Source organism: Stigmatopora nigra, chromosome 2 (assembly GCF_051989575.1).
Source record: "Stigmatopora nigra isolate UIUO_SnigA chromosome 2, RoL_Snig_1.1, whole genome shotgun sequence".
Taxonomy (NCBI): Eukaryota; Metazoa; Chordata; class Actinopteri; order Syngnathiformes; family Syngnathidae; genus Stigmatopora; species Stigmatopora nigra.
This window is the reverse complement of record NC_135509.1, coordinates 13345195-13488436: the sequence shown is the minus strand read 5'-3', so window position 1 is coordinate 13488436 and position 143242 is coordinate 13345195. Positions and strand designations below refer to the sequence as shown.

The following is a 143242-nucleotide window of genomic DNA, read 5'->3' as shown; positions in this document are numbered from 1 at the left end:
AGTATACAGTGTTCCCTCGATTATCGCTTATCACAAATTCTCATCTGCTGTTATAAAATATTTTTTAAAGTTCATAAAAATGTGAAAATCTAGCCGAGGGTTCGACCCCAGGTGGGTCGTCACTGAGTGGAGTTTGCATGTTTTCCCCGGGCTTGCGTGGGTTTTCTCTGGGTACTCTGGTTTCTTCCCACATCCAAAACAACATGCATGCAGAGTATTGTCGTCTTTCACCTTGTGCCCTACAATTGGCCAGCCACCAATTTAGGGTGTCCCCTGCCTCATCCCCAAAGTCAGCTGAGATAGGCTCCAGCACCCTGCATGGCTCTTGCGAGGATAAGCGGTACAGAAAATGAATGAATGAATATTCCATGGAGGTTCACAATTAGATCTATTTTTTTTCTCCTAAAGAATGGGGACGGTAGAAAATCAATGGCAGTATATTTTATTATTACGTACAAGCCATGAATGTAAATAAGTTTTTGGGAGTGGGTTGAAGTTAAAGCGAGAGGCGACCATTTCGCCTTTAAGAGTTAAGAAACTTGAAACCTTGTTTGCGCAACAATCAGTGCAGCTCCCAGCCGCCAAAGTGTCTAGACTAGCACATGATGGTAGTCAGCCAATGGCTCCAGCGCTCTCCTCGGGGGCCCCGCATGTGTGTGTGCGTGTGTGTGTGTGTGCGTGAGAGAGGGGGAGAGAGAGAAAGGGTGAGAGAGATGGAGTGAGAGAGGGAGAGATCGAGAGAGAAAGGGGGTGAGGGGGAGAGAGAGAGGTAGGGAGAGAGACAGAGAGAAGGAGGGAGGGGGACAGAGAGAGAAAGACAGAGAGACTGAGAGAGAGAGAGAGAGAGAGAGAGAGAGAGAGAGAGAGAGAGAGAGAGAGAGAGAGAGAGAGAGAGAGAGACTGAGAGAAAGAGAGGGAGAGACTGAGAGAAAGAGAGGGAGAGAGAGAGAGACTGAGAGAAAGAGAGGGAGAGAGATATGTGGTGGGGTGAAGGGGGAGAGAGAAAGAGAGAGAGGGAGGGAGAGAGATAGGTTGGTGGGGTGAAGGGGGAGTGAAAAAGAGAGAAACGGAAAGAAAGCGAGCTGGCTTGCCTGCACTTTGTTTCAGCTCTGAGGAGAGAAGAAGGAATGCGCTTCTTCGTCCCAGGGATCGTTCGCATGGATCCGTCGTTGGGATTGTAAAGCAAAAGAAAGAAGAAGAAGAAGAAGAAGAAGAAAGTGGCGTCTCAGGAGGGCGAGGATGTTCATATCGAGCGCATTGTTTGGGGATTTAATGATTCCCTCTGTGCTCAGAGCGTAAGAAAGCAAACAGGCGAGCAAGCAGGCAGAAAGTGCCCCAAACTATTGCAGTCTGCCACTCTCTGGAGCTACTACTACTTTTTCTTCCACGATGGACTTCAGCTTTTCTTCGTTCTTGTAAAGAAGCCTCGCCGTTTTATTCTTTCGATTTCGTTGCATTCTTCTTGGAATGTGGCGATCGGCGTTTTAATGTGTTTCGTGGTGCGCACTGTGTCTCATGTTGCCGTTTGGCCAGCCGTGCTCGTCGCTCGGTCGGCTGTGCGTTTCGCTCACTTCTCCATGTTGAGTGTATGTAAGTGAGCTTGGGGCAGCCGTAAACGAGTCACCCCGAAGCCAGCCGAAGCCAGCCGAAGCCAGCAGCCCCACCCCCCAACCCCGAATAGATAGTCAAGTTGTCGTATGTTCAGGACGAAACGCTCGGGTCTTGTGCGGCGACTCTGGAGAAGTCGTTTGATTCCAGATAAAGGGGGGCGCGATGGAAATGGCCAGAGTGGTGGCGAGGGATGCAGAGACGATTTGTTTGCCAACAACCTGCAGAAGATTCCCAAAACGGAGTTCCGAGCGGTGACCCCCAGCGGCTCTTTCCTCGTCGGAGGCTGTGCCGGTGGCCCTGTGGACGAAGGCGCCCTGGGGTTGGTGGACCAAGAGCAAGATGGGGGCGCGCCTGACCAAGGGGGTCCCCGCTCCGTGCAGGACAGCGATTCCAGGACCGTGACGTGTTGCTTATTTCAAGAGCGGGACCACTCCGAGATCAGGGCCCCAGAGGCGGGCCCGGAGAGCGTGGACCCCGGCTCGTGCCACTTGGCCCCCCGGGGCCCCGGCCAGCGGGATGCCGGATCTCCCGAGGCGCGGGCCCTGCTGGAGCAAGAACTCAAGTCAGCCACGCACTCGCTTCTAAAAAAGCTCAAGGAGAAGGCCCTGGATACTTTGCTGGAGGCGGTGGAGTCCCGGGGCGGCCTCCCCAGCGAATGCGTCCTGGTGTCCCGGACTGAGCTGAGGCTGGGAGGCCATGTGGCGCCCCCGCAGCTGCTTGTGTGTAAACTGTACCGCTGGTCTGACCTCCGGCACCCGGCCCAGCTCAAACCGCTCTGTGAGTGTAAGAGCTATTGGGGCCCGGACAGTCCCACTGTATGCTGCAACCCTTATCACTACAGTCGCCTATGTGGGCCAGGTAAGAAGAAGTCACAACTCCACGTACTATACAAATTATCCATGCACAATCACATAAGGCACTGGATTTCTACCAGAATGACCAGCATTAACTCATGGCCTTCCATTGAGAACAAGAGATGTTCAATTCATTTAAACTGAGAGAATTTGTGAATCGTAGTGTTCATGAGTAACAAGCCAGGGTTTTATTCCGTAAAGAAAAATGTTAAATTTTTGTAAGCAACTGTGCATTTGTCAATAGCTGAGGAGATGACAGGAAAACAGTTTTAAAATGTATTTAGCAAATGAAATGAAAATGATGTTAGAGACACGCGTGTTTTGCTCTTCAAAAGTAAGTCATGCTAAACTATAAGAATGTACATACGCCAATGGAAGCAAAAAGTTTAGTCTACTGTAATTCAGTCATTCTTTTGTGTACCACTAGAGGGAGCCCATTTGTGGTAGCCCATTTGTCAAGCTGTATTTCTGCCATTGAGCTATGGCACACATTTTGCATTGTGGAAGAAAAAAAATCTCATGGCACATCGCCAAATATGAAGTGCACACAGAGGTTAATTGCTATTTAGAACTAGAGCATAGGACTGCGCTATCCCCATTATACATAGCTAGCATGGCAAGATGAACTATGATATACAATATTGGTTTTAGATAGATAATAATAACAATATTTTCAGACCAGTATTGGGTAAATGGGATATTTAACAACCTTTGCAAACTTCTGGTCGGAATCGCCTAATTGGATTACTCTACTCTTATTTTTTACCATGTTTACTCACTTTTCTTGAAAAAAAAACTCTTTAATCACATTTTTGGTCAAATACTCTTATACGCCAGCTTGTGACATCTCGGAACGACAAAAGAGATTCATGCCTCGGCCTGAGTCATTCACTAATATACGCCACATGTCACAGAAATGTGACTACTTCAGTACTTACACTGTTATTTTTCTGTATTCTATCTTGCAATTCAAGGTAAATGCACATGAAAAGCCATAGTTGTCGTAATAATTGTAAAACACCCTTGGGCCATTGGTGCTAGTTTCATAGGATTGAATTATGGCCACGTTCAACTTGGCCAGCGGCAAGCATGTAGTTTGGCTAAAAACCAAACGCCAGGCCACTTGACCCTACTGACGCCATGACAACGTACACTATCATGTGCAGAGATGCAAGTGTCAGTATTTCTGTCTCCTCTCTGGCACAGGAGGTGGATTTTCCATAACATCCACATTTACAAGCCAGCTGGCTGCGTTCGGCTCTTCAAAGGCATGCGTGCAACAATATCAGATTAAACGTAGCTCCAATGTTGTGCACACAAAACCATGATTGGTTGTTATTTCTTTTTATGTTATGTATTTATTCTATTCAAGCATGAACTCTTTGGTTGTCATTGATTCCCAGTCAAATTGGATTGGACGTCCATTGCTGTTAATGGCAGTGAAACACGATCACTTACAAAATTCAGCTACTAAATAGTGATATTTTTGTTTCTTAATTTGATTTCAATATGTTGTAAAATGTAGTCAAACTGGATTTGATTTCACCATCATTGGCAAACATTAAACTGCAAAATACTACTTTTAATTTGATTTTAACATGTTATAAAGTTCTGAACTCTCAGTGGGCAGAGAAAAGCCTTTTAAATGTAAAGATTGTAGGCTGAATTCAAGCTTCTTCTGCAGGCCATGTTCAATAATATTTTCCTAACCAGGGCATTGCATTAGGCCCATGGGCTGTAATTTTTACACCATTGCTTTAGAGAAATGTGGGACTGAGTTTTGCCTCCTGTTGTTGTGATGTTGCTTCCCTCTGAAAATGGAAGGTGGATTTCACATTACACATTTCAGGACCCAGGCTTGTAGTAGACATAGCTTGCATGCTTTCATGCGTGTCCCGATAGAGAGGGTATTTCTTTCATGCTATTCAAGGCCTGAGTTTCTAATCAAGATTTTAATCTCTTGCTCGGACATCGAAATGGTCAAGTCACATTTGGAGGTAAAAATCTTATAAAACTGAAAAGTCAGAGTAAAATGAGTCGGTCAAAATGAAGTCATTTTAAATTATCCTTCCTTCCACATGCAATTTAACTGGTAAGCTATATATTTTTTGTGGCTTGAGAGACTACATTGGAATAAATCAAACGCGTCTCTTTTATTTGGCCTTCCTTTGTGCATTTCTAATGAGATCCATTTCAAGTTGCGCCTTTAAAAGCCCTTTTGTCCCAAAAGAGGTTCCCTCATGCTATTTAGGTGGAGGAGTGGTGATAATATAAAGTTTGCATAGTGCTGGCGCCAGACTGACTCGCAGTGTATCTGAGTGACTGAGCTCAGGTCCTGGCAATTACTGCCGTCACTCTTAAAAGACCTGCTGCTATTATGCTTTTCTCCTTCCCATTTTCCCTGCAGGCAAGGTCACAGTGCGCTTGCAGACTTTTCTTTCCTTTCTCCCTCCTTGTGGAAGGAGCTCTACCCCCACACCCCCTTTGCATAAGATAAAACCATTTTGTCTGAAATAAGCAAAGTTGAAAAGCACACATTTACTTTTGATTAATGCAACCGCTCTGTGAAAATTCATCCGAAAAATTGGCTTCATTAACATTTTAGCGCTCCAGTAGTTTTTGCAGTGTTTAATTTAAGCCTGATGTTTGTCCTAAAATATTCCTGACAATTTCATATGTATTATTTTTTATTCCCATTTTGTACTCTGAAACTACAACACTTTTTTGTATCATTGTGATTTAGTTTGTACTTTAGAACTTCTTTTTCTAATAATTTGCGCACATACTGCAGTTATTAGTTATTATTATTATTATGATTTGGTACAGTTCATTCACGACAAGCCATCCAGTGGACTTAATAGATTTTAGCCGTCTGTGTACCAGTGTCAAACTTTCTGGTACAAGTGCAAAAATACAAAAATGTACACAATTCTCCCCCTCACTCATTGCGTTTAATTTTGACATAATTATTTTATTATTCCAGAGTCGCCCCCACCTCCATATTCAAGGCTCTCCCCTAATGAAGAACACAAGCCACTGGGTAAGTAAGCTTTTACAACTTATGTCAACTGTGACATTGTTCAATTGTTTCACTAACATCTTGAATAGACCCTGAACTCAAAAGTATATGCCAGGGTTTGTCTCCTACTCTTTGGGAACTAGTGAAAAACCATCCCATCCATTCTTCAAAAAGGCCAGCAGCCATAATTGTTCTCAGTAGTGTACAAGGCAGAGTGAGTGCTGGGAGTTTTAAAGGCCGCCAGATTGGCTAGCACGAGGCCAGCTTCAGTTGGGCTATCTGGAAGCACTTGTAGGAGGATGTCATCAGTTAAAGCCTGTTAGTAATCCAGTGCTGTTATCTATTATGGGGTGAAACTAATAGTCTTTAGTGGATGGGGAACATGATATTGACACTAGCAGTGATGAATCGTGCCAGGAGAAGGCCTGGAGCAACATTGCAGGAAGGTTGATGCACCTAATGAGGAGCCTAATTCTTCTTTTCTTCCCTACAGACCTGTCAGACTCCACATTGTCTTACACTGAAACGGAGGCAACCGGCTCACCTAACGTTACACCAGGGGAATTCTCAGGTGGGTGTGCTTCTCCAACTGTCGTCAGATTCCTAATAAGAAGCTTATATGTTAAAAGTGCATTTCTGTTGTAAAACACTAAGGATTAGATTAGATTAAACTAAAAATTTGAAAGGGCAGACTTAAAAAAAACATGTGATGTCCACCTATGTGGACCACAACTGTTTTTTAGTGGCGAAATCTTGCTTTTTTTTACAAAAAGACTACAATTCAAAATTAGTATTTATCAAAGGAATAATGTTGAAAGGGAGCCATGCATTTTTTATCCTTGCTCTTAATGTTTTGTGTGGCTTTCCAAGTACTTTGTATAAGTATTCGTACAATTTATTGCAGTGCCTTTTATCCGTTTCTGCATTTTCATTCATTCTCTCAGGTCACTTCTGTATTTATTCCAGCTGTTGAGCGTGTCTGAATGAATGCACAAAACCTACCAAGTTTCGTTTTTGGCCTTGTGTTTTATACCTTCTCATTAAAAGCTATCAAGAGCGTGAGCTGTTCAGATAAAGGTTTCATTGTAAGTAGCCGTTCCACAGGGCGTGCGGGCCTCCCCACCCTCTGTTTTCCTTTCAGAAATATTTGAGTGGGATAAAACGGTAATAAGAGCCGAGGCTCATTCAGAAACATGCACGCACACATCTACTTGTGCACGTGCGTGTGTGCAGACGTGCAAGACTCAGTCTAGCGTGGATGTCGTGGAAGGGAGGGTCTGGGGAAACCACCAAGGCAAGTGAGGAGAAACAGACAGACTGTCCTCTGATTTGAAATGAAACACTCCTTTCTGGTACCCGCGGGAGCTCAAAACCCCTTGAGCCTCGGTACTAGCGCCACAGACGGCATCATGTAAACAGGGAGTACGAGCAAGGGTCTGCCAGGGCGAGCATTTCCTGTTGACGTCTCGGAAGGTCGAGTCGCCGGTTACCTGGCAGTGACGTATTCCGTCAGAGACTAGGGCCCCCCCACGGTAGACGAGTGTCACCGCCCAGTGTGTCCCACTGTGGCGACACTCCCTCAGTCAACAAATGAAGGGCTTGTCAGAGCGTGCGCCGCAATTCCTGTGAGAGTGCGGTAAGCAGGGACTTTCTAGCCAAGCGACGCTTTGGTTTCTTCTCACTACTGTGTTGCCGCTCGCACATGCCGCACTCGGGTGAGAGGCTGACCGCCGGACCAGGCGGGGATGTTTTTTTCCACGCTGTGCTCTAATTATCGGAGCCACCCCAGCTCCGGTCGTGTGATTCAGCTTTGCGAGCCAGGCTAACAGTGCGGTTTGAACTTACCTCAGCTCACTTCACGACAACCCGCGGTGAAATACGTCATGGGCAATTCTTCAAAAGAGCCTATTTTGAGCTAAACATATAGTAAAGAGACTAATTCCACATAGTGCATCTCAAACAACCGCATAACCTTTGCCTTGAGAGGGAGTTTGCAATTTTTCCTTCACTTCATCGTAATGCTTAGTGCTTAATGTGAAATAGACAGGCTAAACTTAACAGGGGTGGGTAAAACTATTCCACAAAAGGGCCGCAGGTTTTTGTTCCAATCTCCAAAGAGGAAACCTTTCCACGCATCTGGTGTCTTAGAAGTGCAATCAGTGGATTGCAAAGAGGTGCTTTTGTCTCTGCTGGATAATTTGGAACAAAAACCTGCACCTGAAGCACCCCTGGTTCTCAACCTGGAGACCAAAATGTGTGCCTTCCACACACATCACTTGAAATGTAATTCTGCTAACAGATTCAAACATAACTTCTCAAGTGAAGGTAATGATGTCAAATGTCATGAGAAATGTCTCATCAATCAACATTCTGATATAGAAATTAAACTGACTTTGTTAACTTTGGTGTTTAATGCCCTTCAGCTTGCAAAATCAGACATTGCGTATGACATCTGACTTTAAATTAAAATCATGTCATGCGTTTTTTTTTTTCAAGTCATTGCAGTTTTAGCATGTTTCTGACCTGGAAATCCCACTCCATGTGACCCACCTCACAGTTCACTTTGGGAGTGTGCGTTTTGTCTGTATGGGAGCCAGACTTCAAACCCTGACAAGAGAACAAGTAGACACAAGTGGGTTGGGTGTAAAATGTCAAAAAATCAAGTTCCATGTGCAGCCTGGGGCGACAGAATTTGAGTATTGTGTATTCCTTCTGCTCAATGCAATTGGCCAAAAACACATTGGAAAATGGTTGCTTGGGTAAGCTGTCTACCCTGAATGTTCCACATCACTTGCTCAACTTGATGGCGACAGTCGAGTTCAAATGGGTTGGCGTCAATGATTAAATACAGAACATTTGTGCGAGTACGTCATTAACAAAGCATCAAAGGCCGCCTTGCCATTATCAATAGCTCAGGCTTGCCATCCTATCTTTAGCCAAAATGTGCTCATAGCCATCTGGACCATTCCCAGTGGTTTTATTTGAACATGGCCATGTCACATTGTGAAAGAACGACAGCCACCAGCCGACACTCTGGGATATCTGTCTACGTCAGGTTTACTTGGGAACCACATAGTATTCTGTGTGTGCATGTGTTAGAGAATTCGCTTTTGCTTGCGCTGCCCTCCCAGCGTGCCCGCACACCTGTTTCCTCAGCGCTTGGGCCTCGTCGTGCGCACATCAGAATGAAGGCCTTTGAAGCAGGCCTCATTACTTCCTGTATGACTGTCTGAGGGCCGTTTGCTCCCTACGCATTCACTTTATTACGGCACTCTCATTCAGGGAAAACTTGATTTCACCAGCTGGATTTCTCTTGGTGAAAGACGATTCCCAGGCAATAAATGAAATGGCACTTGCTCCCACACATTGGTTGTGAAGGCATCATTCATTAGCCATACGTAGTAAGATTACAGTATAACTACAAAAGACAGTGGTCTTGCAGTTTATGTTGTAACATTGTTTTTGTATTTTTTAACAATAAAATGCAATGTTGCTTAGTTAAAAACAGTAAAGTAAGCAAGGTATAAATTAAGCAGTTGTCTTGATGGAGTCAAAGCACTGTGGTATATTCAGACATTTGGACTTGGCAGAGGATTGCAGTATACTAAGTTGTCATGTTGTCATGATCCTTTGCTTGTAGAGTGCAGACATGCCGACGTTCTAGTTTCCCTTCAATAGAAAACAATATTTACGATCAATGAGTGATGCAATCCTTCTTACTGTTTCTACTTTAGACCGCTGTAATATCATGACTCCGGTCTGCCGACATTCTTCCGTCATCGCAGGTTGTGTGCCCAATCAAGCCATGGAATTTGTCAGCATAACACTCTGCACAAGAAAACACACTCACGTTGGTGTGACTGCAGGGTCTCCCTTGCATTTACAGAGGTCATGTGACCAGGAGGACATACAAAGTGACTCTCCTCTTTTTCTTCCTGAGTGTCAAAAAACAGAAAATGCTCCATGTACTCGTTTAGTAGAGGGCATCAATAATCAAACATTCTCACACTTATAAAAACAATTCTCATTGTTCACAACACGTCTCTGTCTCTGAAGCCAAATTCATGTATTGACATACAAAAGACAATTTAATATCACCAATTTCATGTTTTTTTTAATGAAATTTAACTGTGGGTTCTCGAACTACAATAGCCAGAAGTCAGATTTCTATTTTTTTACTCATTTTCCTCTGAATTGGCAACAGTATACAATTCATTTCCAAAGTAATTTTCATTTGAAGTATCATTGGGCATGTTATATATTGGACGATAAATTGATAGGGAACTTATCATGACAGGCCTTGTTGACATATAGCATGAAGTACATAGACACCTTGTTGTTTGGGCTCATCTGCCCCAATAGCTTGACATATATCGTCAGGCTTTAAACCGCGGACCCGAATCTTTGCCAGCGCCATCCCAGCGCCTCGCCGCCCACACTCCCTCAGGAACCCCGATGCTCCAGGATACGGGATGTGGAAATAATGTGACTGGAGTGCTTCCACCCTGCCTCCTGAAATCGGGTTTTGCGGATTGTTTATTTGAGGGGAAGGAGTCCACAGACAAACATCCTGTTTAAAAAAAAAAAAGTGGCCTGGGTTTTGTAGCCTCGCAAGGACATGGACTACCCCTCTGACAGCGGGGGGTGCCTGAGGAATGTTGGAGAGAGGAGTGATACGTTGGGGGGTTGCTCTCGTCACCCCGTTTGTCACGTCCAGCTCGGTGGAGGCCAGTAGTTGTGCCGTACATGCTGAGGGGTCTTGTGCGCCATTCTCTATGTAGTGGTGTAAAGCTCTTCTTACCCACAATCCCTGTCTCAAGTATCTGTTCCTGTCCTGGGAGGCTGGCTTCCGTTTCCTCTTACGTAACAACACACACACACACACACACACACACCTACACACACACACACACACACACACACACACACACACACACACACACACACATACACGTACACACAAAAATGAGGCATTGATAAGAGCGATAAGCACATTTTTCATTTTCCCTTTCTCAGCATTGTTAGGCTGCCATCAGAAATCCACTTTCAACATTTCCTCTTGGGGGCTGTTATGCTCAATGTCCTCAACAGAGTCGAAAGCAGCGGTTCATTTACATGGCCTATTGTCTTGTATGCAAGTGTGTATTTGTGGTTATTTTGGTTGTTTGTGTGTTGATTGCAGTGCAGATTGTTTCCACAGACAAAAAAAGAAAAGAACGAAACGTCATCTGGCTTTTAGATCAAGGCGTTTCCATATGTTTGCCCACCAGTTCAAGATGTGTCGCCCTTCAAGAAAAATAAACATTGAGCTATGTTTTAAATATTTGATGATCTTTCATCGGTAGGACTCTGTAAAATGTTCCAATAAGAAGTCAATTTGAGTTCAGTTCACAATGGAATTATTGAGCCCAGTAATCTTTGATTTGACTTGTGGAGTGTGTCAGCAAGAGGGCAAGAGCCCTGTCTACTCTCAAATCAGTGCTGCATCATGGCGGCGTGACACCAAATTATGAATTCCACAAAGTAGATGGCAACTTGTCATCATGTGTCTGCTTATTACAAGACAAGCTTTGTTTGTGGATTTAGGCGCATTCCCATTCCACTTGTCAAAGGGAAGTTCTTTGTTAGGGAAATCAACTCTCAGCTCGAAAGCTTGTAAAGCTAAAGCGTGTAAAGTATATTGCTATTTGAACACAGAAATAGCTCATTTGCAGTAATGTCTTTTTTTAAAGTATACCAAGTATATACAATAATTGTAAGGATATATACATTGGTCAGACATTCCACTGAAGGCAGACACTTAAATGACTATGTCATTATTGTGTGTTTTATGAGTTTATGAGATTGAAAGACATGTTTGGAATTCTAATGTCCTTAGCAAAAATGGTTCTTACAATTGAGTGGGGTTATGACCATTGTTTTGATGTTTTTTGGAAAATTGGCGCCTCCAACCAGCCATTAGCAGCTGACATTAAAGCTTTTCAATTTGACATCTAATTTTAAAACATTCGCTGGTAAGGTTTACGGAATGGCTTATTGGATTGAATCACGCTGACGTTAATGAACCTAATTTCCATTGCAATTTACGCAAAGGTACCACCTGTCCGCTGACTAATTGTTATTTGCACAGAATACAACTACTGACTAAAAATTCACCCTTTAAAAGGTGAAGATCGTAGCACATTTGACTTTTAATGCCTACCGAGAGCCTTAATATGTTTGAATTCAGGCATGAGGCCGACATTTGAAGTTTTTCATTAAAGTGGCAGGCAATGAGTGACTGATTGATTGGGCAGATCTGAATGGCCAAGCTAAATTTTGAGTGGATGGCTTGCTGGATGTGAATAACCTTTAAATGTTTTTTCTAACATTGCTTTTTCTTCGAAGAGCACTTTATGATTGAAGATTTAAATAATTCAAACCATGCTATATTTACAAAAGCACCAAATTGTACTGCTTGCCCAGTAGTTAGTTCAAATATAGTAATCTAATGTTGCCTGTGCACGTAGTGCTAATCCAAAGCATTCCTCAGTTTGGCCTAAAAACCTTTACATGAGAAACAAGCCTGCGGGCTTGGCATTTATCTCGCTTTTGGCCAGCCAGTACGGTGCCGGCGCTGTCGGTGTTTGACTAACTTCTGAAGGGCTCGCAGATAAAGATTAATCAAAAACCTCCTGCGTGACTCTGACTCTAATCTGCCGGCACCACGCTTGTCATTCAAGGTAACACGGTGCGCAGTGTTCAACCACAGTAAATGGTTTGTCTTTGTGTGCAGTGTCTTAAGTAAAGCGACGACTTCTGCCCCATTTTTTTTTTTTAGCCTGGCCAGTGACCTAATCTTCCTGGAGGGATGCTGCTGCTGCCATCTTCACCCCGCAGCACAGCAGCAATAGCTCCATTCATTCAGTTGGGGGCATGGGGTTACAGCAACAAATAAGGAGCGTGCAATGCCATTAAAAATGTATGGAATGTCCAACTGTTAGTTTAGTGTTTTAGTGTGCCTCCTCTCAAGGCTGAGAGGGGTGAACAATGCTCCCCTTTGAGCAGCAACAGTAAATGTGCTTGCCTGGCAAAGAGGGGACGGAGGAGGTGCCAGCTGCAGAGGCTGTTTTTATTTTCTGACCATTTTTTACCCACAATTATAAATCCAGACACTGGCCTTGGTCGGCTATGATTTAGGCCTGTGGTCTGATTGCCGGTTAAAATAGACTTTCTTTTCCTCCCCGGAGGAGCATCGACAGTTGCCCCTGAATCTAGCTAGGGCCGTCCGTATTTTTAAAACTGAGAATAGCCGGTGCATTCTTTAAGCCACCAGAATGCTGTGTGCGGCTTAACTGTGGAGGCCCGTGTCAGTCGACATCTCCAAACAAGCCTTTTGCCGCTAGAGGTGAAGGACAGAAGCTCATTGTGGGCAGAGAGGAACAATAAAGTGCTTCATTTTCTCTGCCGGTTCACATGTAACTGGAGAAACATGATTTTCTCTCCTTCATTATCTCAAACATGATCTCCTCGGCATAAATCTCTCACAGTGCTTAGTCTGAACGTTGGACCTATAGACTGTATTTTCATTAAATAGATAGAGGGCACACAATATAATATATGAAAATATAGCATTCCTTTGTCGTTCATTCCAGTACCCATCTATCAAAAAACGCCAGTTTTTTCCAACCCGGTTCGCAGTGTCTGTAGCTGTTTATCTAAAAAAAAAAAAATGTTGGATAGTGTTGAAACCGGGTCTTGAGTCAATTGTTCACCACCGGACCTTTCCGAGCATGTATTTATTGGCCCGGAAATATCAACAGGCCTTCCCCAAATTGTTCCCGCAAAATTCCTCCTATTTTGTTCTAAATGTGGTGAGAAGTAATAGCTTTTCAATTCCAAGTCAGTTTTATAAGTTGAAATGCAATGTGCAAGATTCCTATTGGTTTTGTCCCTGCCTAGAGCTTATTAAAAAACATCTTAGCGTTTGAAATGTTTATTTTAAGTATCTTTTCTTTCGAAAGCCTTTCTTCAAGTTTTTCCTGTGTGGCTGTAGTACACGCAGCCAGGCTGTCGCATTTCAGGGTACGGTTTAGATTAGAGGTCTGGCTGTAACTTCCCCCTCTTGCCCTTCATGTGACTGCCAGCACATCATTTTCATAATGAAATCCTGCCATTGCCTTTAACTTCAAGACTTACTGCAGATGTTGACAGAGAATGGCCATGCTAGTCATTGGAAATCTTCTCTTCTACTTTTTTTCCATTTCTGTCTATCTTGTGTTGTGAATGGACTCCATTGAGAAATGTGGCAGTGTTGTTGTATGCGTTTGAGGCGCGGAGCAGTGTGCGTTACACCTCAGCAAGTGTTTTGATTGAAACAGAAACTCTGGTGCCACATTATCCTGACAGAAGACATTTCCCTCACAGAGTCTGATTCCTTGCGCCCGATCAATACGAAAGCCTTGTTAGAAGTACAACTTTGTCCATCCTAGCCAATAGAAACCGAATACCAGCCTTTGGTTTTAATTCTGTCGTGCTGAAATAACCCGTAAGCTTGGAGTTTATTATTGTTCACATGACACAGAGTGAACATGATTGCAAATGTACGATGTAGACGTTCGAATTACAGTTAGTCGATAACCCCAGCGATATTTGTGCGGAAACCCTCTTCAACATTGTCTGCGTCTTAAGATATATTGTCCAGGAGCTTCTCCATTTGGAGCGTTAGGACTTCTAATTCCAATGAGTACGTTGAAATTCAAGTGGAAAGTTGGCCACCCGTAATTGAATACTTGAACTGAGTGGAAAATCTTAACTCCTAATCAAAACCTCAGAATTCAGGTTAGTGTGCTAACCGCGACCCAACTCTTGCCTGTTGGAAAATGTTTTGTAGCCTAGTTTCCCTTGAAAAGTCTTAAAAGGCATTGCATTTATCAATGGCTGACAACCATAGGCATCTCTATCATTTCAACTAAGGGTGGTGCCTCTGAATGCTTTTCTCTTAGTGCCATTAACAGCATGGGACGTCCAATCCATGTTAACTAGACGAGAGCAAATGTGTTAAGTTTGATTTGTTGTCAGGCCGGATTTAAACTTAATTTCAAACAGCATAAAAAAAACTAGCCGTCGTAAACCCCGAATGGAACAATGTTGTGAAACTCAAAGTATAAACCTCCAATTTTTACTCTAGAGTTGAGTTAGATTTTGAACTTAATCTTTGAGGGCGGGGGGTTTGACTTCTTCCTGCACCACCAACACCACGTCCTAACCAGAGTAGGAAGTTATGAGGCGCAGGGAAGAGGAGGGGAAGCTAAGGAATGTGCAGGGTCCTCTTTACTTAAAGGCTCCAGCCTACTTGGCTGAAATCTGCCTCACACACTTGCAAACAAACACTAACGCACACTCGCATGCACACGTAGGTTGTACGAGGAGGTCAAAGAGCGCAGCCACCCAGCAGGATGTTCACTGAATGTTTTGCTTTCGGTGCTCGGCCGCCTACCCTCTTCCACGTCTCTGAGCCTTGAAGGCGGTCTGGACATGTGACCTTCACGACCCCCCCATAACCACCCATAGTACGGCCCGAGCTTTGAAAAGAACCCTACAATAGAGCTAGAGCGTCTGGCCTTTTGACGCTTCTCGCTACTTCAGAGGAAACTTGAAGGAAGCGAGTTGCACGTTGTATTCCTTGTTCCTTCCCACCATGCATTGCTTCCATGGTAGCCTCTCTGTACTTTATTGATTCGATTCACTACAATTGTGTCGCTTATCTGCTCTCAGGGAACTTTCCGCTGCGTCCCGGCTACAACGTTTATTTTTCCGCTGCTGTTGACGACAAAGGATGTCCATTTAATTTTTTGGGCAGCTCTGGTTTGGCTATGACCATATAGGACAATGAGTTTTGGTTGTTGGTATGTTTCCTTAGTTTGAGTATTGTAAAATGTAATTTACTAAAGTTTTGATGAAAAAAAGTTTACATTTTATAACAAATTTAGCCATGCTGTCCCCATCAATGGCAGTAAATGAGTTTAAAACACTTAAAAGTTCTTGAAGGTTAATAAGCAAGTGTTCACGACATTTAGGGGTTAAAAGAAAAAAATACGTTTTTCTGGGAATTGGAAAAAAGTACTATTGACATTGTATTTTAAACAGTTTGATGAGCCAGGCTGGATTTTCTAGATACAGTTTCTCATTTTTTCCCCGGCCTTGTTTTGCTGGAATTCGTATCTCTCTTTCTCTCCCCCCTAACCTCCCTCCCTCCCTCCTTCCTTATCTCCCTCCCCCTCGCGGCCAAGAGCACCAGACCTCGGGGAGTGGGAAAAAAAAAATCCATAGACATATAAAAGCAGCTTCGGTTGGCGTGTCTGACTGATAAAGCTGACTTTGATGGCAGAGATAGCCCAGACGCCAGCCTAAATGTTAACTGCTCATGGTTATAGTCTGCCTTTGGGAGCCACTGTGTACTCGATTAAAGGCCAAACATGGCGGGGTAATCAAGTTGTTGTTTAGGGTAAAAAGAAAAAGAGGAGAGGTACTTAGGAATGCCCCCAAAATGTTACAAGCACATTGCAAGGAACATCAAGTCCCCCTGCGGGTTTTTCCGTCACCCCAGCCCCCCTCAGCCTATCAATTCATTGGGATAGACTAATAGCCGGAGGGAATTTAATCCTTGGCACAGGATGAGAGGCTGCTGCCCTCCCCTTCTCTTCCCCTTTCTCCTTGCTGCCCCCTTCCCCTCCACTGGGCTGCTCAGAGCTGGACTGGAAACACTGTTGTTGTTTTTTTTTCTTCCCCCCTCTCTTTTCCTCTGTAAGCTTACGGAGGAATGAGTTCATGTGTGTGCTCCACTCCCGATGAGCAGAGATGGCCGAGAGGGAGACGTACCATTTGACTCATTTTCTGCCTTTGACGGGAATAGACGTTTCTATTTGGACCCTCCTTTGAATATGGTGATCTTAAATGACATTCTTTATCATGTGACTTGGTATAGCGTATCACGATTGATTAACTTTTTACCTGGCCTCGTGTACCCACATTCTGACAGCAACGAGAGCACTTGGAAGCACGTTATGTAACTTTTTGCTGCTGATTGACTCGTCAGAGGAAGTGCAGAGGCTGCGTGAACTCTGGGAGTGACACTAAGAGGAGAGGCTTTTGAGAATAAAACAACAATAATAGCACGTGCTACTATTCTAATGGGTAAACTGAGCTGTTAAAGGGCAAAAGGGTTAAATGGATGCAGAGAAGCAGTAATTGCTCCCATCCTGCCACGACTCCACCCTGAGCAGACCCTCTCAAAGGCCGACGTGGATTCAAAGAGTCGGCCGCATCTGCTGTGGTCAAACACACGCCCTCCCCTAATTTGCCGCATCCAGTCTCGTTTGAACGAGTCTTTTCCTCCGCCCCTAAATCCAACCACCTATTTTTTTCAACATCGAAAGTTCGATCACAAAGAATGAATTTCATCTTATCTATTGCGGTCAGTTTGTTTGTCTTATCGACCATTGAAAGAAATTCAATTAATTCTTATTTACATAATCTCATTTCATTTTCTGAACCGCTTTATACTCATTAGGGTCGCGGGGGTGCTGGAGCCTATCCCAGCCAACAATGGTCACATGGTAGTGGACCCCCTGAATAGGTTGCCAGCCAATCAGGGCACAAGGAGACAAGCAACCAGTCAAACTTATACCTAGGGGCAATTTAGTGTCCAATCAGGACCTGACCAGGATTTGAACCCAGGACCCCAGAGCTGTGAGGCAGACATGCTTCACTCTTGGTGGAGCTGTGTCAAAGAGATCCCAACAAGTCCCCCCCCTCAAAGTTCTCACCTTAGTGCCCCCCACCCCCCTCCTCCTGTAGCCAAAACACACAAGTTGAGAAGAAAAACACAAACACGTCTGCTTGGCCGACACGTGCGGAAAAGCACACGTAGACGCTTGACACGCCGGAGAAACAGGAAAAGCCCTGGCTTGCGTAGCCTTTATTGTCTTCCCTCTGAGTGAAACAACCTTTGTCCTGCTCGTTCCTCTTCCTGGTTGCTCCGGGCGGGCGGGCGTTTGCTCTGGCTTCGTTTGCACTCTTTAGTGGCTGCGTGTGAAAATGTTGTCTCCAGAAAAAGGCATGCCATTTTGTTTACATACTAGAGCTGCCACACTGGAGTTTATTAGAAATAAAAATGATTTTATATATTAATGAATTATATGAATCCATTAAAAATGATACATGATATATTAAATGATTGGTCACATCCCAATAGTAATCTGCGATGGGTTATTTATGAACTTATTCATTAGCATGTATTCTCTTAATTATTTATTCATTTTTAATATAGGTGAAAAAACTTTAGTGTTATTTTCTCATTTTATCTCTTATTTATTTTTTTAATGCAAATGTAATATTTTCAGTTTTTTTTCAAAAAAAGCAAGAAAAATACATCACATTTCTTGAGTCCAGTAATACAAAAAAATATTAACACGATTAATGTATGAACTGAGTTTGTTAGCATTTTTTCTAAAGAAAAAAGTTAAAGGATTACCATTAAATCTATTTTTATGTCCTAAACAATATTAAGCAATAAGAGTAATAAAACGACACATTCTCTTTGTTATCCATCCACTAATTTCCCAAAAGAAAAATTCATTGAATATTCTCAGTTTCCGGTAATATCAAAAGTAAAGAACCCTCATTTATAAATGAACGGATGAGATGACTAAAGCCCAAAATAATCAGTCGTTACTAGTCAAAGTTCACCTTGATGTGAGGGCTCCGTTTGATTTGAGACAACAGAGGGGGCTGTAAACAAGTTGGGTGTGTGCGACTTCTTTGTAAAGGCCGCTCGCAGTAAACGCTGAGCTGCAAGCCGAGGAGTCGCAGTGTGGAATTCACTAATGGCGCATGCATGTCGGGGGCCCCTGACGAGTGGGTGGGTGCGGGGGCTGGGGGGGTCATTTCAGCCACCAGTGTGTGCGCAAACACACAGCGAGCCTGTCTGCGGCCCCCCGACTCCCACTCATTCCTAAAAGAAAGAAAGAAAGAAAGAAAGAAAAAGCCTTGAGCCAGCGCGTACGGTCGCGTCTGTGCACGTCTGGCTTTTTGTTCATGTTTTCCCCAAACTTGATTAAGGCGACGGAGAGGCTTTCCGTCCGAGGGGAGACGTCTTCACCTTAAAGGCGCCCGTTAATGTGGCGGGTGGTCATTACGACGCCCCGAGCGCGCGCAGCCTGAAAGGAATGGGGCCGCGGGCTGCGGGCTTTAAATCCTCTGCGCCAATAGACTCCGTGAAACAAAATAATGGCATCACTCTGTGTGTGAGTTAATGGGAGCTGATAGCATGAAGGCCGGGGGGTCGGCGGGTCACGGGCTTGTGCTAAGTTGTCAGGGAGCTGAATGGCGTCCCTGGGCCCGCGGTGGGGGATGAGTTGGGCGGCGGGGAGGGGGACCCCCTGCCTCACGCCTACCCACTCCTCCTCCCCCTACTCCTGAGGAATCTGTGTGCAGGGGAGGAAGATGTAGGTGCACAAAAAAAATGGAATTTGGCCCAATTGTAAAGAATCTGTAAATATCTGACAACTCTTGACAATTTTGTTGGGGGGTTTTAAGCCACAAAATGAATTTGAAGGTTCTTTTAACCCCAGAATTTCTTGAGGAAGTACTGATAAACAAACCACTGTGGTTTTGTTTTAAACACCTTGGCTGCCATTATAGGAGCAGAAGATGAACCAAATCTGCCCCTAAAATCAACTTTTTTTACACGCAATAACTGGCATTTTACACATTAAGGAAACACATCTTGCTAGTATACTATTTTAAAAAATGTATCTAACTGACAGTCCTAGTTTTCTCTAAAATTGGGCTGTTTTACATTAACATAACAGTAATTTCATTATTGGTTGCCATTTAAAGTATCTTCATCACTGCAAGTCTTCCCAGTCAAAACAAATTTAACATCTTTCATCTTTCATTTTTTTTAAACAGATTTTTTTTCTGTCCACTCTTCCATAGCACAAACTACGTCAATAGCGAAATTGATTAAATATCTCTCTTTGTTGCTGGCGCTGTAACATGATCATTCATTTATGAATGGCTGCCAATTGTAGTCAATGCAAAATCTGGTTTGAAATACGGAAAATAAGTGTTCCAATTGGTGAATCGTGGTTTGAGCGCGATTTCATCCGTCTGCCACGAGGGCGGCCTCTCGAGGTGGAGCGAGCAGGGGCAGGTATTCCCCGTCGCCGACCACGATATTACCCTCAGGATATGTATAGTGTGCGTCGGATGGATGCGCCGGCGGCGGGCTTGGATTTCAACGCGGCGCCTCCTTGAATATTTATAGCGTAGCCATCTGCCGGCTACAATTAAAAGCAGATCCTTCCCGACGTGTCGGTGTTGACGTTCTGTGTCTCCTCTCGTGTCTCGCAGATGCCAGCATGTCGCCCGACGCCCCCAAGGAGAGCCACTGGTGCAACGTGGCGTACTGGGAGCACCGCACGCGCGTGGGCCGCCTGTACACGGTGTACGAGCGCTCCGTCAGCATCTTCTACGATCTACCTCAGGGCACGGGCTTCTGCCTGGGCCAGCTCAACCTGGAGCAGCGCAGCAGCACGGTGCAGCGGACACGGGGCAAAATCGGCTACGGCATCCTCCTCAGCAAAGAGCCGGACGGAGTGTGGGCGTACAACCGCAGCGAGCACCCCATCTTCGTCAACTCGCCCACTCTGGACGCACCGGATGGGAGGAGCTTGGCGGTGCGCAAGGTGATGCCGGGATTCTCCGTCAAGGTGTTCGACTACGAGCGCTCGTGCCTGCTGCGCTACGCGGCCGAGTCGGACTTCACGGACGGACCTTACGACCCTAACAGCGTCCGAATCAGTTTCGCCAAGGGTTGGGGGCCCTGCTACTCCAGACAGTTCATCACCTCCTGCCCCTGCTGGCTGGAGATCCTCCTCAACAACCACAGATAACACGGACAGAGCGCACGCACCATCCCAAATATCATCTACCTAGATTTAATATAAAGTTTTATATATTATATGAAATATATATATATAAATATATATATATATTATACTTGTAAATATGGAGTCCTTTTTACAATGTCGTTATTTATGTATGGTGCAATGTGTATATGGACAAGAGGAAAAAAAATGGAAAATGCACTTTGGCTTATCTATATTATATATATATATATATATATATATATATAGAAATATATATAAAGAGAAAGAAAATTTCAATACCAACTCGAGAAATTATACAGCAAAATTAGGACTGAGCCTGGATTTGGTGTATAGTTTTTATATACTATTAATATCCAGACGAAAAGCTAACCATTCACACATTGATAATAAAGTATTTGCATAATATGCCCCTTTGTGTCTGAGCTTTTACTGGTGGTGTCAATCACCAATTTCAGGACAATCCCCTATCGTTTGGACAAAGATGGGATATTTGCCCATATGACAAAGTCTGCCTTTATTCCATTAAATTTCAGTAATTTCCAACGAAGCCAAAAAAAAATCAATAAAAAATACCAAACAATTTTAAGGTTTCTGGCTATGTTGATGCTTGAGTATTTCAGACTTTAGTAAGTAAGTGAAGATGCCAAAAAACAAACAAAAAAAAGACCCGTCTTGACTGACTCAACACCATTGAAGAAACATCTATCCCAGCCCAAACAGCAAGTTTTTTTTCCCTGAAAAGTGACTCCAAGACGCACCGTGGCTTGAATCAAACAATGAGCGCACTGAAATATGAACTTTTCTTTACTTCTTTCTTGACGAATACACATCAGGCAAATGAAAAGCATTGTTTTTTACGAACTAAGATTCTTTCCGCTGGGATGGACAGAACAAAAGTATTGTCTTTTCATTGACAGCTCTAGTCTCCCTATCTTCATTCACACCCTCCCAGTCCAAATAGATTGGACATCTGCCAACGCCAATGGTAGAAAATTAGTTAAAAGAGCCAGGGGGGCGACAAAGCAACCCGAGACGGCTTGTGGAATGTACACTTTTTCTACTGGAATCTTCCAAACTCCTGCCAGGGTGGATGTGGTTTTTCTGGCTTCCTTCATAATTGCTGGTGTTGGGTTAGATTGCTGGTGTGGCGGTGGTGAACGCGCGCTCATCCACGTTTGCCAGCATTCAGCAAAGGAGCCATTCAGCCACTCTCCTTCCGCCTACAACAGAGGGGCTTTTAATAGACAAGCACAAACGAAGTTTTTTTTTTTTTTTTAAAGCTAGTTACCATGGGAAGCGGACTTTAAATTGATAAAAAACATTTTCCAATTCAATGTGCCGCCGAGAGAGGCGTCTCGGGCTCAGACAGGCCTCCTCCGGGCTGCTGCCTGTCTGGAGCCGACGCTGTGGCTCCACTTCCCTACAACTGGGGGCCATTATCCTGCTCCTTTGTGTCTCTGTTATGGGAAAAGGGTCCACGTCACCACTGGGGAAAAACTAGCGGACAATTATGTATACTTTTACGCAAGGGTGGGCGAGGAGCTAAAACTTTGAGTGTGGCTGTGGATGTCCTGTTGTCGACGTTAGATGTCCAATCTATTTTAAGTACTTTAGACATTTTTACTTTAGAAATCGTGCCCCAAAACAATAACCCAAACCAAAAAAAGCTCCATTCATCCTGCCACTCCATTTCAACATTTTGCTGCGACGTCTATCTGATATATTTTATTAAAGATAAGTCACTCGATTTTTATAACGCTTTTCAGGACACCAAATGTCATTTACATTGCATGATTCTTTCACCCCACACTAGATGGTGTTAAGCTACTATTGTAGCCTAAACTGCCTTGGGGCAGTTTGACAGAAGCGAGGCACACAATTTGCTGTTAGGAATTGGGTTTGTTATGTTTTTTTTTCCCTGAGTGACCTCTCCATGTGATTACCCATTCAGTTCACCTGGTTTATCACCTGCTTGCAGGCTCTTGTGTGACCCAGGTATTTTTCCATTGTCTCATTAACCCATGTCTGTCTATTGAAAGACTGTGTTTGTCAGTCCTTGTCGGTCGGATCCACGGTATTATGTCCATGTCCCGTGATCCTCATTTCCCCTCTTCCCCTGTGTCAGGTTTGATTTTCTTATTTGATTCCAAAGTCTCTGTTATTTTCTGATAATCCTCCATAGTCATCAAAGTTTTGTTAGTGCACTCCACTCCCTGTCCTTGTTTGGGTCCTACTACACACCAACAACAGATCTGTCTTCCAACCACGATCAACCACTCATTCTCACAGGCAAGTAGTGTGATTATTATTATTTTTTTAAATCAATTTGACTGAGTAGATATTTACCTTTTATGGACTGCATAAAATAATGTGTGTGGCCCACAAGCTTTGAATTTCACTCCTGTGCACTATGATAAAAGCTGTTGCTGATTTAAAAAAACAAATGTGTACATTGCACCCCTCAAAATGCAGCGGTTTTTTTTCTTTTCAACTTGAGTGCGCACGTGTTTGTGTAAGCGAACGGCCGCTTTTTAAAGCTCAGAGTTTCCAAAAGCCTGTTATTAGGGTTTGTGTGCTGCCAAATGTTCAATGCATTCCTGAGACTGCAGTCTTTCCCCATGCCAAGAACCCCGAAACAAAGATCTGAGCGCTGTTCACTCTTTGCTTTTATGTCACTCCATTTCTTTACAAAATAGCAGGAGTTTAGAACATTTACTCTGCTAAACTTTCTAAACTGGCTATTTTAATTTCTGCCAACTATGGGCAACACCCTGAATTGGTGGCTAGCCAATCGCAGGGCACAAGGAGACAAACAACTATTCACGCTCACCAATTTTGAGTGTTCAATCGACCTAGCCTGGATGTTTTTGGGAAAGCAGAGTACCCGGAGAAAACCCATGCAAGCCCAGGAACAAGCAAACTCCACACAGTGAGGACCCACCCGGCATCAAATCCTCGACTGCACAAGTGTGAGGTCCATGCACTAACCACTCGTCCACAGGCCGCCTATTCAAACCATCTTGGAAAAATTTGATTGGAAAATGTAATGTGTAGCCATCACATATCCCATATACATCAAGTAAATTCCAGAGAACCTCAATTCTCCATTAGTCCAGGCGAGAAGCATTTGTTCCATTTACGTCGTTTCCCAAGTCGTGATGGAAACATAAAGCAGATCCCAGTAGACGTTTCCAAACTGTGTTAAATTTTACTGAAGAGCCCAAGGGAAACATGGCCGTAAAGTCAATTGTTTAGTTAAGTCAGGCAGATGCCTAGACGCTTTCTATCACTCCATTTGATGACCTGGCCGAGCTGCACATCTGGCCCACCTTAAAAAAACAAAAAAAGTGTGTGTTAATAGCACCTTTGGAGACAAGGAGAGATTACACAGAGCGTCCGGAAACTACTTCCTGCTCTTCTCCTTGTCATGAACCCCACAAAGCATCTTTTTCTCACCTCTGCATAGGGTGTTAATTAGGTCTCCTCACAGCTGCCGAACTTACTACTTAGCGGGCGTGCAAATACACGCCAATGCCGGAGAGCCGCGATCTCACGGGGGGGAGGATTCGCGGGACGGCACGCTACCATTGTCAACTTCCGGCGCTGTTATTCGACACTAGTTTCGACTCTCACGGGCAAATATTGAAGGGTTTCCATAATACGTTTCGTCTGTTCTTGGACACAAGACGTGAACTTTTTACCGTATTTTTCAGAAGCCGAAAAAGCAAAGCTGGTGGCGATGCTCCTCTGCAAATCTCATCCCTCCCCTTCCCGCCCTCGGGTAATTATAGGGTACAACGGGGGCCTCTCTGACGTACGAAAAGGATTTATTTTAGTGAGTTTCCACAGAGGTTAAAAGAATGCCACAGTGAGAGCGCACGCACACACACGCTCTTGGCAAAACTCGGATGGCGTTTATGGGGAGCGTATCACCTTGTTTTAGGCAAATGGCACAACGAGTCGTTTTGTGGTGCAAGTTTCCGGAAATGTGGCCGATTTGGACCAGCGCAACGAGCAGAAAATGACATTTTGCTCTTCCTGTATCGTGTTGTTGACACTCACTGTGTCTGTCATGGTCGCAATTGGCTTTGCTTTTAATTAGAAACCGTTGAAGAGCTCATTCAATTGCATTGACTTGCACAAAGAAGTTTCACTGATGAGAGACGTGTGTGTGCGGGTGTGCGTGTGCGGGTGTGCATGTGTGTGTGTATGTGTGTGTGTGTCAGGAAGGCCTTGTAATTTATAGGAGCCTTTAATAGAGCTGCTTTGCAAACTATAATCAAGGGCCTGCCAGACCCTGCTATCAAAATTGTGAAGCAATAGCACATGAATGTACCCGTGCACACGCTCATCTTGCCTGTGGGCACTTTGGGAGGGATTTGGGATTTTTTTTTTAGGAGGGGGCTGTTTTTGGTAAAGGGGGATACGTTGTTGATTTTGCTCATTCATTCACTGTCCTTACTCATAATTATCCTACACTTATATTCATATGCATCTTGGTTTAGTCGATCAATATGTATGTATGACATTTTCTGAGTGTTGCTGATTTGGTCCACCTTCGGAGGTTTCAAGAATTTCAACATTGGCAAACTTGAGTCATTTGAGTAATTGTCTATCATGTGCAAGTCATTTATTGTCCTTTCTTTCAAATGCGTTATTAGCGAGCACCAATTAGACGTAGGTTTTCACAACATAACTATTTGTCTTATTCATGAAGGATTCATTTAGAACACATGCTATTTCCAGATGTACTTTAAACATTGCGGATACTTTTGCCACCTATGGCAATGTAAAATGTGCTCTGTAGACTGTTTATGAGAGGATATCAAGGCTCTTTCCGAGAAACCGTAAAAGAGAAGACGGAGGATCCCTGCTCCCCTCCTCTTTTTTTCTTTTTTTCTCTTCTCCTAATACGTTCCATATTGTGAGTTTAAATGGGGTGGACTCAGGAAATGCAGTCACACTGTGTTGCCTTCCAAGCTTCCAGTTTGAGGTTTGGCATGCAGCACTGGTGGTTAAATGCAGGCGGGCTGATTGGTGCTGCTCATGTGGCCTTCTTTCCCTCCTCTTTCTCCTCCTCCTCCTCCTCGACGTGTCCACGTCGCCGCTTCTCCTTGGCCGGCTTCTCCCCTTAAACTTATGTTTAGATCCTTAAGCTTTATGTCAACTTGCAGTGAACTGGTACGCAGAGGAGGTCCGAATTCACAGGAGCAGGGGGAAAAAAGATCCCTGACTCACAAGAAAAGCCACTGAAGCTTCGCTTTACTTGAAGCCGAAACCACGTTAGCTCTTAATTAACCCGTTTGTCTTATTTGACTCAGCCAATGGTTAGACCTAGTCATTTCCTGCCGTGTTGTCATCGTTGTTAAATTGGAACGGGTCACCAAAAATCCAATCCTCACTAAAAAAAATAGGATATCTCTTGTTGAACTTTTAATCAAGTCAACTTAAGTATTTTCATTCCTCTTCCCGTTTATAAAAAAAACAACGTTTTAATTGAATGACTAAGTGCATCAACATGGGTTCTTGTCTCAAAAAAAACATTGGGGTGTCCTACTTTCCGGCCAAGTTGTAATTCATGGCTTGACGCTTATCCCGTGTTGTTAGAGGAGTGGTCTCCGTTTGGGCTGTGACTGATGAATCTCGGAGAATGCAGAAGATAGGCCACCGGGTCGTGAGGGTCAGGTTACACATTCCATGTTGACATACCTGCCGACTGTGTGTGTGTGTGTGGGGGCCAGCATGGGGTCTGGAATGCGTACCCGCGCACGCACACCCACGCTCACACTTAGCCAACCTGGCTGCTGTCTGTCTCTCAGATTAATACTACAGGATTTGAACAGCACAGCGAGTTCAGGTACCTCATTCACTGATCCCTGCCAGCCGTCCCAGTCAACACTCAATAGGACAAGTGACTATTTTTTGGTCATTTTTTTGGTCATTTAAAAGAACTTAACCTACAGACACAGACATTTTGGGTCATGTAGGCCGATATTTACTATGCGTCTTGGGCTTACATGACCCAAAATGTGATGTCCACCTATGTGATGCCACCAATAACACATTTTTTTTAAACTATCTTTTTACTTTCTATTTAATTAATTCCCTGCCATTCATTATTATCAACTTTCAAGCTGAAAATAGTCAGTCAGTCAACCCATTTGTCTGCAAATGAGTTAAACCAGCATCTTATTGAGGGTTAAAATATGTAGATGCTGGTTTGTTTCCCTTCCCTTCAGAATGAATTGATTCTCCACCCCGAGAGAAACATTCTCACTTCACAGAGTGCCATAAATCAATGTCATGCTCTGTTGTAAACTTTACATTTTTCAAAGCTGCAATAGAAGACACCACCGTTGACAGTTCATTAAAAAAAAACTAAAGCCAGGCATTAAATGTTCTGTTTCTTCAAACTTATTAAACACTGACTGACAGGAAGTTAGCCTTTCAAGTATCCACAGGAGACATGTTTAGTCCCCCCAAGCGTGAGGGGGAGGATTGTACGCTATGTTGCGTGTCCCCTGGGGGCTCGGTGGTCTCGAAGAGTAACCACTCCTGTAACAACATTTCTTATACCCTGAGGGCCAGGCAACATGATTCCAGCGTTTGACAATCCTTCAGCTTGTGTGAACCTCGGTACCCGCCGCCGCGTTTCATGGCTCGTCCCGTGCCATCCCGTTTGAAACGTCTTCATCAGCTGCTGTCTTTCATCTGGCTTCTGTTAAAGCCTGAACAGAAAAGCTGCGAATGTTAACTTCTGTCAGCACCTCGGCTGGAAAGAGCAGTATATGCATGCTTTCTGGATGGAAGACAAGAAAGCAATTTTAGAGAGCAAAGAATGTTGAAAAGAGTCCAGGGTCCAGAGGTGCACTCATGTGTCTTATCTCCAAATTTTTAGGAATAAAATCTCACCTCAGAAACTTTTACTTCCAAATTTGTTTGAGCTAACTCTCAAGAAACATTGAGAAACAACTAAAACAACACCCCAAATTGCTCGTCTTTGACAAACATTTACCAAACAAAATGAAACCCACAAGTGGCAGGGTTAAAACGCATTTTAATGAAGGCCAATATTGTTTCTAACTGCCAATTTTCTTACATTTGATTCATCTAGAAGTACCTCAAATTGAAACAAGGGAGGCAAGAACGGATGACATGACCAATTCAAATTGGATTTCAAATATCTTTGCAGTTCATCAAAACCATAAAACGTCAGTGAAAAATAATTTGCTTATTTAATATAGTTTCTTGTTTTGATAAAATGACTCCCAGACATGAACACACACAATATAATACTACTACTTATATATGTTTACTGTATATTGTAGCTAAAACATGAAGCAAGTACCTCTGTCACCAAAACGCATTGAGGCAATCAATCATTGCGAGCACCCGTTTTCGATATCCATTCTCTCCTTCACGATCATCTGTTCTCGCTCTTTATAGCATTTTTTTCCCAATTGCAGCATATTTTCATGATTGAATAAAAAAAAAACAGTGGAGAAGAGAGGGCATTCCACTGTATGTCAATTGATTCTCTGCTCATGTTTCTCCCTGATGCAAAGCTCGATTCCTCCATCTCTACATGGATCTATGTGTTCCCCTCTAGCCATTTTATTTACCCTGGAGCTCAAATAGCTATCGTCAGTGTATCTGACGTTGCGCTTTGCAGAACCAGATCCTGTTCTTATCTCTGGCTGCTCTCCTGTCATCTTGCTGACGTGTTGCTCCAAGATTCCCAGGCAGATTTATGCCAATAACCTTCCCCCTGGCCTGTGACAGTTTTCCCACAGCCACTCGTGTTCTTACAGCCATTAACACGGTTGCGTATTGCAAAGAGTAGGAATGACCCTCCAGGTAGAGGCGGCGAGTTCAGTGGGAGTGCAGTAGTAGTGCGGAAGGTTTTTGCAAAGTAGATTTATCGAGATAAGTGTCAAAACTGAGACGTGATGCCCTCTGGGGGAAATGAGTGGATTTGATCAAAAGGCTGTGGTTTTTGAATAAACTCGTTCATCAGAAACTTTCACTTCAAGGTTTGCATTCTAGTGTTTGAGAGTCCTAACAAAATTCCCCACTAATAGCATGTTTTTAGATTAGATTAAATGATTTCATCCCGTATTCTGGAAATTTCTTGGTTACAGTAGCAAGACAGAAACAAGATACACAAGATATTGTAGACCTAGGTAAAAAAAACTGGAGCCACACACAGAGAAGTTGCTTGAGCAGAAATTCCAGTTTTCTTTGAATAATCAAAATAAGTAAAGTGAGTGATAATGAAAAAATGGGACCACTTTAATAATCTAATGTTTTCAATTCAAAGGTGTCTGAGTTCAGTAAAACCAATCCAATGCAATACCCCCATAGCGGTTGTGAATTGTGTAGATAGGATATGATAGCAAATTAATATTCTGAGTTGAACTAATTACGATGACATTGGATGACATGATCTTTCCATTCATTTTCTTTGTAAATCCCACGACAGGTTTGCTTTTTATCAAACTCACGACTTCTTTGTGCCATCTTCTAGCAGTGAACTAAATTCATTTAATCATATAATAACCTTTTCGTGATTTTCAAAATGCCCTGACCTTATAATTGCATTCATCTTTGTGTCCCTGAGCCTTCTTCGCTGAAGAGAATTGAAATTCCTACTGCTTCAAGAGTAACTTCTTTGGCCTGTGTGATCCTGAGGAATTAATCCAAAGGCGCTAATCGCTGCCCCCCGGGATACTGCTAATCAGGATAATAGCAGAGGCGCCTTTGGGAATACAGAGACGTGAATCGTCTTCACACTTGGCTTCTGCCTTCTCGCCGTTGGCTGACATGCGGCAGCTTGTCGCTCGTGCTCGCTCTCTCACCTCAACACGGCTGCCCTTCATTCCTTAACACCCGCCAACTGAATTATGTGCTCGTCGATCGTGTTATAAATCCTCTGGAGGTCCGCTGTCAATGTTTGCGACTCTTCCAGCAAAATATCTCGAGGATGTTAGCAACTACATTTGCAGGTTTATACCAACTCTGCAATTCCATGCTTTTGCACGTATAGTACCGTATTTTTCAGACTAAAATTTGCACCCGAGTATAAGTCGCACCTGAGTATAATTCGCACCACCCAAAGAATAGAAAATAACGACGGAAAACCGGAGTATAATTCATATTTTTGGGAGGGACATTTTTCATTTCGTCAGGAACCAAGAGTAAACATCTGTTCAAATAAATATAGTAAATGGAGAACAGAGATCTGCTAACATGAATGTTTTTCAGATAACTAAAGCAACATAACAGGATGTTGAACAGAGAGGCAATAAAAAAACACAAGTCCCATTTGAATATTAGTCGCAGGCCCAGTCAAACTATGAAAAAAAAGGAAGTTTTTCATTCATTCATTTCATTCACTGCCTTTTGAAATGAGACGTCCAATCCATTTGTACTCGGAGGGTTGGCAATTGAAGGATCACTTGAAAGGGCATTGGGTTCAACAAACCGGAGAGCTGCTTTTTTTTTTCTTCAGATGGTGCAAATATTAATATGTCTCTAATGTGGTGACACCTACAGACAACCTGGTTTAACAGAGCAGCTGAATTTGTTTTCATCCTTTTCATCTTGCCCTCCCTCACCCCCAGCCGAGTTTTTCATCTGAAAGCGTGCTTTCTAGCAGGACTAAATCTCAAACAAGAGCTCTTTTGTTAGTTTGCCCTCTAACAGCCAGGAACAACTTGTCAACCCCTCTTCAGTAGCAGAACAAGATGAAAAGAGGTGAAGGGGATCCTTCTGGCTCCTTCTCCACATAAAAAAGACATTGTTTCGAGGTATTACAGTGAATATGAAACCAAATACATTTGAGTGTTCACATTAAAAAGGAGGCATTACAAAGCACCGTGGGGATTTTTTTTATTGTAATTTCTCGGCATTATTTTGTATTACAGTCTTAATGCTATATATGGTATTGGATGATTTAATACCTCTTCAAAATAATCGAGGATATGGGGACTTACAAATGCCATCGATTTGCGAAAACTGTTCAGTAGATAAAACCATGCAACAGAAAAAAAGATCATGCTGATTTTCACCTTGATATTTGGCTCTGAACAAAACGATGAGGGACAAACGTCATAGCTGCGAGAAGATTCTTCACTTTGACGTCAGTGGGATATTTGTTTGGGGTAGACAGACGCCAGCCAGGCATCTGTGACTGTCACAGGGCACTTCCCATTGCTAAGCGTAAACTTTAAGTGACCTCTGTCCACCGAGAAGATCTCGATGACACGCGCCCCAGGCCGGATCATTTACACTGATATGCGTTGGATGCCGCTAGGAGGAGAAGAAGAAGAAAACTGAAAACTGTGGCTGGTGGCCAGCTGAGGCATCAAACACGAACACTTGTTTTGGAAGCCATCCCGTCGTTTTGTAAGCACGTCGAGGCAAGCCCACCGGACGCACTTGGCTATTAAACCGTCATGAATGGATTGGCTGATGAGAACCTTGATATTTCTTTTACAATTCAATGAAATGGGACGTTTTCTCTTGGTTAAGGTGATCTAATAATATGATGGCTTCAGGGCACTGAATGCAGAGGGTGAGTAACAAGACCAAGTGGGACATGATTATTCAATTCCTGTGAATTTATTTATTTTTTGGGATATACTGAGGAACTAATCTTAAGTGACAAGGTTGCATGCAAATGGGTTTTTAAACCGATTATGAAAATATGTTTTCCGCAATCAACATTGCAATGTATTGGATGGACGTTGGCTCGGTCCTGTTTCTGTGACCTCGCACATTTGCTTTTAATGCTGGCAGGACACGACTAAAAATTCTTGTTTGACCAATTTCCTTCTTTCTAGGTTCACATTTTCTCTTCTAGCAACCGGCTTGTTTTCTCCTGGCTGGCGTTTCCCTTTTTTTTCGCCCGTGTAGTAACCTGAAGAGAAGGCTAGCCTGTTCACACACAAAAAGTTATGCAATTGACATATCCACGTAAAAAAAGATGTTCTATATTTTTGGGTGATTGGCCGCCACTTTTGTGAGGACCGAGTGAGAAGCTTCTTGCCGGTTAGACTGGCCCGAGTGAGCGTGCGGCAGCTCCGTGAGGGAGTGGAAGTGTTCTGTCATGGTTAAACACCGGCGCCTGTTCCTGATTAAGGACCATTTGTTTCTGTCAGAGCACAAAGCAACAGCCTCCTCCCCGGATGATAAATAAGTTTGTGGATGGGAGGATGAAAGGGACATGTTCATCAATGAAATACTTTGACACTGGGATGTTCTTTGGAACGCTTTTCCCCCCAGAAAGTAATCACCATCCGTTTTAGGATGCAATCTGGTGAAAACACATGAGTTTTTACTTTGGGCTTTGGAAAAGTTCCCCCACAACATTGTCCAAGCAATCACAGTTCACAGTAAAAACAACTTCAAATCATGCAGTGGGCGCGCTAGGCCATGAGTTGGAAATGGAATACTATTTAGCGCCATCTGGATTTTTCAAGCTTAATTCATTCCATTTAGCAAAACCATTTTTTGCTATGAAATGAATGCAAATGTTTTTAATTCATAATATTTGATCACCAGTACAATCCCGGATTCTGGCTTCTGTGGGTTTTCTCTGGGTACTCCGGCTTCCTCCCAAATCCCAGAAACATGCATGGTAGGCTGGTGGAACACTCCAAATTGTCCATGGATGTGCCTCAATGGTTGTTTGTCTATGTGTGCCCTCGGCTAGCAACACGTTTTGGGGGTATATCCTGCCTCCTGGGATACCCACAAGCACCCCTTGTGAGGACGAGCTTTCCATTAGATGATAGAATGATTGATCCTGGGCCTGCCTAAAGGTTTTTGGAGTAAAGTAATATTGTAATGGAAGGTATAATGAAGCAGACCCAAACTTTTTTTTTTTTTTTATGCAGGCATAATTTGCACAGAAAGAAAAGAAGTATATACAAAATAGCATTACACAGAGTATATTCAATTTTATATATTTATCTGTCATATCCTGTCATAGTGCAATTGTTTACTATACTTATCTGCTTGCATTTGTTTTTCTACTGATTGCCACCCTTTCCATAGGTGACCAAAGTTTCTCTTTGTTTACTATTTGGAATCTAAATCTTATAGTATTAATCATCATCATCATCATCATCATCATGTATTTGATGAACAAATTTTAAATTAAGACCTACTGTCCAAATGTTAAGTATCTCGGATGATGTTTTTGCCAAACTAATGGTCATTTCATTCCAACGATGCTTTGCTCTCATTCCTGCACGCATGCATTTGCATGCACACATGGACATAATGGTAGACATACATCAAAAACCAAGTAGCGACTGGCCGGCCTAATGCTTGTTCTTTTTTCTTTTTTTCTCCTTTCCAAATAGCCAAGATAAAGACTGAAAGGCAAGTGGTAAGCAGCAGCAGCAGCCTGGCTTCTCCGCCCTCCCCGAGGGGATCGGATGTTCTCAGCCGTTATAAGCAAGCAAAGCTGGCGGCCGGCAGACCGTCTGGCTCCAGAGCGGTGCGGGCGCGGCAACGCGCACGTACACGTGCACAATGCCAGACCTTCTGTCATGAGGTTTGCTTTCACTGAGGTCAGCTAAACAAGCCCGGAGGCCTCCAAACGTGGCCACGAGGCTCCGCCGGCGTCACACGCTCATGACAACACACTTCACTTTATTTCCTTCCTCTGTCCTGTCAGTGTCTTGTTTGTGTTGTTTTTGTGTGTTTGTGTGTGTGTGTGTTCACTCTGTCCTGCTCTAAATTACATCACGTTCCACCCTGTCACCTTAAAGTCGTGACTGGACCAAAACTGTATTCATGCAATACACAGTACTGTACTCTCTGTTTGGTTCACTGCTGTATTCACCCATATTTGAAGTATTTTTCTCAATATTATTCCGATGACTGAAGATCTTTGCAATAACAATTTGAGTACAGATGACAGCGTTTTCATACTGTTGGTCCGGCTAATGAATTGAAAAAAACAGATGACCATTTTGGAGATCATTTCAATATATAGTATATGAATGACTCCATGTCGTTATAATATGAAATCCTATTTTTTACAATTACTTTTGGATGACTTTTATATTATTTCATTTCTAATCATCACATTTAGTGTTGGTCTTCGGTTAAACATTGACTAGCATGGTTTGATCAACTTTTACTAACCTCACTTTGCGGTTACCCCAGCCTGACTGCATTCATAAAAGAACATAGTAACTTTTTTTTATGACTTATTCCTGCTGTGGCTGTTTTTGATTTCACAGTTAATCCTCTTCCTCGTGGCCCACCTTTTAAGAATGCATCCACATCCCCCTCCTTTCCCCTCAACTCCTCTGATGTTCACCTAAAATAGATCTACTCTCCATTAAGTTTACTTCTCCTTGGGAGGTTGGAAAGCAAGAAGGTTTTGTATATGTGGAATAATATTGAGCATATATATATTTTTTAAAAGTGGTGGAAAAAGTGTTTCACTTTAAATTGCCCGTAGGTATGAGTGTGAGCGTGAATGGTTGGCTGTCACCTTGTGCCATACAATTGGTTGAAAACCAATTGAACGTGTCCCCCACTGCCTGTAGTTGGCTGGGATGGACTCCAACACCCTCGGCAACCATTGTGAAGATAATTGGTTGAGAAAATGAAGAAATAAATGAGTTTACCAGTGCTTATTATCACGGTAGCGCCCTAAATCATGTTTATTCTCCTACAGAATACCCTAAAAATGACTTATTCATTCCACTCTCTTTGATTAAAACCACAACGGGCCATGCCCTCGGCGTCAGTCGTCCATGTTAAAGTCTGCTCTCATGCCAACTAAGCCATTTATATGTTTCACAAAAGCAAATGACTAGATGACATCATCTCCCCAGCCTCATCGCCTTGAGCGATACCAACAAATACAACAATAAATTGATGAAACAATTAAGCGGTAGAAATGATCGTGCGCATATTTTGTAACTTGCACATTTTCTACTGAAATAGGTGATTCCATTTTGAGTGTGGGATAATGCAATGATGAGTAAATGATTGCAGGGCCTGAATGACATCGCAGCATATTGGAAACACTCTGGTTCAGATCTAAAAACAACAAAGTGCGCCCATATTTTGTGGTCATATTCAAGATGGACAACTTTTAGATTGGGCTGCGCAGTTCAAAACAAGCTCTTAGCTTTCCTCCCACTCATTTTACTATTTCAACTCGACCCTATTTTTCTCCATGTTTTCCTTCTCACTCGGCCACGATCGACCCCCCCCACCCCCCTCTTTCTCCCTGTAAGAACTGCCCTCAGATTACTGAGGTTTGTGGAGGTCTTTAAGAAACATGTGTGTCTGGTTGAGGGCGGTTGATGGGAAGTTCTGCATCAGGCGTCACAACCTCATTTCTCCTAAGAGGAAAGATGACAGTAAAAATGGCAAACTTCAAAGCAACCAAATGAATACTGCCATAGTGTATTTAATATATAAATATATAAATACAAATATGTATATATATATATATATATATATATATATATATATATATATATATATATATATATATATATATATATATATATATATATATATATATATATATATATATATATATATATTATGAGTTTTAGAACTTCATAAAGTGAACACAAATAAGTAGTCAAAAAAATATTTATATACTATAAAAAGGAAGTGAAAAAAAGAAAAACATACATAGTGATAAAGTCTTTCTTGTTGTTTTATTAGAGTTTCATGAATAGTTTGCCACTCTAGTATAGTAGTATATCTGTTGTCTAGTTTTTGAAAAACAAATGTTACACTGCCATCAAGTGGATTTGAAATTAACTGTCACGTGAGCATGAAAATCTACAATTTTACAATTTTTCAAGTACAGCTAGAGCAGCCACATGCAATATTTTATTTGGAGCACCTTTTTCCTGTCCACTCATCCTCTCCATGTATTCACGACATAAATTAATCAGTGCATTTTTTTAGCTTTGTATGTTTCTTTGTTTTAACAAATATATTCAGCCTACTATAATCCACTGATATAAATATATACGGTTACTATTACTACTGGTTGTAAAAAAAAAAGTATGTAAGTGCTTTGATTTGCAAACTACAATCTCGTTTTTAACAATCAAATCTTAATTTTAATATATATTTGATAACAATTTCTTGGCACTCCTGATGGAGAACTAATTCACTGCAAAGTTTCATTATCCAGTATATTTTGTGCATTATATTGCAATGCTAAATTCATTTTTATATGTATCTAGAAATGTAAACATACTTCCTTTGAGCTATGCTATCAGAAAAAAATGCTGCTTAAATACACTCCTGAGCAAGGAACAGAGAGCACAGTGGAAAATCTACAACATTCAGGTTAAAGCAGCATGTCATAAAGGCAACTCTAATGAGCTAGACATGTTAAGAGGGGGAGCAAATGGCTTACATATGGATTTGAAAAATCACAGGCATCACAGCTATGTTGTGCATTTAACTCATTGTTTGCCATTAAGAGAGACAGACGGGGGATTACATGGCCATCAATGTCAATGGCACTTGAACAAGATCATTCGCTGACAGCATCTCAGTTCAATTGCATTACACGTACAATTATTTCCCTTTGAAATACATCCAATTTATGTGGAGCAGCTACAATCAGTGATTTTATGAGACCTATATTGGCTCTTTTGGCCCTAAAATCTGCTGATCGTGCAGGCCTTGAAAACAGTGTGGTGCCGATGCATAATAGATACAAGATGCAACAAGCTTGATTGCTTTATTTTCCTTTCTTGTGACCACATTATATCGTCTGTGAAGCCGCATTAAAGTCCATTTCCTTTGCATCCTAAACATGATGAGGCGCAAGTCTTAACAAGGAACTGCAGGGCTATAAAACCAAATGTGTTATGAATTCAACTACATCATAAAACCTAGGAACGTCAATTGAATAATAAGATAAATACATTTCTGGATTCTTCCCACACGGACAGTCATGCACACGTTAAATCTAAATTATAGGGTAGAAGAAACCTAAATGTTTACCCAAAATACTGAAGGCCATGATCAAGGAGTAGCGTAAGAACAGAGAGAGGCCAATCAGCACTTCCAGTGCCCCCAAGCACTCCGAAATAAGCAAGTTTTAATGTTCAAGAGCAAGACTTAATTATCCATTCACAAGCATATTGCCAAAGGGCTGTGACTATTGCAACCTAATAGAAGCCAGCATTCTAGAACGTGCCATCAGAATTACTCACTGCATTACACACTATTCATAGCACGTATTAACACAAGCAATTTCATGCATATGGATACAGTGGCTCTTAGCGGGGGAGCTTCTGATTGCTCGGAAACTAATTTCACAATCATTAGTTTTGGAGGAGGAGTGCGTGATAGTCTGCAGCAGATTGTAGAAGATGACAACTTCCTCTCCATGTTAAACAGAGAGCTTCAATAAGCAAATATATCGGGGGGCATTTTTGAATCCTATTGTGATAAAGACGTTTAATAGATATTTGGAATCTGCTATTTGTAACCAGGTGCATCTTTTGAATGCAGGCCAAATGATGCCAAGTAGGTATAGCCTGAAGGAAAAGTTAATGAGTCATGGCCAAGTACTGCATCCCATCCATATGTAAGTCGGGTTGATATTTTGTAAATCCCCTGATTCAACTTAATTCTGTTATGGGCCACTGTACACAATAAACATGTAAATTGAGTTCATGGAAGAGACTATAAATCAAATCCTTTGATTTATTGATTAAATCAACACTGATGTTAACCCAAGGCAAAAAATAGAAAATACATGGCATGGAATTGCTAAATTATATTGAAAACTACAAAAGGAATTTGCGACTGCATTGGTGATTGTTTTAATGCCATTGCCACAATACAAGTAGAATGTATATGAATCCAAACAAAGTAAGGACACGCTCTAAACAACAATAGCAATATTAAATGGATGCAGCTAGATGGCAGTGTTAACTCAGGACTTACATGGTATAATCAGCATATGACTGCATGAATTTTATGTAGAATAACTGAATATCAAGCGTGAGGTAAAATAAATGACATGCATTTGAGACATTAAAAGGGGGATATGTAATAGATTATAAATATTGATTTATTTCAGCATCATTTGTCCGCATACAGCGAATGAATGAGTAATACTATGGTATTTAAGAATACAGTATCTAGTGATGGCAGTGTGCAATAGTAGGCAGGGGACATTTTAGAGTATAATCTGTTTCTTAATTGAAAAGTGGTTTTTGTAACATCATTTAAAATTGCAAGACCGCGGTGTAAATTTTAATCAATTTGAAGTAGTAATATCAAACCTTCGGGGCGGGTACATCACCTATGGAGAGGGATTTGAAAGGGGGTCATTGGGGGGGCTGTGTCCCACATTTGCAGGTGCCACCATCTGGGAAGTTTAAGTCATCGCTGCAAGCAATAGACATTTTGTAAAATGAGTGAAGATGTAAAATGCAATAATGGACTGCTCGCTTTTGGATGTGTAGTATTGAAAGAACCCTCTGGCAACGTTGTAGTTGGGCTTAGTCACCAGAAGGCTACATCTAATTCCAGTATTTGTAACATTTTGCTTTGAGCTGTTTCAAAAACCTTTTTTATAATGTAGTTTGTGACTCGATAATGCGATAATGATCCTATTTGAAGACAGCACAAAGGCCACATTTGTGTAATTGCTGCTGGATCCTTGTTTAAATGTTGTTGTGATACCCGAGCAGCTGATCACATGCTCCTTGTTTCCCATGTTGCTTTTGAATGCTCCATCACAATGCCATTGTTACACATATGAGTGTGTGCACTCATTACTTATTCTCAGAGTAGCGCAACCTTTTGTCCCAACTCATTCCTCACTGGCTCCGCAAGACCTTTCCTAGACCTGCTGTGGCCCATCTGGCCCCCAGTCTCACACAACCCCCCTAAAATCCCCTCACAAGGACACACGCAACATCTCTCCACACCAGCTGTCCGGCTCATGTCCCCCCCTCTACTAAAGGTGCTGGACATAGATTACAGCAGGGATGTTCAAATGGGTGCTCGAGGGCCTCTGTGGGTGCAGGTTTTGATTTAGCACACACAACTTCGTCACCCATGAGGTTTCTACTTTTTTCCTGGCAATTTCGAGTCTATCAATGGTTATAATAATGTGTGGAGGTATGCTTAGTTGGGGGGCAATGACTACATATTAGTAATTTATTTGGATGCATCTAATGATTATCTCATTTGATGTATAATTGACAGCAGGGATCTCCAATTTATTGGATTGGCAGAGGTTGGCTGTGAGTTTAATTGGATTGAGATTGTCAATAGCAGCCAATAAGGTAACAATCAATTACCTTATCGGGTGCTGTTGACAGCCCAATGCGCCCAATCCACTTGGACAGGGAGGGCTGACAGGACTGAAATGTAAACTGAACGTCTATTGCTGTCAATGAAAGGCAATGAGTTAATGGGCATTTTAACAATTGGATCAAATCCTTTTTTTTAATTATGAGTCCCCCTTAGAAATATTTAATTGACTACATAAAATGCATAAACAAACTGAATCTGATTAAATTGTTAGGTTTATCAATGACAAATGTTTACATTAATGTATCCCCCCCCCCCCCCCCGAGTTTTAAAGTTAATACCATACATACATACAACATACATCAACAATACAACTGCAAAAGGGTTTGGTTCTCACCAGTCATTCTAAAAATGTATTTCTAATCCAATGCAAGAAATAAAGCAGGTTAGTCTTGGCTATTTCTAGGGAGGGGAGGAGTATTCTTAAATCATAAATGATAAATTAATGCGGGTTGAAATGACAGTCATCCTTGTGTTTATGTGCTCGGTGCAGGTGGAGCGATGAGGAGCAAGAAGGCGGGGCCGGATGGATGGATGGATGGATGACAAGCGGATGCTGCGCTCCTCTCTGGCCGACTCTCAGTCGACTTGAGCGGACACAGGCACCAGCGTAAGCCCCTCTCGGTTACCAGCATTAGGGCCATTCTGGGAAGTCCAGTCGGAAATTTTCCGACTCGACTGGCTCATCGGACAAAAAAGCTTGTGGTATTTCTTTTAGCCTCACATCGGAGATATTTATTTACTCGAACGGGCGTCGATTTCTTTGGACATTTGAACATGTCCATATTGCCGTTCACGCCTCCCATAGTGAAGAGGCTCCTCGGCTGGAAGAAGGGGGAGCAGAATGGCCAAGAGGAGAAGTGGTGCGAAAAAGCTGTCAAGAGTCTGGTGAAAAAGTTGAAGAAGACCGGCCAGTTGGACGAGTTGGAAAAGGCCATCACGACACAGAATGTCAACAGCAAATGTTTGACGATCCCGAGGTGAGGAAATCGACAGCCTGCGCCTCTCTAGCAGTTAGCATCTTAGCATTAGCATCACCAATATTACAGCCTAAAATGGGTTAATACTGGACTGGGTATACTTGCAGTAATGCATTTAAAATGGCTGAAAAAGCATGGGATCTAATCTTTCTTGTGATGGCGTCTCAGTCTTTGATATGTCATATAATCATATGCTGGATAACCCACATTTAGGGAATAGAATAATTGATTATATACTAATGGGTCAGTGTCTTAGCCTCATCGCAAGGTTTGTAGGTGCAAAATGTCCTTGTTTCATGCTCCAAACCGGTTTGTGATCATAAGAAGGTGAGAATAAATATAAATGCTGTTTTTTCCCTGTTAGCCTTGTATAATGGAGAGAAAAAGTAGGGTTGCCAACTTGCTTGGTTATGATGTTTAATACCAAAATGACAAATTACACATTATATTCAGTACGACGTGGGGTCTAACATTAGATGTGTAAATATTTGTACTGCTTTCTATGTCCATCGGGGTCAAATAAAAACTGGGACCAGGTTTGAAGTCCTCCCTTTAGATTCTTGGTCACAGCAGTGCTGTATGGGAAATAGTTTCTTTTTTTTTTATAAGAAAGTCTCTTTTATTGGCAACACTCGTCAAAAGTATGAGTCAAAGAATGTTTAGACTGGACTCTATATATAGTAGTTTGGGAAAGATGAAATAACATTAACAATGACGTGGATGCGAGTACTAAAATTGTGTACCTGCCAAGTAATTAATTGGAATAGAAAATGATTGAATGGATATTAAACAAAAGCTAATTCAAGGTTTCACAATATTTGAAGGTTCTAGGAGTGAACTGTTTGTGTGTTATGTACACCTTTCCGAGAAAGCCAACATTAAAATAGCGATTTTGGGTGGGAATCCGCTCCAGGCTGTGGGAGGGTGTGGGCCAATGTTTGGATTGTGGGTCAGATGTCGCAGGTTTCGAAAATCACAGCTGTCTACTAGAGACAATCCAGGAAATCGTTTGTTTTATACTTTAACCTCCACTTTTCCTTTCTCTCTGATGTGGAAGAAACTGCATCAGTTCAAGATATATATCCTGAAGTAAGCTAAAAAATAAAAATGGGGGTGGAGTAGTGATGTATACATAGTATGTTTTTACCCATATCTCAAACCAGTCGTGTACAGTGACACGTTTTTTTGTTGTGATTGTTGTTATCAGATCACTAGATGGCCGACTCCAGGTGTCGCACAGAAAAGGTCTTCCTCACGTCATTTACTGCCGCTTGTGGCGCTGGCCCGACCTGCAGTCGCACCATGAGCTTCGGGCCGTTGACCAGTGTGAATACGCCTTCCACACAAAGAAAGATGAAGTGTGTGTGAACCCTTATCATTACCAGAGGGTGGAGACGCCAAGTGAGTCTGGCTTCCAATTTCCAATCAGAAAAAGTGGTCCCCGATAAACATAAAATTTGTGTCTCTAGTTTTGCCGCCTGTTCTGGTTCCAAGACATACAGACATCCCTGCTGAGTTCCCACCACTGGATGACTACAGCCCCTCTATCCCCGAGAACACTATCTTCCCTGCTGGTATAGAACCACAGAGCAATTACATACCTGGTGAGAACAAGCAAAATGTCCCTTGTGGATGTGAAATATTTGTATGATAATAATAGCACCATCCAAGGAACCTAAGGATACTTCTATTGATGATTAATGTGATTATTTGTTAGAAACTCCCCCACCAGGGTACCTGAGTGAGGATGGCGAAACAAGCGATCAACAACTTAACCACAGCATGGACACGGGTAAATTCACTGTTTATACAATTTCTAGATCTATTGTCTCCAAATATGGAACCAGTGTGTTTGTATTTCAGGCTCACCCAGCTTGTCGCCCAATCCTGTGTCACCCACAAACAATAATCTTGGTAAGTGTGCACAGATGTTTTATATTTCAACCAATATTTTTTTATACATGTATATAATTCTATATAATATAAAAGCAAAAGACATAAGCAAGCTACTTTCACAATGTGAATGTACAGTCATACCTTGAGATTCGAGCTTAATGCGTTCCGGGACTGAGCTCGTATATCGATTTACTTGTATCTCAAATCAACATTTCCCATAGAGAGAGACTTGCTAGAGACTATTTTGAAACAAATCATGAAAATGACGACTACACAGGACCTTTAAGTGATGTAATTGAAACCACTTGTGAGATTCAACAGTAAACCACTTATTGAGCTATGACTGGGGTCATTGTCTGCGTCGGGCGTGCTCAGGTCTGCAGGGAGATCATGTAAAGACAGCCCCAGGTAACCTAATAATGCTAACATCCGGTTGTCAGGCTATTCAATCTGCGCGCAAAGCCAAAAGGAGGTCAGCATTTCATGAAAATAGAAATAATGTACGTAACGTCTCGACATTCCAGGCTGAGGTCGTGGGAAAGAGCCCCAGGATTCCATCGTTATCGGCTATAGGCATATTCAGTTCAATGAATGTCAATCACAGTCGTTATCCTTTCAACTTTACGCTAACTGCTTAGTTTTCTCATTCACAGACCTGCAACCCGTGACTTACTGTGAGTCGGCGTTCTGGTGCTCCATCTCCTACTACGAGCTCAACCAGCGTGTAGGAGAGACTTTTCACGCTTCACAGCCCTCCCTGACGGTCGACGGCTTCACGGATCCCTCCAACTCGGAGCGCTTCTGCCTGGGCCTTTTGTCAAACGTTAACCGCAATTCCTCTGTGGAGCTCACGCGCAGACATATAGGTAATTTACGCTAATACGCACTAGGTAATTGGAATGGATGGGGATATATGATGTCTTATCATTTAAGTATTGTGCCTTAACTCATTTACTCTTTAATGTTAGCAAATGAAAGTATACCTATTTTTTTCATTTATTGCAATGTGACTTACTATTCTCCCTCTTAACTTTTAGGACGAGGTGTAAGGTTGTACTACATTGGTGGGGAAGTGTTTGCAGAGTGTCTCAGTGACAGCGCCATCTTCGTCCAGAGTCCGAATTGCAACCAGCGCTACGGATGGCATCCTGCTACTGTTTGCAAGATTCCTCCAGGTGCATCTAAAAATTTGGATACTTTACAGAACCTTTTGCCCCCTTTACTTAACCTAGGCAACCACTGTTTTAAGGTATACATACATTAAAATGGCAATAAGTATGAACTATGAACTATTGTGTTTAATTGACAAAAAACCCCCAAAACATTTAACTTAAAATCTGGGCCTGTTCCATGTATACCAAGTGGTTTTGTTTTATGTAAGACAACTAATCGGTGGATAAAGGGATTCTTGATACTTTCTTTCATTTTGTTAAAGCACATTTCCTTCAATTTTTTCATCAATATACGTCCTTAGGACCTGGAGATGAAAAATGAATGAATGACATTCAATGAATGTAAAAAATTCTAGTGACTGACTTGATAAAATTGTGGCACTGCTTGTAAACAACTGCTCCATGTTTCCATTCATCACAATCAGGTTGCAACTTGAAGATCTTCAACAACCAGGAGTTTGCCGCACTTCTTGCCCAGTCGGTCAACCAAGGCTTTGAGGCTGTTTACCAACTCACCAGGATGTGCACCATTCGCATGAGTTTTGTCAAAGGATGGGGAGCCGAATACAGGTAAACAGAGTTGAAAACTCCAATAGAAAACATTTGGGGGATGACTGTTTTCATATTTCCCTACCTCAAACCAAGCTTTTAACTCACAGTTGTATACATCTGTCTTTGTTTTGTTTTGCTTTGCGCTTTCAATTTGGAAACCCGCTTTCTTGGTTTAACTTTTTTTTTTAAATGCCATGATGTTGATGGTCGCGTTCTTGAGCACACCGCGGAAGGGATATGGGGGATGGTGTTATTTGGCCAGCAAGCTTATGCCACTTGAGTAATGGCGAAGGAATGTAGCAGGCGCGCAGTGGGAGGTGAACTCATATCAGAGACACTTGCGAGGGGAATTCCCAAAAGGCCGTGGCGTGGCACTTGTGTTTCTGGCACTAGGCACTTTTCGGAGAGCGCGTTGAAAAAGACGAAAAGGTTATTTTCTATTTTTTTTAATTTTTTTATTTTTACAACTTGCGTCAATCGGACATCGTTTATTCACTCTTCTTTTCTTTTTTCGCAGACGCCAGACAGTGACCAGCACCCCCTGCTGGATTGAATTGCATCTCAATGGTCCTTTGCAGTGGCTGGATAAAGTCCTCACACAGATGGGTTCCCCTAGCATTCACTGCTCCAGTGTGTCTTAAAGGCAGTCAGCACGTGAAGCCACGTGAGACTATACTTCACTTTCTCACTCTCTCAATGCAGAAAAGGAAAGAGACCAGGATCTGCCTCCTTTCATTTAATCTCACACACACAATGGAATGCAAATGTTTGAGGACCCCTGGTCTACTGAAGTGGAAGATGATGTCCGAAAGTCCAGGAATCTCACAGAACTGCTTCCAAAACAGAAAATTTGACCAGGGATGCCCATGCAAGGTATACATTCTGCACTTTGCCTCGAACCATGTCAGTGTACAAATATTGTATTATCTGTATTTTTCAGACACATAGGGCCTTTCTTTTTCTTTTTTTTTTGTCATTGAGATATCAACTAGACGTGCATAGCAACAGTCTTGTTCATAGTGACAACACTGACTTAAAAAAATCACCCATGTTGGCATGATGGGACATTTTCATGATGCTTCGAGGAGTGGGGTTAGAAGGAGGCAATTTATTTATACAGTTCTCTTCCCTTTTCATGGTTTTTTTCCCCCCTCAGGAAATGCAATAGAAACCTTACTAAATATTTTTTTTCTTTTCCTCTAAATCTTGACCTTGCCAGGTCAATGTGACAACACATCCTGAGTGTTTATCACAATTATAAATAATGATTCATTTGAATTCAAGCTTTCAACAGGTCATGCTCCAGTACAACTTGTTTTGAGTACAGAATAACCCTAATCAATGTGATAGAATTTGTGTAAAGTGTTTTAAGTACAATGTACTTTCATCCTAAAAAAATCATATTTATGAGAATTACATGACTTGGTGTCTTATATTTTCAATAGCACCATTTAAAATAATAATAATAATATGAAAACCTATTTTGCTCAGTGAAAAATACATTTTATAAGTTATTTTTGCATACTATCCTGCATCGAAATATATTTTTTATTATGCCTCAAGTCAGATTGTACATAACTATTTATAGCTTGTGATTTTCTGTAGTACGTAATGCGTTGATGGAAACGTGACTGCACAGGAATTGACTGTATTGCCCAAGCAGGAGTTCACACGGATGAAGCTGCCTGTTTTAATATTGACACGCCACAACATACGAGTACACAACACCGAAAGTCGTCTGAAAGGTATGCACAGTTGTTACAGCATGTTTAGATAAAAGAAAAATAACAAAAGTTCTTATCACATTGGTTCAATCAACCAATGGGAAACTGGCTCCTTGTAGCTGATGATGCACTTTTACTGTTGATTGGTGTTCAGCTTCTTTCTAGTGATGTATGGTGTCTCTGAGTTTATTTAATTTGACGGTGTAAGGCATGTGTAATCAGGCTGTTGTCCCTGATTATTGTCATTGAAGTTGCCATGTTACTGAATATTAATATTTTCACAGTACAAGAGCTAATCTACTGTATTAAATAAGTTAAACTGCATTTGGGTTGATAGTTTTCTTTTATTGTGGTCTTTAATGTCTCATTTACAAATATTTTTGTCTGAGTGAAAGAATTGTCCTTAAATGACTTTTGTCATGCAGGAAGTCTAATAAATAGATCACCTAAAATACATTTAAATTTTTCAAACTCTTATTTTTATTATATATATTTTTTTATGTCCAAATGTTATGCATTTTAGGTTATTGAAGGTGTAACCACTTTTGAGTGCCCTTAAACAAGCGTGTCTGTATCAGAATAGGAAAAATGATTGATGAGGGTTTAATATACTGTGTTATAATATATACTTTGTGTGTTTGTTTGCTTGAGTGCCATCAGTAAGATTTGGTAAACACTGCATTATTGTACTTTATTTGCATGTGACATCATGAACAGTTAGCCACAATGTAACAGTCATGTTTACAGTACAAGAAATGAAAAGAGCCATTCACAAACACTAAAAACAAAACGTCTTTATGGTGACATTACAGACCGTTATTTGTTTGACAGTTCATCTTTTGTGACTTGACAAAATGTCTATGACTTAGTTGGATAACAGTTGGTCATAAAAAGGAACAAAACCAAAATTGTCCAAACTTTGCTGGATTTTAAATGGGTCTATTTTCTGGATCTGTCACCTTTAACTTAAAAGTAGAACATCCCATCTAATTGCTTACATATTTCCTATCTATTTATGAAGAAAACCATAGTTATTAATTATTCAACAACCACAACCACCTTTTTGTCATCCCTCGGCAAAATCTTTTGACTCTTTTGGCAATCTTCAATTTGTGTCCCCACTTTTAAGGATTTTAAGCCTTTTACTGAATTTACATATATCACCAGCTACTTTTCAGATGACAAAAGTGACGAGCGTTTAGTTGACCAACGAGTTGGCGGACTTCCTTTCATTTGGGTTTATTTGCTCTTTACGATAATGCATTCTTGTGACTTCCAAATACATTTTGCAATTGCAAGCCAGGGATAAGTTCAGAAATTTAATTTTGCACCTTCACTTTTCATTTTTGAAGGATTGCAGGCAACCTGTCTACAGTACCTCCATGAGCGAGTCCACTTTCCCCACGCCAAAAGCCGTTTGAGGGAGCACTGGAGCTGGCACAAGAGCCAGGAAACGTTGATAGGGCCACGGTTCGCTTCTGCTAGCTTTCCTCACCTGATGATAAGCCATCTATCTCATCATTATCACCGCCAATTGCCATCCAAAATGCTTTTGCAACCTGAAAAACAGAATTGAGTAACAATTTAGAAAAAAAATGTCATTAGTCTGTGACTCTTAGTGCAATGTCAAGTAGTTTAACCACCTTCTCTGCATGGACTTTTCTCTGCTCGTGAGGTAAAGATGAAGCTTTGTCTGCGAGACAAAGGAATACTGTTATCTCATTTGCTACATTACCGAGATTATGTGGCTATGATTTGAGGATCATTGTTCACCTTTCATCTCTTTTAATTTGGTGAAAAGGCGTTCAAAGTTATCCACATCTGCGTCTCCAGCTGTGAGATTTGCAAGCTCCTGAATATCCAAATTTGTCATTGCATCTGAAACAAGCCAGACCGTTCATTTCCACACTTGTAAACTCAAAAGATATTATTATAATTTAAAAACTGGTTTCTTTTTCTCACCAACAGCAACGGTCTCCTGTGTGCTGGCTCTCTGTGTCTGACAATCCAGTTCGTTCACAAGGGTGCCCTCTGCTGGCAGACTAGAAGACTAACAACAACAAAGAGCAATGACTTCCAGTTTAGGAAAACATATTAAGGTAAGAATAATCTTTATCCAAGTAAAGGCACCACTGACCTGTTGATCTTGACAGCTGCGAGGGTTATTGTGTCTGGCGGCCACCAAACTACTCATGAGTCCAAAGCTCTGACTATTCCCTGTTAAAGTGTAAACATAGTATTATTTGTTTTACAGGGTATTCGATAAAGGAAGAAAACTTAAAGGGCTTTGTTTATCTGACCATCCTTCATCTCCACACTGGTCCATACATTTGCATTGAGAGCTTGGACAATTCTTTTTACCCCTGTGGATTCTGGAAAGTCATCTGCATGAAAAAAGTAATATTATTAATAAATGAAGTGATGTTAAAAGACGGGTGTGGGTTGTAGTTTTGATGAGATACTTTCCCCTTGGACATGAAAAGACTGGGAATCAACATATCACATGACACATCATGCAAGAAGTGGAAAAACAACAAATTGGCAAAGCATCGCTCACCATCTTCATCGGGCAACTCCTGAGGATTAAGCTCCACCAACTCAAAGCTGTGTGACAAACACCACTGTTGGGCTTCACGTCTGCTGACACCTTGCAAAAAAATCCAGTCCAACAGGACTTACAATGTCAAACAGAACTCTTTCAACAATGACACGTCCACACGACGGGGGAAAAAAAAACATACCGTCGTCGCAAACTCTGTCACACACCAGAATGAGCACCTCTGGAGAGATGTCCTCCATCACTGAGATCCACGGACGAAGCTTTTCCAGACCATCCTTCTGCAACACATACACTTTAGGTATCACGTTGAATAAAATAATGTGATTTCCAATCAACAAAAATTGAGGCATACCTGTGTGCTGTCAAAATAAGCAATGAAAGCCTGCATGGACTGTGCAATCTCTGATGACATTTGAAAAACGCTGGGAACCACACATAGGCTGACATCTGCTGTGTAGTACTTGTTGTTGATGGTCCATGGGTACCATACTACGGCTTGCTCTCGTTTGGTAGCATCTGGCAGCGTTTGGGAACCGATAATTTCTGTGAAACACATATTTCGCATGTACAGTTTACAACCACTCCATCTATTACTTAAAGAAAACCCCAGATTACTTAAAGGCGACTCTTCTCCGAGCATTGTATGGGAAATCAAGGGAGAAGCGTACGCTAGCTTTAGCACATTTGACATCGTTGTACAATTACCTAAACAAACACTTACGCTTGACGATTTCTTGCTCTTTAAATGTGCCGTCACTGCTCGTGACAACTACACAAGGAATTGTCATCGGAACGTCCTCTGAGTCGGACATTTTAATGAAGAAAAATACGATGATTCCAGCTTCAGGTTCGGGAGGAACTAGCGTCACGTGACGCAGGGTGAACTTTCAACTTTCCCGAACTCTACCGGTTCATTGAACGCCTCATGAAAAAGGGAGGAAAAAAAGGTTTTCCAAACATTTGCCCCATCTGTTCTGTGCTGCAGAGGTATGAAGAATATATTATTCCATTTTTTTAATATCTGTAAAATGATTTTTTCCCATTTCATCTGCCCTTTAGTTCAGCAGTATTTCAATCTGCAATGATCAATTTGTTCAAATTTAGTTCACAATCAGTCATCCAGTTTAAGTTATTTTTCTGGAGCACGAGGCAATCAACAAATCAGACAAAATCATACCTAGGTATAATTTCGGAATCTTTTGGAGGAAACCGATTACCCACAAAAACCCCACATAGACATCATAGAAAGCATGCAAACTCCACTCAGTGGCTGGGATTGAATCATTAATCTCAGAACTGTGGTGCAGACCTACTAACCAACCACGACACCTCATTATTTAATACATTATTAATTTACTTCTTGTAAATAACTAATTTAATACAACAAGTAAAGCAAATTACAATACATAAGTACACATTCATTCATTTTCTGAAATGCTTTATCCTCATTAGTGTCACGGGGTGCTGGAGCCTATCCCAGCTGATTCCGGGCCATAGGCAGGGGACACCCTGAATCAGTGGGCAACCATGCAGACTTACACCCATACCTACGGGGCAATTTAGAGTGTCCAGTCAGCCTACCATGCATGTTTTTAAGTCCACAAAAGAGCAAGTTAAAAACTATAAATTTTGGTTAAACTAATATCATTCTCGGTTAATGTTCCATTCACCTATAAATGCTCTTCTTGCAGTCAGTATCAGCGCTGCTCTTTGGATTGGAATGGAAATGGATGTACTACTAAATAGAAGCAACATGTTTCTCATTTATTCACTCTAAAATGTTCACATTGATTCAATTTATCTGTTGTTTTTTATATTATTGCCCATATAGCCCATTCGTCAGGACACTTTACCTTGTGAAACGGCTAAGATAGATTGGCTATCATTCTTCCTTTCACTTATATTTACGGCACCTCTCCATTCGGCAGGATATATACTCTTCATGCTGGACTGAAGAGTGATGGAATCCCTCTGCACTCAAAGGTCTCACTCACAGAGCAATGATGACATAAAGGTCACTTGGCCATCCCTGTCACAACAAACACATCTTTGTAAAGGTCAGTCTTCCTTTTAGATATATACGTAGTAGTTTTATCCACTTTTCTCAGTGATGTTTTGGGCGAACCCGCACCTGACGTGACAAGGAATAGGCCGAGTGTCGTCGTGATATTGTACAGATGGACCAGTTGGCTGAAGAAAGCAGCAGATTGCAGCACATCAGCATTCCTCTAAAGAAACAGGCGCTTGATTGCTGTGTTATGGGCTGGTGCTCTACAGCTGTCTAAGGGCAGACGCCCATACCTGTTCCCGCATGCCAATGAGACAAGCGTAGCTTCCCCAACTGCTAATCACTGGCTATCTGCCGACTCCCTCCTTCCCAGTTTTGCAACGGAACCGGGCCTTTCGGTTTTTGGGAAACTCCTCCCCCCAAAAAACAAAAAAAGCTGCCACATTTTCATAGTTGAGTAGGAGACAGATGTGTGCCTTGAAGCGGAGCATCGCTCAGCACCTGGCCTCCTCTTGTGGTCTGTCAAAGAGCTCAGTGGTCTGCAGAGAACAAGGATTGGGAGGTGGGGAATGGACATCAGGTGGCGTCAGGAAGATTTGCACAAACTTATGTCTTAAAAGTGATGACACTTCTGAATCATGACCAGAATTACAATTAGCGCAGGAGAGAGAGAGATATCAAGTATTTGGGTTAATTTGGGGCACTGTAGTGAGAATAAGTGTATCTTTCTTAAATATGTCCATATGGAACATCATCGAACATCAGAAAGAGATGAAATGGTTCAAGTTACAGGGAAAGGTAAATGTTTTGTATATACAGATGAGCTTGAAAGGCTTGAGTTTATCCAACTACAGAATTATTTGTTTATAACATGCTTGGCCAGGAAGGGTTAGTTCTCATGAAATGTTAATTCAATCCTTCAATGTTATTAAATTGTCCAGATTGAGAGGACTGAGTTGATTTGGTGTCTGGATTGAAATCGTAGCCAGCGTCATCATTGTCAGTTCATGTCTAAATTTCGGAGTGGGTTACTCTTGGAAAAAGCCATCGCTATTTTGTATAGAAGCTATCAATAAAAATGCCAACTGCATTTAGTATATAAAGTCAGTTGTCAAAAAACAAGCATTTCCGACTCGGGCGCTGTTTTGATATGGAAATGCAACGCGTTACGGTTGATACCCAATCATGAAAATGAACATTGTCCTTGGTCAGCATAGATCTTTGTTTTTGCATTCATCCAAGTTGGACATATTCAAGCGTACTGACAGTTCCTTAATTACCACCTCCAATCCATTTAGTTATAACAGTGCTCTGTCTACTACATGCACAAAACCTATGTTCTCTCTCTTTAAACATTCAACAGCCATTAATTAAGCCTGCTAATCTTCCTCTGGCAGTGGCATCATGTACCTCGCTGATTGGACTAATTGTGAAAAGATGTTTCTGAAGTAAACTATCAAATTAACAGTGTTTTTTTTTTTTCATGCTTGGTTTGCTTGGGTTAGCCCGAAGAGATTGACAATGCCATTGAGCAATGTAGTAATGGGATGATTTGCGTGTGATTAGTCCATGACTTCATCCTTGGCGTCTGGCGGCCAACTGGAAACAGCCAGTCTTCCAAGTGAACCATTATCCCTCCATTAGGTTATTTCCTCTTGCACTCACACACAAATTCTTGTCTTGGTTGGCGAGTGTGGAGGAACTCATTCAAGTGATTCCTTGCAGGGAGATGACAATGTCCAAATTAGGGAAATGAGAAGCCATTACATGAAATATCTGCACTTGACACTATGCTAAAATCAAATGAAGACACGGCAAAAATGGCATTTTCTTTCAACACAGTACAAACGGTGATCCGTTCTTGTTCTAAATGAACCACCCTATCGCACTGCTATTTCCACTGTAATCAGGCACGTGTATTGTAAATCATTTTGGGAGCGTGTAAAATTATTGGGCCTAATTACGAGCAGATGGAACGCTTTATGCGCACTCGGGGTGGCTACAGAGGGTGCTGTGTGAACAAGGATAATTAGAAAGTTGAACCCCATTGTTGTTAATTAGCATGAATCCAATCATTTAATTACCTTGATTCAGTTGAGGATTGTAGCTCAGGCAGAAATCCAGAGTGCGCTCCTGGAGGTGTTGCTGGATGGAGCCCAAGCAGTGGCTGGACATGATACAACAGGTGCCCCCCCCCTACTGAAATATGAACCCAAATTAATCATCAGCCTCCATACTCTCTCCGTACTCTATATGATTAGACTTAACGACCCAAACCCCAAGGTCTATTAGTGAGCTCGGCGGGATGTAGTTGCGCTGATACAGATTCACAGTAAAGGCAATTATAGAAGATAGGAAACAGTGGTGTTGACATATTTTGTGGCCTTGTTCTGACAGCATACCCCGAGAGCCACGTGCTTGAGCTTGAGGCAATTTGACGTCCCGCGGAAAATCAGCGAGGTGGATTCGGATAAAACGGGTGGGGGGTTGTCACTGCCTAATACTGTTTGCATGTACCCTAATATTGAAGTGTGGATAATATCAGATCTTTTTTTTTTTGATCTATTTTGATCATAAAATATGATTTTTTTAGGAACAAGCTGTACTTCAGGGAAAATAACCAACTGACATGTCAATCATTGCCACATTGTGTCCTGAGGGGAAAAAAACATTCACAAAATGAGGTTTGAATTCTGTCATGAATTCAATTTATTTGACAAAATATTACAATTGTTGAAAAAAAAAACTATTTATTCCTGCTGACCAAAAGGAGAAATTTACCTTGGTAAATTTTAGGGGTGAAACTAATTCAGATTTTTAAAAACGAAATAATAATAAAGATGTGTATTTTTTTCCTTCAAATCACGTTTTAATTGTAGGTTACATTGCAAACACAGAACCTTTTGTTAGTGCACAATTTTTGGTTACCTTGTCTAAACTAATGGCTACCGGAATAGAAGAATCAGATGAAATTATAGTACATTAATATCGTGATTAAAAAAAATATGGTTTTGTCTCAATATATATTATCCACCCATGTTTTTTTCTCCATTGCTTACTATTATTATTATTATTTTAAATTTTGTCTTAAAACAAGGGTATTTACTCAGAAATTACATTTTGTAGTATTTGGCATGTGAATTACTTCAAATGTGAAGGGCTGGAAATGTGCCTTAATTGTGGAATGGTCGATGTATTAATATTTGTACAGTACCTAAAACATATTTTTATGTACAATATTATGAGCGTCTGTAGTTTTTGGATTCCCCTGTAGGAGGTGGTATAGGAGATGGAAACCAAATGTACAAGCGCTCCACTTGAAATGTTCTTTTTACTGCTTGTGAAATGGAACATCTGTTTTGTTTTGGGGTAAACACATCATAGGGATATAGTTTGATTTAATTATTATATGTTTAATGGTTTACATCCCGCTTTCTTTGTTTTGATTAACTCCATTTAATGGCAACAAATTGTAGAAATGCTGTTTTTGTTATTTATGGCCTCAATCTGATAAAAGTGCAGCATTAGCATTTTACATCCCGTCTTTGTATGCATTTATGACACCCATTTGCAATACGGCCGAGTCGTCGTCTTCTTCATTTATTTCTATTGATCTGCCCGCTGTTTTGTTGTTACAATGCGCCAGACGTGTTGCCGAAATGAATCACTGCTACCTATGGCTGCTAGCACAATTCTGCCACTGACAGAAGGGGTAATTCCTTGTGGATCAAATAAATACAGATGTGGAGTAATTAGTTGTATTCCCAAGGAGCTCGTTGCTAGCGCACATTAAAGAAGTGAAGGATAGGATGGGCTTCCCATCGGCAGCTTTTATCAATTCAACCTGCTGGAAAACAAGAGAGGTCAAATGCCTGCTGGCTATTACAATAATAGATCTGTTGTGTGTGTGTGTATATGTGTCTGTATGTGTGTGTATACACTCATAAATCAGGTCAAGAAACAACACTAACTTTGTCACTGCAATCATCTTTCTCTCCCAACAGGTAGAAGGTTACATGTGTATACTATACTACACGGTTTGAGTACGCCATTGACGGGAGTGGACGCCAAAAGTGGCTTGGAAGTGAGTGGTTGCTGCCATCTGGCTCAGGTCAAGATAAATTGGACGTCTTTTGTCATCCAAGGTAGGCAATTCGTAAAACGGTTTATGGGGATTCTTTGTTTAAAATGTTTGCTCACAAATAAGGAAAAATCTCTTAACATGGAATACTGAAGTTATTCAAAGCTGATAATATATTTGAACTTACTGGCGATTTCAGTCAAGACCATCAATGAATTAAGTATATTTTTTATTCTTAAGGTGCAACTCATTATATACAGTAAGGCACATTAATGTGTCACAGTACTGCATTTGTTTTTCTTTATTGTTGAACTGTATAATTGTTATTTGATTCTGGCCTTTTTGAGTATAAGTGCCACGGGAAAATAAATAAATGAATGAGAGATAAAGGATTCTACATGTGCCTTACCATAAGAAAAAAGCAAGTATATTGACTCTCATCGGAACATCCTCTTTTTTTTTTTTTTGCTTGAGTTGTTGATTTTAAGTATGATGCATTGTTTTTATGACTTTTTCCAAAGAGCCTCTTTTAGAAGAACTTCACAAATGATGGTTTTTTTTCCTTAGGACAATGAGGGATGAGCTACTTATAGTTAGCACATGAGGGATGAGCTACTTATAGTTAGCACATAAGTAGCAGATGATGTTACACGACCAGCTAGATATTGAAATTAAAGTGGTGCTCATCATTAGGATGAGGCCACTCAAAAATAGACCTCATTTACTCTAGCAGTGAAATGCAACAGAATCAGTTGCAAAGGGCATTAACATTATGATTATAGTTCAGTTCTTTTCCGTAATTATTTGCATTACTATGTAAGCCAAAGCAGGGCTTCAATTCTGTTGTATAATTCTAAAACAAACAGTAGCATTTGTTTTCCAAAGAAAGTTAAACACATAGCTAGTCCAACAATAATAAAGCGTGCTTAATGATTCCGAAACTATTCGTTCACCACAGTTGTAAGCTGTTGGCTCTTATGTCTCATATGCTTACAAATAGCCTTTGATTTTCTGTCATGTGTTAATTACCGACTTTTGCCATTTAACGGGAAGCTTTGTGTAAACTATTTACAGCCTAATGACTGCGAGCTTGTAAGTGCAACCGTTTGACTCTTTTTTTCGGAATTCCTTTTTGAATGGAGACGCATTCACTTCCAACTTCTGGCTCTCAGATTTTGAGCCTAATGGCTCGTCACCTCATTCATGGCGATGTAATTTTTGTGGCATCGGGACTGTTAATTACGGTAGCGACAGGCCGAGCCGCCGCCAAGGTCCATAATGGCGGTCCAGGCAGCGTGGCAACGTAAATGGAGTTTGTTTCACCAGCTGGGGTCCCATGGACAGGGAAGAGTGCCGGCCGGGGCCCCCCAAGTGTAGGCCCACAGCCTCGGGGCCTTGGGGCCATATGGACACCACACTTAAAGTGGCCTTTATTCTAAACCTGGCTCTTTTAATCAAAGCAAAGCCCACATCCCGCGTTCCGCATTGCCTGAATCTTTTATTACGGCTTCATTGTTTTCCCATAAAATACATTAATCGCTTTAATGCTTTACGACGGCCTTCTGCTCTTCTGCCAGTTAATATTGCGGATAGCAATTTGCTATGAGTGGAAAGATTATAAAGGTTCAAACAAACAAGCATGAATATTTGATCCGGTCACAGTAGAAAGTGTAGATGGATGCGTTGCCGTTTATTTTGAGATACAACTCTCATTAGCTGGCCACTCAGACCAAACGGACACAATAACACCCATTTTGAACATATTTGTTATCAGGGGAAGAAGGTTATTAGATTCTCATAAAATAATAGTGATGCATTTTTCATGGAAAAGCAATTTATTTCCAATAAATATTTAAAACTTAAAAGTTGGATTTTTCCAAAAGTATTTTTCTATTCAAAAGTGTTGATTAAATTGCGATTAAAACAGTTTGCTTTCTGTGAGAAAGGTGGAAAGGTGTGCCTCACAGTTGTAAGGTCGATGGTTTAATCCCAGGTTCAGACTTTCCTGTGTGGATGTTCCCACCTGGGATTGTGTGGGTTTTCTCCGGGTACTCTGGTTTCCTCCCAGATCCCCAAAACATGCATAGTAGACTGGTTGAACACTGCAAATTGTCCCACACTGACTGTGGAAGTGATTGGTTATCCGTCTCATTGCGATCCAGCACCCCCACGACACTTGTGAGGATAAGCGGAATAGAAAATGAGGGAGAAGGCATGTCTACAACAAGAAGGAACGCCACTTTCATTAGCTTATTTGCCCATGACTTGTTAAAGCACAGCGTGACGAAACGGACTCTTGCTAAGAAAAACACGAGCTTCTTCGAATAAACCAACAATCCTTTGCCTCTCGCTGTGCTTCAACAACGCCCAAAAAAGGTCCCACCAAGAGGAAGAGGAGGGCAAAAGATGAAGAGGTACAACAGGATGGGGACCCCCTGCCGCCCCAGGCATGATGTTTGAGCCCCCGGGCCCGTTTGAGCTTCTACACACACACAAAGAGGTTAAAGACATGTAGATCTGCAGCCATGCAACGCCTGAAGGGGGCCATCCACTCTTAAGCACTCTCACAGCTTGCATATGGATCATTAGGCACAAGAGGGTAAAAATTACACCTAATAGCGTCAACAGATGGAGGCCTTCTTTTTTTGTCGCAAACAAATCTTAAACAATACCTTATTTTGGTTAGGCTTGTAATTTGAAAGGCATTGCCGCTCTGAAAAGGAAAAGTCACTAGGAGGCTCTCTAACTGCTTTCAAGAGCTTGTGATTATTTTATAATCAATTCCAATGAAACATTGTGAGATCTTGCTCATTTTAGGAACATGTCCAAAAAAATTATACACACCAAATCATTCAAACGCCAGGTTTTTGTCATTGGAGAATTCCGATTAATCATTGCAAAACTTTTTCTAGCAGTCTCCTGTGCAAGGCTTTAGGAAAGAGAAAACTTTTTTTGCAAATTCTTAAATGATAACACATTCCATATACAATGAATACATGTATTGTCACTTTTTGTTATTTTTTTAAACATTCTAGAATACATTAGGTCTTTAAAAAAACTGATCAATTTGCTGTTTTATTTAATTTTAATTATGTAGCGTAATTTGCTGCTTTTTTTTGTTGGTGCTAAAGTAATTAAGTTTGGTTTATTTTTCACTTGACCAAATGAGTGAATTTTGACCCAATGGTAGTTCAAATTTTTATGTATGAAAATAATAAGTCAAGTTAATGCTTCTCTGCAATATCCATCTAAAACAATGTATGCATCTTAAAAAGTCACCCGAAATGTGCAAAAATATTCACTATAATTGACATGCCTCACATTAGCAGGAACCGTAAAATAAATGAACATTAAGACAACAAATTGAACCCAGCCAGCTTTACTTTAGAGATTCTCACTATTTCCCCAATGCCGTTGTTCCACGTGGCGACGGGGGAAACTGAGTGGCAATCAAGAAAGAAGGGAAACATCTGTTTTATTTATAGCCAGATTGCCGGGCGCTTTGTGGAAAGCGAGCAAAGTCGGAATCCCATCAGCGGCTACTCCACGCAGTTTAAGACCGCAGAATTTATTGCCAAAGCATCTCGCTCGCTCTCTTTTTGTCTTTTGGCCTGCTGTTTGGCCCAACTGCATAGGCAAAGTCCCGGGGTGAGCTTGCTCTACCATAGCAAATGACAACAGTTCCCTTACACTTTTTGCCGCACCATTGTGTGCTTTATGGTTTGTACAAGGGGAATCACTGTGCCGCATTTGACCTCTTCTCTTACAGTACTTGAATATGATGATGGTTCCTCCATGACTGGAATTTCAACAGCATTATCTCCAGTGAAGCCAGACACAAAAGCGCTCAAAACACAAATAACACTTGGCTTGGATCAAAGAGAGGGTGGCGGTGAATGAACACGTTTCGCCGCCATTGGTTAGTCATAGTCGTCCATTCGCAATGAAAATGGACTTCCCGTCTATCCCTTCCGATTGCACCAAATCGTGATCCTTCCCTCTCAATACTGTCATTTCAAATGCCTCGAGATAATCTTTCCCTTTGTCACTTTCTTCTTCTCAGTGACTGTATTTCTCAGCATTGAAACGTAATGTCTTCCCAATTAACAAAAGCTATTCGCAAGCTGGCACGTTGTCAAATCAAAGAATGCACTTGTGCTCCCAAACGGTTTAAGACACCTAAAACCAAAGTTAAAAATTGACAATATAATTAAGCGGCAAAACCATTATGGCGCCTCCTAGTTACAGAAACAAGAGTGCTATCGATCGCAGTCGCGCTCCTGATTGATCCCTGGATAGATGGGCTTAGCTTCAGTATTCATCAGCAGCCGCCCAGTGTAGAGAGCGTCGTTATTGAGGGCAGGTGCTGTCTCTCTGTGCTTGTGACTTTAAAGCCATTACACTCTGGAGGCCTTCTGATAATAGGCTGTCACTCACAGATTGACCCCTCCTACTTGGTCCATCAGGCATCCCACGCAGAAATTGAAACAGCCACCAAAGGTCTCGAGGATAACTAGAAATTTACCCAAGTCATCCGGATAGCACAAGGACATTTGCACTTGGGGAGGGATCATAAAATTAAACTTTTAAATTTCCAATTAAACGTTTGGATCTGGAATAGTCAAGAAAAATGAAAATAAAAGTCAGCGTTTTTAGGAAACTGTTGGTATTAGTGTCATTGAGTGAGATGCTTTAATGTTGACAAAACAATCTTTTAAAAATCAGTTGAGTGATATAAGCTAGTTGCGACTTCATTTTAGTGTAAATGCATTGGATTTTATTGGGAGGCTGCCCCTACCAACATGGCTGACATGAGGCCTTTTTGACCAATGAAATAATTATTTTTTTTCTTTCATCTGCTTTGAACTGAAATGAGTGCATCAGTCATAGACTTACCATTTTTGAATTGGGAGGGTGGGAGATGAGTATGCTACTGTAATTTTAGTACTAAAAATAAACAAAAAGTGTATTTTTTTCATAAAACGTAATACCAGTACAGTATCGGTAAATTAGTGTTGGAATCGGTATTGGGTGGATTTACATTAAAACACTCAGTAAATAAAATGGGTCAGAAGGTGAGAAGCTACAAGAAGCTTGCTGTGATGGAGATGCAGTTTCGAGCGTGGCAACATGTGGCGTCAAATTGCTCCATTTGACTATGTTGTGAAAGCAGATCAATGTTTAGCCAAGATACGGGATGCGTTTGGGCAGATAGGGGCCTCTCTTACAGCCCCCTCGGGATGCGGAGCGGAGGCAAGGCAAACAGTGGGCGCACTGAGCAAATGTGTCACATGACCCTCTAATAAACTGTCAGCTTTTATTGTGTCGATACACTGATTCCACCATTTAAGGCATGCCCTTTGACCTTAAAATGGCGAGATGTTCAGAGCTCCCCCTCCGTCTTTTAGACTATAGGTCATTTTTAAGTGATGGCCTCCAGAATGTGCTGTCATTGGTTAACCCCTGACTGGTTATTTGCCGTGGCTGATTGCAAATTGTTTTGCCACCTATACCTGATCTCATTTATCAGGATGAAGTTTGCTGGAAGCTGCTTGATTTATGATACTGGAAATGTGCTGCTTTATGATGGTTTAACCTATGCTCCCAGTTTGTGGATGCGCTGTCGATTGATCTGCCAGTTGTTAAAGTGGAATATTTGATATTGTCTGACAATTACGGCTGGAAAACCTCCACTATAGAACGATGTACGCAATAATAGAAAAATGCCTTTGGACACTGTAATTTATACGTTGCAGTGGTTGGTGCCCATGACTGTGTGGGTTTTCTTCGGTACACTGGTTTCCTCCCACATGCCCAAAACATGATAGGCTGGTTTAACACTCTAAATTGTGCTTGGGTGTGAGCATGCAAGGTTGTTTTGTCTCATTGTGCCTTGCGATTGGCTGGCAACCATTTCAGGGATTACTGCCCAAAGTTGGTTAGGTATGGCTCTAGCACCCCTGTGACCATTTGGGATGGAAAAAGAATGACTGAATGACTTTATTCTTTATTGAAAGAGATGTGAAGGGTGGCATGTTGGCCAGACTATACAAAACGAGCATTAAGGCATTACAGTCTACCTATCAAAATGTCTTCACAATACATGATTTTGTCACATCATCCACACGCTATTGTTCAAAACACCCACAGGGCATAAATAGAGGCAATTCACTCGTAAATTAGTACTGAAGAATCCTTTCAGATTGGATTCTACTAACAAGAAAAACCCTGTGGTTGAGTCAATCTTTGGTGACTACTATGAACTGACTGTGTATTTCCATAAACACTAATGAAGTTATTTGCGCACACACAAACCCGATATAATCAGAGACATAGTACTTTAATCTCTGTGTTTTTTCAATGACAAAAAGTGATCATTTTTACACTGTACCTTCATTTTTTTCCCCTTAATTTGTATGGAAAGATGAGTATGGACGGGAGTGAAGTAACAATGTCTAAAAAGTGTAGTGATTTGAGTATAACTTAAGTACTAAAGAGGGAATCTCCTAAGAATACGATTCCACTGACAACGACAGCGTCAAGGGACATAACGTCAGAATTGAAATCAAACTTCAATTTTAGTTTTCAGGATTTGAACGGGATTTACTGACAGCGTAATTAAGAAGCAGGCCATGAACAGTACACCACGACACAGCTGCGTTAAAGACACATCTTGGTGAATTGGACACAAAGCCACATGGGCAAACCTGTCTGGATTTAAACATCAATTTAGATTCAAACCTGTTGCTGAAAGCTGCATACCTTATTTGATGGGAAGAAGCAGGTCACATATGTTTGCCCTTGCACAGTCATTCTTCACATTGTAGAGCGAGGGGGGCTCAGCTGCAGCATCGGGCTTTTTAATGAAAATCCAAGGCAATAGAACACAGGTACAATCCAGACTTATATTTCCCACGGCTTTGTGTGGAGCAACAATAGGACATGGACAAGTAGATTTTAGTGAGTGGAGTGAACGCACACCGTCCAGTCGGCCCGTCTCTCTCGGGTATCAGATTCATGCATTGAAACAGTGGTCAATGTTTAAGTGTGCTGAAAATGGGAATCATTTCCACTTGTTTTCTGTGTAGCCAGCCATCAATTACAGAAGTAAAAAATATCAGGGCCATTAAATCACCATAGAAAAGAAACAATAGGAAACTTAAACGAAGACCAGTAAGTGGCGCCCGCAGCCGATATATCCGTCATCATTTGAGCACATTATACAGCAGGACGATTATGCCGAGTAAAACATATAGGAGAATTACACACTTTCATGCCCGAGCGTCGTGGTGAAGATGAAGTGGCCGGTCGTGGTGAAGATGAAGTGGCCAGAACCGAGAGACTTTGGAGTTTTGACAGGCAGCCATTTGCATTTTCTGGCAGGGGTGTTTACTTTGATAAATAGGAACAGCAAAGGGAGGCAGCTGACTGCCATTTAGTTATTCACAACTCCTTCAGTGGTGATTTATTTGCCCTGTTTAGAGGGAGGCCATAGCTATTAGGATATTATTGGTAAAACTAGCCCCGTTTAAGTAGGAGACGACGACCATATCTGACCCCTTAATATGCCTCTAATGATGTCATTAAGCATACAAGTATAACATAGGAATGGGAACTTCACATTAGACATGAGACTAAAAAATCTAGCTCAGGGCAAAATGGGTCTACATATACAGCAAAGGAGGTTGTCATTCCACAAGAATAACCCATATCTGTCGAGCTTTCTTCTGCTTAATTTGGGTGACTTTGGAAGGACTTGAGGAGGTGATTTTTAGGCTGGCAGTTAATGATTGTTTTTCCAGTGCCATTGATGGCCATAATAGTCCAATCCATTTGAATTAGGAGAAACTGGCAGTGATTGACTTGATGTTTAGCGTGAATTTTTTCGTAATATCTTGAAGTCATGTGTCATAATTTACCGAAAATGAGCAAATATAATTTTGCCAACTCTAGTTTGATTGCATCTGTCCTCGTGATGTTCTATTAAAAACTTTGACGTGCGGTGTATCAATGTTAAAAAATCTAGTATTTCCTTTAAATTTGGAGAATAAAAATTACATGTTTTGCATCTCCCCCCAAATGTAGTAAAGTGGCAAACAATTACAGGCTAAGACTAACAAACTAAATAGGTAATACAGTAATCACAAAGATAGATCAGTGCTTGGCCCTTTATTTTCGTTAAATACAAGTAAATACTGTAATTACGCATAGTGCTCAATGGATGTTTAGGCGCAGACTTCATTATCATTTTGATAGATGAGTCTAAATAATCAACACATTAATAATTCATACCAGTTTCATTATGCATGCCAGAAGACCTCATCAACCTGGCCCGGACCTTTAAACAATAGATGTCTTTTATTAGTAGTATGCACAAGTTTATGCTTGGTAATCTGCTAGTTGTATTACTATTATTATTTTTTTTAAAACATTCATTTAGTAGGTGGCCTGGTGCCTCAGACCAGCAGTTGAACCACCACCATCGTGGTTAATGGCTTTAACGCTAGCCATCATTAGGGGCCTGCATATTACAAACACAATTAAGTCCCCGTTGGACACTTTTATTGTTGTGTGCTTGACAAGAGGAGCCACACACATGCAGCAGGGCGAGTTATTGGCTTCTCTCTCCTGTGCTCACCCAGGCTAAGGCATCCTCCTTTTTGTCTCCCTAATGTGCTTGAGAACCTGGAACACCTTTGTCCTCTTGAGCCTTCTGCTTGAAGTAATCAGCCTATTCATTTATGTCACAGCACATTCAGCTCTGCTTTTTGAAAAATCTCAACCTGAATGCAAACCCTTGCTTAACTGCTCACTCTCTTTGATTGGCGTCATACAAATAAACCCATTTGGCATCGTTGAAATATTCATTGTTCCTCCCAGCTGTTAATTAAGAAAGGGCTAAAAATTTACCACGTGTGGCCCGACACTCATCATCCGCGAAATATACACTCTACAAACTCAGTCGTGACCCTGAGGATAAAAATGTGGAGTACAACAGCCAGTTCACAAATGAGAAATTTGATCTATTCCACAAATTAAATAATGACTATGTATTTTTTTTCTATGTAGCTCCCGCGGTAAGTAAACACGTTCTGGCAGTTTCATTATTTTATTCATTATTAATAGATTATTCACACCATATATGAGCAGGGGGAGAACTTTGTTTGTAGATTAAGACATTATTTGAGTTTATTTAACCTATTTGTTCAGTCTTTTCTTTGCTTGTTGCATATAGTTTAATAAATAAACAGTTCACCCGCATTCTTTACAGGGTGGCAAATGCACTGGGAGGTTCGTTTAACCACAATTTACAGATTAAAATGCTTAGTTCTCTGAAATGGCAACATGGGAATCATTAGTAAAGCTTCTTTTGTATTGGTTGCTGTTAATAGAAGTGTCTCAGATAATCTCAAGAGAGCCCTGATGACCTTTGCCCTCCCCTGTCATTCATCGGGAATATCATTCTCTAAAATGAAGGGAGAAACCAATTTTAAGGTTGCTGGCTAATGCCTTAACGATCTTAACGTTCATGTGCTCTATTGAAGTTGCATGTAAAAAAGCAATGTGGTCACATCCCATTTCAAATCAGGAATAACAGTCCAATAATGACTGTAGTAATGTAAATTAATAAAATAGTGCACCTCAATAAAATAGAATATTATTAAAAGGGATTTTTGAATAGTTCTATTTTTTAAATAAAGTCAAAGCCATCTCTTTATATGAAAAATAAAAACATGAAAATATTTTTAGGGATCATTGATAGATAATTCTTAATGACAGTTCAATATTTTGAAATGATTTTGGATATTTTTCAAGTGACATTTATATTTTTCAACTCCCAATTAGTTTTATATAATCTATATTCACTAAAAGCAGTTTTACAAATATAGTGAACATATTCACAGTTTTTAATGCATCTCATTTGCATTTGAGCTATTAAGGCAATTTACAACATTTGTTATCCTTGTTATTTTATTGTTAAATTGCGGTCGATTCCGCCTCCCCTCCTTTGTTTCTACCCGGTCAACTTTATTGAGAGCACCTACTCACCGAAATGTCACCGAAAACCAACAATATGTCTGTTCCATTTCAAAGATAAGTATCTATTACGCATTGCAATGGACAGCGATTTGAATCTTATGCATCTGTACGTGTAATGTTTTTAAGATGCTTGCGTTTTTTGCAAGTGACAGGAGGATCATGTTTGCAAAGGTTAGCTGAACTAACGCCAATTATTGTCTTAAAGGGCCAGTAACCAATTTAAGCCGCTCCTGCAGAAAATCAAAATGATCACGCGAGTTACGCAGGAGCTTTTGAGTAAAGTGCATCGTGTCTTTGTCAAAATTGCGCTTTTTCCGAGCACTTTGGGCAAATCTGCCACCCGTCCCACCGCCTCGGAGGTGCTCACTTGTCATCTCGCCCAGCGAAATCTCCCACCATGGACGTCCTTCTGCGTCCGCTACTCTGCCGTCCACAATGACCAGTTTGGTCTGTCCAACTTTAACTGGAATGTCCAAGGTTCCAACTATCACATTCTAAGAACAGGCTGCTTTCCTTTTATAAAGTACCACTGCACCAAAGCCCCTCCACAGAATCTGGACTTTGATGACAAGTTTTTCACCATGCTTAAATTCATCAATCTAGGTCTGTATGAAAAATGATGAGGTCATTGATGTCAATTTTTCTTTCCAAACATGACATCAGGAAGCTATTTTTTTGTAGGCATCCCCTGTTTAGCCTACGGAATCGGTTGCTGGATGGTTGTGGGTGCTGCAGAAACGGTTCAGACGAGCGTTGGTCCTGTTAAAGTCTATTTTGCCTACAAGGAAGATGAAGGTGCTCAATATTGAACCAAAAACAAAGAACAAGACATTATTGTTATTTACATTAACTAATGCAATGTTGCATTGGGCATATTGCCAGGAATGGGATTCTGTACCAAGTGGAAATGTTCTGTTGAATTAATAAAGATTTCAAGTTGGCATGGAAAAGTTGTTTTTGCAATTATTACACTGACAAACAACCATCTTTATTTAAATGACACACGTCACATTAAAAATGCATGACAAAAAATGTTATTTGTATATAAGGAAGGTGCTCTTGAAGTTGTAATTAACATAACACTGAAATGGGGTTGGACATTTTTTTTTTCTTTTTAAAGTGACACTAATGGTGAGTCTATGAGGGTTTTTTTTTCAATTTCATAATTTATTTACTGATTTTAAGTGCTATGTTTTGGCTGAAAAAAACTGTAATTTGGAGGTTTCCTGAAAGAAAAGTTGTCATTTTAGCAACCATAAGGTTTCCACCAGACTAAACTTGACAAATTCGAAGGAAATAATCAAATAAAACATCAAATAAAAGCTTTTCTTTCCAATGAAACAGAAAAGGGGTCAAAGTGAGTCATTTTACATATACATTTTGCAGTCTTTGAGGCTCAAATTGGCTTGTTAAACACATGTTTTTACAGCATGTGTTTTTTTAATAACCCTGTTGTTAGAATTTACTTCATTTTGCCCAACCAATACAATCTAAATGACCGCTGTTCATTTAATTTAAGGCAAATTAGTGATCACCCTCCATGCAGCAGCTAGTCAATAGTGTTACCGTGTCAAGACAGGTCTGATGAAATAGCTTTTAATCACCAAAGTGCGGCCCGTGTACGGAGACACGTGCGTGTCTTCCTTTAGGCCTTCTCCATCCTTTGATTTCTGTTAATGTGCTTTGCTGACGGGGCAGTCGCTTAGCTTCTGCTGCACTATCGTGCGCCTTGCGAGAGGCAGCGTGACAAACTGCCATATTGATTTGTTCACCCCTCCGCATCTCCTGCTAATAGCATTTATCAGCGACCTCAATTTTCTGCCTTTGGCCTCTTGGTTTTCTGCCACAAAGAGGAAGAAGGAATAATTTCTTGTCGTACATTTTAATCAATGTCTCCTTTTGACCCTTTATTTGCACTAGGATGCTGCAAAATGACTGACGTGACCATTTGAGGGTGATAGTTGCTTGTCTGACGCTTGGTCACTTGACTGGGTCATTGATTGAAACATGAAAAAGGCTTGAATATTATTTATTGGGCCTGTATGGCTCAGTTTTGGGATCGACTTCCATTCATATTGTGGAAATTGAGATGATTTCAATTGTACTGTAACCTGCTAGTCCCCTGTCAAAATGGCCTAACGCTGTCAATGGCAGTACAACACAATCACTGAATGCCGGCCATCCAGGTAAATGTATTTGCCGACAATCACTGTCAAGGAGTTAACATATGGGGAATGAAGATTTGGATTATTTCTCATTCCAAATTGTTCAGTTCGCATTGGCTCAGATTACTTTTGCATCTTTTGAATGACTTATCTATGAAATCTACTTTGTTGTTTCAAGCGACAGTTTCATTGTGCTCATGCATGATTCACATGTCAAATCCCCCTACACAGTGCGATGACACCACACTAAGTTAATCATTCTAATTGCCTTGAACGAGGAACATTTACCGAAATGTGATCGGTAGTATCAGGCTACGTTGAAATCCCCCCTCTCCTTTCATCAGGACTCAAAGTGTGCATGGGGAATGCTCAGGCAAGCATGTCTTAATTACTCATTGACCCTTTGACCCTTCGGCCCGCATTGATACGGCCGTATGGCCAGACGCAAACGTGTGGGGTTGCAGTCCGTCGCAGCTTTCTCGGATCGCCGAAATCCAAACTGGGGCGCGTGCCACTGAGCTGTATTTTTTTACAAGGGCTTCACCTTTTGAGTCGCTCTCGACTACAGCAGGGAGCGCCAACCGAAGTGTATTTGTCTAGGTTTGCCACAAGACGAATGCCTTTTAATAGCGCTCGTCTAATGCTGTTATGAAGTGGCTGAATCAGCCCACGCGCTTGACTCTAGTGCTAATCAACAAAGAATTAAAGTATCCAGTTTAATTGCGTGTAGATGGCGGTAATACATTTTGTCAAGGTGAAATCTTTAAGTACTTGTCCTCTTTAGGATTTGGGTAAGTAAAGCAAAACAAGTGTTGAAATTGTCTGCTGCGGCAATGTGTTTAACAATTTAATTGCAAAGCCTAATTAGCCACATTTTCTAGCCTGAAAAGAAAAATCATCCGCCCAGAGTAGTTGTAGCTTTCCGAATGAATTATTTAACCAGGAAAGTCAGGCTACTCACCCACGTTTCTCCTTCCCCTTGTCATATAGATGTATGGTTTGGGGAAAAAAACAATTATGGTGCCAACAACCCCCGCAGCTCTAACATTTCTACGGTTATCATGATGTAGCTTCAGGATGAACCGTCTCCACGCTTGCTCTATTAACAGCAGGGGTATCGCTGCCATCAATCGCGTCACTTTAAGGATGCCGTTGGAATTACATGTGAATACAGAGGTGCCATCATTGCATGTTGTCAAAATGTTCATCGTGCAAAGGCATTCTCCCAATCAAAGTATGACAAGTGGAACGTAAAACTCATTTCGTTTCAACTACAAACATCTTGGCTAGGCGGGCAGATGCCGTTTGTGTGCTGAGCGAAACAATGCAATTTAGTTCAGTCAGTCAGTCTTTTGATTACTGCATTGTTTTTTATTTTTTTGGGAGGAGGGCAATATTCCAGCAGACAGCAGTGGTGATGTGTTTCTTATAGGATGATAAGGGACTGTTTTTTTTATCCCAAAAAGTTAAAATCTAAAGAGAGCGGCGGTTGTGTGGGTGAAATGTCTCATTAATGTCAAAGGAAAATGCCCCGACTGGTTCTAGAACTGATAAAAAGCAGCGATAACTTAAATAACCAGTCGATACAACTGAGGTATTATTAATTAAATCAAACTCAAACCTTTTGAGTTGTAGTTTTTATACAGTGGTGGATGCCATTGTTTTTTAGCATTAAGACAGTGTTGGAAAAAATAAGTGTAATGTAGTGCTTATTTTCTCCAGGATCTGTTTCCTTCCAGATTCCAAAAACATGCATACATTAAATTGCTTGAAAACCATCCATCAACATTGGACTTTTTAAGAACTACCCATGCATATGGTTGATTAATTATGGCTGAACTGCAAGTCAATGTAAAAATCCTGGCTCTATCCTAAAATCACTTAGTCAAGTACCCAGTTTAATCAATAGATTTTTTTTCAAAGAATAATGTATCTATTTATTGGGAAAATAGAAATTGTCATGGTGAATTATTTGGAGTAAAGAGTTGTATACATGTTCTCATGCATCAAACTTAGGCACTCCCCTACTGGAGAATATGATAACAAATGTTATATTTAATACACTAAAATATACTAAATTTTCCCCCCCTTCAAGTAAAGTTGATGATTTTGTTTTTGTTTTGTGAGCTTCAGTCCTACTTAATGCTTACTCTGTTGACATGAAGAGCGCAATGAACTTGAGTATTTTTTCCACGACTTATTGGTGAGAGTGAAACAAACTATCCATTTTTGTTATATATTATGCAGTAGTTAAAGTTTCAGCTCATTTAAAAACAGACACCCTCCATAATGCACCCCCCAGGCCGTCTTTTACCCCCTGCCGCTATGCAGTCAGGCTCCTCTCGCCACAGGCTCCGCTTGATCTGTTTTTCTCCACTTAAAATTGAAGTCGTCTGCAATATTTATTTGCTTTTCCCTTATTTTTTACCACAAAAACAACCACAAAAAGAAGGAGAAATGCCCAACTTGTCTTTTGCTGTAATGGAATGTGTTACCTCGTATTACGTTGATCATTGCAACTAAGGTCTAACTAGAAAGTGGTGGTTAAAGATGGTGAACATCCATCTGCTGCATGCTAGCTTTTGCCTATTGTGCCTTTTCAAAGCTCCGTTTCTTACTGCCACTTTAAGCAGCAACGTTAGAAACTCAATTCTGGGTCGGGGATTTACATGAAATACCGTGTTATAGATGCTGCATGCAAACATGGCAATGGAATAAATCAATTTGGTTCCCAGGGATGCTTCAAATGATATAGCATGATCTCCAATCTCTCTGCAAATGAGCCGCGGTCCCTTGTAATGGTTTCTGCTCCTCGTGGGAGGCGGCCGTCTCGGAAAAGCTGCTGATTGAGGGAGAAATGTAATACAGGTGTAAAGCACACTTGATAGGGGTCTTACACGGGGGTTATGCATTTTAACGGTGATATACATACTCTTACATATTTGTCAGTGGATATTGAATTTGCTGGCTCGACTCTTTGGATTCTGCAGAGATTTGCAAGTTACTGCCAGAGTGTCGTTAATTCGGGCAGCTATTATGTCGAATTAATAGGAATTAAGGTTTAAATTGGTTAAGTAAGCACTTCATTAATCGTGAGTGGTTGCTGTGTGAATCGGCTTTATAGGTGGCCCCTTGATGTCCAGAATAAAGAGCTAGTCCTTCTTTCACATTAGATTGACTGTAGATAACTGCTGATAAGTGTTAACTGTCTTATGTCTGCATATCAAATAATAATCCTTCAGTATTTATTGTCTCTCTAAAAGGGACTTTTTTTCCTTCATTTGGAAAAAAGAGAGACAATCACTAGAATTGGTTTCCAGTCAGAACACAAATGAGGCTTACTACAGAGGAAGATCCTACAAAAAAGAAAAAAAAAGAATGTAAATGTCATATGAATGTAAAGCGGCTTCATTGGCAATTGCTCCCTCTTTCAATTCCAAGTTTTAGATATTTGTTGTACTGTATTTTTACTTCTAACGCATCTGCCCAACAAATAAACACACAAACTATAATGTTATCATAATCTGTCAAGTGTGGCTGGGGAAATAGTTTGAGTTTGTTGACAGTGTAAATTTTAAAGCTTCCTATTATTCATGATATTGAAGTAGACAAAATTCCAATTCTAAACAGATTCCTGCTTCAAATATAATTTTCCCATTAAATGGGGCTATACTTTGACAATGATACGTATTCTTTACCTGTTTAGCTTCGATAAAACTTGAAGCATTGTTACCCGAAAACAATGACGTACTTTATACTTATATAGTATATAGTAAAAGTGACAATGTAGCTCAGAGGAAAATGAGCGCCTGAGTTAATGCAAGAGAGCTGGACTAATTGCAGTGTTTTTTTTTTAAATCCTAGCCTGCTAATGATGATGAGGGTGTAGGAGAACTACAATGTCCCCTATGGCCCAAGAATAGTTTGACTTCTCCAACCTTCTGTACTTATTGTCCAACAAAGGGGGAATTCACTTACTGCAATGCTTCACAAAAGTGGATAACTGTGCTCGCAATCGATAAACTAACTGAGCAGAAAATGAACCAGTGTGCAGGTATTTGGGCAAAATTGCAAGAAGCCAGCTTTGAGTTGATTTTGGAATCGGCGTTGAGCATTATGCGCACTTTTTCCAGCTTTTACACATTGGCGTTTAGTTTTTTTTACGGCTTTTCTCAATATTTCTACATTTATGTACGCATTGTTTGGTGGCATTTGCATCTTTGCTCGGATGAGCCACATTGTTCATGCACGTGACATGTCTGGAGGGCAGAGAGGTATAGAACCTTAGAGGGTTGACAGTGATAAATAGCCCTTTTAATAACATCTGCCCCACTTGGCCGTCTAGTCAAAGTCGATGTCCTCTGTGTATTTATGCCCATGTTTATTTATGCATCCATAGCACGCGGGAAATCACCACCGCAGGGATACAATCATTCTTTGTATTTATTTTGTGTTAGGGGAGTATATCAGTCTAACATGTAAGCTTATGATAAACCCAGTGGTTTAACCTGCCAATGCTCAAGGATACAAAGAGTTAAAGCTGACGAGATCACTTTGCTTGTTTTTCAAAAAAAAAAAACAGCCGATCAAAATTCCTTATCGAGAGGCCATCTGAGGAATTGTCTTGTTGTTTGTCAACATACATGAATTTAAAATGACTGGGTTGCTGTTGTATGACTGAAGTGGGAGACCTTTTGTCTGTACAAAAAAAATGACCTCGGGCATGCATTCTTGAATATTTAAGAGGAGAGGCTGTAGATCAGATATGTCACAGCCTCTGCCCAAGGGGCAATACCCAGTCTGTTCTCACCCCAACCGGTTCCTTCCCTTTAATTGGTTCAATTAGTTAAGTATCCATATACATTATGATGTATGCATTTTGCATGACTCCTCTTAACGCTCTGTTTCAACAGAACAACTTCCGGCTATGATTTGCCATTTGGATGAATGTCAAGGAGGCTAAATGATAGCGCTAATTGAGTAATTAAAAGCAGATGTTAGAGCAAGAGCCAACAGCGTACACTTTAAACACTTTGCCCTCCAGAAATCTTACGTTTTTTTTTTTTGACACCCCTGTTATGTATGGTTATCCCAGAGGTGCCTCTATTATAACTACAGTTTCACCCTTGTGATTATTCAGTTGAAGTCTTTTCTATTGAACCAAAAATGCTGCTTTATGCTATTTTGACCAGGGGAAATGGTCTGGAAAAGAAAAGCCCATCATGCAGACTAATGGCTAGACTGGTATTGGGGGGGAAAGAACCAATCCACCTATCATTCGGACCCCCCGCTGTCCTCTGGTGGGACACTAGCCGTCTCCACAAGACTCTTTGGAGGGAGATGATGGTTTGTTGAAGGTAATTAACATTGGAATTGAGCCAGTAATGGGAATCAGTGTGCCATCAAATCACAAAGGCGCACCGTGTTTTTCCATGGTTTTGACAGGCCAGACGATTGGAGTATTGCTGGAAGGCTTTACAAAGTGTCGATCAATAAATAACAATTTTTCTATTAAAAAAAACGCCTTGGATGTTGACATTCGCTTGGGATTTCTTGTTCTTTTTAAAAAAATGTACACTAATGATAAGGAGATCATTTTCAGACAAGATTGCATTCTTTTGCTGTGTTATCATGTACACTCATTTTTACGTTCACTTTTAGGAAGGGTGGGTACCAACGACACCTGAAACCCAAGGTTCATTTTTCTATTTTGAGCGTTTAAAAAAAAAGTGCTTGCAATCGACAAAAAACAGGTTTCAGATTCCATTTGACCTTCTGTGTGATTTGCATGGAAGAGTTGGATTGGATTTTGATGGCACGTAACTTCTAAAACTTTATTTTTATGTTTTAGAATATTATAGACTTGTTCCTTTTCAGGATTATCAGTATTATCAGGAATCACAAAGTCAAGCACTTTAAACTTGGTATTTAAAATATTTAAGATAAGACTTACACATCAACGAATGGGAGAATCACACATAGAGATGACAATGGGGGGCGAGTGTGGCGAGTTGATGACAAATCGGATTGTAATACATATCTGGACCACTAGCGTGGCTAATGAACTTAGTAATTACTCATCAGTGGTTGGGAGGCTTTTCACCGGGGCGATGAGAGCAATGGCTGCTGGGAGCCAGAGGAATGAAACAACAGGCAACAATCAACACAGTGTCTGCACAACAATCAATCACTCCTGTCAGCCCCTTAACACTCACAATAATTTGTTGTTGTTTCCTCACAAATGACTACACCTTGTAAAATGTAGCTAACAACAAATTCCTAAAGCATTTGCAGACTATGGCTGGTATCATATGATTTTTTTCCCCTCAGAAATCCAAACTACTATGGCTAGTCTTTGGAAAATCATTTCAAAGTATTTGATGTATTTAATTCAGTTTTAATGGCTTTCAGTCTAGTCCTCTTTATACGTATCTGTATATTCAGATTACTAGGTCAATGCCTATTCGTCTATTTGTCAAATTTGTAAACTGTGCTCAGATTACTTTGTACTGACATATTTTACTTTGACACATACTGTACATCATTATTTTGTGTGCATATCTTGTAACATATATTTTTATTTTAGTACTGCAAAAAATAGTGCCCCACGATTGACTAACAACTAAATCAGGATGTACCCTGTCTACTGCCAATAGTTTGCTGAGATAGGATCCAGCACCTTATTTGACCCTCACATTCAAAAAATAAAAATAAATAAAACATGGCTCTGCAATTGCAGAATTTACCGCTGACTTCAACATCCTTGGCGGAAATCAAAAGAGTCCATGGAATTCTGAATATATTTTATCTTTCCATCACTGCTGTTACCCGTCTTGGTTAAAATAAGTTTATTCCACAACACACAGAAAAGCAACTGGATTGAATGGCCTGACTGAATGTTTACTTCGTTTCTCCACAGAAATATTAATAAACAACCATTTGATTTATACTTTGTTATGTGTAAAAGACAATATTAATGCTCACACTTTTTGGGTGTTTTTGCTATTGTAATTTTTATATCATTGTTGCACTAATTTACTTTTTATTATTGTTCGCAGGACACGTCGAACCATCCCAAACATACAAATATGAATGGTAGTCTTCCTTATCGACCGTTAAACGTCAGTGATATTTAACTACGAGTGAGAGCAGCTTGGTGAGTAACACTGGACTATTCACAGATGCTCCTTTTTTTCTCTCCCAGCTCTAAATCACGTTTCCTAATTCCCAGAGCCACATCTCAATCATTCTCCTTGCTAATTTGAGAGTCACCCTCATTTCATTTTAAACGATTCATTTTTGGCAAATTTGTAAATGGCCCTGATGCGTGCAAGTGTGTGTGTGTGTGTGTGTGTGTGCGTGTGTGTGTGTGTGTGTGAGAGCTACAATTTAGTCAATTACTCTTTCAGCCAGCAGGACTCCAGGGACCCGGAACATACACCGCCTGGAGGTACCATCTCAATAATTGTTTCAGAAAAGTTGGGAATGAATTGCCAGCGCTCTGTTCCACTTATTGAAATGTCAATTGGAGCCAAGCCACCTTTTTTTCCCGTTGTCCTCTCATCACAGAAATGTAAGAATGATATCCTCTAAATTCATATCCTCAGCTCCATTTGTCCAATGAACATTATAGAATAATTCAACAGGCTATGCATACTTTTGTACGTTATCATCTTTTTATTATACTTAAGATAATTCCTGTGAAATATACTTTACCTTCTACTCTACTGAAATACGCTTTACTTGAATAATATAATTGGACTTAATTGCGAATTACCTGTAAAAAATGAAGACGTAAAATTCATCCAAAAGAGGTCTTAATGAGTACTAATTAAAAGGAAAACCTTCCTTTATAGATCCCAACAGTGTGACCTGTAGACCTCAATTAATTAAGTTATTATTAGCTAGTTTGACAGTTATGGATCTTGCTCAGCTTAAGGTAAAATATGTAAAATATTGTTCTCCTTTTTTTTTTCTTCTTCATGTCACAAGGTCCTCCACCAATGCCCTGAGCCAATTAACCTATGTTGATGAGCCTTGTGTGACTTATTAATTAGAGAGAAGGGACACGCCGCGCTCCCAGGTAAGCAAGTTTATTACATTTTATAACAATTTGGGCTTGTCAATCCTCCAAAGTCAACTGAAAACACAATGACTCAAAATGATAACTATCCACATGGTAGTACTAGCAAAGAAAATGACACAAGGTTAAAAAAATGCTAAATTGATTAATATATAAACATTTAAGCCATCATTCTAAGCTCTGAATTAAATGATTTATATTTGTCTCTTTATAGCCCTTCACCTGCAATAATATTTCTATTTAAATCTTTCGTTTTTACTGGTAACTCAAACTGGAATCATTAAATTTGAATAATTAAAATATTTTTACAAAATGCTTCATTAGACCTGCAAGATTTAATCACATCCAATAACAAAACTATATAAAAATGTGCCGTTTTAACCACCAAGTGTGCCTTAAAAATTTACGAGAGTATTTTACTTTAAAATGGCCCATTGTGATGGCGAACAGACCCGGATTCCACGATTGGTGTGTTTCCACCATCGAAAATAAGCACGCCGCCGCGAGTACGGGCGACTCCAGCGGTGGGGCGTCACATACATGTCTGCTTTGATTACTGGATGGCTGATTCTGTAGTTGTGTGTGCAAGACCTTCAGCTCTATTCTATAATTAACTTTTGCCTGCGCCCATCAGCTCCCATTCCCGACTTGATGCGTCCACGGCGAGTGTTCCGGGCAAGTAGCTTGCCATTCAGTATGTATTAAGCTGTCAGAGTAGGCCTCTCTCCCAAGCTGCCTGTCTTCCCTGAACAAGCCAGCCTATTAACTCCTATTGACTGTGACACACATGTCCCTCCAAAATGAGCGGTTCCGTATTGATTTTTCTCCAGCGCTCTTCACTTCCCCCTTTCATAGCACCCAGGCTGAGATCTTTATCCTGACTGATTGCGTATGTTCATCGTATCACAAGCAGCGCTGCTGCGCAATTGCCATTTTGGGCCAGCTACACCCCCCACCCCCACCTTCAGTATGCAGTCGAGTCTCAATGAGACAATTAAAAGGCCCAACTCCCCCGTGTCCCCTGTAACGCCGCGGTCAAATGAAGCGGCAGACCTTCAACACGGCCCAAAGTCTCCTCACTCGTTTAATGCAGCAGCCCGACATAAGACGTGACCCCCCCCCCCCCCCCCACCGACGCCGCAGGATCAATGGAGTTGAATAGAGGGGTGCCATAACCCCTCAGTGAGATGCTTCTCCTGCGGCTCAGGCCTAAATGAACTCTGACAGCATATATCGATGTCATATCAAGCCCTGCCATGGAGAGAAAAATGATTATCTGCCGCTAGGCTCTCTTATTGACACGCTGCGGAATAGCTTCTTCCACCCGCCCAAGGGACTTATTGATACACTTTATGTTATAGAAATATTCATCTAATATGTGTCTGGAATAGATTTGTCTCGTTTAGCTGTACAGATCTTGGCCCGTGGAGGCCCATCAGCGTCTGGGCCTCTCAAGCGTGACTGTGCCGCTCCCCTTCTACGCCTTTTACAGGCGGCGTGAAATTGCTTGGTCTGCTTGAGATTCCTTCTTCAAGCTAATAGTCAAACATGTTGTAATTACATTTTATAGCCTTTTACTCTACAAAGTCAAGATGACTTCATTGCAATCGTCTTTCTGTCTTTCGCACCATCAGAAGTGAGGAATACTTGAAAGTAAGAATTACAACATTTATGTGGAGCATGTGCTGTCTAATACTAGTGTGCAATTTTGTGGACAATATTCCAATTAGGTGTAACTGTAGTATATTGTAGTACTTGTCTTTGTAACCTATGGTAGAGCAATAGGTGATTTTATAATGAAATCTCTCACGCCGGAAATACAATGCAGGCTGACTTCAAAAGAAAATGACTTAGAAATAATAGAGAATAAATCAATATTCGTTCTGTATTCCGCTTTTCTTAAGCATCGTCACGAAGAGAGTTAGTGACCATTTGAAAAGGTGATTTGGAACTCCTAGTGGAGTTGTCGCATTTGTACTTGCTATTTTTTTCTTGTGAGCAATTGTAAAAGATCTTGTTCAGTTTCACTTTGATCAATAACCTTCGACCTCAATAAACAATAACTTACAATTCTTTAAAATAATCTTGGCAGGATCACAAAATGGACCGTAATATGCTTGGAGGTATTTTTTATTTCTTTTCTCTTGCTTCTGCTTTTACATTGTGAGTATAAAACCTGCACTTTTTTCTCCAACTTTTACAAAAGAAAATACTGTTTTGCATCATAAATGGTAAAATGTCCTACGTAGTTCATTCTTTATATTATGTTTATAAAACATTTTATATTCCATTTAATCTCACGGCCTGGGAAATTTAAACATGAACGCCTTAGCAAGGTCAAACTAGATAGTTTTGTTCGATTTACGTCTTGACGTCTTTCATTCGATCCAAACAAATGTTTTCTTAACGTGATAGACACATTTTTCTTCTTGATGTGCCCCTTTTATCGTGTCGCAAATTTTCTATTGATCTCCCGCCCCTGTTCAAGCAGCTGAACTTGGGGTGACCCGCTTTGTTGCTCGGGTGCTTCCTTAGTCCTTTCATTATTTTTCCTTTATTTTCTCTTCAAACTATGTTAAGATCAGAAAAAATTGTGGCAGTGCTTGTTAAAGTAATAGCACGAGCTGTCATTGTTGTATCATATTGATTTTTGCTCAAGCATACCTCGGCGCTGCCTTTTTTTTTTCTCCTCTGTGATGCACGACCGCTGCGTTGTGAACGTGACAGGCCGTCGCAGGTCAAATACCGCATCTCCCATCCTCCGCTGTGTCTCTATTACAGTCAGACTGCTCTTTGGCTGACTTATTGAGCGGCTCTCATGCTCGTTACTCAACAGAGGAGTAGTTTGCTGTGATTGATACCACGACGGCCCTAAACGCCTGGCTCAGACCCCTTGGTTCGCCTCCGCAAATCCTATCTGTAGCTGTAAAGCCATGAGTGGGTTTCATTAATGGCCTCTGCTGTTTATGACACCATAATTAGAGTTGAGGAAAGACACCTAACTACCACAGTTCCACCATACTGAGAAAGTCAATAATGCAAGCCCTACAACTTTTCACACAATTGAGCACCCTGGAAAATCTATAGTGCTTTGCTGCTCTATGTCTTTATGGCGTGGTTGTAGAACAGCCCTCCCCTTGTTTTGTTAGTTTTTACTCTCCACTTTTAAGTAATCCACTAGAATTGATTAGTAACACCAAGAATATTATTTAGCTTCAAGTCAGATGTGTGGGTCACAGCCATATTGAAAAATGTACAAAAATATAGTTTGTTTCTTACCATGTCTATCATAGAAAATCTAAATATATAACATGGAAAAAATTGACACTGGCAGCCCCAAATATTGACTATAAATATTAGAGGGATTTTTTTTCTCAGTGTTCAAAAAATACCAACTAGAGGAACAAGTTCAAAATGAACTATGACCGCCCGGCTACCTATGCTGGCTAAAACAAGGGCGACAAAAGGTCTTTGAGTAATTACTGTAATTAATCAGCCTCAAATTTTAAATAGGACTCCAAAATTGATGCACAAATCCTTGCAACGTCCCGACTCAACTCCATTGTGATCTGCCCACAAATAATGGGGATAATACTTTTATATCTGCAATAAATTAATAGAATTAACCAGCCAAGATCCCTCCGGTCTGTCTTTCAAAACACTGAGTGTCCATCTTTAATACAGTGGCTGGCCAAATTTCATTTAGATTGGAATAATGAGGCACATTGGTCAGCATATCGAACCATTGCGGTCGGAAAGGCAGACGCCGTCAGACGATCCATCATAAATTAACTAGGCCTGGCGTCAGGGCTTCTAGAGTAGGACCAAATAGGACAGGACGTTCCCCTCGGAGACTCTGCACCCTCTAGCTGCCCTTCCAGGGAGATTAAATGTTAGCCGCTTGGACTCCAACCTGCGCTTCAGTAAAGGTAAACCGAACTTTGCTGATATCAGGTCACCCTTGACTGGAAACCTAACCTGTGTGACTGAATGAACCGGTGTCATAATTAAATCATCATCGCCGCTTCGCTTTTACTGCACCTGCAACTCAAACCACAGCAGGAGAGCGGCGACGGGGCCTCGACACGGCCATGACCACGTCCATTCCACTGGCTGGAAATGTTTCCAAACATTCTCATTGCAGAAACAAGAGCCAACCCCCCCTCTCACCTGATTAGATCTAATGTTTATTGCAAGCCCTTAGTTACTCCTTTAGCACCCTTGCTTACATGTTGAAATGTGTCCCATTTAAACGGGATGGCGACAATAGCATTTGAATGCATTTAAGCGCCTATCTAACCTTAATGATACAAGCAGACAGAGAACAATATTGAATCCCAAACTTAGGAGATCAAGTTCCATTCCCCGATCCATGCCTTCCTGCGTGCTTTGTTCGCTGTCTTGGTTCCGTGGCTTGTTGCAATAGATGTGTAATGACCATGGCCCTACCAGAGCTTATCCTGTTCAGGAGGAGATATTAAGGAAGGTATAGCTACAAAGGGCAGACTTAATTTGACCTCTGCCTGCCCTCTCTCTTTTGCGAGGTGAAGCAAGCTTGGTGGTTTGGGCAGTTGGTGATGAATGAGTGTATTTGTTGGGCAGATTGTAACAGTTCCACACTAATTGAGGGGTCAACACAAAGAGCAAACGTGGTAATTGAGTCACTTTACTGCAGCTTTACACCTTCACACATTTGACCCTAACTGCTTGCTTGTCCTCTTTGCTCTTACAAAACAAAGTCCTCTTTTTTATCTGCTTATTTTTAGGACTAAATGATGCTGTATTATAAAGAGAAATATGTTAATACTTCATTCTGGCACGTTATTTTTCATTTATTTATTTTTAATTTTGTTTTACAAATTACATGAAGGCATTCAAATTAATTCTTTGGGTTAAACAAGGCTTTAAGTATGTGTTGTCTGTGACACTTGGTTCTGATGTTGATACGTGTTTAATAAATCAGCATTTGAAGTTAGTTACTTTCCTCAACCCTTTTCAGATTACCCGATTTAATTACCAATGGACACCAATTTAAACGACCTAATGCTAGTCCACGTGCCCCTTTCTTTATTTTAGAAGGTTACAGCCATTGTATACTGGACTGTCCTAAGATATTATTGCCAAAGTACTACATTGGTTGCCACCCATATCACTATCACTTGCTTTTGGGAGGCGCTTTGTTGTCAGGTGGATTTAAATGGTGATCTTTACTTGCTTTGCCCCATGGACCTTGCACTCAGATGAGACTTTGGCATCACACTATCCATTTCCAACTAATGGCCTTTGAATATGGCCAGTGGTGAACAACGGTGCATTTGAGGGAATGTGTGTGTGTGTGTGTGCATTTGTGAAAGCTTACAAGGACAAATGCTTTCTGCATTTAATAAGAGTGGGCCAAAGGGAATGCGGGTAGTTAAAACTGAGAGTTGGCACCAGTATTTCGTCCCTTGTTACCTGACTCTTCTGTTGCACCTTTAATCTGCAACATGCCACTAAACTACTCTGATGGTCTCACAGGCGGCAACCCTCGAGAATGGGATTGATGGAACACATTAAACTCTGAGCTTCATCCTGTTTAAATGCTTTTACACGCTAAATCTTTGACCATGGCATAAATGTGGGAAAACAAGACTCGGGGTCTTGAAAATATAACCACGAGATTGTTGTTGTTGTCTGAGCTGGGAATTTAGGCGGGGAGGGAGGTGACATATATTTTGGTCTTTTTTTGTACCATTGAGTCGTTTACTTTCATCTCCCATACCAAGAGAAATGTTGTAATTACTATTTACACACATAAAACGATGGCTTCATTGATATGCGGCCGCTGATAAAGCGGGAGCTTGGCAGCCAGACAATTGTCAAGGCCGCTGGGGGTTCGCCGACACCGGGACGGTGTTGCCTCCGCCACCAGTGCCGACGAGCAACAAAAGCAAGCCGTCATTCACCGCGCACCAAAACCTTTTTAATTAATTTTCCTGGGCTGGCAATGTTGACCCTTAAGATTTGCTCGTCAATTCAGCTCAGTACTCAGCCTTGACTGTCAGAGGGTCAAGAAGTCACGTTCCCTGGGCAAGAGTTAGATTTTGCTTCTAGAGTAGATTAGACTTGAGTAGGAATGTGCATTTGTATTTAAAGAGCCTTTTATGTTGAAGATTGAACTGGTTTCGCTCTGTTAGATTGCAGGCTTTTGTGTAAAAGAGCAGAGACTTGGAAAACAAACTGCAAAAGATGGTGCAATATATACTAAAAATATACTGGATCCTTTTCATTATAATAACTGCAATTAAGGGTAGCGTGTAATACCAACCAAAATAATAATCTTAACTGCATAATGTTAACACTCAGTCTTCCAAATAACGTTTCCTCTCAATTTCCTTCTTTACATAAATCCATTTTGTAATTAAATGGGAGTACAAAAAAAGGGTAACATTTTTAACACATAGAAGATTCCATTTATTAATTCTAGTTTCTGTTGTCCGTTAAACAGCAAGTGACAAAACATGCAGTTTGTGGTTGCAATAAGACGACAGTTGTGCGAAAAGAGTGAAGTGGCGCTCTCACTTGCTGCGCATGCATACAAATCTGAGGGACCTGTGGATTATCTGCATCAAGGTTGATCAATTTGCTGCCGGCACAAAGCCCTCCCAATTCCGATTAATCCACTGAAGTGGTCATATCCACATGCTTTGTAAATCTAGGGCTCCTTATGTTTCCCCTTCCCACTCCACCCGGCTTAGCGCGGCTTTGGCGGATGAAAGGACAAGGCCTTGTTATATTTTAGCCTAAATAAGCACACTTGACTTTTCCTTAAATCTTTTTATACCCCCATCTTTTGCCTCCACGGGGGTGCAGGGGTTTCAAATCTGGCCTAATTTACTAATGGCTGCACTGTTGAGTGAAATAAGGCTTTTCCATCATAGTCTTCAATCCGGGTGAATTTTTAGTCTTTGCTCCTCACCATGTGGCATTAGAGGTTTTGTATATCTCATTGGCCAGACTTAAGATATTTTTTCTTCAAACATTGATCACTGAATATTTTCTGGAGTCAAATTTGGAATGAATATCAGCATGACATTTACATTTATTGTAATTGACAGCGATTGGCATCCAATTCATTTGAACAGAGACGGCCGGCATTGAACAATTATGTTTCACTGGCGATAGATTGTTGGATCGCTGCCGTTTGATCAAATATTGGACATTTTTACTCACAATTAATAGCGGCCGGGGGGGCTTCGGGCTTGTGAAAATACTGTATGATCCCTCAGGCTGCTGGTGAGATGTGGCTTCCTCCCCGTCACTCACATTTGTCGCTATTCCCCAATGTTATATGTGTGTGTGTGACTGTGTGTGACTGTGTGTGTATGTGTGTGACTGTGTGTGACTGTGTGTGTGTGTTTTGAGCTCACTGCCCCAAGCATGTCTCGTTTGAAAGTGCTGTCACTCCCTGCTTCCTGCCATCCATTAACACCCGCCATTATCATGCTAATCTACATTGTATGATTACATAAAGTAATTTATGCACACTTCTATTCACCCGTGGCTACACAGGGACATTTGCCCCTATTGTCAAATGTTTTTGGATATAAAAAGCAAAAGGAAAAAAAAACAATCGTATATTTCCTCGGTCATCAAATTTCCTTTTTTTTTTGTGAAGATGTAGTCGCACTTTTGGAAAAACTTGGCATTTTAGCTTATGAATAAATGCTCTCCTGGTGATTTGCAGAGGTTTGCCTACTGAGAAAGTAATCGCCCTAAAATCTCTTAGTGCGCATGCTGCTTTGGTGTTCGTGAGGAGACTACAATTTCAGTCCTGGCGGCTCCATATCGGGGAAAAAATAGGAGGAATGTTTTGTTTTGAAAGTAGAGGGCAGAAGATGAGCTCTCTTCCTCATTTATTCACAGCTAGTGGAGTAATTAGGAATGCAGAGGGCTGTTAAATTAAAAGTGAATTGCACTTATTAACATTTTAACTACCAACCCCACCCTCTTTAGACACTAAACAAGGACAGTTTCAGCTCTAATATGCCTGAAGAATCCCACTGAGGCCACTCTTTATGTATCTCTAAAACAAAGACCTTTTTTTAAAGTAAGATCTCCCCTTTGTTTAAACAACCCAGCATTTAACATTCAACGTAATGCGCCCAGGAATGGTGGCCGCCGTCGTCGGGAGACGCGCCAGGCAGAGCTTCTCAAACTCTTTGCTTAATGGAACGCTATTTGTGGTCAGATTGGATAGCTAATGGTAGTCCCTTCGAGGGTAACTCTGCAAATTAAATAGCATGGATTCACATCTGTCAGACAAAACCAGGAGGCTCTTTGTAATCAATGACCCAAACCAAGAGAGGCTCCGTAGGGGGGCGCCGCCGCCGCCATCATGGCGGCGAGCGCGGGAGGTGCCGCTGGGGACGGAGGCGACTCACCTGCTCGAACAGCAACTACGCTAGGCTTGGGATGCCCGTGACCGGAGAGGCGGCACCGCCGGCGGGGTTAATGTACATTTATAGAGCGGGTCAAACTACTTAAGCAAGGCGCTGATTTATAATGCAGCAATGCAATGCGACTAAACTGTAAAGGGAATTCTTTCTCTTTTTTTTCCTTTTTTTTTTCTCCTCTGCAAACACTGCCGTCGGTGTTGTGTTAAAACGTTGAACCCCATTAATTTTATCACTCCCCCTCTCTCGTTTCGCTCCTTCTTTAAATTTTGTTTGGAGGAGAGACTAGCGAGACCTCCCGCTGTTGCGGAGAATTTCCTCTCGTTGTTAATTTTCCCTGCTCCATATGGCGCCACAGACACTTCACCTGCAGGCTGTAGCAGGCTGGAGCAGGCTGGAGCAGGCCGTGCCGCAGCCAGCAGACGTCCTCGGGCTGCGCCTGTCATTTACGCGGGCCCGTGCAGCTGTTGGAAGTAGTCGGAACGTCGTTGCCCGTCACTCGCGCCGTTTTCCGTGAGGTGCTCTTCTGCAAATGTGGTGGAATGTCAAATTAGATGCGACTTAAGCGGAAGCCGTCCATATAAAAGATGGGCTTGACTTTGGGCGGGTCAGACTGTGGGGGGGGGGAAAGAGTTCATGCACCATGTGTTGGGGTACGTGTGTCTTTTCAGGGGCCTCGCTGCTTGCCAATGGCGCAGCGGCGGGCTTTCATTGTGGCTTGTCATTGATTAGGCAAGGGTCTTTAATTCTAGCCTACCCCATGTTGTGATTCATTTGCATGGCGTGTCAAGAAGTAATGGAGGTTGAGCGCGCCTCTTTGAAACTCTTCAAAATGTTGCCCTAATGTACATGCTGCCGCCAGCAAAGAGATTTCTGATTTATTGTGCCACTTATGTTTCTTAATTCCTCTTCATCTTCAATTTGTTAGACGAAATGACTGCTATCTACATATTGTATATGGTAGTACTGCACCAGAGTGTCGAAATGTTTACATGGGTAAATCTATATCTAGGCCAAATGTACATAGCGTATAACAAAATATTCAACATTTATTGCAATTGTTTTCAAGCCTGTTTGCTTATCCTATGGAAATGCTTCTACAAATGATATGTTATTTATTTTTAACTCTCATTGAAAATTGATGCTGTTACCTTGACCCTATTTTTTTTGCATTTTAGTAGCTGATATCTGGAAATATGGCCAAACCCACTCAAATACAGGCCGCTTCGATGTGTCTACTAACGAAAAAACAACTTTACAAATGCAAACCTTCAAGTGAAAGTTTCTGAGGTCAGACTTTATATTTATGTCATTTTCTTTTTATCTATTATTTTATTGTGTTTTTCATGATATACTGGGTACTTTATCATGTATTGTATATTAATTTATGTTCTCCACTTAATTTTAGCATGTACTTTGAAGCTGAAAAAAAAACAAATAACAGGTAATTAAATGTTAACTCTTGGAAATGTTGGCATCAAGGCTCATGTCTAAAAGCAGTAAAGAAGGAAAAGCAAATGAGTAAGCATTGCCAGTAATCACTTCCAATCCAAAAGCGCACGAGCTGCATGTCCCTCGTCATCCCATCATGAATCTTAAAAGATTCCAGCTCACAGAGGTCTCTTTTCCCATTATGTTTGAGATGAGATGTGAGGTTAGGGGAAGCTACTTGTGGGCCAAGATGGGCTTTTTCAGCAAAAGTTGGGAAAATGTAGTGATAACATTTGCAGACCTCTCGGGGATGCCACGTTCAGGGTCAAAGCTAAATCTGTACGCCGCCGGCATGAGGCCAAGCTATAATTCCGGCACAGACGAGCGCAGAGCTAACCTCGGTGCAGCTCAGGGCCAGCGATTTTGGCGTGGCTACAGGATCGCTGGGATAACAACCAAGGCAAATATACCTTTCGTCCGTCCTCCTTTCTTTTTGGCCTCTGCGGATATGAATGTCCTTTTTAAGGGTCACTTGACCCTAATTAGAAATCGTTTTTATAACTACGGTACATTAAAAAACGGACAAAATTACGAACACATCACCTAACAACCTCAAAATCGCACACACTTCGTCTTGTAAGTGTTGACAAATACATTTAATGACTAATTATACCTGATGATGACACATTATCCATCTGTATGATACATCCATTTTCAATCTGATGATCCCCTTCATTTTTTTTTCTTAGTTTTAGTGAAGGCATCAAACCTCATGTACCCACACAGCAAGTCATTTAACAACACGCCTTTACAAAGACCAAGTCTATAAAAATGATAACTCTCAAAAATGAAAAGCTACCCACAATTCCGGTTTCTATTCATATTCATCCAATATATCAATTTTCTATTATATTAAAGTATGATATCAACATGCAATCATGTTAATAGATCTTACCTATTGTGAGTCATGGCTCATTCAACTGATAAATATGTAAATTAAAATGTTTTATTGTTGATAGCCAACATTAATCTCATTTGGATGTCTTAAACCAAATTAAATGCGAAAAGTGCGCCACATAGGTGTTTCGCAAAGTGAGTTGATTTCATTTTGGAATTAAAAAGGGAAATGAGCAGGGGACGTCGCTTTTTTCTCTCTCCCTTTTATTAGGAATGGTAATGAAAAATGTTATTGACTCGAACAAATGGAAAATACACCTGGAAATATATATTAAAGCTTTCCAATTTCTCTCTCTCTCTCTCTCTGTAGTTTGCAATTATAGTTGTTTCGGCAATAGCCCCGGAATTAATTTTGCGTGCACGCTGATCATTTTAGCGGTGTACAAAGAATAGGTTATTATGTTGCATGGGGAGGAGGCCAAAGCAAAGCGTTATTTAATTGAAAGAATGGATCAATAACAGCTGGAGCACTTTGTCACAAGGCCTTGTGAAATGAGCAAGTAATTTACTGTGGACAATATTAAGTGGAGTCCAGGTGTAAAAGCATAAAGTGCAAGCTGGGCCTCCGTCATCTGTTCAAGGTCTGACCAGACTGGGATTTTACAACCTCCCATTTCACTTGATGGAGACCAAAATACAGTCACGGTGCCAAATTAGTTCACAAACAAGCTGGTTTGATGAGAACTTTTTCTAAAAATACTTCACAGTTGAACTACTACGTTATCGATTCGGACATATTATTATGCCGTAAATGTGCAGAGTAACACTACAGACTTTGACCCAAAAGTGCATTTAAAAAATGTAGATTTACATAATTATTATTATTTTTTTAATGCATTTTTCCATTAAAAGCCAAAAACAGAGTGTAGTGTTGTATCGGTGAGTTTTAAAAAAAATGGCCGTCATCTTAATTCACCAACATCCTTACAATGTTTGTCTGCAAAAGGTTGGCCCACTTTTGTGACCTTTTTTCAGTATTTTGTTATTGTAAAGTTTACAGAAACTCATTTGTTTCTTCCCCGCATGACTAGAAACAAATTGTCGTTTTCCCTCACTAGTTCACAATCCAGTTGTTCATTGCAGCTGCATGTTGGTAAATGTTTTCTCTCGTCTACACTTGGCCTATGCATCATTGCTCTCAGGCCATCAACATCTATGTTTTATTTTTTTTATTTTTATACGTATGTTTTGTTGAAGAATCTTGAGTAAATTAGAGCAAACTGGCACGTTGCCCAGTATGCAAATTCATGTGCTAATTCGCAACATGATTTCACTTCAACTTGCGAGCAAATGAGATTTTAATTGAAAATGAGAGGAGCGTTCACTGAGGATCTCACTGGAGATTTGCAGTAGGGGAGTACGTAGTGCTTTTTTTCAGATTGTTTAACGAAAAAATACTTTTTATACTTTCAATATTTGAATATATAGATGACAATGTTTTCCTTGGTAGAGGTTAGAGAAACTGCAGTGTGAAATTAACATTGCGCTTCATCTACTCGTCTGAGCGCAACGAGGTGGGCTATTAACATTTTTTTCTCCTATTTTCATTATGTTAATGGTGTTAAAACACAGCCACCGATTGCCACCAGCGGCGCACTGATTTGGTCTGGCTAATCATAAAGTGTCCGAATGGGTCATTTTGATTATGAGACGCTAATTATGTAGTGCTTCTCTCCTCTCTTTTCTACCTTGACCCACGCTCTTAATGGTAAGCATTTATGAGTCCCGGGAAGGAAAATAGCAGCAAAAGATGTCTGCCCGTGTTATGTTCCACTCATGCTTCAGTGCTTCCCTTTAAACTTCCTAAATTGCGCCTGACAATAAATAGATGCCCAAGTCTCTAACTGCCACTGTTAGATTAGATACCATTAGATATAATAGAAACTCTTCCCCTGTAATATTTTCATAGGAGTTGGAGGCATTTGATTAATCTTACTACATTTTATTGCATTGCTGATTTTTTTTTCCCTTTTCACTCTACTGTAAAGACATTGTAGACAAGCTATTGCCATTCCCTGGCTCCCTCTCCTTTTACACTCATTCATCCTCCGCTGTTATTGCAATGCATTGTTGATGAGGTGAGTCGGCGTCTTATGTGCTTTCACTCCTAAAGTCATTCCTAATGGAGTGGAAACCTTATATTTTGTTTCCTAATGAAGCACAGGAGTGGCAGACAGCTCCGCTTGGCCTCTCCTACGGAGCCAGCGGCCTGAATACAGTAGAATCCTTTGGGGGGGTGGGGGCCTTAGCCCTTGAGCAACAGATTATATTTTGCATTCAGAAATCGCTGACAATATTTGTAAAAATCTAGTCTCAAGTGTTCATTTGGAAAGCAGGAAAAAAATCCGTTGAGCCGCTGAATTGTGGGCCAGATCGGCACGTCAGGTCATTTTGTGTGGCCCATAGAAGCAAATCATTTGTATTGATTTCATGTTTCTTGCTAAAATACTTTTATTTCCCAAGATTTTTTTCCTCTACTAAAAAGGTTGAGCATTAATGTTTTGTTACTATACTCTATACTAATACTATCCAAAGTTTTACCTGGCTTTTGATTTTGCATCACGTGTTGACTAAATTGGTTATTGTTCTTGTTTGTGTATATTTAATCACTTAAGGTGATCCTATATTAATGGTTTTCTAAGTAAACCCAATGTTGACACCAGTCTGAGTTACCATATGTTAGATTGGATTGAAAATTGATTGGATATCCATCTTTGTCAATGGCACAAAAACATGATCATTCACCCCTAAGTTAGAATAAAGTGACAAAAATATCATGGAGGCAAAAGTGTATTCAATATATTTTATATGGCTAAACAACATACTACTATTTAATCTGGGTTTGTATAACCCATACACTTACTTTAAACCAAATTGCATCAGTTAATGTACTAACAAAATCAAATATACACAGCATCCTCTGCACCTTTTATCTTTACTATTATCATTAGTATTTGTTTTGCCTGTGCACAACACAATAGCCTTGTTTTTTTTCATCGGGTGAAATTGCACCATAACTTTGGCAATGGAAATGGTGGACATTTTTGGGACGCTCTCAGTGGCTCCAGGCTCCGTTTAAGCTGGCCCTAATTTGAGCTGCGTCAAGTGTAAAAGTAATTTGAGCTATTCTGAGCTGAGGTTTCCCTGCAAGGTCATTTTTGAAACAAAATGTCTCCATAATCTAGGTCACAACACAATCGGCTGCACTTTTTCCACCCAAACTTGCGTCCCTCTTTCCTCCCCTCCTGCCATGCTGCTTATAATTAAACACATACAATTATCCTAAATTTAATGGGATTTCAGAACCACGCTTTTATTTAAGAGGTAATGAATAATATTTTAATTGCATATGTAACTGTGGAATCCAAATGTGCTGCTATTATCACGTGTAATTACTACGCCGCAGTTTTCGAGCGCGTGAGCTCCCGATGTGATCAGCGGCGCTCGCTGGCAGACTGTCGCCTTTTTTTTTTTCTCCCCCTCTTTCCTCTTGTATTCTTCAATCTGCAGCGTAGCGGTGACTAATTGTGAAATAATGCAGCTGGATAGACACACTTAAAACATATGTGCTGTGTCCTATTGTTTATTGATGTCTGTAATTAATGATATAATGCGTGCCGCTGAAGTAGTTTGACCTCTGAACCAGTCATTACTCAGAGTGTAGCGGCATCAATCAAACTGTGCTTTTCTCACATCTATTCCTGTACACCCCCTGAGGGACTGACAGAGCACCCACTGTATCCTCATTTGTATTCAGCTGACCAAGGCCTCCATGTGAATGATTTAGCGCTCTACATCACATATACAGCGCATGAGGAGCACTAATACGAGATTTACAAGCTACTGCTGAAGTTCATAACAAGGCCTAAAGCTCTGAACAAAGCTACTTTGTACCTCTGCCATGCGGAAAGCTATTGTTTTGATTGCCATTTTTTTTGCCAGCATTTGGGGGACTAGTAAAATTCTCCAACTCTCTCTTACCTAAAAACTAACCTATTAGAAATGGGTGTGCTTTATGGAGCTGACATACAAGCAAAGATAGGGCATTCTAGGATTATTGTATTTCACTCTTCCCAGAAGAATTTGTGTTCATTTTGTCAGAAGATGAATGGAATCTTTTTCTGTGTTTCAGAATACGAATAGGCGAAATCCAATTTACCGCATAATCCGGACTATAAATCGCATTTTTAAAAATATTTCTGCTGAGGTGTGATTTATTTTCCAGTGGAACTTATTATATAACTTAATTTAATTTGTTTTTGATTTTATTAAACAAAATTCCCCCCCAAAAAGCAAATTATACTCCTTTGCGTAATTTTGCATTTTGTGGCTAGTGCAACTTATTTTCAGGTGTGACTTATAGCCTGAAAAATATGGTATATTTCTTAACATCACCAACTAACAAGTTAGATGATATACTTTTAGTTTTTTATGTTGCCATTTCTATTCTTTGCATAGTAACTCTGCCCGCATACTCTTATCTGACCTAGCTTCCTCACTTCCATCTTACACATACAAGTAAACACTTGAAATTCTATTTATAGTTCACCGTATATTGTGTAACGATTTCTCTTGATACCCACCTTATGGGTGTTTTGGTGAAGGTCTATCTTGTTGTGATTTCTGTTTGTTTTTCAATGGGCTTCAGTTTACAGTATTTACTGGTTCCACATGTATCGAACCCATGCGGTGGAATGCCTGCCATGTTTGGGGTCTCTCTACACTTGACTGCCCAGCCTCAGGTCGCCGCACGCTAAGATCACGTCCCACTTCGGAGAGCAACCGAGCAAACAACACAGTCAGTTTAAAATAAGTCATTCCATTGTTAATTAAAATGGCTTAAAACGTCACTTTAAGGTAAAAGAGGTTCTGGAAAAGCAGTTGAAACTCTAGAGAGAGCTGCCGAGGGGTGTTTCGTTAATACCACATGAAATTAAATTGTGCATTACCTCACTTTGGAAGGTGCCAGACTATTAATGGAAAGCGGTAACTGGCTTGGTTTGCTCTCTCGGTTCTTTAATTTCACAGTGGCCCCCAGATGTTTGGTCTTGCTTGGACTCATCCACGTGTAGTTGTCTACTTTCCCATCCTGCCTCAGGCCCACTGTGGTCTGTATTGTGTTAATGGGTCAGGAGAGTCCATCAAGGACAGCGAGTTGGGCAGTTTGCACATCGGGGGGATAATTATAGGGTGATTGGTGCCCTCATGCTCCCTGCTCTCCTTGCTTTGTTAACTTTACACCTTACATAAATGCAAATGTCTGCCGCTGGGCCTTGTGCAAACATATCCTGAGACCTCCTTTTTCTTGCCTTGTTTTATTGTTATTTGTCCTATTCATTTTTTTTTCTAGAATTCCAATTGTATGGTACCCATTTAAGTTATTGCTATAGTATATTGGGTGATTAGCCAGATTTGCTCTTCCTGCCTTAAACTGTCAGCAGAGACACATCAAGTCACTTCAGTACCATGGAGAGTTCCTCCTATACCTTGAGTGTTTGGAGCAAAAAAAAACCTCTCACTTCACCTTCAAGTTATGTGGAAAACACCAGGAAGGGACCTCATCTGAATGGCCGGGGTGCCAGACGTGGTGTTCACATTTAAGCCCTTCCCCCATGTATGCATATCATCCACCCTGAGCCATTCTATCTGTATGGAAATTTGGGCTCCACAGCTGGAATCCCACAAAGCACTGTCATCTACTAATAGTTATTATCTCTTTGGGCTGTTCCCTCTCAAAAAGCCCTGAAATACAAGCGCATCACATCTTTATGGTAATGCCTTACAATGCAGCCTCGGGCTGTATGGCACACAGACCTTTTGTGATCATTAAGATAATTCCCATTCTCACTTGACTCCTCATTACACTGCCCACACCACATAGCGTTGGATATAGACAAATTCCCGTGTCTTTGTTTATACGACCTATCAAGTGACCAATTGTTAAAGCGTCGGAGATGATGGTGAAATTTTAGCACGCCAATAACCTTTTCCACTTTGATTTTTTTAATACTGTTTCACAGATTTTATTTGATCATTGTTATTATTGTTATATATTAATCTTGATTCTCTTATAATTTCATTTCATCTGTGCGTTTGGTCTGTTTTAGGCACCAAGGAAGGCCGGCTTTGTCTTTCTCTTCATACTTTGAACTGGAAAAAAAGGTATATATTTTTTTACTAAATGAATAAATGCACATTTTAAAATGATTCTTTATCTATATATAGGATTTTTTTCTGTCATTTGAAGTACATTACTGTAATGCTCATATTTGATTGAAACAGTCAGGGGAGTTGTATATTTATTAATTTGAATTTGAGGCATTAATTTTTATAATCATTTTATCATACATGTCTTTAAATGGAAACTAAACCCAAGATATCAAATTTTATTTATATTCGGAACTAAAATATCTTGTTTGCTCTGTACTTAGATCTACAAAAATAAGATATAAATATACTATATACCATATGTACTCTAATCCCCTCCTGCTTTATTAAAACAGCATATAAATCATCAGCAACAAGTAGATTTTATTATAGCTTCCAATGCCAAATTTTAATTACATCATCATCTACACTTACTTACTGAGCTGTGAGCTAATGTAGATTTATTTTTGTGGATGTTTTTTTTCCTCTAGAATATCATGTATTTCAATATATTTGATGGAGAATCTTTCAAGCGCCATTGAAATTGCACTCTGTATTAGCAGGCTAAGCACTACTTGAGCTTTGAAATTAAAAATCATTCATAGAAAATGAATATATTACTGACTAAGGTGCCTCATTTGTGTTCGGAAAAAAAAATACCACGTCAGTTAGTGAGTTAGTCCATGAATTGACACTGCGTTGTGGTCCAAAAGACCAATTTCTAACTCTTGATAACAGCATTTCAATATTTTTCCTCTTTAGAAACATTTTTAGTAAGAAATCAAACATCAAAACAATACACTTGACTATATTGGAACACCAGCTCTGGATATCACAATGACCTGTTTATGGTGCAGTCCATTTTTTTCCACCCAAGATCACCACACATTTTTGCACAAGGTGATGCATATGGCCAGCAGGTTATTTATGCATCCATATGACACGATGAGTTTCAGGTCAGCTGTTGAAAAGCGAGATCGCGACCGGCGGCGTCCTTGCACGTCCCCGCCGAGGCCCACGTGAGGCGTCTGCCTCACACAAAACAGTAATTGCAGGGTGATTGGCACAGCTTGTTCCTTGCAGCCTGTGTCCCACACTTGAAGGTCCCCCTCATTGTCAAACAGCCTTTTAGCACCTTTGTTCCTCTCTTTCCCTCAGGACCTTGCAGCTCACCACTGGCAGATGAGTCCCACTCTGTAACAAAAGGGTCCCTGCGCTCAACCTCATAGGATGCAGTGATGAAATCCCCCCCCCCACCCCTCACTCACTCACTCACACACACTCCTCTTGTTCTCACACACACTTTCGGAGTAGAAACACCCCGTTTAGCAGCCGAGGCTGTTTCAGGGACGGGGGTCAAGACCCATGAGTGGGCTTTTAGGAGGCAAACAAACACCAGAGCAGCAGAGAAGTGATGTCTTGTTTACACATTAGCAAACATTTAGCAAATCTCTGGCGGCTTCGGCGGCGCCGACGTCTTTTGTCGCGGCCGCCGCAAAACAATGCAAAATGATTGGGGATGGCGGCTGCAATAACTGACAAAAGGTCAACTGCAATAACTCATCCATCACTCAAATAACGGTGACGGCAGCACAGCGTTATTAGCCAGCAGCCCTGTAATTGTCATCTCTTCTCGCCTTCCACCGTTAATTTTTCGCCAAAACAGCCGCTTACAAACTGCATCTTTCCAACACCGTGTAATGAGGTGATGACCAACCACTTGTTATAATTGCTTCAGTCTCAAGCTTATTAATCATATGTAGAGTTATTTAAGGATGCATAAATTAATCTTAGAATAAAAAAGCCCATCAAAGCTTCAAAACAATTAAAGAGTAAGGTAAGATTTCCCATGGGTTGACACTTTTATTTTAATAGTGTTCAGGTGATTATCATACTTTGATTCGACACTGTGATTAATGCAGACACACTTTTAAATGAGCTGCTCTCTCTTGCACATAAAAAAAGGTAGAACAAAACAGATAATGACCTTGCTGACTTTGCTCATCTCACCGCCCTGCACCAAAGGTATGAAAACACGCGAATTTGTCTTTTCACATGTCATTCATATTCATTGAATGGACCAAAAAAAATGGGTTTGACTAGAGTGTGACCCCACTGAGCACAAGGGGAGGATGTAGAAAAAAAAAACAAGCGTCAATAAGACTTTTGAGTCTTTGGATTACTGGAATGACATTGAATGAGTGGAGAATGGCTTCATTATACACATTGGCTGATTAATAAGAACCTGAAGGCCTAAAACATTGCCATTTTTGTGGGGGATAAAATAAACGAATGATGAGGAAATGACTGACAATCATAGTCATTTGTTTTCCCATTTCAAATTTGAAACGACATCAACGTTCCCCATTGTTCATATCATTGTATTTTGTTATATTAACAAAATCTAGTCCGTTGATTATGCGTGCCCAAATGTAGTCGTACCAATGTCCCTGCCATGCTCAGGACCCCGAATGAGTCTCTGGTAACTTGCATTAAGACAATTGGAAATGGTGAAGCCTGAGCTTCGTGGACTTGAAAATGGCTGACGCGTTGAACCATTTGTCACGTATGCTTCTTTTCAGCTTGTGATCTTAAGAGCAGCTGCTTGTCACCACGCGTGTGTACATGTGAGTGATGCGCGTGCATTGTGAGTCCGTGGGAACACGGCACGTGACGGGGGTCCTGCCACATGCTTTACAAGTGCTATTTGTTGAACAAAATACAACACTCAATTTGGTTTTTGTGTATGAAAAGAACAGTGATCAAATCACACAAATATTATGCCTTAAAATTTTAGCCTATTTGATCAGCATTTAATAAAATTGGGCTTTTTAAGAACATTTTTATCTTGAAATGACATGTTCTCTCATTGGTTTCCAATGACAATGACAGACGTCCAATTCATTTTGACTCACAGGGCTGACAGCTCAATGTCAGGAAATTATTTAAAACAGTATCAGTAAATTTCTATGTCAGATTTTTTGTTTTATTTTTACTTTTTGCGTTGTTTAGAATTCTTTACCCCCATTGACTCCATGGGAGAGACTGCACAGCAAGTTAAAATGGATTGGGCATCTAGCACTGTCAATGTCATGTAAGATGACTTCCAATTTAAAATTAATTGTATAACAATCACTGAAAGCAGCAGGCAAGTAAAATATTATAATAAAGTAAATCTATTTTATTATTGTGAGGCCATAACTCAATGTAGTTTATTCATTTGAATTCAATGAATATTGTTACTATCCATATTTTTAGGAAGTGATTATTAACGAATACATTTCAGTGGAGAGAGTACATCCACATATTTGGACGTTTTATTTTGGGTCATGTGTAGGCCACACCAGAAATGATAGGGTTACATGTTTTTTTTAAATGACTAAAATAGTCCCTTTCCCTCTTAAGAGTTAATTGCGTCCCAGATCTTGTATTCATTTTCTGTCAAGTGTGTGTGGGGGCGTGTGTGTGTTTGTTTAACACACTTGTGCTGCAACCCAAACCGGCTGAAACATGGTGAGGGGGGGGGGGGGGGGGGTGTAGTAAGCGGAGTAGAGCAAGGCAGTAAGAGAGGCAGTCCCATCACTAAAGCAAACACCCCGGCATCATTTGACACACTCCTCCTTGTCTCTCTTCCACGCGTGTGTGAGAGGCGCTCCGCACCAACATTGAAGGTGAGTTTTGTCAGTTTAACACGACTCTCTCATTGCTTATTGCAAATGTAACGATCGCGTTAAAAGTGCATTTAAAGCATGAAATCCTTCTTTCTCCATGTCAGCGCAGCTTCCATTCGTCCCCCAAAATGGAAGCCATTCCAGCGGGCCGTGACTCCAGCTCGTCGCCGGGCTCCAAGCAAGAACTTTCCTACTCCACCCCCAGCAACCTGAAGCCCAACCAAGTGGGCGAGACGGTTCTGTACGGAATACCCATCGTGTCCCTGGTGATAGACTGCCAGGAGAGGTTGTGCCTAGCGCAGATCTCCAACACTTTGCTGAAGAATTATAGTTACAACGAGATCCACAACCGGCGCGTGGCGCTGGGCATAACCTGCGTGCAGTGCACCCCGGTCCAGCTGGAGATCCTTCGCAGGGCCGGCGCTATGCCCATCTCCTCCCGGAGGTGCGGCATGATCACCAAACGCGAGGCCGAGAGACTGTGCAAGTCCTTCCTGGGGGCTCACTCGCCCCCCAAGCTTCCAGAAAATTTCGCCTTCGACGTGTGTCACGAGTGCGCGTGGGGCAGCCGAGGCAGCTTCATTCCAGCCAGGTACAACAGCTCCAGGGCCAAGTGCATCAAGTGTTCCTATTGCAACATGTATTTCTCGCCCAATAAGTTCATCTTCCACTCGCACCGCACGCCAGAGTCCAAATACACGCAGCCGGATGCGGCCAATTTCAACTCGTGGAGGCGACACCTGAAACTCACTGAAAAGAGCAACCAGATGGATATATTGCACGCGTGGGAGGACGTCAAGGCCATGTTCAACGGGGGCAGTCGCAAGAGGACGCTGCCGAACTGCGGCTCCGATTCGGGCTCGCCTCTCAAGTCTCACGGCCCCCCGAACCTCCACCGCCAGTCGCCCGAAATCCCCGCCAAGATCCTCGGCTGCGATGACAGCCGCGTCAGCGTGGGCCCGCGCAGTTACCCGGTCATCCCGGTTCCGAGTAAGGGTTTCGGCATGCTGCAGAAGATTCCACCACCGCTCTTCCCGCACCCGTACGGCTTCCCGGCGTTCGGCCTGTGCCCGAAAAAGGACGACGGTAGCGGCACTGGCGGTGGCATCATTGGCGAGCAGAGCAAGGCGGCTCTCCTGTGGACTGGCAAGGACAGCGCCTACCCGTCCTTCCCGGTCTTCTGGCCGGCTGCAGCGGCGGCTGCAGCGGCGGCGGGTGCCCTCCCCTTGCCTCCCTACCCTCAAAACCCCCATAAAGCTCCACCCGAACTGCTCCCTCTACACAGACTCGCCGACGCGGACGTTTCCGAGTCCACCGACATGTCCACCACCAAGGCCGACAACGATCGCTGTTCCAGCACCCAGTCCACGCGAAACGAGGACGACAAGTCCGGGGACGAGGGGAGGCCGCTGGAAGGACCGGCCTCCTCCTCCGCTGTTGCCGTCTCGGCCCCACGGAAGGCCAGCTACGTGTCTGCCTTCCGGCCCGTAATAAAAGACGCCGACTGCATCGCCAAGTTATACGGCAGCCGAGGAGCCTACTCTCGAAGCGGCTACTTGTCTCCGGACTTTTTAAGCGAGAGCTCCAGTTACCGGTCCGCGTCTCCGTGCGTGGACAGCGAGGGCGATGCGGACGTGGATGTGGACGTGGAGGTGGAGAGCAGTAAAACGCCGGAGGACGAGGACCCCTACAGGCCACTGTCCTTGATGTGTCCCCGAAGCCCTCCTCCGGGGCTCACTCACGACTTGCCCCCCAGCGACTCGGACTCGAAGGGGGCACCGGCGCAGGAAATGGATGCACTCGAGTCCCAGAAGGCGAGCCCACGCGTGGGGTCCTTCGACAGAGATGGCCAAAACAAACACTTGACAGACGCGAACGTCGTTGCACCCTTTTGCCAAGTGAGTGGCTCTTGTGAAAAAAAACAGTTAAAAAGATGAATATTTCCGATTATTTAGTCAAATAAATTCATTTATTTTTTTGAATTCTTTGCAGGTTTTCATGCAGGAACGAAGCGAGTTGCAACAAGCGCGCAGTCCGTATCATTTCAGACCTGCCAGCTACTCACCGGCCGGCCTCACAACTCGTGGTTGGTCGTCATCCTCCACAATGTTTCAAAAAGAGAATTGGTGTAAATGCCCATTTTTAATACGTGTTTTTCCTCCAAGATGAAAATGCAAGCAAAGAAGAGCCGTCTTCCACAGTGGAGGAAGTGGAAAGCAAATCTTTGCACGAACAAAGCAGCGACGATAACATGCGAGAGCAAGATGAAGGTACGCAAGTTTATTTTCTATAAATATATATAGATATATATTTTTAATTAATCATGAAAAAACATATTACTTAGATGAAGAATCGGCAAGAGCTTTGAACCCACAAAGAGGCATACGGAATATGGCAAAAGGTATGGAATCATTTTATTTGGATGGTGATAATAATTATTTTAGCATTGACTATCATTTGTATTATTTCATGTACAATATTACATTTAAAATCTCTGCTCGATTTATTTTATGTGAAAAACAAAGATTCTGTGTTACTGAAATAATAAGCAATTTGCAGAAATTCAATGTTTTGTTTTCTTGAAATGAAATAATTTAATTAGGTATTTGTTGTTATAAAATTGCATAATGTGCCTTGTGACAATAAACTAATTTTAAATCTTGTGCATCTGTGTGTAGAGGAACTACAGAAGCAATTGTTGGAACAGGTTGAACTGAGGAAAAAGCTTGAACGTGAATTTCAACATTTGAAAGGTGAGACCCCAAAATATTATATCTGGCCACTGCAGTGAATTATAAGTATGATTTATTATTTTTTGCCATTACATGATCTTGCTGCATCATTGCTCAACAGTAGATATAGAAATAGTTACTTCTCTAATATATTTGGATAAGGTAAAAATGGTGACATTTGTTTTACATTTTATAACACATTATCGTATTTAAAGAAAAACATTTATTTGATGCAAATCTATTTATTTGATGATGGAAATTGGCATTCAGAATTCTATCCCTCCAAAAATTGCGTATTTTACAACCAGTCCATCTGTATTCATACTTCTTTTCACTCTTCAAGAATGGATTTGAATGAGGAATGTGTGAATAAACTCTTTTTCATTGGCTCAAAGGAATGTACAATTGTATCCCTTGACCCTTGCTAAATTGTACTCTCTGAAAAGGGCACTTGGTGCTTTTCAAATGGTTATGGGTGATTGTATTACCTAGCATTTTTTTAACCTTTGTACAGCAGCAGAAATAGATACAAGAATACAACATTAAAACATGGACTATATACACTTGACCTATTTGACTTCAACATTTCTTCACTTCCATCACATCAAATATTATCTTGGAAATGTTAGACATCCCTATTTACTTAATTTTACAATATCACTTACAAATACTTGTTTTTGACCAATGATAAAAATACAATCTGATAGATTTCCCTATTGAATTAAATTAGTTGTTTTGTTTGAGATGCAAAGTAGCTTTAGAATTACATGAACTATTTAAGCCTTTGGTTATTGCTAAATACTAATATGGTTAATTTCTCAAATGAATTTACATCCGTCTTAAATAGAGGTAATGACAGACATCTATTAAATAGTTAGCAGCACCTACTAAAATAAACAGTCCTTTGTTAATATATGCAGAAATCTGTCATGACTTTGGTTCTTTTTGTTTTGATATTTTATTAAAACGAAGTTTCTTGGTGAATTGTATTTTCAATTTTGGCTTATTCTCATGACTTTAAATCAGTTTGCCCTATTTTTTTTTTGTTGCCCCAATTTTGCTTTAGACAACTTCCAGGATCAGATGAAAAGAGAATTGTCTTACCGAGAAGAGATGGTCCAGCAGTTGCACATCGTCAGAGGTGAGAAAAATAAAATAATCTAGTTGCCGTTTAAGGAGTTATTGTTTCATTCGATATTTAGAGCCACCACGTGCAGCGTGTACGGATACGTTTGATTGTTGTCTGTCGTTCCTCTCAGAAGCTCACGACGCTTTGCACCATTTTTCCTGCAAGATGTTAACGCCTCGCCACTGCACGGGGTCGTGCACCTTCAAGTCTCCTCTACTCCCACCGTGACGAGACCCTCAAGGAAGAACCTTCCACTTCACACAGCGGGGAAAAGAGACTCATTTGTTGTTGTGATATTTATTTTATCAAAATGTGTACTGTACATTTATGTGACGCTGTCTGTAGTCACAACCCATTGATGATATTTATTATTTGTGGCAACGTGCAATGACAATGTATGTATCATGAGTTGTAATAGTAACTGTTATGTCTCCATTGGCTCACATTTCTTTCAGTCTGGTGTATTTTATTTTATTTATCTATTTATTTATTTATTTATTTTCGTGTATTTCTGTGATCTTGATTCTTTCCAGGCCAGTCACCGACTTGATTTTTGACATCATGCACTTTAGATGAGTGAAACACTGGCAACGGGATTATTTGTTGCGGATGACGTGATTTTCTTTCTTCGAGTATTAGCCTATACCAAATAGGCCCATATCACTTTCTCTTGTAAAGCACATATTCTATTAAACTGTTTGCTCATGGTGTATTTGTTCACACCCCTGTGAATAAATCATTTTATTAAAAGATTTGAGGTTGGTCAAATTAGATTATATTTTTTCCCACATCCACTTTTAATTGAATTAATTTTAATGAGGTAAATGACTTCAACAGGTTAATAATCCATGCGTGGGTCGTTCCATATTATTTACATATTGAGATATTGGAATATGGGTAGTAGTTTAGTTTAGCTAAGTGGACATATGACCAGTTTTACATTTTTCTGTTTTCATAATATTTAAAGACTTACTCAAACAATGTACAAACACTTTTTTTCCTGGTCTCAAAATTACATTAGACAATGAAAAAGTATATTTTATATTTACATATTGGATGGCCAAGAATTGCTTTTCAAATATACAGTTCTGTAACTGTAAAGATATTTCAAATATAACTGGGAGAGGTAAATCCAAATGCTGTGATGTATTCTTTGCCAAAATATTTTTTTGAATAATTACATTGCCACTTCAATTGAACTTTCAGTTCTGTTAGCCCAATGAGTTAACGTAAAAGCAGCAAAAGAATGACATGCAGGGGGAAAACAAGTGATCTTTAGATTGGTACATTTGGTTTAAAACAGTTCTGATAGTATTATAAATGAGTCGAATAAAAGTGTACATACTACAGGTAAACTATCCTGTAATGCGGATCGAGCACACCCCCTGCCGTCTGTTGTGTGGAAGCACACATTGAACGTTTGAGACTTTGAGCTTCTTGTCCCCCGAGGACGGCTGCTACGCATGCGTACACAATGTCACAAGATGGCGGAGAGTACGGAACTAAAGGTAAAGCAAGCCTTTCCACTAGGTTGACAAATAGGCGGTTAGAATTGTCACATTTGAATTTCAAATAACGGGAACACAATTTCTCGAAAACCAGCGCCGAACAATACTCTTCTCATTTCTTATACGTCCATAATAAGGACACAGACACCATACAAACTGTTAGCTTGTTGGCTAGCCTGCTAGCACTAGCTTTGTTATTGTTGCCGACGCTCCGTTCGTCTGTTTGAGTTTGTGCTGTTTTCTTGCAAATTGCAAGCAGATCCCACATCGGAATGTCAAACCGAGGTGACAGTAACGTCTATGCTTTCAGAATAGCCCCACACTAGTCGGCCTCCACTGACATTTCTGAAAGATAAGGATTCAGACTGTTAGATCACTTATACTAACGGGATCTGGCTATTCCCTGGAAGGAAATGCCACTTTCGCGCTTTAAATTCGTGTTACTGTCGTTTAGCTGACGTGTGTACTCATTAGCGTATTTGCCAGACACTTTAATGGCATAAATCAATGTCCTCCCCCATAAAATTATCATGTTCAATTTGATGTAACGAGACCCCGCCTCGTTACAGATGTGTTGTATACTTCTAATGTCAATGTCTTCTCCCAATTTAACAGGACTCTTGAAAAATGTTATTTTGGCAAAGTGATCCAAATCGCACCCCAGATTTTACATTTAATCTCTAGTGTGGTGCAGAATGTTGCTCATAATTTGTGAATTTGAAGAATAAGAAGGTCACATTTATGAAACCATATCGAAATCAACACCTTAACATGTCATTTTAGAGTTTTGCATAGGACCTTATTTGTCTGCAGCTTCACAATGGAGCTTTCGCAAAAGCTTCACCCCACCTTAGTTACTGTTGCTAGTCTCTCAAGCTTTGTGACTCCGAAGGTAAAATCTATGACAGGGAGTCGTGTGTGTCTTCGTTTACTTTGTTGGTTTAAATTGTCATGTCAATATTGTGACTATACAGTACCCAATCATAATAACTGTTAATCAACTATTGTCACAATTTGTTCCCTGCAAGCGTCATGGATGGTATTCCCTAACTAGACTCTTCCTTTTTCTCCAGCAAATGGTAATGAGCCTTCGAGTTTCCGAGCTGCAAGTTTTGTTGGGCTTCGCCGGGCGGAATAAGCATGGGCGCAAACATGAACTATTGACCAAAGCGCTTCACCTAGTAAAGGCTGGTTGCAGCCCTGCCATGCAGATGAAAATTAAAGAGCTCTACAGACGGAGATTCCCGACCAAAATGGTTTCGCCGGTGGACATGGCACTGCCCGGCGTCCACCCCGCCTCCGGCCTTCCCGCGGGCCTCTTCGACAGCCACGGTTCCCCCTCGCCGCTGTTGCCTGTTTCACTCCTCGGGCCCAAGCATGAGCTCAGTCTGCCTCACCTGCCCTCAACTTTGCACCCCGTTCACCCCGACGTCAAACTGCAAAGATTGCCCTTCTACGACGTGCTGGACGAGCTCATTAAGCCCACCAGTTTGAGTGAGTTTAGTTTGACTTGACACAAGGATGCGTGTTAAGTTTCAGCTGCACTGACTACTGTTTCCTAACTTTTTTTTTGTAGCCCCCGACAACAGTCAGCGGTTCCAGGAAGCTTGTTATGCCTTTGCTTTAACGCCGCTACAAGTTCAACAGATCAGCAGTTCAATGTGAGCAACACAGCTCTCGTGTTTATGTCCTGTGAGCAACAAGATCCAAAGGGGGGAGAACGAAGCAAACCAATCCTTTGTAACACAAATATTTTCCTCTCTTTTTAGGGACATATCGGGGACCAAATGTGACTTTGCTGTTCAAGTCCAATTAAGGTATCAACTTGTTTAATGGATATTTTACTTCCAAAACAATGATGGGAATATTTGTCACCCTTGTGAGGAAAGGAATTGCCGTATAACTTCATTTTTTTTCTGGTAGGTTTTGTTTATCAGAGACAAGCTGTCCACAGGACGATCATTTCCCACCAAATCTCTGTGTGAAGGTGAATGGAAAGCCCTGCAATCTCCCTGTGAGTTGGCACATCCTATCAACAAACTGTGTTGTTTTTTCAAGTGGTTAAGCCAGCACAAAGAATGTGAAATAATAGAATTGTGAACCGCCCCACCCCCCCTTTTAGGGATACCTTCCTCCGACCAAAAATGGAGTTGAACCAAAAAGACCCAGTCGCCCAATAAACATAACTTCCCTCGTGCGACTGTCCACGACAGTCCCCAACACAATAGTTGCATCGTGGACCTCAGAAATTGGGAGGGTAAGAAGCACGAAAAGACTTGGTGAAACAGATGTTTGGAGGAGAGCGGGCGGGAGTCACCTCAACTTGACCCCCTTTTCCACATCTCTTTTCTCAGAGTTTTTCTATGGCTGTTTATTTGGTAATGCAGCAGTCGTCCGCTGTGTTATTACAAAGACTACGAGCCAGAGGTATCAGGAACCCGGACCACTCCAGAGCTCTTAGTAAGTTTATTGACTGCACCAGATTGTATTTGGGTGACCGAAAAAGTCCTCATGAAGCCTGTATTTTACTGTTGTGAATGAAGGCAAGAATATTCTGGTGGCCTATTGCAAACACATTTTTTTTCTATCCCTGTGGCCCTGCTTCTTTGACTTTCACCACAATAATCTAGCACTTGTACAACACTCCCCTCAGAAAATGTCCTCTTCTTGAAAAGAAACATCTAGCGCTGCTGTGTTTGCCAGAGAATATATAAACATTCCTCAAGATTTATGCCACGGCCACACATTTTTACTGGATAATTCTTCATCTTCTTCAGTGCTAGATTCTTATACACAGCTACAGTTGCTATTACACATTTTCATACTTTTTCCTTATTTGGAATTAGCTACCTTTGTAAGAAAGTATAGAAAGTCAAACATATGAAAATAATAACAACATGTCAATAATAACATGTACTCTACACCCGAGGCCACTATTTAGGAAAATAGTCTTCATGCTTTGTTCACTGCTCATTTTTGTGATGTGACGTTTTCTTCACAGTTAAAGAAAAATTGACAGCCGATCCAGAAAGTGAGATTGCCACCACCAGTCTTCGAGTGTCTCTTCTGTGTCCTGTAGGTCACCCCACTTCAACTTAACCCTGACAGTACACCTACCAAAATGAAGTACTTCACATCTGTTTTTTCTTCTTCTTTCATTTTTTTTTTTAAAGCTGGGAAAAATGAGGCTAACAATTGCGTGCCGAGCCTTGACATGCTCTCACCTCCAGTGCTTTGATGCTACACTTTATATCCAAATGAATGAAAAAAAGCCTACATGGGTGTGTCCGGTGTGTGACAAGAAGGCACCGTACGAGCACCTTATTATTGATGGGTGAGCACCGTGTACACAGTTAATGAGCATTAACAACAATGTCTTCCCAATTTAAATGAATTGGACATATATCGTCCACGGTAGAAAATGGATTCAAGTTTTCTTAATAGATCCACTTATGTGGACGCCATTTTTAGAAATGTCCAATAAATAAAGGGTTACATATAGGGGATTTGTTGTTTGACCAGGTGATCACATGATGAAAAGGCATTATTCAGTCTTGATGTCATTGGCACAGGTTATTTATGGAAATCCTGAACAGCTGTTCTGACTGTGATGAAATCCAGTTCAAAGAGGATGGAAGTTGGGCGCCCATGAAGTCAAAAAAAGAAGCGCATGAAGTTTCAGCCCAATACTACGGAGTAGACAGCAGTGAGTAGTAACACGTGCATTTTCAACCTCATGCAGTTCTGTGTGGAATCCTTTTGACTTTGCTGTCTGTGTTCTGTGTGCAGATGTGCCTAAAATTGAAAGCCAAGAACAGAAACACAGCTCGTCCAATGAGAACCCTAAAAAAGTGGATGTGATTGACCTGACACTGGACAGCTCATCGGAAGACGAAGTGGACGACGAGCCGCCTCCTAAACGGCCCTGTCCGTCCCTGTCGCCTATCTCTCCGCCTCCAACAAAAGGGTGAGTGTGCGACTTCCACAGTGTGCCTCGTCATTATTTTTTTCCCTTATTCCTAAATAGATGACCTTGATTTTCCTGACAGAGTACTGAACCTTCACAACCAGACGTCACCTGTGACGAGAGCTCCCAGCATGCCCCCTCTAGAGACCAGCTACATTCCTCCCCCGCCACCACTTATTCAGGACTATCGCCACTTTTATCACTCCGCCAGTGAACTGCCAGGTAGGCACCAATATTTAATGGGCATCTTTCATTTGGGAATTGGCATTACTCATTCAAATTTGCTGGGCACCGTTGGAAATTATATATATATATATATATATATATATATATATATAATAAGAATGATAGGGCAGTCCGTAGGGTGAGTGGTTAGCACGTCGGCCTCACAGTGGGGGAGCTGGGTTCAAATCCAGGTCGGTCCACCTGTGTGGAATTTGCCTGTTCTCCCCGGGCCTGCGTGGGTTTTCTCTGGGTACCCTGGTTTCTTCCCATATTCCAATAACATGCATGGTAGGCTGATTGGACACTCAAGTCAAAATGGATTGGTCAAAATGGAATGGCAGGCTGATATGTGGTATGGATTGGCAAATCATGTCACTCTTTTCTTTCCTTTTCTTTTAGATTTAAATTTCTTCTCCTTCCTCCAAGGCGACAATCAGGTAAATCTATCATAACATAAATCTTTGCCGCACGCGGACAGAATCACACTAGACCCACTTACAATCTACTCTGTTTTCCTCCTCCACACACATGCAGCATTACAACATGGTGATGGCCGCGGCGGCGGCCGCGTCGGCCTCGGAGGACCCGGACCTGCTCCTCAACCGCTACCTGCCCTACGGCTCTTCCCCCATGTTGCGGGAGCCGCCGGGCACGCCAGGAAGCAGCACGCTGATAGCCACCAACGGAGGCAGCAACAGCGGCAGCACCAGCAGTTTGGTGTCTTCCGGCAGTCTGCGGGACAAAGACCGAGAGCGCGATAGAGACAGCCACGCCATCTCGGGACTGTCGAGGTCCTCCGTAGAGGCGGCGGCGGCGGCCATTTACGGCTCCATATCCGACGTCATCTCTCTGGATTAGTTCCTCACAAAACTGACGCACCACGCAGACTTGGAGACCTGGAGGTCTTTGTAAATACGCAAGAGAGATGAAAGAATACAGTACTATGTACAGAGAGGAAAATCTATTTTCAATGTACTTATCAAGTGTATATAGACTTAGGACACTTCCTGTCCAGCGAGTGGCTTCAGTTCAATATTTTCTGTGAATACTGAAGACTTTTTCGCACCTCTTCATGTGGCCCTTTGATTATATTGTACCTTTTGTACTTGGTTTTTACAGTTTTGTTTTCAATATTCCATGTCGATGGCATTAGTTTATTATGTGCACAGAACTCTGATGAGGTGAGACCTTTACGGGACAGATTATTCAGCATACCAACTGGGCATTGTCACAGATGTTCACAAAACAAGTCACAGCAAATGAGGACAACCAACACCCCTCCCATCCCCCCAAGATGCATAGTTTCTGTAAAAAGAAAATGTGGACAGCAGAAAGGGTTTTGCCATCACTGTAGACATCCATGCCGTGGTCGCATTATTTTAAGGACTTATTTATAATATAACTTATGTTGGATGTATACTGTTGTTTTTAAAAGCATTCCCTTTGCCTCAAATTGTTGCCACTAGAAATGCAAATCTGGTCCTTATCACGCTCCCCATTCTCACTGTTTTTAACCCGATATTGTCCAGCATTAATGGAAGCTAAGTATGTATAATCAGTGTTGTAGGAAAATGTCTTCTCATCTTGTAAATGAATGGGTTTGATCCAGTAAGTGTTGGCATGGAAATCGGAAATAACCGGAAATATTAAGCTTCCTCCCGATGGTTCCCGCCTTCATTTTGCATTAGAATCATGTCGTCTTACTGTCCGCGTCCTTTTCAGCTCGCGTTCAGCAAACGGATAGGACACTTGCTCATTTGTTTTCCGCTTTCCCCGCTCAAACGCCACATAGAAATGAAGCATCTATCAGTAGCAACCACTTAGAGAGCGTTTCTCTCAAAACTCACCCCTTTTATGCATTGTGCCTCTGCTTTGTGAGGCCTTTGGGCTTGTAGTCTATAAGCTATTTAGTCTGATCTTTTGTCAATTGACAATATATTTGGGGCAACTTTAACTTGACATCCCGTTAGGCCCATCTATTAAAAGTCATCATGGACATCCCCCATTTTTTTTTCTTTGATTTATGCTTAACATTACTATTATTTATTATCAAATATTTTCAGCAATTGTTTGATTTGTGGCTATGCATTGCAGTCATTGTATGTGATATTTCTTTTGTAATGATATAATTAATGCTATTTAAAAGAAAATGTCATTGTTGCTTGACATGCATTGTAACATCTGTTTTCTTGTTCGTTTTACCTATCAGATGATGTCAATAACTCAATAGAGGCTTTGAGCATTTTGAACCGCTAAGAGGTCTACTGTGCTGTTTGATATTTATAAGAATTAAACAGAAAAATGTGCCTGTGTGGTTGACCATTGTAACATTATTGGTTGAATTACTGTAAAAAAAAGGAGCCCAAAATGTGGAAGCCATTTAACCTGAGGTCAGACCTAAATTCATTTTAATTCAATTCAATGAAATAGTAAATTATTAATCAATTGTATTTATTATTATTATTATTATTAATAGAACATGTTACTTTGTAAAAACTGCCTGAAACAATTATTATATAAGATTTATTTTTATTTTATTTCACATTTATGGTATTTTTTAGATCCTCATTAACGTATTGTTCTCACTCTAAAATGTGATTAATAATATTCAATAAAAGTCATTTATTTAGGAGGTGGGTTGTAAAGGGAAACAGTTATATAATGTGGTTTTATCCTCGTCGCGTTTTGCTTGGTCGCATTTGTCGACGTCACCAGATCGGTGATGACGTCTATAAGTGAGCGGCACCGTTTCAGATTGGAATGGGAGCTGGCGATTTTTCCCCTATTTTGATCGTTTAATCCGTGAATGGCGCCGAAACAGGACCCGAAACCTAAATTTCAAGAAGGTACCGTGCTTTCTATGTGTGTCGCGTTCCAATTGCGACGTTGGTTGGGGTACAATTCGATGGAATGAAACTCAGACACAAGCCAGCATCTCTACCGCTGCTAGCTTTCATTGTTGTTGCTATGGGCTTAGTGTATGCTTTTGTTTCAAAATCTACGTCTTTATCTATCTTTTTCTTGAATATAGTAAGTCTTATTTGACCAAAACTTCCCAATCATTGATTAAAATGCGTTTGCAAACGTTTAAACGTGCCCCATTTGTACCCTATTTTTCTGATATGCTATTAGCTCAATTTGGCTACATTCACAGTCAAGGTTGGTTGACGTTCACACAATCCCAAATGAGCTACACGTTTAGGAGTGCGTATTTTATTTTCAAATTGTAATATGATCACATTGCCACAAAATCGTGGCGATTGCACAGCAAATAAAGCATGCACGAACATTTTAAAAATAGCAAATGCAAATATATGATCTCAGCTAGGCTTTCACTTTAACTCGGTGCAGCTTGTGAATCGCATTCTTGACGTAATAAATAAATATTGTTTCTAGGTGAAAGAGTGCTGTGTTTTCATGGGCCATTGCTCTACGAAGCTAAGGTAAGTTTCCTAGCAGCCTGTCTTCTGTCTTCCACAGTCTTCTTTTCAAAGTCATATCTCTCTCCCTGCAGTGTGTTAAAAGTAACGTCAAGGAGAAACAAATCAAGTACTTCATTCATTACAGCGGCTGGAATAAAAAGTGAGTGAGCCGACAGTCAATCGCTTGGATTTGACTTGACCTGAACACCTTATTGTCTGCCTTTCCCTTTTGTTGTAGTTGGGACGAATGGGTTCCTGAGAGCCGAGTGCTAAAGTATGTGGACAGCAATCTGCAGAAACAGAAAGAGCTTCAGAAGGCCAATCAGTAAGTCCTATTTGTTTAGTTCTTCATATGGTGAAAAAGTTTCAAGAGTAAAATCTCTCCTTGTTTAGACCGCAGTATTTGAATGCCAAGTTTTTGTGATACAAAAAAGAAATCAAAAGTAGAACTGTAAAATTTTGCATGTGTCAATAAAGTGATAGGCCATATTTGTCCAGTTGTTGATTGCGAAGGTTGACTTTCTTTTCTGATCCTAGAGACCATTATGTTGAAGGAAGAATGAGGGGTGCTGCACCGAATAAGAAGATACCCGCGACCTCGCAGAAAAACGACGTGTGGGTGCAATATTTCCTTTTCATTCAGTCTCCCACTTTTCTTCATGCCACATCAGATTTGTAGTTGTAAAACTTTTTTTGTACAATTTCAGGAAAACCAAAAAGAACAAACAAAAAAGTGAGTATGCACTTATCATTTTACTTGAACTGAATGTCATATATTGTGGCCATTTTTTGTACAGCCTTATTCGGTTTCCCTTTTTACATTTCTTAAGCATATTTAGACAAAATGTTGTTTTTTCTCTCTTTAAAATAGCTTCTATTTAATAGGTAGAGGTGAGGTAGAAAAAAATGTTTTTTTTCGGTTCCAGCTCCTGGTCCAGGAGAAGGACCGAGTTCGGGAGGGGACCCAGTCCACCCCCCACGGAAGAAGAGGGCTCGTGTTGACCCAACGGTTGAAAGTGTAAGTTGCTCTTTCTCTCTTACATCTATCTTTGTTCCCATCTTACTGCGTTTGAACTCACTCGGGGAAAGAAGTTTGGCTTGCTGTATCGGCTAATGTCATGTAACTTGATCTTGTTTGGCCAGGAGGAGACCTTCATAAACAGAGTGGAAGTTAAAGTCAAAATCCCCGAGGAGCTAAAACCTTGGCTTGTAGATGACTGGGATCTGATTACGCGACAAAAACAGGTTAGTAGTGTATTCATTTTAAGGCACCAGTGGAGAAACTGTGACCCCTAGTGATCTATTTGTGAAGGATAAATATACTTCATATGAAACAAATCTGGCTACTGTATTTTGCAATGGAAATTTCCCTATGTAGTATTTTGCTTTTTTACGAACCAATTTGCCCGAATTGATGGAACGATTGCTGCCAACCCTCCCAATCAATATATTTTGGATGCCTATTTTAGCCAATGGCATTGCAAGATGATCATTCAAATTCAGTAAGTGCCTGTTAAAATTGATTTGATGCCTACCACTGTCAATGGCAGTGAATTAGTCAATATTATTTGTATTCCTACATTGATTTATGTACTATAGTATTTGTTAAATGCAAGTTGAGGCCTTGAGGTGCGAAACCACAGTAAAACAAACACAATCACGATGGCCAACTCTTTGTTTTCTGTCTTCAGCTTTTCCATCTGCCCGCAAAGAAGAACGTTGATGCTGTTTTAGAAGATTATGCAAACTACAAGAAATCGAGAGGAACTTCTGACAGCAAGTAATACTTTTTTTTGTAATATTCCCAGAGGTGTGCTTGTTTTTGAATGCGTTGGCAGAAGTTAAAACGTTCTTTTTTATGTCATTCACTCTAGGGAGTTTGCCGTGAGTGAGGTCGTTGCCGGTGTGCGGGAATATTTCAACGTCATGCTGGGCACGCAGCTGCTCTACAAATTTGAGAGGCCGCAATATGCAGACATCTTGGCCAACCACCCAGATACGTCCATGTCGCAGATTTACGGCGCACCCCACCTGTTGAGGCTCTTTGGTAAATCCTTTCACGCTATGTTAGCCCTTATAATGGCACTTATTTAACTCCTTGGACGCCGCTACCACCGCTAGAAGTCAATCATTTTTGACTAGGAAAAGCGCAGGCTCAACTTTTGAAGACTGGTTTCATTGGAGTAACCAATGTCCCTAAAAGGGTTAAATCAGTTTGTAAAAATAGTTAACATCTGCTTATGTTCAACCTGATCTTGCACAAAACCAATTTATAGTGAGTTTAACTACAAATGGCTTGTCTCTCCAAACAAAACTTTTATAGGGCTGTTTTGAAATGAATAACTTAAAGGCAATTGTTGAATTCGGGAGGATTTATTTGTTGTGTTGTTGTAGCTTGCATAGGATTCTTTCTGTTGTTAAACATCCTAATCATTTTACGGCGACCCCATTCGTTTTTACCTACGAGCTCCCGAAGTGAGCGTCTCTTTTGAGAAGGAAAATGTCTCTACAATCTCAGTGGTGATTAGCCGAGCTGTTTTCTCCACTACTCAGTACAAGTAACGTCTATGCATAAAATCACTTTCCAACTATCATGCAAGAGGACAACAACAGCTATCACAACTGTCTTTTCGGAGGTTGGAAAAATCTGGTCTCAATATCTGTTGCGACATTTGAACGATAAAATTAGATGCAATCCATCCATCCATCCATCCTGATTTGTATCAACTCAGCCGCTACAGTGACCTAATGTGGCGGACCAGACAATTCATTTCAATAGTTTGAGGCCATCATTTCATCTTGGTTTAGCTGCTTCTTAGTAAATGTCTTCCTCTTTGGTCTTACAAGTGCGAATCGGAGCCATGCTGGCTTACACTCCTTTGGATGAAAAGAGTCTGGCACTGCTGCTGACCTACCTGCAAGACTTCCTCAAGTGAGTCTCAGCTTACTAGAGATGGCTAAATCATCAGTTTAGCAGTACAACCAAGCAGTGGCTTGACTTGTGAGGTCCATTGCAGGTACTTGGTCAAGAATTCTGCAACGCTCTTCAATGCCAGCGATTATGAGGTGGCCCCACCGGAGTACCATCGCAAGGCCGTTTGAGCTTTTTTTTTTCCAGGAAGAGTGAGTATCATGCATCAGGATGTGAAAATACTCCAGGAAGTATTGGACCAATTTTTCAGTTGTCTTTCGTGTGGAAGCTGCAAAGTATGCTCTCCCTGTATTGGTATAATTTTTTAATACCACCCTTTAGTTTGTATATCTTTTGACAAGGAACTTCAGCATTTCACTGTTTGGTTCTTTATTTTTGTTCGCATATTGTCATCATTTTCTAATAAAAACTACTTCATTTCTTCATGTGACTTTGCTTCATGGCACTTGTGTACAAAATTGCACTCTTCTTCCAACACTCTTTTTGGCTGTTGCACTAAAGAGATAAAATGGGTCCTATTTAGCATGTTGGTATTATTTGGGCGGTGTCCTGAAGAGCAAAGCAGTGAAGTGTGAATCCAACCCATAAGAAATGTCTTGGTTTAGCAAACAGTTGATACTAAAAAAGCCTGGAATGATGATGAACATGGAACCTAACTGATGGTTTGCATTGAGTATCTCACAGGGTGCCGGTAATGACCTAAGTGACACTGGAGAGAGGAATGTGTCAGGCATTTAGATGATTGGCAGCTGATAGTTTTCAGCTCAATGGCTATGACGTAATTGAGATGCCAAATGTTTCTTTTTCACACTGATTTGTGGTTTCTGCTCTACCGTCTAGCTTGGTTTGTGGTTTCAGCTCAACTGGCTGCTTTACACTTGTTAAGGGAGAGATCCTTTGAATAGCATTTTCCTCAGCCTTAATAAAACACACATGTAACTTCACTTAAGTGTCCTCTCAAGAAATTCAAATATCAAACGCAAACACCATCATTATTCTTACATTCGCCATGATTCCAAAAACAGATTTTATAGTGACTCAAAACTAAAGTACAATCGTTTGTACTAAAGTACAAGATGTCATTTTTTTTTTTTTTGCAAAGGAAATGTCACTAATGAATTCCACAGTTGAAATATTGCTATCATGTTTAGTCATTGCAACACATAAAACTGTCATCCAATCTGCGGCTTCCCTCCCAAATGACATCAATTCGAGGGAAAGGGATGGGTGATAACCGCAGCTTTAGAAAGTTGTCATTTTAGCTGACTGATGGAGGCCACTGGTGATTTCCCCCCACAGCAAATCCATCTGCCCGCGACTCCTTTTGAGGTGAAAAACCGCCATCTTTTAATGTGGCACTGAATGTTTCCCCAGACTGGGAGTTAGTGGTGGACTAATTAGATATTGGGAGGCGAGTCTTTTACCAGCGTACGGTTGCCAGAGCTCTGTGTGACTGCATGTCATTAGTATTGGAAAAGTACACCCGTCCACAAAGAGCCGCGGTCACCGAGAGACACTAAAACATCAAAGAACATATCCAGCTCTTCTGGGGGAAGGAATTTGCACAACATAAACAGCCTGTAAAATGGAAAACTACATCTGTGTCTATTTGTTTTGCTGAACGGCAGCCAGCCTTGGCGGTTCTCGCTCCAAGTCCTTCCAAAAACAGTGCTTTTCCAAATAAAAGGAAAAGGCCTGTTTCATCCATCTGTTTCCAATGCAGGCCGTGCAAGTACTGGAGCGCTTTACAGCACCGGATCTCACTCGGTGGGAGGCTAATTCATTAAAGCCTTCTCAACGCATTGGGCCTTTTTTCAATTAGCTTGGACATTACATGTTTGATGATACGTGTGTCACTGTCACTGCATTTATTTATTTATCATCTCATCTCATTTTCTGAGCCGCTTTGACCTCATTAGGGTCGCGGAGGGTCCTATCCCATGGGTCAGAATCGGTGGCCAACCATGCACACTGACCCCCATACAAAGGGGCAATTTAGAGTGTCCAATCAGCCTACCATGCATGTTTTTGGAATGTTGGAGGAAACCGGAGTACCCAAAGGAAACCCACGCAGGAGAAAGTGCTAACTGCACACATATGGACATGACCTGGATTTGAACCCCGGATCCCAAAGCTGCGAATCCGACATGCTAACCACTCTTTCCACCGGGCCATCCTAATTATTTATAATCTGCATTTCTTACTGCAACAAAGTGAATTTGCCAAGTACGGTATGCTTAAAATGTTATCTAAGAAAGTGGTATATTTGTAGAGATGTGTTTTCATTTTTTTACCTGAAGGGGGCAGACTTGTCAGAGAAATAAATCCATGAACCTTGATTATATTAGTTCATTAGGTCACCTGTTTTAACCCCATAAAACTGGAATTTCCCTTTGGAACATGGTTGCTCTGTTTTAATCTATGGTTAAATTGATAATATAACTGGATTTTGTATTTCCTTGTAGTGGTGGCCTCATAAGGGTTGCAGGTGTGCTAATGGATCTCATTTTGGGCAAGAGGTTACACCTGGTGAGATCACCACCCAACCAATCACAAGGCACATGCAGGTAAGCAACCATTCTCACTCAAACTTTTTGAAAATGGACTTTTTTTCATGCTAAGGTTGACTTAACTTTGTTATACTTAACAAAAATAAATGGAATAACACTAAGTCGTAATTCAAACCTGGACCTCAGGACTTTAAGCGAGCCGTTCTAACCACCAATTGCCCAATAAGAAGTTAACAATTCTCCCACTGTGAACGATTTGTTTCCAATAGACCAGTAAAAAAAGTGCTTTTCCCCCTGGTTCATGTTACACTGCAGATTCCAAGCTGGAAATGTGAATTGAATATCCATAAATAGAAGCCAACGCATCAATGTGAACTCCATCGCATGACCGCCAGCGTGCAAGCACGTGGCGGAAAACAGTAGATCGGTGGCTGATTAGGTCATTAGAAAGTCTAAGTCGTGACACGCTGTCCAGCTGCGCTCTCGGTCAGCTCTGGCTCGAATGATTCGCCGTGACCTCACCCAATTGCTGCGAAGCCCTCGGTGTTCTAACTATTTCTCCTCGCTTGTCGACGCCAACTCCCCTCTGGGACCGCCCGGCCGTCGGCCCGTGCCGACCCTCCTGTCGGTGGGCAGAGGGGCGGGTGGGGGGCGTGGAAGGGGTAACGAGGAAAACGGCTCGACGGTTCTTTTCTGGACTGACGTACACACAGTTTTGCTTGGCAGCCGTTGCTGTGTGCGTTTGGGGGTTTCCACATTTTTATCACTTCTCTTTCCCCCAGTGTGAGTGTTCATTTGATGTTCTACTCTCCCTTCAAGGGTTTTACACGCTATAATCACTCCTCAGGTGTGTACTAACATTTTATGTGTTGTTTTTCAAACGGAGGCTTATGTAATGGAGGATGGGATGTCTCTGGAAGCGCTGGGATCTGGATATTATTAGGCCATAATTTAAGAGACCAGTCACAGTGTTGGAATTGGTGCATTGAGCCACCTTGCTATTACCCCATCAAGAAGTGGAAATGGAAGAAAATATAGAGGTGGTAATTATTTTCCTTGGAGCCAGTGGAATATTTGTGACTAGCTCAAGCTCTTTGTTATACATATATATGTATTTTACGGACGGAAGCCTCACCTGAGTATAAGTCGCAGTAGCCAAATAATACACAATGAGAAGGAAAAATATATGTACAAATTGCAAAGGACTTAGATATTTTTTGGAGGCAGTTTTTAAATTTGTTTTCAAAACCCCAACTTTTGCACTGAGGAAATGCAGCCCATTCTCGCCTTTCCCAATACCATACCCCACACGAATCCTCCCACACTAGTGAGTCAGTCTAGAATGAAAGAGAAATAGGACAGCATGAATTAAAGATTAATACGCCATCTGCTGGTGGCTGCGTGTCAGCCTCCCCTCGGATGTTTAATCACCTGATAGCGTTGTGTTGGAACACAACAACGGCGCTGTTAGACTCGCTGTATCGTCACCGAGCTCAGTTATTTTGATCCTCCTTCAAGCCTGCTCATTGGATATTCAGGGCTCTATGGCATTGGCACATCTGTGGCGCCGTGTGGACGCCACCCACGGCAAGGCTCCGCACGGGCCCACGGCGGAGGCGGATGTCACGGATACGAGGGCTCGAGGGCACGCTTAAACCGGAGGCCGTTAGGGAACTTCCTCTTCGCCATCCAACGCCGCCTGCGGTCTGGACGTAGAAGCTGTAGAAAAGTTATCAGGGGGGATTCATCGGCCCCTAGTGGTGAGAACGGCATCAATTATTTGCGCTGGCAGATGTTCACAGGAGCAAATATGCATGAATGCGGAATTGGCAGGCGTCCCTCAGCCTTCGCCATGAACGCAGGAGCAGTTGTTGTGCTGGCTCGGGTACAGACGGCATTCGTCTGAGCTGTCAGCACCGCCAACCACTTTGCTGGAAATTATTTCAGCCCTTAATAAAGGAACCGTGGTGCTCTATTACATTTGGCGGTGGGGTCAACATTCTTGGTGGGTCTGTCATCACGTGGACGCACTCCAACAGTGGGCCTTGTGTGCTCGGCCCACCGCCCGCCCGCACAGCCTTTAACCCACGCATGAAAATAATACTGGCGGCCAGACCTCAAATGCAGCCGGCGGACTGCTTCGCATTCAACGGTGGGCTCGACATTGTGTCAAATATCGCATTGACGATGATGGACTCGCTGATACGTGTGGACGGCTTCTGTACGAAGAGGGAAAGGTCGCATGCAAGCTCATCTAACAGCGCCATTAAAAGTCAAGAGGGAGTAGATCACATTGTTTTACAAGTTAACACATGTCAAGCCTAGGCTGGAAATCAAGTGCATGATTTTCGATTGGCATGTTGCAATGTCGCATTCCCCAGAATACACTGGAAAGAGATTATATCCTTTGGGTAAAAGTCATTAGAAAAAGAAGCATTGACATTTTTGTGGGCCCTTTCTGTGTAATCCAGCCAAATAAATGGGGTGCTATTGTGTCACCTGCTCGCCTTACATGACAAGCTGCCAATAACAATAACAAAGTTAGCGTGAGACGAGCCCTGACTGTTAAACGACATGCAAGCACGACTTGTGGAGAATTGCTACAAGGAAGGCCTTTTTGGCAGACTGCCACTTGCGCCTCTTCCCCTGAGGGCTCTTACTCATGAATCAGGGAAAATGGGAATTTCACATATTAAAAGAGGGTCAACGTCTCTAATCACAGCGTTGGGATGTGGAAGGAGGGGGATTGGGCACATGCTTCACTTCTCTTCAAACACGCTGCTGCTGTTTTAAAAGCACTCGTTTTAAGGGGCATCTGCAAACGGCTCTGTTACGGGAAAACAACCCCTGACAAAATTGGGCACCTGTATCGAGGGGAAAGTCGTTCCTGCCAATTTGTTGACAACATTTCACGTAAAGATGACAACGTTGTCAAAACGATTGACGGACTCGGTGACCTGAAAAACAGCAACTGTCATTTGAAGGAAGGTTTTGATGTTTTAATTTGGTTTGCTCTAAATGTAGTGGTGCCTTGAGATGAGCTTTATTTTGTTCCAGAACTACAAATGCTAATTATAAGAATGTCTATGGCATTTCTGCTGTATTGTGGTAGTCCATTTAGGTGTAGCATTTTTTCCCTATTAAGCCATTTAGGGCACTTATATTTAGCTCTGGGCTTGTAAATCAATGCCAGAAATATCAGAATATCAAAGATCATATCTGTTAAAAACTCATGTCAGGTCACTTGTTTACCCTTCATGTCACCTAAGGGTTGCACGCAGTGTATTTGTTGACAGGGTAGTTGGTAGTATTGACACGCAAGCGATTGTTTGTCTGTCGGTAAAACTGAGGTCATCCGGCGCTTTGTTTGTTTGCCCGCTCAGTTGAGTCCACTAAGAGTGGATGCTAGCCAGGAGACTGGGATGATTTGCACTCATCAAGGGGACCACCAGGCACTTTGCCCTAGACTCTCAGATAAGATGACTGGAGTCACTCCAAATGGCTCCTGAAAACAACCCTCAAAGGAAAAAAAAACCTCTGGCAACCGTAAATATTTGGTTAGCCAAGCACTTTATGGCGTTTATTGTAAGAGGAATTATAGCAGTGGGGAGGTGTCAGATGCCTTGAAATATTTAAGACGTCACCCGCCAACCGTCCCTCCTCGGCCCAACCCGCAAAAGTCGAACAAATAAGCAGTTGGGTGCGGGGATTTTTTTTCCAAACAGGTTGGAGAAAACAGGTGTGAGCGTGCCGCCCTATAGGCCAATTGCGTGTTTTCCTGCAGAGGTGAATCATAGACAAGACAGGGCCATCTCCTTGTTGCCACTGTTTTGGAATGAAAAACTTTAAGTAGTCTACCAATGGATCCAAGACAGTTATTTGCTGGCAAATGTTCAACAAATTAAAAGTCACCAGTGAATTTGAATGAAGCAGAAATAGATGACGTATTCCCTGTCCAATGGAATGGATGTCTATTTTGGTCAACTGTAGTCAATGGGTGCATTTTGCCCTGCTATCAACATTTTTGTCCCGGAGGCAATTCTGGAAATTCCATTCATCCAAGCAGGAATTTTATAGTGCTTGTTGAGTTGGACTTGATCCCTGCTTACGGCAGACAACAAGCAAACATTGAATTATGCCTCTTTTCTTTTCAATGGCTGTACCATACCATATTTTCTGGACTATAAGTCACTCTTCATTATGAAAGTTTGGGTGAGCCTACAACTAATACTCAGGGGTGATTTATGTTATATTTTTGTTTTTGTTTGGGCTATAGTTATCCAAAAGCTATAAATTTTACATTTAGTAGGTGCATTTTTAGCCAGTTGTTCTCCATTCAACTATTTTCACTTTAATTGTATTTATTTTTGGTTTCTAATCAAATTTAAAAACTGCCCTCTCTAAAAGGGAACATAATATTCCAGGGTGACCTATATATACTTTTTTCCCCACTTCATTGTGCATTATTTGACTGGTGCGACTTATAGTCCAAAAAATATATTATTCGTTTTGTAGACAAAGTTTACCCTCTCGGCACATGTCTTACCAATCATAAGACTGAGACTTGAAACAATGTATAAAAGCATAGTGATTTTTCTTCCCTTTTCCTTTCTCTCGGCATACATCAACTCACCAGTTCTCCCTGGCCTGTCCTCGCCCTCTATGTGTAGCTATCTTGGTGGATTAAACTGAAGAAATGACTTGGCCGATAAAAATGATTTATGTATGGCCTAAATATGCACTGTAGTTTTAACCATTATTCCGGTATAGAGACGAACCGCATCCGAGATATTTAGTCAAAAGCTTCTTCCGGATGAAAGGACAATTCTTAAATCAAGCTTGCATGAATGTTTTAGAATGTGTGACCAAGTGTTCATGGGCATTGTCCTCCTCTGCCACTCATCCACATTACACCAGGGCGTCTGTCCGTATCCGTCGCCCCCTCATCTCAAGCCCCGGGTCTTATTACTTTCATGTCGCCCGACCCCAAGCGTACCCTTAACCACTTGGCCCTTCCTCTCCCGACTGGCTTCTCAAAAAAAAAAAAGGTCAGGCGTCCGCAGATTGCCATAGGATGGGGATTCCTCATTATCCTGTTAACTGTACATTTATCTGACAAGACGGGTAGAGAAAGCAAGAGCGACCCCCGGCATCATTAAGCTTTAATGGACAGCCTCGGAATGAGAGGGAAGCCATAAAAGCAGAGTCTCTCTTTAATGTCTCTGATCGCCCTGACAGGATTATTAATCAGGAACTAAAGGAATTTAAAACCTTTGCTCTTGGCTCCCTCACTTAGAGTCTTTAGCTCGCGCCATTACGTAGCAAGCCAGGGTCAGGAGGGCCGCGGCTAATTGGTTCTACAGGGTTTTGAATAACAATGAGCTGAGCCCAATTACTGAACTACAGAGAGGCGGAGATGAGAGCGTCAGGGCGGAGGAGGCGGCCCGGTGGAGCATACGCACGCGGGACGGAGGGAGGAGACGTTTGGCGGTGGCGGTGGCGGCGGCGAGGGCCGACATCCCCCTCCCGCCAGTCGGGATATTAATGAAATCAGTAAATGAGCGCTGGCACAGGCGGGGAGAAGCCACGCGATGGAGAAGAAAGAACCTCCGCCACTGCTGCCGCCGCTGCCGCCTGGCTGGCTCCTCATTGGCTATTCCTTTTGACTTTCACAGCAAAAGCCTCACTCCTTTTGTCCCACATTTTCTTTTCTCTTTGTATCTCATGTTCATTTATTAGTGATGCGTTTAGCTCTACGCCGACACGGGGGCGGGCGGGTGGGGGTCCCAGTGGTCCTTTGATAGCGCCGCTCTAACGCAGCCTGTTTTGTAAAGCCTTTAATGCTGTCTATGGGGCTTTCTTCTGCACTGATGGCCAACATAGTTAGTCCCACAAGTTTTAGAGCAGACTGGCCTATAAATCTCAGCTCACTCATTCAAAGGCACAAATCCTCATCTTTGCTTGTTTTTTTTTTAAGGTTCTTACTCATCCCCGGTGACACGTAGCCGCGACTGCGCATTTGTTACTACACGACGCAGCTGATGATGAAATTGCCTTATCAGATTTTGGAAGGCCTCGTTTATTCCGGCGGGGCTAAAAGAGCTTGTCGAGCACTTGGGGAAGGAAGCGCTTCCGCCATTGAAATGTTTGCGTCAGTGGCACTTTTTTTTCTTCTTCATGGATCTGCTTTCAGATTCATGAATATCTCTACTCTTCGAGCATTTGCGGCTTTCAAGAAACGCCGCCGTTACGCCGCCTCTTTCTCGGCAGTCATTCGAGTGGGCGCAAATTGGAAAGAAAATTCCAACATGGTTGGGTTTCACCTTAGCTGATGTTTCATTTTGGCACTCCTGGGACTGACTGCACGATGTTAATTGCTTCAAGCAGAGGTTTTAGCCTTGACCTTTCTGCGCGAGCAGGCAAACCAAATTCTCAGCGGCGTGGCGTGGCACGCCTTTTGTCACTCGCCGCTTTCTTCCCAGATGAGACGGCTTCTCTTTGCTTATGTTTTTAATCGGCTATAGAGCAGCAGTGTCGTACTCCAGCTGGAATGAGAAGGAGATAAATGCCTTCTTAACTCAAGACTGCAAATGAACTACAAATCCTTGAGCTGGATTGCTGCTCATTCTTCAATTATGTAAGCCTCCATCTGTGCTTTCTTTATTCTGTCTTTTTTTTATATAATTAAAAAAAAAAGCAGAGTATGGGCAAACATTACCACCCCACCAGATGATGACATTGTCACCCTGGGAGTGATAAGGAACGTGAAAAAAAGCAATGGAGCCTATGTTGGTGTTACCATTTGCAACGTGAGCGTGAAATGTGCCATACATGTTTTGTTTATGCCATCCTGAATATTCATCTGCAGCGATTGATTGGCTTCGTTTACTTTTGTCTCTTGGAAATTCTGACTGACGGCGCCTTTCATCTTCGTCCACCCAAAAAAATATATCTCGAACTTTTAGTATATTCTCAACTCTTCACTGTAGTATTTGCATGCCGTAAGAGTATAGCGTCTGCGCTTTCCCAAGAGTTTATCATTATTTCACATTTATTTTGTCTCTCTAATTACCTAATTAATTCCGTTGTTTTGATTGCGCTGTTTACCGTGTGCTCGGCGGAAGTGTAATCCGGTTGTATTTGTCTGTTTGAAGAAGAAGAAGAAGCACCCGCGCTGAATTATTCATGCTCCGCTTCAGCTACGACAGCGCAACCGTTTAAATGATGAAGGCATTCGTGAAATCATTCCTCCCACACGCACGTACGGCGTTCGTGCTCGCTCTCGCACACGCACGCGCGTGCAGGAAGCGTCCCGAGGTGGTGAAAATGAGCAGAAAAACATTTGCTTTGCATTTGAGTTTACTTCATATTTAGTAGAGAACTCGCTGGCCGCCATTGACAGCACTAGACTCGACTTTCTCAACCCTTGTTTTTTTAGTTGAGGCTCACTTACTTGTCTACCAAATGTTAATATTGTGCCTACGTGACCGGTAATAGATCACGAGGAGATTATTTATTCATCTTGATTCACAAAATTAGTCAATTGCTCAATATAGAGCTAAAGGGAAAGAAAACACATGTCCATCCCAGTGGAAATAATCTTGTTTATTAAATTGAATCAACATAGAAAGAAGTAAATAAAGGCCAGTAATTCCAGGAAGTGGCCACTTGACATGGGGGCAGACACTTTTCTAGAACTGGTAATCTAGTTGTATGCATTCCAAATGACCCACTCTCCCATGTTTTGTCATTAATACCCATTATCACACATATTATTATTAGTGTGAGTGCATATATAACTGGCATATAAAAAAACCCCTATAAAACTTGCCGTGATAGGCCCAAATCCAGATTTCAGATGCTTTGAACTGAAGTTTCTCAGAGGCGTTTATTCGTAAATCCTTAAAACATTGGAGAAAGTACACACTGCATATGGATTACGTCGTTTTTATTGACATATTCAAGGTTTTAACGGAGAAGGCTGGATAAGCGTATTTCATCTTAAAAAGCATTATGCTGCACCTCTAAGTTTATTTTTAAAGTAGTTTATGTTGTACCTGTACCTTTTTTCAAAGCTAGAGAAAGAGAATAAACGGGTCTATTAATCAAATATAATACATCCGTAGTTGTACTCCACCCTCAAGGACAGAATTAGGTTTCTAGCTGTCTTCCGATTGTTGACGGGAAGAGTATTTTCCCCAATGGGTTGGCAAGGAGAGAAGCGCTGGCGTTTCCCAGGAGGCTTGTCTGTTTATTGTGTTTACCGTCAAATCCTGAAGGACATGCAGACGCACTCTTTGTGCATTTTTCCTCATCTCATTTCCTTCCTGTGAACTCTACGCGACAAGTGAGGGCGTCAGACGTTTCTTTTATGCATTTGCAAAAGCGCTTTGACATCTCTTAAGGGACCACACTCCTCTTATACACTCATTTACATGAAGAAAATCCATAGACAGGCATCATTTGTTGGCTCTTATTACGCACAGTTCCCTAAGGGTGCCATTGTCCTTAAAACACATGAATTCTAAGTACCAGCTACGGTGTTCGGGATGCCTTTTTTCTTTTGATGGCAAGTGCCTTGACGGACGTTATCTGCTCGCACGACTCCGGGCTCAGACGAAGCCCCGAGCGTACACAACGTTGGCTTTTATTTTCAAAATTATGTGTGAGTGTGTGTGTGCTTTACTCTGTGTATCCAAGTAGATTGTCAATTCTATTTGATCTAGCTTAAACATACATCTTTAATCTGTGCTGCAGGCTGTGTGTGGCAGCGTGTAACTGCAGTTCCCGCCTTGGGCCTACAGAGGGAAGCATAGCAAACGCGGCCTTTACTCGTGGTTGCGTTACACCTGCGACCAGCTAGCATAACTACCGCGTCTTTATTAGCGTTCTTCTTCATTGAACCGCGCCAGGAAAAATGAAATAATTAGAAAACGGGGAGGGGAAGGAAAAAAAAAATCACAAGCGCCTGATGAGGAAAAAAGAAGCACGAGCCCTCGGGGCCTTCTGTTTGTACTGACAGAGGACGGGTTATGCTAATTGAGCGCTCTTTGCATAATTAGAGAGAAAAAAGTTTATCGTTATTTTTAGTGGAGGATAGCCAGACGGAGGGTAATTTTAAGTTTCCCGGCAGGATAGTGAATTTAAAAAAAACAAAAAAGGAGAGAGAGTGCAAGAAAGACTCTCTCAATGTTATTCCTGCTGTCTTTTGATGCAGGCTGCATAATTCATCTAAGATACTTAGCCCGAATACACTTTAATGATGATGACTTTTCCCAATGTGATTTTCCAAATGTTTTAATGTACTGTCTTCATAGCAGATGTGTTTGCTGTGGTAAAACGCGCCGTCGACACATGAATCTCATCTGCTAAATCCAGCTCTCATCATTTATGTTTAATGAGCTTTCACGTTTTTTTGACCTCACGCTGGGCTCGTGGCTTCACGTCAGCCATGACACCGCACGCAAGTCAAAACACAAAGTAGAGATATTTCAATCCTATCTGCATTCACCTAAGTAATGTCCGATATGTATAAACTCTGCACCCACATTTGGAAGATCCAGATTATGATTTAAAGCTACCCTTTCACTGAACTTCTGTGCACTTTTATCACTTCCAGTTTGTAACGGCAACCAATGTGTTAAAGCCTGCATTAGGACATTACCAAGAGTTTATGCTGCAGTAAGTGTTCCTATCTAAGGCTTTACAAAGCACCAGGGATTAAGCCACAGTGGCGCACTCCTCTCATTTACGTCACTCTCGATACACTCTGCATCGGCAACACGTCGGGCCTCTCCGATGGGGGGCAAGTGCACCGTACTTCCCCTCCCCATTGTTCTCCATCGACATGGCCGCCTGCTTCTCGGATGTAGGGAATGTTCCGGCTCTTCAAAGGTTCTCTCTTTTTGTTATGCGCGGCAGCCCTAGGCCACAAGCACACAGATTAATATTTCAAAACATGTTCCTTTGCTTGAAGCCCCTCGCCCTCCGCCCCCATTTCGGAAAAGCTCCCCCCTCTCTCTCTTTCTCCCAGTCCATTCTTTCTTCGACACTTTATTTTTTTTTCAGCCCTTCCCGCTCTCCAGCTCAGCCAAATGTGAGATTTTCTTCTCGACGTCTCATGTTTTGCTGCTCCACTGCTCCCCTCCACCCAATCACTCGTGTGCAATGTTCTATGGATTAATAAGATATGATCCTGCAAGGTCCAGCAGAGAGTAGTACCAAAGCAGCGGGGGAGAGGTTTGTTTGGGGCTGCAGATGAATTTTAATGAGTACCAAGGGGAATATCCTCTTCCCCCCCCCCCTTCCTCTTCTTCTTCTTCTTTTTCTTGGGGTGTCCTTCTGGCGCCTTCTTCTACATCACTGTCGCACAAACAAGGTATTTCCCATCATGCCTAGGTCTGTTGTGGCCTCGCAGGCACACCTGCTCCGCTGTCCTAATTGAACAGATGATCTGCCAATTTGTCATGTTTATCTTCAGAGACACCCCCCCCCCTCAATCCCCCCCTCATTTCACCACACTTTAGTGCAGATGTTACCACAGCTTTTTTTCCTTCTAATGACAGATCTTGTATCATTATTGAATTATTCATCCCTGCATTAATGTCTTTAGATAACATCTTCAACACCCTTTTTTTGTATCTGTCTCCTCGCTAGGAAAACCTTTATTATCTCAGCTGACAGCAGAGTGCACGATAAAAGATAATTACCTGGCTCGACTCAGCCATTGATATTGAAATTGCGCTGAAATGACGCAATGTTTTTTAAAGGTTAGATGAAGATTATTAGCAGGAAAACTGTGCGTGAAAATTGTTTTTTTTTTTCCAAAGGACCATTTACCTTTGGTAATATATTGAAAATATATACATATGTCGCAATTCGGTACAAAAAGGAAATATATACATCCATTAAAGGTTTGATTACAATAGAGTTTGTAAAACGGCATATTGCTAAAACTGGAGACGAAATTAGAACATTGAAATTGTGAAAACTGGATGAAAAACACTATCACGCCTTTGCTAAACAAATTTTATGCCAGCTAATTTGTTTTGATTTAGAGCAAGTTTGAGCATAATGAATGTCTTCTGTGGTGTCTTTTGTTCTTTGGGCCATCGCTACTTACACCCGTTTCCGTCACCATGGAAACTGAGGTACGGACGAATGCTGGGTGCAAGCTTTAAGACATCACGGCGTGCTGTTTGATTAAAGCCACACTGACTTGGGCACATCTGCTTCGACACCTAAATAACACACTAAATATCTGATAATACACACCTTCAACTGACGCTATTTTCATTATTTTCGCATTATGGTTCAAATTGAAACATACCGAACGATGTTTCTTGTCAATCACGGCCCACACTGAAGTAGAACTAAAATACCAAGCTATATTCTATACCTAATGCAAGTTTTCTTTTTTTAAAGCACAATTGGGAAAGAATTCCACCATAGAAGCTTCTATAAGCAATGTCTTCTGTCCCTTAATGGATTTCTGTACTTTGGAGAAGGGCATAAAAATAATAATCAACTTTGGAGTAAGGCTGAAAAACGAGATTCGGTCCTCCACATAATTGTGCATGCTCAAAGGCAACAACTTCTGTGGAAAATGTTCAGATAGGGCCGTGAGGGGACAAGACAGGGGTCCGAGTGTGGCGACAAGCAGCCATGTGTCGCTATCAGTGTGCTCTTCACTTGGCTGCTTGTGGTAAAGATCAGTGACAGTGCATCTCCTCCAACCTTCCAGAAATTGGATCCTGTCCTCGCAAGCTGAGCACTTGAACACAATGGGTTTTTTCTAAAGCCCAAACCTTCGATGCCAGGCCGATCGATAACGCGGCCATAACATTGCCAGGCCCGCCATCGATGACGGATGGCTTGACGTAAAAATGCTCGCCGTGAGCATGGCCGTTCGTTATTGTTGAAAACGGTGACATTTAATACGTCAGACGGGTGGCCAGCGCTTCACTGTTCATGCGTCGTGTGGCTCTATTTGAATTTTCATCAATTTTGACAGACAGCGCCGGCGGTTATCGTCAAGAGAACGGAATCTTCTCTGACCCGAAATGCCACGGCCGGCTGCCAGAGTCCCGCGGGGCGGGCGATAAGAGCCGCATCTGCTGGCGTGGCGTCTCCCCCCGCGGCCTCTCGCCCTTTAGCTGTGGCGTTTCAACTGGGGAGGTTAAATGGCGTGGCTTTTCTACCTCTTCTTGAAGAGGCCCGCTGATAGGACTCCTCCTCCACTTGAAACTCAGTGACCCCAGACCCAGGATAGTGGCTCTCGTATCTAGCGGCACTTGAGCTTTTTCGACGGCCTCGCTCTTAAACCCCGACACTCGTATTGCTTTCTCCGAGCCTTTCAGCGTTTCCTTGTTTCAAACAATATTGCCTCCCTGCTGCTATTGATTGCAAAAGATTGGGTTCTGGCAAGCGCTCCTCTCAGTTTGCTGCTCTATTAAGCTAGTTTTTTTCCAGCAGCAGATGACAGCGCTGGGAGGCTTTTGATGACTTTTAATTGCTATCATCTAAGTATTAATTGATTTGGCAACCCAAGGTAGAGAGGACTTATGAATACTGCCATGTTTAAGCTGACTTCTGTCCAGTTCCAGTTATCACAAAACCTGAATTTTGTGAGCTTTGCTCAATTACTTCTCCGCAATGACATTAGTTCATTCGCCCATGCCGTCCCACACTTAGTTTATGTTCTTGGCATTGACAAAGTTTGTCTTGTGTTTGTGCTGCACAGTCAGAAAGTCCCAGCACATCAGCAGCCATCCCGATATTGCACCAGGCGCTATTTTACGGTGGCCATCTCACCTACACGCTCCATTCATCCACTCTGTCTACTGCGGCCTCCATTTCCTGCTCTCTCACACGCGTGATTAAGACCCGCTCGAAGCATTTATCAAGCGAGCCGCAACACGGTCCGACATGGCGAGCTGAGCGTTAAAGAGTAGCGGACATCCTTCGCTTGTTTTGATGACATTACTTGGAGAGACAGTATTCGGCTAATTTGTTTAGAGCCACACGGTCACTAACTGTTTTCAATAGATTTGGCGTGTGGCTTTATTTTGGTCAAGTGAATCCCATTTAGATAGTGACTGCCTGTTCCAGCATGGTACGTCCCAACTGAGAGCTAATTTTCTAATGGCATGGCCCTTATTAGAAAGCAATTACTATGAATTACCAAGGGTTGATCACCCTGAAAGCCCCCCCTTTTCCCACTCCAGTGGCGAGTGTGAGCTCACATTTGTATTTGTGTGGTATCTACATCTGAAATGTCCGCTCTAGTCTGAACTCCCCGCCGGCAGCCAGCCAAGCGGCAGTATCGTCGTCATTATCCTGCGTGGTGCCCGAGGCCTGATAAACGACGTTATTGTTGCCGGTGAAGTCCTAAAGGGAATAAAGCGCAAGACGTTTAATTTCCCTAACAGCCTGGGAAATATTTGTTGCATCACCAAGCCGGCGGATGGCAAACATCTATCGCCGCTGTGCAATTAAAGACATAGATCATTTACATAGAGCTCATTTTCATAATGCTCCTTTTATTATCGGAGGAAGAAATTAAGCCGGGAATTTATTTACACACCCACTGTGAGTGGTAACATTGTGCTAATTAGCTGTTAGATGATTAATAAGCTTATGGCACGCACTAATGAACGCCACCATCATTGTTACCGAGGTGCTCCTGCACTGTGTTTGTGTTTTGCTTGCTTAATTAGACAGATAATTATGTCACTTGTTCCTTTGACTTTCAAGTAAATACAGTCACTTCAATAAAGCAAGCTCGTGTGGCAATTCGGTACAATATAGGTTAGGAAATAGGTTATAATTGCTGTACTTTGTTAGTTAACGACACATTAGACTTATTGAAAGTGAATCTGCAGGAATAGATGGAAGCCAATCATTGAAATTGTGGTCAGTAAGTCAAACCATCAAAAATAATCAAATAATCACGAATATTCAAATTATCGAGAAAATGTTTTTAAAGTACAAATAACTTCGGAGGAATGAATAATCAAGTATGATCCAATAATCGCGAAAATTGAATAATATCAAACTAATCAAAGAATCATCATTAATTGCATAATTTCATATGTGTCCTTACAATAATCTACAACTAATCAGTCCTATTTCACTAAGGGTAAATAATACATAACTGAGTGTTATATGGTCCATCTACATGTTGCAGAACAGTTTAATTTAAACTATCTGTCCCTCAACCCAAAATACTGAAATGTCCCTTTAATTGCGCTTCTTTATAATTTCTAGCCCATCATAGTCATTTGTGGTGAGCTAAGACCGTGCACTCTGGCGGCGTAAACATTCATTATTCATTGCTATGTTACACTTGAGTCGCACTTTAGCACGTTGGAGTGAATCCTGAAGTGTAGACTAAACACTTTGACATAACAAAGTAAGTCAGGCTAGATTTGTATTAGCGTATTGTTGGGTAAAATACGGGGCCCTAATGTGGCTGGTTTGTCCGATATGAGACTTTTAACACATATATTTGGACATATATCGTCATCAAAGTTAGTCCATGACCTAAATTTGGCAAAACTAGTGTTTTTGTATAGTGATTTAAAGATATACTTTATGTCAATTTATTTAAAACTCAAGAATCCAGACAATTAGAAACCCATATTTTAAGAAATGACATCATCCTTGCTATATCCTTAGATGTTTTGGGGGCCGGTCGGCGCCTTTATATGCTCCTTTGCTTCCCCCTCCCCCCCAAACATTAAAACACACTTTATAGATAATTAGTGCAGTTTGTAACTTTTCTTACACAAGGCCCAATTTGGAGCAGCTCATCCTAACAGGGAGTTTGCTTGCTGTTTTTGTTTTCCATCTGCTGGGGAGAGAACAAAAGGCATTGCTTGTCTGTGATGCTCCATCCTCTGGGAAAGCTGGCAATGAATATTTGATGTAAAGCCTGCGTTTTATTGCCCACGCGCTTCTCAGCAAGAGTCCTCATTGATCTGCCGTTATAATCACAGACTGAAATAAACCCCCCACCCCACCCCGTCGCCACCACCCCAAATAATTCTCTGATTAGGACTGTGTTTGTAGGCTCACTTTGTGACCAAGCCAGATCCAAATGCAAGACGTTGAGGAAAACCCCCCAAAGGAGCAAAGGCTGAGAGTGGGTGTTTGGTAGTAAGGGGGTGGAGTGGGTGGGTGTCTTGTCAACACCAAACGTGCCGTTGTATTGCAGCTCATTAGCGATCTAACACTGCCTGAATGTAACATGACACGTTCAGGAATCAATCCTACAGAGATGAGAAGACCTCCGCATTGTTTCTCTGCTTATTAATCTGTTTATCTTCAATCTCGGTCTGCAGTCAAGCGATTCCTCGGGAAGCTTCTTTCTTAACGCTCTTAACTCATTGACTTTTTTAATGCCTTTGGGCTTGGAGTTTCTATCATCTATTTTATTAACCTGTTGCACAGCACAACAAAGAAAATGTATTTTCTTATTTCATCTCTGCATGTTTTTTGCTAGCAAGTTCCCTGCATGTGACACAAATTCATTCCGCAGACAGTCGTGCGCCCAAACGGGCTGCCAATGTCATTTTAATGGGCTTTCGGCCTTCCGAGCGGCGCCCTTTGGCGAAGCGAGTTTCATCTTAACGGCGACAAAGACGAACCAATCCCCCAAGTTCATTCTCATTCACTCCCGGCGTGCCAATTATAAATGTGTCTGCCAGAGCGCCAGCTTCCTCCTCGCACCTCTCCAACCTTTATTATCCCTCCGAGCAGGCGAGATTGCTCGGCGCTCGTCTCGTCTGCTGCTATGCTGGCCACGGAGCGCGTGAAATGACTGCGTGTGCGTGACAACGCTTTGGACTAATATCAAACTCCTGCTCTGCGACCTGCATGTTAATCACGTGTTGATGTTCCAAAATGGTTTTGCAGTCTATGATCGGCTTTCGGGGCCATTACAGGCAATAACGGATTGGGCATCGATTGCCGTCACGACAGTAAATGACTTGAGGCACGGCTGCCTAATACATCGGACATTGATTGACTAGAACTTTAAGATAGTGTCGGTCAAATATCTGCTCTTTGGAAAAATGCTCGTCCGTGCCTTTGCTATTGGATTTGTATTTTGACAAGATTGACATAGAGGTGAACAAGACAGGTTTTAGGGGGGGGGGGTCTAATATCAGAGCCCTTTTAGCTTCCCTTTGATTGACATTCATGACAGCCAGTCTGTTCTTACCGGCTGTATTTATTTTCCATATAACGCTCACCCATAATTTGTGACTGAAAATTGGTATATATTTCTTTTCACTTTTTCTCAGCTCACACCAAGAATTGCATTGGTACTGGTAACTGACAAATGCTGAACAAATGTCGCTATGACAAAACATTTATTCAAAAACATGGGGTACGGTAACCTGGTAAAATTAACACAATCCTCAAATGGAATTTACAATTTTAAATCCTTTAAGTCTAATTCATCATCATAATATTTAAAATTTTTCAAGTTTGAGCTCCGGTGAATAAAACGGACTCTCGCGCCCATCTGGCGGAAAAAGGCAGGTCTTGCGTGTCCCAATATAATGGCTCCGAAGGGGACTTTTTCACCGGCGGAGGGCAGTGTTTTCCCCGGGATTCGTGTATAACGTGCACCCGTACTTTGCTTCAGTTTTTTTGGGTTATACTCGAATAAATACGGTAGTCAATCTTGTCTTCTAACTTCTGCCTCAGTGACCGTAAAATACGTGAGCGGGTGCCAAATAACATACAGTTCTGCAAAGTTACTGCCTTTAGAATGACATGTTCCAGCACATCGCATATTTTGGCACTGTCAAACTTTTCATAAAACTATAAAACATTCAGACCGCATTTGTTAATGCACATTTCTTACATAAGATTTTTTGTTTTGCTTGCTCAGACTGTTGTTTCCCATAGCAACTTATAAAAGTGACACTCATGCGTATGATCTTGCAGTCCAACGCATATTGGGCAAACTGGCCCAGATGTACCAAAGTATGAAAACAAATGAAGTCACGAGCCTTGGTTTACATATATTATTGACCTCTTTTGGGGCAATTTGTATCTAATATAGACAATAATGTGTTACATCCATTCTATCAGTGTGTGTATTGATATATATTTGGTAGTCTCAAGTGATATCTGTCCGTGGCCTATGAATGGTGCTTAATTTGTATTTTCTTCTATCAGATGACCTGCACCGCCTTCACGCTTGTCCCAGTGATAACCCGCTCCGGCGTCCGGCTCATTATGTCGGCGAGGACTGAAAAATGGCAACGTGAGTAATTCAATTATCTTCAAATGGCTAATTGGATCAATTTGGAAGGCAGACACTGTCAAGGATAAACGTAATCATGTATGCAGCAGCAATCTTTTTATTGCTCAGATACATCTTGTAAAAAGACAAGGTGTGATAGTGAGGTTAATGTAATTACTGTCCAATTCTCTCTCTCTCTCTCTCGGTTTGCACAATAATGCTAATTAATCGAAGATCTCTGGACTATAATGAAGCGCGACAAGCCAGGTAATTGTGATTATGCTATTTGGGTCGCGTCGGAATATTCCTCCGATTCCGCCTGGGTTCAATTAGCGCTCTTCTTCCTCCCACTCGTCTCCCCTCAAAGCCTTCCGTGGAAAGAAAGGTGAGAATATTTCCCCCTCACCTGTGAAACGTCTCGCTATTCAGCCCAATAAAGGTGTCTTTCACATTCCATGCAAGACAAACTCAGCAAGGTGTAAAGCCGTGTAATGAGAGAGTGAACGAAGCATTCATATTCATTATGATCAGGCCCGCAGGGGGGGGAAGGCTACGTGTGACACAGCTGCCGTGCATGCTTTATGGGTGCACTTAATAGCATGCTGACAGCGGGGCCATCCGCCGAATAAAAGCCACAGTAGTCGTCACAGCGCTATTGATTCTCCCCTGTGTCCTATTGATCGCTGACGTTTTCCTGTGGCACAGAGCCGCTAATATGCTGTGTATCACAGCGACGCCTACGGTGCAGCCCATTGACTTTGCTATCAATAGCCTCAAAGCTGGATATCATTAAATCCTCATCACTTTGTTTCCCTGACGGCCTCAGACCAGCGAGCACGGCGCGCTTTCTCAATAGGGGGCCGACGCCGGCTTGTTTACGGCTCTGACACGCACTGCTACTTTTAAGAAGGCCTTCCCGTCATCGGTGCCGCTATCGACCATCGCCACGCATTTATCGCTACTCGTCAGAGTGCCTGGTGTTATACTTTAGGAGAGAAAAAGCTAACGGCGCACTGCAACCAAAAAGTAACAAAATTGAGATAAAAATGAGTGGCAATCTGTCAATTATAACAAACACAAGCATGTCGCTTGTGAATAAACCTTCACTTCAGAAACGTTCACTAAAAGGTTTGCATCAGAAAGTTGCGTTTGATTGTATTTCTGTACAAACGTACAGTAAGTAAGGCCAAAATTTAGATTTTTCTTCTTGTCTTCTTACGATGGACTCACAAAATTAATACTGTAGCACTTTGCCATATGACTAATTCATTTCGTAATCACTGCCATTCCTTTTTTTTCCATTGCAAACAATTGTAAACTCATAAGTCAGGTCACTCGTCAACAATTGTCATTGCCGTCTCGGTACATAAATTTGTTTATTAGTTTAGCGGTGCGCTCTCATTGCTCGTTACCAAGGTGATGGCGGCTCCTCGGAAGGGTTGCGCCAATGAGGAACATCTTTCAGTAATGACAGCCTGCTCCACCAGGGAGAAGCAGAGGGGTGGGACAAGGACGAGGGAGCAGGGGATCGATGGTGCTTAAGGTGTTTGGGTGGTTTGGGGGGGTTGGACAAGGACGGGTGCAGGAGAGCGCCCTCCACGGCCCATTAGAGACGGCAACCCCCCGCTGAGAGCAGGCAGCATGACAAACAGCCTCAGCTCTGATAATAGTGTTGCTGATCAATAGGCTGTCCCTACGCTCGCCCCCCGGGACGAACACATCCACTACCACTGACCTCATGTCATTGTAAACGTGTGTGTGTGTGTATGGAAGGAGGAAGAAGGACTCCAACTGGGATGGCGAATCACTTTAAACCCAACCTTAGCAACCTGGCTCTCAATCTATGATTAGGCTTGGTAGAAACCCATTGAAAAACAAGATGGCTACTGGTTAGTTGTTACATCTGTGTGCTGTCATTTGGTTAATTGTTGGTCGCCAGCTAGTCCTAGGGCAAATACATGGAATTTACACTAAATTCAGCATGTTGTGGAAGGTGAGACGAACCAACAAGTACTTTTGTGTAAAGAAAGAGAACATGAAAACTCCATTGAAAAACCACTATAGGGTATGCAACATAACTAACTCTTGACAGACTATGGTTGCTCTAAGAATCCACTGTTTTGACATTCACCACAGAGTTAATTTGACTTCCTACTTCCTACTGTTCTTACAGATTTCATGTTGGTTTGTATTTTACCAATGATAGATGTGTATCAATGTCTATTGCTTTAGCAGTTGCCATGAAACACAATAATTGAAGGGCAGGCATTCCTGTTAAAATGAATCTGATCTGTGTTACTGCCAATGAATGAAATCCAATGCAAAAATTCCATCTTACCCGATAACCCAATACGGACCCGCACTCTAGGAAATGGATATATGAAAGAATATATGAATCATCCTTTTGACAATCCCTTTTTATTCAGACCAAAACAGAGTTTAGATGTGATCGTTATACTTGTACCACAGTCAATCAAATGTAGCCTTCAATCATGCGGATTCCTTTATTTTAACAGCTTTCCGTCTCCATAACATCACACATAGACAATGAAAATCAAGGAGCTTTGGTTTTGTTCTATGTTGCGCACCAGACATCTGGATTCGTTCTACTTTCCTAAAGTGTTTCAAATGACATTTAAATCACAAAAAGTGCTTTTTCAACAGTGGAATTTAAATGTACGAGGGTTGGCCACTATGCGGTAGATTTCTTGTTGGAGACTGACTGACAATCTTTGGCTGGAAGGAATTACTGAACATTAAATTGAAAGTCAGACATTTAAAGCAGCTTGTCGTCGATGCTGTCTGTTTGTCGAGGCTGTTTGACGAGGACCACGTCCCCCCCCCCCCCACCCCACACGTGTTCCACTAACGACGACAACATAGTAGTTAGGAGAGCCATTTTGTAGACGGATGTGTGAAAACAGGGTAGCGTGTCAGTCAGCCAGCCAAACGTAAAGTTCTTTTCTTCTCGACGTGTTATCGCCGCGTTGCAGTTGTGGCTTGAACGGCACGGAGACATCCTGACTTGCAAAATGAGACGGCATCTCGGTGGAGCGAGCCCACAAGCCATAAACCGCAGGCAGCAGCTTCTGCAGACCGCCTCGCCGCGACTTCAAACACTAACAAGCTGGAATAACATTTTGCTTGGGGTGGCTTCTCTTGACGACTCCCAGCTGCTGGCAAGCTGCTGGGGAGTAAAGACAAGATTTATTACAGGGCCTTGTTGCATTCTGATAAAAAACCTAACCGCATCGTATAGAACGTGCGGGATCACGGAACACGCCATTAGCGCGCCTTTCTCTTTAGATCGGGGCGAGATCCGGCCTGGAATCCATCAGATGGAAAATCAATTTTCCTGTCTAAGCCTGCTCCTTTCTGCTGTCAGGGTGTCCTCGGGGCCGCTTGTACAATTGGACTGACACTTTTGACTCGCTGGCGCGTTTGCCCTAAAACCATGCGCGGCGCTCGGCGTAAACGCGGATCGGAATCTCCACGCTCGCACTTTGTTAAGTGCTTGGAGAACAGGAAATGTGAGGCAATGATGAACCTGAAAACGCCCTCCCTGCGGGCCATGACTAAATGAGGACATGCGCCTTTTTTTTTTTCTTTACACTGGAGCTGGGAATGTTGATACGTATGGGAAACCATTTAGTTCAAAACATACTCGTCTGCTCTTTGTCCTTACCGGATCAGCAAACCAGAATCATAAGTATAGTGCACTAGTAAAGCAAATGCCATTTGAATGATGTGTTTTTTCTCTACTGGATTCAAATACTCGCTGACATTTGTGCGCAATGGTTAAATAGTCACTTAAATATCCAGTTATTTTCCAAGGTATTTCAACGAAACTAGGAAATTAAATAAAATATATGATTAGCTGCCAAAGCTTCCCGAAATGAAAAAGAGATTTGAAATATAGAAAGATTTGACCAATTGATCGTATCATGGTCATAAAATGGGAGTAAGTGGAGAAGATGAGACGTCTGCAAGGTCAAAATGACTTGAAATGGGCCCACAACACTATTTTCTCTGTTGTTTACTCAATGCTTCTGAAAAAAAAGCACGCTCAAAACACTTTCAGAATCAGACCTTGGAGTGAATGTTTCTGACGAGCAAATTTACTTTCTTTGTTTACTTGGACACGGCCATCTTTTTGCGGTCCAGCAGCTCACGGATAGAATATTTTCCAATATTAAATAGTGTAAAGATTCAATTTCAGTTCGACTCGATGGACTTGACACAATATTATGCACCCATTTGACAAAAACAGTTCAATTTTACCAAAGCCAATTTTCACAATCTTTTTCTGAAATCATTTCATATCTCCTGGATGAGAGAGAACTATTCTTTTTTTTTAACAGAAACGTTTATCATATCAGTCAATGTTTTGGATTTTGATAGACTTGATTGCTCTACTGCTTTTCTTACAGCAGTATTTCATGGCATTTTAAAAAATATGTACCCATATTCCAGAGCCTGCTACAATTGGATTTACTCAATGTATTTTCCCAGATCAACGTTTTATTACTCCCCTTACAAATATACACTAGATTCACGGTCAATAGCGAAGGAACACACCAATTCCTTTTCTGCTATTATGAGCGTGAGCACACAAGTGTTGCGGCGAAGGAAATAAGGAAGTGGCAGCAGAGTGCTGTTTTAACCTAAAAAAAACAAAAACAAGAAGTGAGAGGAAAGCATTACATGAGAAGATGTTCTTCACTTGTACAAAGAGCTGCTGTCAAAAGGTCAAGTCGTGAGCGTGTGTGGTACGGCAATTCAGCAGTTGTGCTCAACAACAAGGCAAATGTCTCACAGATGCATTCCCTCTTTTCTGTTTCCTGCCTTCACCTTGACTCGAACGCGTAATTGAACACAGCACACGTCCGCTTACGCCATCGCATTTGGCCGTAATAAAGCACTTGATACAAAGCACGACAACGGGAGAAGATAGTGACAAGGCTACGTGATGTTTACTCCAACCTCGCCCTCCAAATCGACGCGAGAGGAAGCCGGGACCACCCACGGTGATGTCGATAGGAGGCGCAAAGCAGGCCTCTTGAAACAGATAAATCTCCACTTTCATGAACCACATGAGAGAGCTCTACATCTGCACAACATTTCAGACTATGTTTGGACACGCTGCAGCTTGCAATTGCAACCCCAGAGGCCGGGAGGAGGTGGAAATTAGGGATGTGGGCGTGCGTGCCTGCGTCTGATGGAAAGTCATGTGAAACCCACAGCGGGATGACTGATGGAGGGGCTTTGCCGGCACCCCTGAACTGGTCCCGAGCCAATCACAGGGCACGCATAAACAAATGAGGAAGTCCTTAGCTAACAGGTGTCTAACACAGACCCTAGACCGGTCGCCAGTCAGCCATAGGGCAAACGGAGGAACAGATAACCATTGGCACTCGCTATCAAGCTTGCCTGAGTTAATTCACACACAGCTGATGATTTTGACAGCAGCCAATTTGAAAATGACCCCGTGCGACTCCAAAGTCAGGCCATTTGTATCGCAAGCCCTATTACTCATTTTGGACCATTCCACTCATATTATTAGTACTTGTTTCCTTCTATCTATACCAAACTTTTCCACAAAGGGCCTCATTAGGTGCAGGTTTTCATTCCAACGCATCAAGAGAACACCTTTTCACCAATCTGGCCTCCCACAAGTGCAATCAGGTGCTTCTAGTTGTCTGCAGAAATCTTATTGGTCAATGTTTCTATGCTGGATCGGTTGAAACAAAATTCTGCTCCCACAGTAGCCCTCCAGGAGCAGTTTGCCCACCCCTGATCTATACTACATTCATGTCATCCAAGTCCAAACTGGAGTTTCTCTGCATTTGCAGAAATTGGCGCTCTAACGAATGCTATTCCCGTTTGCCGGGTTTTCTGCTTGATTTTGATTTATAATAGCAAGTGAAGCTGCGTTGCGCTAAAAATAACAAAGGAGCAGAAGCAGCGCTCGTGTTTCACTGATTGTATTGATTTCTTCTAGTCGGGCCCGCCGTTTGTGTGGCTTGGGGCGTATTTTATCGAGAGCAGTAAAATAACAAAGGAGATGGCGCTGGAAGTTCTTCGTGTATACCAATCAGAATTTATAAATTGCTCCATTACCTTTATTTCCCTGGTTACTCTGGGAACATTAGCAATTATTCTCTCGTGGCCGGGCTCATAAAACTAATAATCTGGTGATTTAGTGCCCGGTGGCACACTGCGAGGCGCTCGGGCCAACTCCATTCCATTCATCTTACCAGCTATTCCTTTGATTTTGGTGGGATAAATTGCTTTCCGGCAAAATGGGTCAGTATGTGTCCTCCATTTAGAAGCGGCTAACAATGTAAGCGTACACATGTTTGGAACAGTGGCACTGGCTGATTTCCATTCTATTTGCATAGTGGGGGGTGGCCTCAATTATCTTTCTCGGGCCGTGTGACAAATTGCAAATATGCCAGCTCGCTTCGCGCCGTTCCGTTTTCTCGGCCGCAAAGTGGAGTCAAAGTTGCTTTCTCGTGCTGCCGCGTGATCACGGAGATGGATGTCCAGGCCCTCGAAGCCGAGAGGGTTTCTCTTTTCGCGTGATGAGTCTGTCCCACTGTCCCATTAGCGCATCCCCTGGGAGCAAAAAGAAGCGCCGGAATCTGGGGAGACAGACTCAGATTAGCTCATAAATCACCGCTCTGGAGACCTGGGCGAAACAGTGACATCATCACTGCGAGACGCTAGGCGCTATCATCTGGCTGACGCTGCGGTCCCGCTCAGCTGATGCGAGTTGACAGCAGACTCAGCCGCCGCAACTGTCAGGATGTTTCAGTGTCTTCATCGGCTTTGTTTGTCGTCTTGTTTGGCTTGATCTGCTTTTGACTCATTCTCTGCTGTTGCCTTCACAGTCAAAACGGATTGGATTTCTACCATCATCCAAAGGAAAATGATGTCTTCCAAAATGAGAAAAGATTTTGCCTTCCAAAATCTCATCCAATCCGCCTTCACATTTCTCATTTTCTACTCATTTGGAGGGTAAAAAGTAAAATATCCTCCATTTCTCATTTTGGACTGTCTCAACTGACTGGAACAGTATTTCCGTTCATCAAATACTGCAAGCCAAACGTGTCCTCCTGGAGATGAATTCCCCTGGATGGCCTCCAAAGGGCTTCCCAAACGATTGGAAAGTTCACATTTTCTTCCACGTTCCCTCGGTGTAAATGTAATGGCCAGGTGTCCCTAATATTTTTGACCTTACTTGTGTACGCACGCTCTCTGGCGCTGCGCTACAAAGGTTCTTGTGTTCCTACTGCCGCTCTCTGGTAAGTGGCTGTCTGTGAGGCCCAGTGTGGAGTCAGGTCTGTAATAAGGACCGAGGAGGCCTCCCTCCCAGCCTCCCCCCTCCATCCCTCCCTCCTTCCCTCCCACATCCACACACTCACAGCTCTGTGGTCACACAGCTGGCCCTGTCTGGCCAACCACTCCAACCTCACCACTTCCCCTCTCTGGGTGGGATGACAGGCGTACTGAGAAGTGAAACGAGGGGGTTGTCCCTGGCCCCCCTCCCCTCGCTTTCATGTACATACAGTAAACACGTCCGGAGAGGAGAAACCCGTTTTTATGTTTCCTTGCGTCAGAAAAAACAACCTCACACTGTCTCATTCAGTCTGCGGATCTGGGAGGTCACAGTCGCCTCACGCACACGGCCCGACAACAACCCTTACAAACATTTACGCCCAGAGATCGATGCCGTCCACGAAGATGGCCGTTGTCGTAAAAAGAACACTGCAAACAAATGCTGTTGGCGAGGTTGCTGAGTCATTTGGATTGCATGGAAGTTGGCAGTTATAATTTGCCTCCCTTTAGGGAAGCCACGCAGCTTCTGTGCGTAGAGAGAAGGGCTTGAATTATTTGTCACATGAGGGTAGTCATCGAGGTCCCCGCTCTGCTCGCCGTGGCTGGCTGGACTCTGTCCCCTGCAGGCTTTGCTGATGTAATCCGCCCAACTCCAACTCTCATTTCCACAGATGAGATAAGAGGCCCCACGGCTGACTGATCTGCTGCTATCAGTGGGCTGGCCGACTTTCCCGCTTCCCCCGCGTGCACTATCGTTGAGGCACATTTAAGTGATGACATCACAGGGCGACTGTGGCCCAAAGGCGCCCGAATCACTGGGGCTAATGGATGGCTGTGGCAAGGTGACTGCAGAGCACATTTTTTACTGTCTCTTGGTGCTGTTTTGAATTTCCTGCAGTGAATGTTTTGTCAGCGTATTGAATCATTGCATGCTGTGAGATTAACTAAACAGTGGGGGGAAAAATGTTGATACATTTGTTAAATTTAGGGTAAAATACTGGTGCACCAATTCATTCTTTCATTTTCTGTACCGCTTATCCTCAAAGAGGTCACGGGGGGTACTGGGGGCTATCCCAGCCAACTATGGAAACTGAAATTGATGGCCAGCCAATCACAGGGCAGAAGGAGACTCATACCTAGGGGCAATTTTAGTGTTCAACAAGCCTACCCTGCATGTTTTTGGAATGTGGGAGGAAACCTGAGTACCCGCAAAAATCCTATGCAAACCCAAAGGATATAAAATAATATGATTTTTTTAACCATCATCTTCAGTCAAAACAATATAAAGCACCATGTATTTATTTTATGGTTTTACTGGGGATTTTGAACGATAATATCCTGGCAACCACAGCTGCCATTATTTTACCATAAATTTAGCTGGTTGTTTTTACAGTGAAGGGGAGGTGAAAAAAGAACCTTGAAATGGGACACGTGTCCAAGAGGCCGACATGGATTGTGCGAATTTGACAAAATCTTTTGCCCAATTTGCTTCCAAAACACACCAGGACCCAACCCTTGTTCTGAAATGTTGCAATTTGTTGAAAACTATTTGCACAATTGAAGCTGGGCTAGATTTTCCACAAGTGCTCCGCGAGTTGAATACTTGGCGTTGCCCGGTGGTTACGCTTGGGAAACATGAGGAAAGCTAAGGTGGTCATTATGAGGAAAATGATGTGCACATTTATGAAGGATCTTGCCCGAGGAACCTTTATAATGATACGGAGGCTGCCATAGTCATTGCACGAAACCGCAGTACTCCGCACACGAGGTACTTTTTGGAAAAAAATACGGCGGGCCGAGCCGCCGGGCCGACTCCGGGTTAAGCGGCCCGCCGACCTCAAAGCGCGGGGTCAGTGTGGAGGAAAAAACATCACACAAGAACCACAATTGCAGCCCTCCGACATGAAAAGTCTCTTTTTATTTTTGACAGACTGGCCATGTTTAATGGCCGCTTGTGTGTGTGTGCGGCGTAAACAAACAGTGAGGCCCCGGGTCCTCGCGGGCGGCCAACGGCAGCGGCTTCGGCGGCCAGCTGGATTACAGGCCAGCGCGGAGCCGCGGTGGCGATGGCATCGCACACGCTCGGCCGCGGTCGGGGCATCCAGAAAATGCTCTCCCGCCTTTAACAGCTCAGTGGTGACTTAACATTTCCAGATGTCAAATCTCCGACCGCACTCTGGGCTCACTTAGGTGTCACATATTTCAAGCTTGATGCATACTGTTGACTTTGCCCTCCAGCGCATGATGGACTCGCTCATGAATCAAAACAGTCATTGGTTTGATTTATATGGTTATAAAGCAGCTTCTGTGTCTAGTCAGACCGCCTTTAACCAGATTTGTATACCAATTCAATATATTTCTCTTTGTTTACACGCACCTGTGATTGGATCTCCATACGTTGGTGTATAGGTGACAGTATTTTGTGACCTGTGGGGGCAATATAATAATCATTCTTTGTCTATTAGCATTGGTACTGCTGTTTTGCTTTATCAGTTAGTTTGATAGCAGAATCCTCGACTGATTGTAACTTGTTTAGTCAGCAGGTCAAGCTACGTTGCACATTAACACACCTCATTTGTCCTCCGTCCTTTTCTTTGTCTTCCGTTCCGGCATCCCGCGTACGATTTGTCTCCATTTATTTGAATCTCAAACATAATGAGATTCTCCTTGTTAGGGTGGATAAAATTCAGGCTGAAATGCCATTTTTCAACCTCTCTGTGGAGAAGCGGATAAACATAGTTACTATGGCAGCCAATGACTGTTGTTTCAAGGCTATTAATGCTGTGCTGGGAAATTGTAATTGTTTTACATTGAGTTTCTGATCCTGTCATGCCTGTCTTATCATTTATCTCTGTCAGGTCCGTTTAATGGTGAGAGTTAGATCACATGAAGTTTTATCTTTGTTTACCATCTCCTGCTAAAATTGGCCAGCCATAAATTGCATTCTTGGGGCTTTTGGTTTAATTTCAAGACTCATCTGAGTGCATGTGACACAAGAAAATCTGGCAACAAGAAAACCACATTTCTGTGAAAGACCAAAATTGTCACGAAAGCTTCGATAAAACGTGACTTTATTTTCAACCGGCCCATAAACAAAGCTGCCAAAACAACAACGAGAGGCATCCAATCCGATTTCATGTCAATTGTCGCCATTGAGCTAAAATAAAACTCCTCACATAAAGGTCAAAAGATGAGATAAAAATCCTCCAACATAGCTCACAAATGAGCTCAACATTCGCTAATAAGGTCCAGGGACGATTGTTTTATCCATTCTGTCAGCGTTTGTGTAACGCAATGCTTGTAAACCCCAACTAAATCCACCGTGAAGGGATTCATGGAACTGCAGAGGTGAGTTTTCCTTCTGCTTGGCAGAGAAGTGCGTGCATGACATGTAAATGTGATCATTTGGCGGGTCAATTATCCTTCACTCTGTTTGGCTGCAGCTCTGTTTAGCTGCAGATAGATAGAGTGATAACCCCCCCCCCCCCCCCCCCTACGCCTGCCCCCCCTTCAGCATTGTTTGATCCCCGACAGGCGCAGCTCATCAGTGTACGCTGGTGAAACATCTCTAATCAAAGAATGTGTCAGAGCGGCGTTCCGCGGGGCTGCGCATCATCACGGCCTTTCATGTCACGCGGCTGAAGGAAAGTCCGAGAAGGATCTTTAGCAGGTACACTGTGCTCTTTGTTTACGCCTTGTCGTCCTCGCAGCGGGACGCGCAGATGGCCAACAATTATTTCTCTGTGTGCGCCTCGCTGCTGGCGGGCCACCCGCTCGTGTGAGATTGCTGTAATCCTTTATTATTTATGATTGTCTGGGATTTTTGGCTCACGATTGAACACAATCTGTCCAACGACGCCGAGATGAGCGCAAGGCGGAAGAGTGGAAAGAAATGCCAACAAAAAAAGGAGAGAGTGTACATGGAAATGAAGACGCGAGGTTTGCTCCTGAATCTAACACACTTTAATCCCATTAACACCGACTAAATAAACCATTTGTTTTAAGCTTGCCACTGGTGCTGTTTATGATAATGGGCCGCTCGCCGGAGGCCATTTCTCAAGACGTTTGGAGGGCACCGGCTAATAATTAGATTTAATAAGGAAGTCAATTTCCATCCTCGTTTGAAATAAAAAGAAGGAGCTTAGCCTCCTTAATGTGTTTGCTCTCATCTGTTGATTTGGGCAAGCTTCTTCGCTCAGGGATTCGGACTTTCACATTTTTAACCCATCCGTACCCTTTTTTGAGGACGTGAAATGATCAGAAACTATTCAAAGAGACCGACACCATGTTTCCCATATATGTATGGGATATTCGAGCCATCCGAACGCTCATGTTCTTGATGTCAGTATAGTCCCAATAGCATACAGTTATGGTCTGATTACCATAACCAATATGTACAACCTACATTTGAATATTGCACACTAAGATCTGCCATTTGTAGTCACATTTTGCAATCTGCATTTGCACTACTATGAACACAAGAAGATCATTTAGTGTACTGATTCCAAGTTAGTTGGTTCAAAGGTCTTTGCTGTCTTTACCAATGCAAAAATGAGCCCAAATCCAAGCACCTTTTGTGATATTTTCGTACAGTTAACTTAACAGCAAGGCATATTTGCATAGGGTGTAGTTTACCACAATACACTGATTCAAGATTATTTGCTTACGACTTCACGATTTTGTTACAAAAAAAACTCACCCTCCGTACAATTGGCACAAAGCAATGATATGACCATACAAACCAAAGTAAAAAAAAAGAATATCCTAAAAGGTGCTACATGTGTTGAGTTCTTCATCCCAACGGAGCACCAGGTTCTGCTCTAGCGACCCCGTGTGCACAAGTTCCAGCTGGAGGAGCTCTCTGATCTGCTGTCAGATTTTTTTTTATTTTTTTTTACTGACAACTTCCTCCGGTCTCCGTTACACTTCTCCACGCCCCAATTTCCTTGTCCACTTTCCCGGTCTCTGTTTTTCAACTCAATAATGCACTTAAATCGCCCTTGGGAGTGGTAAAAAGATAGACGTCAATATATTTTCTATGGTCTCACTATAGTATATCTTGGGTTGGTCTAGAAGGTTTCCACTATAGGAGTTAAGACAGATAGGTTAGTTTTAAGTGACAATAGCGTACTTTAGCCCAAATTGCATTTTTTTCTCCTTAAAAACGGCAGGAGACGGTCACGCGAAGTCATTCCCATGCCATGTGAATGGAATCATCAACCATGACTGAATTTAGGCCCAAAGAATCTTTTTAATCACATTAAGCAAACTGGATTAATGTTAACCAAATCTGTTCAAGTTGGGCTCAGTCAACTGGTACTGCTTGGAGCTCTCATGTGTCTGCTAGTGTTGACTCTTTATAACTTTGTAAAGCAAACTAAGAAAGACATTTTTGGTAAAGATAGACTATGTGAAGTAGCTGCGCTAAAAGTTAGAAGTTCCATTGCAAGCGTCTCTTGGTGATCTAAACAAGAAATCCTTGGGACACTGCAGGAATGTGTTTTTGTGCAAACAAATGCACATAAACATGGTAAAAGAAATATAC

The 143242-nt window shown here is 41.8% G+C and overlaps 7 protein-coding genes and 2 long non-coding RNA genes across 10 annotated transcripts; 8 read left to right on the top strand and 1 right to left on the bottom strand.

The window, feature by feature from the left end:
• The first annotated feature begins 1062 nt into the window (after positions 1–1062).
• On the top strand, positions 1063–20825 carry LOC144183093 (mothers against decapentaplegic homolog 6-like). Its single transcript, XM_077710305.1, has 4 exons — positions 1063–2469; positions 5449–5505; positions 5978–6055; positions 19882–20825. Exons 1-4 carry the CDS (start codon positions 1698–1700, stop codon positions 20421–20423), a joined length of 1449 nt encoding a protein of 482 aa, XP_077566431.1. The 5' UTR covers positions 1063–1697; the 3' UTR covers positions 20424–20825.
• Positions 20826–32861: 12036 nt separating this feature from the next.
• On the top strand, positions 32862–44140 carry LOC144191760 (mothers against decapentaplegic homolog 3-like). The gene is made up of 10 exons (XM_077710925.1): positions 32862–32985; positions 39262–39748; positions 40956–41149; positions 41218–41352; positions 41466–41540; positions 41612–41662; positions 42298–42510; positions 42682–42819; positions 43242–43386; positions 43886–44140. The coding sequence occupies exons 2-10, from the start codon at positions 39546–39548 to the stop codon at positions 44007–44009; spliced, it is 1278 nt and encodes a 425-aa protein (XP_077567051.1). The 5' UTR covers positions 32862–32985; positions 39262–39545; the 3' UTR covers positions 44010–44140.
• A 1626-nt stretch (positions 44141–45766) lies between these two features.
• Positions 45767–48573, bottom strand: LOC144192163 (alpha- and gamma-adaptin-binding protein p34-like). The gene is made up of 10 exons (XM_077711235.1): positions 48374–48573; positions 48005–48195; positions 47834–47930; positions 47650–47739; positions 47393–47476; positions 47230–47309; positions 47055–47142; positions 46866–46970; positions 46736–46785; positions 45767–46651 (listed from the first exon to the last, which is right to left on the bottom strand). The coding sequence occupies exons 1-10, from the start codon at positions 48462–48464 to the stop codon at positions 46574–46576; spliced, it is 954 nt and encodes a 317-aa protein (XP_077567361.1). The 5' UTR covers positions 48465–48573; the 3' UTR covers positions 45767–46573.
• Positions 48275–64732, top strand: LOC144192171 (uncharacterized protein C15orf61-like). Of its 2 annotated transcripts, XR_013325062.1 has the most exons (4): positions 48275–48639; positions 49581–49709; positions 53665–53805; positions 64464–64598. XR_013325062.1 is itself a non-coding variant. In XM_077711247.1 (2 exons), the coding sequence occupies exons 1-2, from the start codon at positions 64028–64030 to the stop codon at positions 64589–64591; spliced, it is 486 nt and encodes a 161-aa protein (XP_077567373.1). In that variant the 5' UTR covers positions 63935–64027; the 3' UTR covers positions 64592–64732. The 2 variants fall into 2 exon arrangements, 1 of the variants encoding a protein (XP_077567373.1); XM_077711247.1 differs by lacking the exons at positions 48275–48639; positions 49581–49709; positions 53665–53805 and adding an exon at positions 63935–64385 and having other exon boundaries at positions 64464–64732.
• An 8308-nt stretch (positions 64733–73040) lies between these two features.
• On the top strand, positions 73041–92367 carry LOC144183109 (uncharacterized). The gene is made up of 5 exons (XR_013324751.1): positions 73041–73103; positions 73357–73520; positions 73940–74030; positions 90961–91015; positions 92159–92367. It is a non-coding gene; the product is annotated as an uncharacterized LOC144183109 (long non-coding RNA).
• A 2199-nt stretch (positions 92368–94566) lies between these two features.
• LOC144183357 (SKI family transcriptional corepressor 1 homolog-B-like) lies at positions 94567–99221 on the top strand. The gene is made up of 8 exons (XM_077710325.1): positions 94567–94671; positions 94776–96569; positions 96664–96757; positions 96837–96941; positions 97016–97072; positions 97350–97424; positions 98470–98544; positions 98663–99221. The coding sequence occupies exons 2-8, from the start codon at positions 94800–94802 to the stop codon at positions 98758–98760; spliced, it is 2274 nt and encodes a 757-aa protein (XP_077566451.1). The 5' UTR covers positions 94567–94671; positions 94776–94799; the 3' UTR covers positions 98761–99221.
• Positions 99222–99906: 685 nt separating this feature from the next.
• LOC144192847 (E3 SUMO-protein ligase PIAS1-like) lies at positions 99907–106673 on the top strand. Its single transcript, XM_077711696.1, has 14 exons — positions 99907–100040; positions 101114–101534; positions 101617–101701; positions 101810–101857; positions 101964–102054; positions 102163–102297; positions 102395–102500; positions 103042–103115; positions 103214–103374; positions 103613–103746; positions 103830–104007; positions 104090–104229; positions 104632–104669; positions 104767–106673. The coding sequence occupies exons 1-14, from the start codon at positions 99996–99998 to the stop codon at positions 105088–105090; spliced, it is 1980 nt and encodes a 659-aa protein (XP_077567822.1). The 5' UTR covers positions 99907–99995; the 3' UTR covers positions 105091–106673.
• Positions 106674–106921: 248 nt separating this feature from the next.
• On the top strand, positions 106922–111009 carry LOC144215751 (mortality factor 4-like protein 1). The gene is made up of 12 exons (XM_077744868.1): positions 106922–107078; positions 107629–107675; positions 107747–107814; positions 107893–107979; positions 108192–108269; positions 108362–108387; positions 108581–108672; positions 108798–108899; positions 109346–109434; positions 109529–109701; positions 110502–110586; positions 110672–111009. Exons 1-12 carry the CDS (start codon positions 107039–107041, stop codon positions 110754–110756), a joined length of 972 nt encoding a protein of 323 aa, XP_077600994.1. The 5' UTR covers positions 106922–107038; the 3' UTR covers positions 110757–111009.
• A 1964-nt stretch (positions 111010–112973) lies between these two features.
• On the top strand, positions 112974–141516 carry LOC144193410 (uncharacterized). The gene is made up of 3 exons (XR_013325753.1): positions 112974–113153; positions 130290–130377; positions 141232–141516. It is a non-coding gene; the product is annotated as an uncharacterized LOC144193410 (long non-coding RNA).
• The last annotated feature ends 1726 nt before the right edge of the window (positions 141517–143242 follow it).

Excerpts from the sequence above, each read along its gene's own strand:
- LOC144183357 (XM_077710325.1), top strand. The coding sequence starts at position 94,800 with ATGGAAGCCATTCCAGCGGGCCGTGACTCCAGCTCGTCGCCGGGCTCC. Across the intron at positions 97,073-97,349 it reads CATACGGAATATGGCAAAAG|AGGAACTACAGAAGCAATTG; the intron begins GTATGGAATCAT and ends ATCTGTGTGTAG. Across the intron at positions 97,425-98,469 it reads TGAATTTCAACATTTGAAAG|ACAACTTCCAGGATCAGATG; the intron begins GTGAGACCCCAA and ends ATTTTGCTTTAG.
- LOC144192163 (XM_077711235.1), bottom strand. The coding sequence starts at position 48,464 with ATGTCCGACTCAGAGGACGTTCCGATGACAATTCCTTGTGTAGTTGTC. Across the intron at positions 48,196-48,373 it reads AGAGCAAGAAATCGTCAAGC|AAATTATCGGTTCCCAAACG; the intron begins GTAAGTGTTTGT and ends TGTGTTTCACAG. Across the intron at positions 47,931-48,004 it reads CTTATTTTGACAGCACACAG|AAGGATGGTCTGGAAAAGCT; the intron begins GTATGCCTCAAT and ends TATGTGTTGCAG.
- LOC144192847 (XM_077711696.1), top strand. The coding sequence starts at position 99,996 with ATGCGTACACAATGTCACAAGATGGCGGAGAGTACGGAACTAAAG. Across the intron at positions 100,041-101,113 it reads CGGAGAGTACGGAACTAAAG|CAAATGGTAATGAGCCTTCG; the intron begins GTAAAGCAAGCC and ends CTTTTTCTCCAG. Across the intron at positions 102,055-102,162 it reads GAAAGCCCTGCAATCTCCCT|GGATACCTTCCTCCGACCAA; the intron begins GTGAGTTGGCAC and ends CCCCCCTTTTAG.
- LOC144183093 (XM_077710305.1), top strand. The coding sequence starts at position 1,698 with ATGTTCAGGACGAAACGCTCGGGTCTTGTGCGGCGACTCTGGAGAAGT. Across the intron at positions 5,506-5,977 it reads TGAAGAACACAAGCCACTGG|ACCTGTCAGACTCCACATTG; the intron begins GTAAGTAAGCTT and ends TCTTCCCTACAG. Across the intron at positions 6,056-19,881 it reads TACACCAGGGGAATTCTCAG|ATGCCAGCATGTCGCCCGAC; the intron begins GTGGGTGTGCTT and ends CGTGTCTCGCAG.
- LOC144191760 (XM_077710925.1), top strand. The coding sequence starts at position 39,546 with ATGTCCATATTGCCGTTCACGCCTCCCATAGTGAAGAGGCTCCTCGGC. Across the intron at positions 42,511-42,681 it reads GCTCACGCGCAGACATATAG|GACGAGGTGTAAGGTTGTAC; the intron begins GTAATTTACGCT and ends CTTAACTTTTAG. Across the intron at positions 43,387-43,885 it reads GGATGGGGAGCCGAATACAG|ACGCCAGACAGTGACCAGCA; the intron begins GTAAACAGAGTT and ends CTTTTTTCGCAG.
- LOC144215751 (XM_077744868.1), top strand. The coding sequence starts at position 107,039 with ATGGCGCCGAAACAGGACCCGAAACCTAAATTTCAAGAAG. Across the intron at positions 107,815-107,892 it reads TACAGCGGCTGGAATAAAAA|TTGGGACGAATGGGTTCCTG; the intron begins GTGAGTGAGCCG and ends CTTTTGTTGTAG. Across the intron at positions 108,270-108,361 it reads ACCTCGCAGAAAAACGACGT|GAAAACCAAAAAGAACAAAC; the intron begins GTGGGTGCAATA and ends GTACAATTTCAG.
- LOC144192171 (XM_077711247.1), top strand. The coding sequence starts at position 64,028 with ATGATCACGCGAGTTACGCAGGAGCTTTTGAGTAAAGTGCATCGTGTC. Across the intron at positions 64,386-64,463 it reads GCTTAAATTCATCAATCTAG|GCATCCCCTGTTTAGCCTAC; the intron begins GTCTGTATGAAA and ends ATTTTTTTGTAG.